This window comes from Microtus pennsylvanicus, chromosome 1 (genome assembly GCF_037038515.1).
Source record: "Microtus pennsylvanicus isolate mMicPen1 chromosome 1, mMicPen1.hap1, whole genome shotgun sequence".
In the NCBI taxonomy this organism is placed as follows: Eukaryota; Metazoa; Chordata; class Mammalia; order Rodentia; family Cricetidae; genus Microtus; species Microtus pennsylvanicus.
The window spans coordinates 62479891-62601786 of NC_134579.1; the positions used below are offsets into that span (position 1 = coordinate 62479891).

The 121896-nt window shown below is 46.7% G+C and overlaps 4 protein-coding genes and 1 pseudogene across 8 annotated transcripts; 1 reads left to right on the top strand and 4 right to left on the bottom strand.

Moving 5' to 3' along the window:
* Window positions 1-26047: 26047 nt before the first annotated feature.
* On the bottom strand, window positions 26048-33465 carry Zdhhc19 (zDHHC palmitoyltransferase 19). Its single transcript, XM_075955515.1, has 8 exons — window positions 33323-33465; window positions 32865-32986; window positions 32146-32285; window positions 31060-31232; window positions 30626-30731; window positions 27174-27259; window positions 26756-26963; window positions 26048-26233 (listed from the first exon to the last, which is right to left on the bottom strand). The coding sequence occupies exons 1-8, from the start codon at window positions 33463-33465 to the stop codon at window positions 26129-26131; spliced, it is 1083 nt and encodes a 360-aa protein (XP_075811630.1). The 3' UTR covers window positions 26048-26128.
* Window positions 33466-50322: 16857 nt separating this feature from the next.
* Window positions 50323-61437, top strand: Slc51a (solute carrier family 51 member A). Its single transcript, XM_075966380.1, has 9 exons — window positions 50323-50550; window positions 51317-51411; window positions 56640-56794; window positions 57757-57830; window positions 58364-58522; window positions 59343-59454; window positions 59689-59835; window positions 60478-60583; window positions 61005-61437. The coding sequence occupies exons 1-9, from the start codon at window positions 50513-50515 to the stop codon at window positions 61139-61141; spliced, it is 1023 nt and encodes a 340-aa protein (XP_075822495.1). The 5' UTR covers window positions 50323-50512; the 3' UTR covers window positions 61142-61437.
* A 447-nt stretch (window positions 61438-61884) lies between these two features.
* Window positions 61885-110137, bottom strand: Pcyt1a (phosphate cytidylyltransferase 1A, choline). 3 transcript variants are annotated; one of them, XM_075966348.1, is made up of 9 exons: window positions 110013-110137; window positions 88680-88806; window positions 85679-85778; window positions 78179-78295; window positions 77099-77250; window positions 74033-74111; window positions 73378-73520; window positions 66544-66732; window positions 61885-65554 (listed from the first exon to the last, which is right to left on the bottom strand). In XM_075966348.1, the coding sequence occupies exons 2-9, from the start codon at window positions 88794-88796 to the stop codon at window positions 65348-65350; spliced, it is 1104 nt and encodes a 367-aa protein (XP_075822463.1). In that variant the 5' UTR covers window positions 88797-88806; window positions 110013-110137; the 3' UTR covers window positions 61885-65347. The 3 variants fall into 3 exon arrangements, with proteins under 3 accessions (XP_075822463.1, XP_075822473.1, XP_075822481.1); XM_075966358.1 differs by having other exon boundaries at window positions 109746-110052; XM_075966366.1 differs by lacking the exon at window positions 110013-110137 and adding an exon at window positions 97925-98196.
* Window positions 96243-96923, bottom strand: LOC142846208 (large ribosomal subunit protein uL13 pseudogene; annotated as a pseudogene).
* A 1275-nt stretch (window positions 110138-111412) lies between the features above and the next one.
* Dynlt2b (dynein light chain Tctex-type 2B) lies at window positions 111413-120801 on the bottom strand. 3 transcript variants are annotated; one of them, XM_075966393.1, is made up of 5 exons: window positions 120576-120798; window positions 118188-118321; window positions 115934-116003; window positions 114297-114360; window positions 111413-111545 (listed from the first exon to the last, which is right to left on the bottom strand). In XM_075966393.1, the coding sequence occupies exons 1-5, from the start codon at window positions 120695-120697 to the stop codon at window positions 111498-111500; spliced, it is 438 nt and encodes a 145-aa protein (XP_075822508.1). In that variant the 5' UTR covers window positions 120698-120798; the 3' UTR covers window positions 111413-111497. The 3 variants fall into 3 exon arrangements, with proteins under 3 accessions (XP_075822508.1, XP_075822517.1, XP_075822527.1); XM_075966402.1 differs by lacking the exon at window positions 111413-111545 and adding an exon at window positions 113993-114131 and having other exon boundaries at window positions 120576-120800; XM_075966412.1 differs by lacking the exons at window positions 111413-111545; window positions 115934-116003 and having other exon boundaries at window positions 114299-114360; window positions 120576-120801.
* Window positions 120802-121896: the final 1095 nt, after the last annotated feature.

Here is a 121896-nt window from a genome sequence, read left to right on the forward strand (position 1 = left end):
ATTAAGGAGATAATAATTCCTCCCATCTTGACTTGGTTTCTGTGAACTGGCTTTCCTGAGTCTTTTAGCTAAGTGATTGACAGGCCCAACTAGATTAACTATTAAGGAAAGAAACGGTTGTGTGGAATGTATTAATCTTCCAAACCGAGCAGATCAGAATGTCACGTCTGCACCCAATGCCAGAGGCGTTTTTATTTTTTTAAGTGTGTGATGAGTGCTTGGTGGGGGGTTCTCTGTGTGTGTCGGGGTGTGCTGTTTGTTGATTGGGGGATAGTCACCGGGTTAGTGTGCATGAATAGAAGGTGGTTTTTCTTGGAGAGAATTGAGAAAGAAAATGGGAAGTTGAGGTCAGAATGGAGGAGGAAGCTGAAAATAAGGCACCTTGTGGGTGGAGTGGAACCCAGAGAAATAAAAGGCCTGAGTGGAGGCAGGAGAGAAGGTAAGCCTCCTCAGGACCTAAGGACACCCCACCCCTCCTGTGGCGTGGAAGCAGAAGGAAGTGCTTGTCCCTGGTAATGAGGAAGGTTGTGAGGAACAGAAAACCTGACAAGGATGCTAAAGCCCACAGTGGTTCCTCCTCCCACTCAGTAAGGCTGGTGGAGTGCGGGGCCGAGGGCCGGGGCCAAGGAGAGCGGGCTGGACAGCCTGGTGTCCTGCGTTCCTAAATTCTTCAGATTTTCCAGTAGGACTATGGATGTTGCCATGACGGAGAGCAGAAACCTTTCAAAAATTCTAGGAGAAGGCAGTCGGTCCCACAAGGGCTTCATATCAGTCCGGCGGCTAGGACGGTCACATGGCACCTTCAACAGCAAGATGGCTGGTGACATAGGGTTGCCATAATTCCTGGCGTGGCCTGGGTGACCCACTCTGTCATCACCAACAAAACTAGAGTTATGCTTTTATTATTTTTTGAGTTTTTTGGTTTTTTTTAAAAAAAAACAGACCTTTACATTAAAAATAATATTTATTATGTATACAGTGTCTTGTCTGCATGCATCCCTGCAAGCCAGAAGAGTGTGCTGGATCTCATTACAGATGGTTGTGAGCCACCTTGTGGTTGCTGGGAACTGAATTCAGGACCTCTGGAAGAGCAACAGTGCTCTTAAACACTGAGCCATCTCTCCAGTCCTGGCTTTTGTTTTAATATTAAAAAAATAATAACCATGTGGTGGTGTACGCCTTTAATCCAAGCACTTCAGAGGCAGAGGCTGGCAGATCTCTGTGAGTTCGAGACCAGTCTGGTCTACAGAGAAAGTTTCAGGGCAACCAGAGCTATACAGAGAACCCCCCACCCTCTGTGTGTGTGTGTGTGTGTGTGTGTGTGTGTGTGTGTGTGTGTGTATTTATTTTGCCAGTGTGCAGTGTCCAAGGAAGTCAGAAGAGGGTGTTGAATCCCCTGGAACTGGAGTTACAGATCTTGTGAACAACCAACATGTAAGTACTTGGAACCAAATCCAGGTCCCCTGCAAGAGCTCCAAGTGCCATCTCTCTGGCTCCAGCGTTCTGTTCTTGAGGCTTTCAGGGAAGCAAGCACTGAGAAGGTCATGGAGCCCTGAAGTGAGCTCCTGGGCTCATTGCTGGCGATGGCTCAGTTTAAAGATGAAGACAGCATCCTGAAGTTAAGCTGAAGGAGCCTTAGAAATCTAGGACACCTCACTTGGATGGTGGCTGTGCAGGACCTCAAAGTGATGGTCCTGACCATTGTTAGACTTACTGCCATCCTTTGGCCATTGTTAGACAACAAGCAAGGCAGGCCTCTTTGGGGATAAAGTGTATATCAATGCATTATCAAAATCCTTTCTGTTATTTCAGTTTCCTGAGGTTTCCCCAGGCTTCATTACCTGTCACAGTAACCTTTTAGCCTCATTCCTTTAACTTCTCGCCGGGCATGCCCCTGTAGTGTCCCTAGTCTGTCTTCCTTCTTAATTTAATTTTATGTGCATTGGTACAAAGGTGTCAGATTTCCTGGAACTGGAGTTACAGACAGTTGTGAACTGCCACGTGGATGCTGCTCTTCCAGAGGACCCAGGTTCAGTTTCCAGCACCCACAGGACAGCTCACAACTGTCTGTAACTCCAGTTCCAGGGGATTTGGTACCCTCATATTGATATACATACAGGCAAAACACCAATGCACATAAAATAAAAATAAATGCAATCTTAAAAAAAATTAGTTAAGAATCCAGCATGGTGGCACACTCCTATAGCACTCAGGGGGCTGAAGCAGGAGGATTGCCTGGGTTACAGAGAGTTCAGCTTGCCTTCCCCCCAAATTATCGAGGATTTTAGTGACTCAGTTCTAAGCATGGGGTCATACGCTGGGCCCCAGGTCCTGGGAAGAACCGGGGCACATCCCTCTGAGAGATGGGAACACAGAAGACCTCTCAGAAGATGGTCCACCATCTTCTCCAGGCTGTTGATTGGGTGTTACCGATAGGTTTCCGTACCCCGATATTAGGTTTCTCTGCCAACGCAGTAAGTCAGTTCAAGCCTAATTTTAAAAACCAGGTTTATTGGGCCAAGAACCCCAGGGTGACTTTCCAGCCCCCAGAGGTGAGGTGATGGAAGGGAGCAGGAGAAATCCCCACCCTGTAGGCGTGGTCTTGAGCTACTGTTTGGAATAGGGTGAGGGGGAGACTCTAGCCAAACATTCGCATATTCTTTTCCTCCGCCCTAGAAGACAAGGGGAGTCAGGACAGGATGACTTTAAGTTTCCAGACAGAGTGAACAATTTTCCGCATGACAAAGAGCTCCAAAGAGCGGGGCTGCTGACAAGGGACTGTCCTTCACTGCGTCTTCTCTCACTGGTGGGCGGTTCAGAGGTCAGAGAAAGGAACAGGAGCCAGTACTTACCAACAATCCCAAATAAAAGGAGCTTCAGGTTGACCTGAACCCTATTCTGTATATTGACTTTAAGAGCCATGCCTACAGGGCCTTCAGTGTGACCTGGCTACCCTGTAGGTGTGGTCTTGAGCAGGTAGCAGTTTGGGGGAGGAGCCTGGACTTAGTGGCAGACTTTAGAAGCAGCTTTGCCTTGGGGAAACCTAGCCTTGACCTCGTTTTATCCGTAGAGGCCAGACCAGAAAGACAGTCAGACAGAATTCTCCTGGCGGTGATGTGAAAAGACGGGAATAACTAAACCTGGGTGACCACTACACTCACTAGGCAGGCCAGTAGGCCTTTCATGGCCACGGTTGCGATGAAGGCCCTTTATGGTCACGGTCACACTGAAGGCCATTCATGACCACGGTCACTCTGCATGGTAGCTGATCATATGAACTCAATAGCAAGCCAGCCTTCAGTTTCTGAACATTTAGGTTGATTAAAATGTCTTGATTTTTTTTTTTAAACAACACACTCATTCTTATGTCACGGCATTATCGGAGTCCTGTCCTCATGCTTAGACTCCCTGGAGTGCTACCTCTGCATGCCACCCCAATGGCCCAGTGCTTTCTTCAGAGCCACATGTCACCCAGCTCTCTGTTCCTTCCAGGATCTTCTTTTTCTTGACTCGATCTATTGATTCCTGCAGGTGCTGAAAACTAACTCCAGTTTAAAGGAAGTAAAACAGGAACTTGTGTCTTCACTGGTTAGTTTTGTACGCTCAGAGGAAACCTTGCTAAATCATTGAGAATATCTATTACATGAAGAGACTTACAGGCTCTCCCCTGCAACCCTTGAACTTCATGAAACCAGAAAATGAAGTCTCAGAGCACAGAACGGGGCGGTATTTCTTTATCTTGACGGACAGGTGATGCAGAAATTGAACTCTGTCCATGCCCCCTGGGACTGAAAAGCTGAGGTCACAAGTTCTCCAGTTCACTGTACCAAACTCCAGGTCCCAGAACAGTTGTGGGGTCAGGTGGGGACGTGTCTGGACACGGACTCAGTGACAACGGACATGCCCCACTGCTCCTCACACTCAGAGGAGCCGTAACATTCTCTCTAGGGCAGTGACTCTGGCTGCTCTCCCAGGGTCAACTCGGAATCAGGACTCGGCCTGGCAGCTTGTGAGTACTCAGGAGGCCTGTGCTTGGCCAGAGGGCCAGGTGAGACTCAGCCTTGCTGTGTGAAAGAAACCGAAGTGGGAAGGGGGACAGAGAAGACAGCCGGCCTTCACTACCATGTGTAACCTGATGGTCAGCGCCCAAGGACCCAGATAACAACTTCAAGACAGAGGCAGCAGTCATGGGGGGGAGGGAACACTGTGATTGGCTGGGGACACAAGTGCCACTCCAAAATGATCCACACCAGCTGTATGAACCTGCGTGAGCCATTGATGATATCTCAGAAGTCAAAAGTCTTCACCAGAAGACGGCCCTTGTCTCCCCCCAGCTTCTTTCCTTTGCCCCGCCCCTGAAAGCAGACTCTAACACGCTGTCCACACTCACCGCGATCTTTTTAGGTTTCTGTTTTTGAAAGTTCGCACTTATAAATTGCCTCTTAAATAAGGATAACAGCAGCAGCAGGTTGGTGGTGGCAGCCCACGCCTTTAATCCCAGCCCTCAACAGGAGGAGGCAGGCTGTTCTCTGGGAGTTCTAGGACAGCCAGGGCTATTACACAGAGAAACCCTGTTTCGAAAAACAAACAAAACCAAAAACAACAGCTGAGAAGAGAGAGGCCTGTGCCTGTGGTACCAGCACTCAGTGGGAGGTCATTTGGTTCTATAGAGAGTTGGAGGCCAGTCTGTGGTATGTGAGACCCCCATCTCAAAAGAAAATAAATAGTCAGGTGGTGATGTCACACACCTTTAATCCCAGCATTTGAGAGGCAGAGACAAAGTGAGTTCCAGGACAGCAAGGGCTGCACAGAGAAACCTTTTCTCAAAAAAAAAAAAAAGTCAAAAACAAACAAACAAATACATAAATAAAATATACACAGGACTGGAAAGGTGGCTCAGTTGGTACCTCCCCTGCAGTGCAAGCAAGAGGACCAGAATTCCAATCCCCAGCACCCACATAAAAACTAAGGCCAGTGGAACTCTAACCCGAATGCTTGGTGGGGGAGGGAGACATGGGTTCCTCGGGTTCACTGACTAGACTAGCGAGTGGGAGAGTTCCAGGTTTAGAGGTTCTGTTTTAAAAAAAGAAAGGAAGGAAGGAAGGAAGGAAGGAAGGAAGGAAGGAAAGAAGGAAGGAAGGAAGGAAGAGGGCTGGAAAGATGGCTCAGAGGTTAAGAGCATTGCCTGTTCTTCCAAAGGTCCTGAGTTCAATTCCCAGCAACCACATGGTGGCTCACAACCATCTGTAATGGGGTCTGGTGCCCTCTTCTGGCCTGCAGGCATACACACAGACAGAATAGTGTATACATAATAAATAAATAAATATTTAAAAAAAAAAGAAAGAATAAGGTGGAGAACCGCCAGGGTCGATGAACACCTGACAGAGACCTCTGCACACATGCACACACGTGCACAGGCATCTACATGCATAGCTGTGTACCTCTACATGAACACACAACACATACACCCCCACACACAACCAACACACATGTCATAAAGACTATTAAATAAACCCATTGACTGCCCAAAACACCCCAGAAGATTAGGGCTGGAGTGTAGCGCAGTGATAGAGTATGTGCTTAGCCCTGAGATTGGATCACAAACTAAAAACAAGAAAAAAAGCGAGAAAGTCTCTCAAGGTGTGTGAAGCCCCAGTCACATCCCCCACCTCAGCTCAACTTAGTCTTTGTCATTCCTCACGCTTCATGGGACTCACATCTACGGATCTCTGAACATTTTGCTCATGGATGCTATTTTGTTGTTATTGTTATGGACGGAACTGTGTCCCTCTAAACAGGTGTATTAAGAGTCCCAACCCGAGTACTTTAGAAGGCGACCCTATTTGGAGAAAGAGTCTTTGCAGAGGTCCACAGTTGAAACCGGGTCATTAGGTTGGGCTCTAATCCAATATGGCTGAAGTCCTTACCAAAGTGGGGAGTGAGGTCAGGGAGAAGCCCGTGAAGCCTAGAGTGAGGCTGCCAGAAGTCATGCCCTCCCCAGGGACCTTCAGGGTGGCTCAGCTGGCCCTGTGAACCCAGGTCCTGGCTCTCAGCCTCCCGAACTGTTGGGTGAGGGTCAACAGGTAACGCGCTGTTACAATACATTAACCTCATCCAATACGGCTCTGCCCTTGAAACCGGCTTGTAAGTGGAGCTGAGGTGGCTCGTTCACTGCGCCAGATCTCAGTGTGATAGGCCACAACTTAGTCATTTGACCTTGAAAAGTTACATGGCTTGATTACAGGCTTTATAAATTATTCCTATCTGTGTACTCCAGGCAGGCTGGCTGCCTCTGCCAGACTTGCTTATAGCTCTTTGTTTTCATGCCCTGCCCCAGTACATTGCAGGAGCCCAAGAGCCCCTGGCGTGAAGCGGACAAACACAAGTCGTAAGTGGTGAGGAGCAGCCAGGGCAGTACCAACCTGGCAGGAGGACCTGATGACTCTCCCAAGGGAGGGGAGCCGACAGCTGCAGCAGGCGGCAAGTGTCCTCTCTGCCCGCATTCTTCTGAACACTGGATTACACTTTCCTTTCCTTTTTGCCAGTCTGAGGAGTGGCATCCATGTGTACTTTCTTTTGTTGTTGTTGTTTTTGTATTTTGTTTTGTTTTGTTTTTTTTTTGAGACAGGGTTTCTCTGTAGCTTTGGATCCTGACCTGGAGCTCACTCTGTAGACCAGGCTGACCTCGAACTCACAGAGACTCACCTGCCTCCCAGGTGAGTGCTGGGATTCTGAACTGTACTTCCTACACTGGTCTTAGGTTTTGTCTGTGTATCACAATTGTCCTTATACATGTCTTTTTGTTATATTTATGGTGTTCTTTTCTGAACACAGGCTTCTCTTTCCTCTTAAACAGGCTTTCATCTTCTTCTTCTTCCTCCTCCCCTTCTTTAGTTAAAGGTTCATAGCAAAATTGAGCAGAAGGTTCAGGGGGCCTGAGATTCCTTCTGGAGAAATCTTTCACACTCCCTGAAGCACTCTCTGGCCAGGGGACAGCGCTTAGGCAAGCCTTGGCTGCATGCCTGCTCTCCTGACCTGGAATGCTGGCCATAAGTCACTGGGAGAGGCTCAGGGGAGGCCAAGCAGGCCAAGGGTCTTGAAGAAAGAAATGCTTGGCCGTGTCCGACCTGCTCAGGATCTTCACTGTAGAGGTGGTTTCACAGGTATATGCATGGAATGCCAAAATTCATTTTAAGACTCAAATTGGACAATCTTTCTTAAATGCATTTTTTCATTATTGTATGTGCAAATGCACACATGTGCAGGGTGTATGCATGTGTGCACACATGTATGGTGGATGAAGTTGGGGTGTCTTCTTCAACCTCTTCTCCATCTTATTTGTTTTTCTTTAAAAAAAAAGTACTGTGCACGTGTTCATGATATGTACCATGGAGGATAGCATACAGAGGTCAGAGTGCTAAACCTGAGAATCATGAGGAGGAAAGATCAAATCCACAACTGTTCGATTAAGTCAAGCTCTGTTTTGCAGTACACCCAGGACTAGCCAACTGGGGTCTCACCCTAAGTCAGGATTTGAGAAGGCAGTCCCTGCCAGCCTCTTAAGGTCCCGTTTTTGTTTTGTTTTAGTTTTTTTTATTTTGTTTTGTTTGTTTTTGTTTTTCAAGACAGGGTTTCTCCTAGCTTTGGTACCTGTCCTGGAACTCGCTCTATAGACCAGCCTAGTCTCAAACTCACAGAGTTCTGCCTGCCTCTGCCTTCCAAGTGCTGTGATTAAAGGCAGCTTTAAAGATCAGAGCCCAGCTCTGGGGTCCCTTTTATGAGAGAGATAGGTGTTCATGGGGCGAAAGAGTCGGCAAGTATGCATTTTTAGAAAAATGCAATGAACAGGAAGAAAAACAAGGGTAAGGGTATACATCATGGAAATGGGGTTGCGAGTTTAGTGTAAGTTGAAAAACATGTTTTATGCTTTACATCAGATCTAAGAAACAGGAATGCCGGGCGGTGGTGGCTCACACCTTTAATCCCAGCACTCAGGAGACTGAGGTAGGCAGATTCCCGTGAGTTCCAGGCTGGCCTGATCTATAGAGCTATTTCCAGGAGAGTTAGGGTGGTTGCACAGAGAAGCCTGTGTCAACAACAACAACACAAATAAAACAAACAAAAAACCCAATAAATAGTTACAAATAAAAGACTTAACTTGCAAGGATTTAATACAAGACAAACAAGAACTTATTATTTTATTACAAACAGAAACCTTAACCTGCAGGGTAAGGCAGTGGTGGCGCATACCTTTAATCCCAGCACTCGGGAGGCAGAGGCAGGCGGATCTCTGGGAGTTCGAGACCAGCCTGGTCTACAAGAGCTAGTTCCAGGACAGGCTCCAAAGCTACAGAGAAACCCTGTCTCAAAAAGCAAAACAAAGGAAAACAAACAAAAAAAACAAAATGAATAAAGAAACCTTAACCTGCAATATTGTTCCTGTTTTGCTGTACCGTTAACTTGTAAGGTATATTGCTCCCAAATCAAATTGGACAACCCCTTTTTAAGTGTGTGGGCACACATGTGTATGGTGGGTGTTTAGAGATATCAGATGTCAGGTCTGTTCTTCAACCTCTTCTCCATCTTCTTTTTAAAAAACATTGTGCGTGTGTGCATGACATATAAGATGGGGGGTGGCACCCCATGGTCATGTATGGAGGTCAGAGGACAATTTCTTTTTTTAAATAGATTTATTTATTTATTATATATACAATATTCTACCTACATGTATACCTGCACGCCATAGAGGGCACCAGATCTCATTATAGATGGTTCTGAGCTACCATGTGGTTGTCAGGAATTGAACTCAAGACCTCAGGAAGAGCAGCCAATGCTCTTAACCTCTGAGCCATCTCTCCAGCCCCCCAGAGGATAATTTCTGTGGCGTTACTTCTCTCATTCCACCTTAATGGGGTTCTGAGAATTGAGCTCAAGCTGTGTTTTCTTTTTCCTTTTTTCTCATTTTTCTTTCTTTCCTTTCCTTTTTTTTTTTTTTGTTTTGTTTTGTTTTGTTTTGTTTTTCAAGACAGGTTTTCTCTGTGTAGCCCTGGTTGTCCTGGGACTCCCTCTGTAGACCACACACCCCTCAAACTCAAAGATCCATCCGCCTCTATCTCCCGAGTGCTGGGATTAAAGGCGTGTGCCACTATGACCCACTAAGTTGCCAGGTTTTCGAGGCAAATACCTTTATCTTTGAGTAAAGTTATTTCACTTGGCCCTCCTGCTTACTATTTAAAGTAGTGTCTCACCCTGAACCTAAGCTCCCATGTTTACTTGAACAGGCTAGGGAGACCCATATCCACTTGTCTGCGTCCTCCAGCCCTGGGGTCACAGGTACATGCCACCACGCCCTCATGCTTACTCAGAAGGGACTTTGCCTACTGAGCCCAGCCCCATGCATACTTCCAATGTGTGTAGTTTAGACACATAGAAAGCACAGTAGAGCGGCTAAAACACTGCGAAAGTGGGGGCTGGAGAGATGGCTCAGTGGTTAAGAGCATTGCCTGCTCTTCCAAAGGTCCTGAGTTCAATTCCCAGCAACCACATGGTGGCTCACAACCATCTGTAAAGAGGTCTGGCGCCCTCTTCTGGCCTTCAGGCATACAGACAGAATATTGTATACATAATAAATAAATAAATATAAAAAAAAAAAAACACTGCGAAAGTGGATGAGAATTTTCAGGAATTGTGCGTGTTTGCGGGAAGAAAAGGCAGCCTAGCATAGTGGCACATGCTTGCAGTCCCAGAACTTGACACCCACCAAGGCAGGAGGATCGTGACCTTGAGACCAGCCTAGGCCACGTGGAGAGATCCTGTCTCCATAAAGCTAAACAGAGGGAGAAGGACAAAAGGAGTGTGCGTGTGTGTACGTGTGTGCGTGTGTGCGTGTGTGTGTGTGGGGGGGCTTCTTCTAAAATACTAACAGGGCCCAATTCTGATTGCAAGGTTATGAAGTATTTTAATCTTTCTCTTTGTGTTTTTGACACTTTAAAGTTTTTCCAAAGCATAGCTAGGCAATGCAGTATATGTCTGTAGTCCCAGGTACTCAGGGAAGCTGAGGCAGGAGGATCACTTGAACCCAGGAGTTTGAGACTAGCCAGTCTGGGTAATACCATAAGACCTTAGCTTAAAAAACAATAATTCTGAAACATGTTCAACTTTGTGCTAAGAAATATAAAAGCAGGCCTGGGGGTGGTGGCGCATGCCTTTGATCCCAGCACTCAGGAGGCAGAGAAAGGAGGATCTCTATGAGTTCAATGCCATTCTGGTCTACAGAGCAAGTTCCAGGATAGACAAGGCTACAGAGAGAAATCCTGTCTAAAAAAAGAAAAACAAGAAAAAAGAAAAAAAGAAAGAAAAGGAAGAGAATATAAAGTATTAATTTCAAAACAAAAGCAATTTTGTAAGTTCAGAGATTTTTGTGATCAGCAACAGCAGCCATTAAGGCTGTTCCACAGGCAGAGTTACAGTAATCAAAAGCAGTTTGGGGCTTTCTAGGTCCTAGAGCAACCAGGCCCACCTTAAGTCTGTCACTAGCTTGCTACTTGGCCTTGAGCTAGTCAAACAACTACTTGGGGCCTGAGTTTTCACAATTATAATTCAGAGATAAGGTGTGTACGTGATCATGAGAGGCCCAGGAGCATCTTAGTGGGCCCCACAGCACAGCAAAGGCCCGGGGAATTACACACAGCTGCACACACAGCTGCACCACAGGGCCTAGCCTCAAGGCATTAAAGAATACAGGGGTCAGGTGTGCTGGTGAGGCCTTTAATCGCAGCACTTGGGAGGATCTCAAGTGAGTTCCAGGACAGCCAGAGCAACACAGAGGAACCCTGTCTCAGAAAAAGGGTGTGTGTGTGTGGCGGGGGGACGGGACTTAAGAAAAGCATTGCTTAGTTTTGTTTTTAAGGTAATAAAAAAAGAGAGTGGGCTAATCTCTGAAATACAGTTCCTGGAACTGGTCGTTTTCTGGGCCTTTCATAATAGGTATCAGAAATCATCTCTCACCCCCAACTTCCCGCAAGCAGCCTCCTGTGCTCAACCACACCCCCAGCCTGCAACACCCCTAACCTCCATGGTCACCTCTCCTGTGGCTGCTCAGCTGGGCCAGAGAGCAGGCCTTACTCTTCTTCACACTCTGCCAGCCTTGCTCTTGTCCCCCACAGCCAAGCTGTCTTCAGCTTGGCTTCATCTTGGCAGGATGTTCCTGTGAGCCTTCCTCTGGATCTCCCCCCCCCCTGCTGTCCACCCTTGCTTCCCTGAGCCCCTCTCCCATCTGCCCAGCGGGGCTGTTTTCTCTGCCCTACCTGGCTCAATGAGACTGTTGGGGTTCGCTGAGGCATCTGTGCTTTTCTTTCACCCCTGTGTGTGTTTGCCTACGTAATCCACACTGAACACGGAGCTTGTTCACTCCCTGTGTGTTTTGGGGGGAGGGTAAGGCAGGGTCTCACGCAGCTTAGGCTGGCCTCCAACTTCCTGTGTGGCAGAGTCTGGTCTCCAAATCCTGATCCCCCACTTCCACCCATTCTAAGCACTGGAATTACAGGCCCTTGTAGCTGCCTTGTTGGTTGGTTCTCTTTGAATCAGTGATTACCCCCTAAGTCCAGCCTGGAAGCCGCTGTTAACTTTATGGGTGACATTAGAGCAAAGGCAGAGGAATGGCCCATGGCAAGCACTCCAAAGGTGAGAAAGACACCCCACCACCACCACACCCCCTCCTCGAGGGATCTAGGAGGCGGGCGGCTCCAGCAGGAAAGGCGCTAAGCTCCCACCATTCCTTACTGGACTTTGTGTGATGCTCACGTTCATGGCTCTCCCTTGACTTACATTCTTACCTGTCTGCAGAATGGGTGTCAGCGTCGCCTCAGAGACCCGTACTGGTAGGTGGGAGTGGTGGATTTAGCTTTGATATGTTCTAGAGCTGGCATGGCCTGCAGGCCATTGCCTGTCTTTCCACTTCTTTCTGATTCTCCTTTTTTGCCATGTCCCTGCCCCATTCCCAGGTTGCTGTGTGCCCTACCTTAGACTCGGGTCAGCCAGTCAGGCGCCAGCTAGCAAGTTGAAGGACATCCTTAGTGTCCATACAGCTCACTTCAGAGGGCAGGGCTGAACTGCTGGGCCAGGGTCTGGCGGCTGGGTGGCTGACATTTTTCTCCAGATCCATCACCTGTCGTAAGCCACCTTTTTGGGGGTGATGTCTGCCGTGGTCCTAGCCGTGGCGGGTTTGTACATTCCAGGGTAGGAGCGTGAGGATTAGAATTGTTAGGCAAAAGGAACACATAGATATAGGAGAAATAAGAGACAGAAACATAGGCTATCGGGAGGGAGTTCCAGTGAATGCCCAGGTTTAATTCCATTTGCTTAAATACCTTAAATAAAGGTCGGAGTAAGATAAAACAAAACTGCATTTGCATGGTACAAGGAATGAACAGACCAGTTGAAGCATTGCTGGCTACGTTCTTAGTTAAACATTCTGTTGCCAGAACAAGACAAGTAACGCTCACACCCTAGACCAAAACTGTAGGCAAATTACTCCCTGAGTAGAATCCATAGTTATCTCTCTAAGGGAGTGGGAACCTAGTTAGATCCTTTTGTCTGAGAAGCAGATGTACTTCTCTTAACACTTGAAATACCAGGTCTGGATGTTAGCCACACCTGCTGGCAATAACCTTGAGCAAGCAGAACTCTCTGATCTGTTATTTGAACTATTGACAATAACCAGGAAGGAACAGAAATAAGTTCCAACTCACTGACCTTTAGTCAAGATAGAATGGACCCATACCTATGGGCCCTGTCAATCACCCCAACCAGGTCACTGCCAGCAGTGAAGACTGTGACTCTTGATAACTCATCTCACCTCTCTGGGTCTCTTTCCTGTCCTGCACCTGCCCTAGGGGCTGTTGTGAGCAGTGGGAGGGGACAGTCTCCTGAACATGGCCACTCCAGTTTCTGTTGCAGTTCTTACGTCAGGGCAACCCTGCGACACCATCACCCACCTTTAGTGCTTGGTGACAAGACAACTTTAACTCATCTCACTTTACAGAAAAAATACTTTGTTGAAGAACATAGTCCAAGGCGGGGGTGGGAGATGGTGGCACACACCTTTAATTCCAGTACTTAGGAGGCAGAGGCAGGTGGATCTCTGGATTTGAGGCCAGCCTGATCTACAGAGTGAGTTCTAAGACAGCCAGGGCTACACAGAGAAACCCTATCTTGTGTGTCTTGTGTGTTTGGGGGTGGGGGATAGTCCATATGCAGTCTGATGAACGTAGGCAGCCTCTCTCGCCACTTTAAAACAATTTATCAAAAACAGGCTTGTGTCCTGGGCTGGGGAGATGGCTCAGTGGGTAAAGTGCTTGCTCCATGGGCATGAGGACCTAAGTCTGGATCCCTAGAACTCACGTAAAAGCTGGGCACAGTGGCGTGTGTCTACAACCGTAGCACGGGGGAGAGCGGAGACAGGATCCAGGTGGCCTGCTGGCTGCTCAGTCAGTGAGAGGCTGTCTCTAAAAGAAGCGAATTTTGGAGAGCAGTAGAAACACATCACCACCTCTGGCCTTTATATGCACTGTCCACACACACGCGTGAGCACATATACACACACACAAAATCTAAAAAAAATAAAGTCTCCAAATGCTTCACCTCAGAGTCAGGTCAAGCTTCTTTTGAACTGTCAACATCCACTCAAATAAACACTCAACAGTGAAAAGCTGAGGTCCCGGGGGAAGGACCTGCCAGGTTGTCACAGTGTGCTTTGACAGGCCCTCTGGGAACAGAGGGGACACTGACTTCCTGCCTGTAGGTCTTGGAGACACCTCTGTCCTGGGAGTGTTACAAGCTACCCTGAAGATCCAGGATCAGGACAACCCATGCTTGAGAGCCAGACAGACAGAAGGACAAGGGTCTAATGTGAAGTGAGACTTTAACTCATCCTGGAGGGTTAGTCTGTCACTTCTTGGTGCCACTTCTTGGTGGTACATGTCTCCTGTCAGTCTATACCTGAGACCTAAGTGAAGAGAACGCTAAATTGAGGTGAGAAAGTGAGAGTAGATTTGCTTTCCTTCTCAGGCATCTAGTGTGCAGAGGCAGCAGTGTGCACAGGCGGCAGTGTGAACTGGTGGCAGTGTGCACAGGAGGCAGTGTGCACAGGAGGCAGTGTGCACAGGAGGCAGTGTGCACAGGAGGCAGTGTGCAGAGGCAGCAGTGTGCACAGGAGGCAGTGTGCACAGGAGGCAGTGTGCACAGGAGGCAGTGTGCACAGGAGGCAGTGTGCACAGGAGGCAGTGTGCACAGGAGGCAGTGTGCACAGGAGGCAGTGTGCACAGGAGGCAGTGTGCACAGGAGGCAGTGTGCACAGGAGGCAGTGTGCACAGGAGGCAGTGTGCACAGGAGGCAGTGTGCAGAGGCAGCAGTGTGCACAGGAGGCAGTGTGCACAGGAGGCAGTGTGCACAGGAGGCAGTGTGCACAGGAGGCAGTGTGCAGAGGCAGCAGTGTGCACAGGAGGCAGTGTGCACAGGAGGCAGTGTGCAGAGGCAGCAGTGTGCACAGGAGGCAGTGTGCAGAGGCGGCAGTGTGCACAGGAGGCAGTGTGCACAGGAGGCAGTGTGCACAGGAGGCAGTGTGCACAGGAGGCAGTGTGCACAGGAGGCAGTGTGCAGAGGCGGCAGTGTGTACAGGAGGCAGTGTGCACAGGAGGCAGTGTGCAGAGGCAGCAGTGTGCACAGGCGGCAGTGTGCACAGGAGGCAGTGTGCACAGGAGGCAGTGTGAACTGGTGGCAGTGTGTACAGGCAGCACTGTGCACAGGAGGTTGTGTGCACAGGTGGCAGTATGAACTGGTAGCAGTGTGAACTGGTAGCAGTGTGCACAGGCGGCAGTGTGAACTGGTGGCAGGGTGCACAGGTGGCAGTGTGCACAGTCAGGCCTGGATTTGCCAGACAGTCCTCTGTTCTGCCAGAGAGACTCGGGACTGGAGTTTGATCTCTATAGAACCAGACTAATTAAGAGATGCAGAGAGGCCCACGTACCAGTCCCCTCTTGTGCTCCTTCACTAGAACGAGCACAGGGCACACTTGATTCCCCACAGCTGCCTAGGACGAAGGCAGGCTGGGATGTAACTGTGGGATGCTTACTGGTTTCTATTACACAACAGCACATCCTCCACAGCAGGTAAGAAAGTTAAGAGAGCCAGGTATAGGGGCTCGCGTTTGTCATGCCAAGTCTTGTGGCGGCTGAGACAGGAGGATTTCTGCGAGTTCAGGCCATCTAGACCAGTGGTTCTCAACCTTCCTAATGCTGCGACCTTTAATGTTGTGGTGACCCCCAAGCATAGAATTATCTCGTTGCTACTTCAGAACTGTAATCTTGCTACTGTTATGGATCATAATGTAAACATCTGATGTGCGGGATATCTGATATGCAATCCCCGTGAAAGGATTTAGGTGCTTGAGTGACCATATGACCACATAAACAACTCCAGGATTCTCACATTGGTTGTCCTTGTTTTTCTCTCCCGCTTTCATTCTTTCTCATTTCCCTTCCTTCTTCTTCTTTCTTTCCATGCTGGGGACTCCATCTGAGCCAGATAAGCCCTCTACAAGTAAGCTTTAGTCCCAGCCAAAGGATCCTTTAATATTGGAACATAAGACCGCAACACTGCTAACGAGAAAAGTAAGGCAACACCATTGATAAGAGATTTCTTTACGGGGCCCGCCGGTGGTGGTACAGGCTTTTAATCCCAGCACTCAGAGCAGAGGTAGGCAAATCTCTGAGTTTGAGACCATCCTGGACTACAGAGTGAGTTCCAGACCAGCCAGAGCTATACAGAGAAACCCTGTCTTGAAAAACCAACAATTATTTGTTTATCTTGGCTGTGTGCCTGACAAGCTAAAGTCAGATAGAAGAATGGGGATAATTTATTCTACATTAGGATTTAAGAAAAAGTAAATAAAGGGGGCAGAAGTGAGGCACAGGCTGAGGGAAAGGGGTGAAGCTGGTTGGCCAAGTTAGGAACATCATGAAAAGAAACAGTAGCAGGTGACAAAGGGAACAGGGGACACCAGTGTGGTTTATGTCCCACCCTGTTGAAGAGGCTACTTCACCTAAGAACTGGAGTTTCAGCCCCTGTTGAAAGACCAGGGAAGGTTCTGGATCTGCAGACTTCTGAGGAGGAGGGTGTGGGGGCCAGCTAGGACTGAGGCCTGAGAACAAGAGGGAAAATTAGCTCTGCTACTGAACTCTGCTACTGTTCCTCCAGGGAGGAACAGGTTTCCCATGGACTCAATCAGAGATGGGTTTAAACTCCTGCTACCACAAGCTACGCTAAGGTGCTAAGGGCAGGGATGGGATGGGGCTGAGACCCAGCTGTGATTGGTTGGCAGCTGGTGATCAATCATCTTCAGCCTTAGGGAGAACCTATCCTACCCTGAACTAGTATCCCAGTGAGGACTGAGCCTCCCTTGCCACCTCCTCCCTGTGACGCAGGCGACATTGTCACCCACCCAGGGATCTGCGGAGACCTGTATAAGAAGGGACGCGTGACACGCATGCTCTTCTGTCCTGCCAGCATGCGTTACTGTTTGGTCCCCTCCTTTCCCTCGGAAGCCTCGGGGCTAGGGTGGCTGTCAGGCAACCACTCTGCTGAAGCCTTTGTTTCTGAGGCAGCAACTGATGGTGTAGGTGGCTTTTCATGATTCATAGCCAGGCAGAGGAAAGAGGTGGGATTCTAATTTTAGATCAGAGCCCACAGCTGGGGGGAGGGGATGGTGGGGGCTGCTTCCTCCCAGGTTAGGAGAGAGGCTCCAGCTGGGCTGAGGGCTTGGCTGGCTGGGCCTGCATGGGGGAGGGGGTAGGTGGCACCAGCTGTGCCGATAAAACTGCCCACAAGTGTCTGGTCCTGATCATGCTCAAGTAACGTCTGAGTTGGAGGGAAAGATTTTCACAGTTACCCAGCAAGGCAGAGGGAGAGCTGGCCTGGAAATCAAGCATCCCGACACCTCACCCGTGGCTAGAATACCCCTACTTAGGGCACTCCCACGCATTTGCCATATTTGATTAATTTGCCTCCGGTCTTTTAAAAATAACACCCATGAGATTATTTTTACTTAGGTTTGTTTTTTGTTTTTTTTGTTTTGTTTTGTTTTTTTTTATGTGTATGAGCGTCCGTGTGTATGTTTGTGCACCAGGGCTGTGCCTGGTGCCTGCAGAGGTCAGAATTGGGCATCTGATCTCTTGGAACTGGAGTGACAGATGGAGGTGAGCCACCATGTGGGTTCTGGGAACCAAACCCAGGTCCTCTGCAAGAGCAGCCAGTGTTCTCAGCCAATGAGCCCTCACTGTGGTCTCTACACATGTAATTTCAAAATGGCTTTTAATTACACTATGAATAGGTGCCTTCTTTAAAAATTCGTGCTGCATTGCTGTTGGCCCTGGACACAATGTGGTTACTTGATGTTTGATGAATGAGTGAGTGACCCCTCTTCCCACCCCCAGTTCAGACTCCAGGCTTTTTTTTTTTTTTAACAGCTTTTCTTGAGCCAAACAACACGCTTATGTTATTACTGTTTAACATGCATGGGATAGGTGTGTGGTGTGTGCATGTGTGTTAATGGGTGTGTGGTGTGTGCATGTGTGTTAATGGGTGTGTGGTGTGTGCATGTGTGTTAATGGGTGTGTGGTGTGTGCATGTGTGTTAATGGGTGTGTGGTATGTGCATGTGTGTTAATGGGTGTGTGGTGTGTGCATGTGTGTTAATGGGTGTGTGGTATGTGCATGTGTGTTAATGGGTGTGTGGTGTGTGCATGTGTGTTAATGGGTGTGTGCATGTGTGTTAATGGGTGTGTGGTATGTGTATGTGTGTTAATTGGTGTGTGGTGTGTGCATGTGTGTTAATGGGTGTGTGGCGTGTGCATGTGTGTTAATGGGTGTGTGGTGTGTGCATGTGTGTTAATGGGTGTGTGGTATGTGCATGTGTGTTAATGGGTGTGTGGCGTGTGCATGTGTGTTAATGGGTGTGTGGTGTGTGCATGTGTGTTAATGGGTGTGTGGTATGTGCATGTGTGTTAATGGGTGTGTGGTGTGTGCATGTGTGTTAATGGGTGTGTGGTATGTGCATGTGTGTTAATGGGTGTGTGGTATGTGCATGTGTGTTAATGGGTGTGTGGCGTGTGCATGTGTGTTAATGGGTGTGTGGTATGTGTATGTGTGTTAACGGGTGTGTGGCATGTGCATGTGTGTTAATGGGTGTGTGGTATGTGCATGTGTGTTAATGGGTGTGTGGTATGTGCATGTGTGTTAATGGGTGTGTGGTATGTGCATGTGTGTTAATGGGTGTGTGGCGTGTGCATGTGTGTTAATGGGTGTGTGGCATGTGTGTTAATGGGTGTGTGGCATGTGTGTTAATGGGTGTGTGGTGTGTGCATGTGTGTTAATGGGTGTGTGGTGTGTGCATGTGTGTTAATGGGTGTGTGGTGTGTGCATGTGTGTTAATGGGTGTGTGGTGTGTGCATGTGTGTTAATGGGTGTGTGGTGTGTGTATGTGTGTTAACGGGTGTGTGGCGTGTGCATGTGTGTTAATGGGTGTGTGGTGTGTGCATGTGTGTTAACGGGTGTGTGGTGTATGCATGTGTGTTAATGGGTGTGTGGTGTGTGCATGTGTGTTAATGGGTGTGTGGTGTGTGCATGTGTGTTAATGGGTGTGTGGTGTATGCATGTGTGTTAATGGGTGTGTGGTGTGTGCATGTGTGTTAATGGGTGTGTGGCGTGTGCATGTGTGTTAATGGGTGTGTGGCGTGTGCATGTGTGTTAATGGGTGTGTGGTGTGTGCATGTGTGTTAATGGGTGTGTGGCGTGTGCATGTGTGTTAATGGGTGTGTGGCGTGTGCATGTGTGTTAATGGGTGTGTGGTGTGTGCATGTGTGTTAATGGGTGTGTGGTGTGTGCATGTGTGTTAACGGGTGTGTGGTGTGTGTATGTGTGTTAACGGGTGTGTGGTATGTGCATGTGTGTTAACGGGTGTGTGGTGTGTGCATGTGTGTTAATGGGTGTGTGGTATGTGTATGTGTGTTAACGGGTGTGTGGTATATGCATGTGTGTTAACGGGTGTGTGGTGTGTGCTGGTGTATACGTGACAGAGCAGATGAGGAAGTCACAGGACAACTTTGAGGAATTGGTTCTCTCTTTTCGCCTTGTTTTGCTGCCTGTTCCCTGTAGCTGGCCTGGCAGCTTCTGGCAGCAGGAGTGCTGGAATTACAGCCAGAACTGTTTTTTTTCCAGGTTCATTCCAACGTGGAAAAGGAAGATGTAGAGTCCTGTGCACTGGAGAGGCCTCCAGGCTGAAGGCAAGGGAACCAGTGGGGACTCTGGGAGCCAAGTATGGCCCTTGATGGGACCTTGGGATTAAAGGTGGATGCTGAGAAAAGCGGCCAGGCAGAGCAACGAGTCAGAAGTCACTGTGTGCCTGACCCCAGAGGTCAAGAAAAAGACTTTTCAGGAAAAGGGTGTGGTCAATGGTGCCATTACAGCTGGGGATGAAAGAAAACTGACCTCGGCCAAAACAACAAACCCCGGCCTGGGACGCAGCTCAGCTGCAGAGCGTGCTTCGGATGCTCAGGGCCAAGAGTTTGATCTCCAGCACAGCGAAAGAAAACAAAAACAGACCAAAGTAGAAAAAGCAAGCTCCATTAAGGTCTCAGGCCTCATCTGTTCAGGGGCTGTGTGGGTGGAGCTGGAAGGGTGTGGGCCTTCTAATCAAACTCCAGGGGGAGACCCCACTGAGCAGAAGCAGGGTGGGATGAAAATCAAACAAACTGCTCCTTTAAAGCCACCTGAATGTTTTAGGAACGTCTGGACTGGGGCTTCTCTTTCCTGCAGCAGGATATTTAAAGAAAACAGACCTGAAAGGCTTCAGGTCCACAGCAAAGAGCCCCTGTGTGCCTCCTTCTGGCCTCGGCTTTGGAAAAGGCTGCTTTCCTCTTTGCTCTGGATGGTGCCCAAGGCAGCCAGAACCTTGTGTCTGAGCTATGCCAACAGCCCAAGTCCCAGCGGATAGTCAGAGCGGACTGGGCACAGACAGATCTCAGCCTTACAAAGGCTTTCACCCCAGGGCCTCACAGCAGAGACTTGGGGGCTTCAGACTGTGCTGCCAGCTGGCAGCCAAGTCCCCCCATTCCCCAAGACCCAGCCTAGCTCCTTCCCTTAGAAACAGATAACTTGGCTAAAGGAGGGGGAGTCGAAGGTCACCACGGAAAGGTGATTCAGGCTCAATGCCCAGGAGTTAATGCCTTCCCTCAGCCCTGGCTATTTCCGGATCATCTCAATCCAGAGTGTGTGAAAAGGCGGAGGGCCAAAGAGGGCCGACAGAAACACAAGAGGATGAGCCCCTAGGCTGGTGGCCCAGATCTATAATCCCAGCTATTTGAAAGGCTGAGACAGGAGGATTGCAAATTCAGGCTCAGTCTGCACTAGAGTGCAAATTCAAGGATAGTACCTGTCTATGACATCAGAAACGTGATAGTACCTGTCTATGACGTCAGAAACATGATAGTACCTGTCTATGATGTCAGAAACGTGATAGTACCTGTCTATGATGTCAGAAACGTGATAGTACCTGTCTATGACGTCAGAAACGGGGAAAGGACAGTACTTTAGTGTGCGTGATAGTACCTGTCTATGACGTCAGAAAAGGGAAAAGAACAGTTCTTTAGTCTAGTGTGCGTGATAGTACCTGTCTATGATGTCAGAAAAGGGAAAAGGACAGTTCTTTAGTGTGCGTGATAGTACCTGTCTATGACGTCAGAAACAGGAAAAGGACAGTACTTTAGTCTAGTGTGCCTTAAGCTATGGACTCAGTCTCAGGATGGGGTGGGTTGGGGTGGGGGAATCCTTTGCGGAGTCCCTAGAATAAGTAGACTGAGGTGGTCCTCACCCTGAGCCCTGGGCAAGTATCCCACCTTAGCTCTTGTCCCAGACAGGGACAGTGCACACCGTGAAGAGACATCCCATAGTGCATTCAGTATCAGACATGGGCTCTACTCTCTTGTTGGCAATGTAGGGTGACTTTGAGAAGCCGGGAGTTATCTGGGACACACTCCAGGAAGCAGCAGAGCTGGGTCCCACCCTACATCTCCAGAGACCCACTTTGCTGTCTCCACATTACCTTAGCATCCTGACCAGGATGGGGCCAGCTGGAGGGCATCCGTCTGTTTCTGCTATGGCTCTCGAAGAGAGATCTAGAAACAAGTGGGCTGGGGAAATTCCCAGCCCGGTTCTCTGCGCGGTACCCTTCCTGGCTGACTTCTTGTTCTCCTTTGCTGCTAGGGGACGGAGGAGGGTTCAGCATGACTCAGGCTCTACCAAGGTTCCCAATGGGCCAGAGCCGTGTTGACCTCAGGTCAGAGCCCCCGTTCATGGAGCCAAAATCGTAGATATGAGGAGCATGGTGGCACAGGCCTGTGATCCCATTGCTTGAAAGGCTGTGGCAGGAGGATCACAGGTTCAGACCAAGTTCAAGACCAGCCTGAGTAATTCGACGAGACCTCGTCTCAGAATTTAGGATTGTACCCCATTGATGGGGTACTTGCCTCCCTTACGTGAAAATCTACATTTGAGCTCCAGGGCTTAAAAACTTTTCAAAGGAATGCCAGGTCAGAGCAGAAGGAGTCTGGAGACTGTCCAGGGTCATGCCCACAAAGGTATAGCAGTGCCTACTATTAAATGAGCCAGTGCAAGCAGAGCATTTAACCCTGGCACACAGAAACGCATTCAGTGTCTGTAGCTACTGTCGTCATCCTAATGGCCCAGCTCTCTGATGCCAAGCTGCGAGGTCTCCAGGCCCTTCCTGTTTACAAGGCAGGACGACCTGGCCCAGCTTTCTTACCACAGGGTGTGGAAAGGACACAAAGCAGACACCTGGAGACAGCTGAGGTGACTCCGGGGGACACCTTCCCTGATGCTCACATCCGTAGTTTCCATCTCCCTGAGAAATGAGGGGGGCAGATAACCCATAGGGTCCTCCCAGTTTGGAACCTCTGATTTCCATAGCAAAACAAAACTGTTCCAGTCAGAAGGCAGTTCCGAGTGAGTGCCTGGCTGGACTGCAGAACCCCGGGGCGGCAGCAGACAAAGGCGCCCTGTGCAAAGGCCGCCTCCAGCCCTCATGCCCTGTACCCAGATCCCACAGCTTCCAAGAATCACCATTAGACGTCCTTACTTGAAAGTCCTCCACTGACTTTGTGTTCCTGGAAATCATCATCCAAGAAAAGTCGGGGTGGGAGGTGCGGAGGGGGAGCAGGAGGGCAGCCCCAGAGTGTGTGGTAGGGAAGAGGACAGAAGGGAGAGAGGAGGGACAAGGGACTGGAGAGGAGAGTGGAGATGTGACCGGAGGGGAAGCTGGAGATGGAGCCCCACCCCCACCCCGACACTGAGAAACAGATACCCAGAACAACTGTGGCTTTGGACTCCCTTCAGCCTGGAGTGCCATGAACACAAGCACCTAAACACAGGCCACCGGCTGTTTGCTTAAACCAGTGCGCAGCCATGGCCCATGCTCTGCAGGGGAGTCCTGGCTCTTACCCCACCCCTCCACTCCCCAGCCACCACTCCAGTTCCTTTGGCCTGGAGATCCCCCAGGGGTTGGCTTTCTGTAAAACAAACTTCCCCAGGAAGCAGTACACTCTTCCCCAAGGGGTTGCCACCCAGCCCCAAGGGATCCCACTCTAAACTGGGTAGCACTGGACTTGGTTGTCATGGTAACTGGCATTTTTGAAGTCCTAAGCGGGTCATGCAAAAGCTCCACCTCTTGCAGCCCTTGGGTCCCACTCTGATAGTGAGGACCACCATGGATGAAGCCGCCCTGGGGGCGCTGGAGTATGGCTCTGCCTGGGCTATGCCTGTGATGGTGCTGACAGTTAGGACCCCTCGTCTCCTGTCACAGAGAAGACCCCCCGCCCCCGTCTGTCCTCACAGTGAAGAACATGTCGTGGGAAAGGTCATAGAGGGTTTTGGTTCTCCCACTTAGCATGACCAGGGGAGGTTAATGGTTTGTTGAGAGTGTCTCATCTCTAAAACAAAAATAGCAACATTGTAGCCTTGGTGAGAAGATCAAAGGACTTATTAGGAATAACGTAGCCCAGGCCTGACAGGACAGTAATAGCAGAGTCACCTGGAACCAGGGTTTCTTCCCTGGGCTGCATCTCCCTGCTTAAGAACTAAAGAGACACAAGCCCGGATGGAGGTCCCTTAAAGGCCTGACACCTGACCCAGGAGCCCATGAGGGTGACCAGCAAGGTGCCCGTGCCCTGTGAGGTGTGAGGAGTCTGGTCCCAACTCTCCTTCTGCATTGTCCCTCGGCCCAGTCATCCTGCCTGGCCCCACCGTCAGGGCCCCCTTGGGTGGGGTGGTTAGGGCAGAGCAGGGTGGGGTGAACCAGAGGCAGCAGGAGCCATTATCAGGAGGCCCAGGATGGAGAGGCCTTCGGCAGCCTCCTTATCGGCTCCCCAGCGACCCAGACCTGGGATGCACCCACTTATCAGTGGAGCTGCGGGAGGTCCAGGTCCCCTGCAGCTCCTGCTCAGGCTCCCCTGCTGGAGTAGCTGGGAGTAGGAATGTTTGTGGCCTTCTGGGAATGAGAGAGGCACCAGGCTTGCTAAGTCTCTGCCATCAGGTTTTCTTAGCTAACACTTCCCTCTCTAGCCCCCAAACCATGGTGGCGGTGGGCTGTGGGATGAAGAGTCTCTGATCCCTGCCCTCCTCTAAGAGGTCTTCATATGGTAAATGGCGCTTGTGGGGGCTCCTGGGCCCAGCAAAGGAAGTGCCATCGGCCGTGGCACGCAGAGCTGAGTAGTCAGTCGCTCAGCTTTGTTATGTCTTAAAAGCCTCAACATCCAAAAAGGCCATGAGGACCACTTTGGAGATGTTTTTGGATACCTCCTGTGGGGTCTAGGAATTGGCTAGGCTCCTGCAGAGGGCTCTCCAGCTACAACCTGGCACAAGGTCATTCTTGGCTCCGTCCCTCACTCTGAGGGTGGCAAGGTTTTCCAGGCATGCGGAGAGCGGGCCCCACAACAGGGCCCTGAGAAGAGCTCGTACCTTATCTGTGGACCAAAGACGGGGTGGGGTACATCTGAGAACCAAAGGCAAGTTCTGCAGAAAGGTGGGGGAGGCACAACCGGAGCCTTCCAGCCTGGTAGGGAAGGACACGGGGGTAGCCTGATGTTTAGGGCAGGGGTGGGCTAGATCCCTCTCAGAGCTGTAGAAAGGACAGAGATCCAGGAAGAAGTAGAGGTGTCAGGGCCTCTGGAGAATCTGAAGAAAACGGCATCCTTGCCTAGTGGGGTAACTGAGGCCTTCTAAATCAGGGAGCATAGCATGGAGTTAGCCTCCGCCGGCCAGTTGCCTGAGGCGGGTGAGTCTCCAGCATCCTTGAGACTAGGAACCAATAAATGCAGTCTCAAGCCAGAAAGGGCTGAAGGGACATAGCATCCCCAAAGCCCCTAGTGGAGCTGCGACTTCAGCAGGTACCTCTCTCGGCCTTGGGTCAGGTTTCTGGACCCCTCTGTCCCTCTGACCCAGACCCAGGCCCAGGCTACCTGGAGAGCTCCTCTTTGGAGGAAGCAAGCAGGAACCCCGTGACTGTTGCGTTCTTGCCATTTTCTTGAAGTTGGGCATTCCCCTCTGCACACCCGGGTGCAGACATACATGTGGCTCAGTGACTCAGAAGGACTGTGTCTGTCCTTGGCTGCCACGTAACTGCGGAGCTGTGTTAGCTCTACATTACATGTGCCTTGTAGCCCGGCCTGGTGGCTTTAATTCCAGCACTCGGGAGGCAGAGGCAGGCGGATCTCTGGGAGTTCGAGGCCAGCCTGGTCTACAAAAGCTAGTTCCAGGACAGGCTCCAAAGCTACAGAGAAGCCCTGTCACGAAAATAACAAAAAAACAAAAACAAAAAAAGAGCACCTAAAATAGCCCTAATGTAGTCCCTGGCACACCCAGAAGGGCCAAGCTGGACTGACTTCTTTTTTATTTTTATTTTATTTACTTATTTACTTCTTTATACACAAGGTCTATGTAGCCTTGGCTGTCCTGGAACTTTCTATGTATTCCAGGCTGGCCTCAAACTCACAGATGTCCTCCTGCCTCTGCCTTCCAAGTGCTGGGATTAAAAGCATGAGATACTGTGCCTGGCCTGAATTTTGATATGCCAATGACATATATCCAAGATTCCACCTAGAACCCAAAGGCTTGTAAGCTGAGCAAGGGTAAAACTAGAGAAAGGCCCCCACGTCCCATAGAAGCTCCTGAAAAACTGGGCTAGCCAACAGCAGGGAGGGGGGGTGGGGGGGTGGTGTCAGAAGCAGGGTGGGTAGAGTTGACAGACATGGCAAGGAGGGGCCTGGGGCCTCCAGGGACAGGTGAGGAGGGATGGGGGAGTTGGATGGGGGATGGGTGTGTGTCACTGGGTGATAAGGGAGTGAAGCTGTACTTTACTGTCTAAAGAGCTGGAGAGATGGCCTGTAGTACACAAGGCCACACCGTGGACCTCCAGGGACCTGAAGACCCAAGGGATTACACCAAGGACAGGTGGACTATAGGAGCACAGTAAAAATGAGACACGGTTGCAGGAAGATGCAGGCCTAGCATCTTAGTTCCTCCGTGTAGCTTAGAGTGGCCGCCGGAAGGGTACCCACATCTAGTTTAATAGCCTTCCAAATTACAAGGTCCAGTGCCGCAGTAAGGAGCCTGAGTGAGATTCGCGCGTTCCTGGGCAGTGAGCGCCCTCTGCAGCCAGATGACGGTACTGCAGGGCGGAGGCCGCGTCCTTCCTCAGTACAGACATGAGTTGGTGTTTTTTTCTCTCACGTGGGCTCTCATCAGGAAGACTGCACCCGTCCATTGTAAGGATGAGACACTCTTCAGTGTCTTGCCCAGGGTCACGGAGCCAGACAGTGATAAACCCTGTGCTTGGGTCTCCAGGGATCCTGGCTCACCCATCCCTGGAGGTCTTTGTCCCCAAGCCCCTTGAAGAGGTCTGACACCCTTATTAGAAACCAACAATCAATTTAATGAGGATCAGTGGGTGCCAATGCTCTCATCAATGAAGCTACATGATCTGGGCCCAAGTGGACCACGGGGATTCAGACCGGGAGGCGTAGGTTCAGGGGGTCCAGGCTCTGTGAGCGCCGGGACGAGCCTCGTCTAGGGGCCTCGGACAGCAAAGACAGCCGTGGGCTGGCATCGATCTAAACACAGAGTGGACACATACAGGCTCCCTCCAGCCTCCCCAACTCCAGATCCCAGCCAACCCCGGTGCTTCATCCCTTCTCAACTCCCCATTGACTGAGCCAAGGGGAGACTAGCATCTCAGATGTCTTACAGGTTGAGAGGAAGCTGCGGTTATTTGGTTCCTGTCATATTCCTTACGTTCTGCTTCCATATATTTCAATGGAATTGAACCGTATGGAAAAATTTTGTCTAAATAAAAGAATATTCTTCAAAAATGGTATTAACTGTAGGCTAATCTCTGTCCTCAATCACCAGTTGAGGAAACTGGTCCAGACCTAGTGACTGGCCCAGGTCCAAAGTAAATTGGGGATGCGTTCTTTTCTCTTTTTTTGGGGGGGGGGGGGCATCTGAGTGTTCTAGAGGTCTGTAACCACCCTCATCCAAGGTCCCTCCAGGTTTAACAGTCTGCACCAAGCTCTGCGTGCTCCTGCTTCAGGGCCAGTCCCACCTCCTGGGGACATTCCCACCTGATTTCTCACCTTCTGGAGAACAATGGCCGCCTCACCACTTCCTGAAGTCCGTTTCTGTGCCGTGAGTGGAGGCTGGAGCTGGGCCTGGGGCTGGAGCTGCAGCACAGGAGGACCTGGGGAACAGTGTTTAGGAGGACATGGTGGCGAAGGCTGTATCTTCTCATAAATCCATTCTGTCCCCACCGGTCTTTGCAGACAGACAACTTCGGACATGTACCTAAAGAAAAACAAAGCCGTTGTAAGGAGACAGGTCTCCATCCTCTCCATCCTCCCTCTCAGTTGAGGGGGGGGCATGTTCCCAGGGTGATATCAGCCCTGCTCAGAGCTGGGCTAACCCCTCTGGCTGCAGTTTCCCTATCCCCTCTAGGAGGCCACTTCACCCTCAGCCCTGGGGTCCACCACTCAGACGTCTCGGTTCCCAACTCACTTGGGACCCAGTGGTGCGCACATCGTCAGATACCAGTTCCTGGCAAAGCCCTGGTCAAAGGGGTTGTGTTCTTGATGGAACCTGCACTGGAAGGGGATGAGAATGAGCCGGTGTCAAAACTGGCCTGTCCCTCGTGGCAGCAACCTGCCCCTCAGACAACCTGTTCAGTACCAGCTGCCACCAGACTGCAAAGGAGGGCAGGGAGCACCCCAGTTCTGAGCACTCTGTACCCACGGAGGCTCTCTTGCCTTCTCAGGGCTCCCCATCGCCTGTATGCCTCTTTGTAGCAACCTTACTCTCTGTGACCACACATGCCCTCCTCTGCCCGTCTTCCAGACAATATCCCGATCCTCCCTTAACCACTCAGCCCCTCCACAGACAGCCCCGCCATCCAACCATCTGAAACAGGATGTCATGAAATGACTGAGGGGTGAGTAGGATGGGAGGCAGAGGCAGGGGGATGCTCTGTCTGTATTTCAGCTGTTTGTCTGTAGTTCCCAATAACCCAACAATACTGCCCACCTGCCTTCCTAAAACATATGTCAAATTATCATCTAATGAAACAGGTTCGGAATACACATGCTACAACGTAATGATGAAAGATAGTAAAAATAATAAATAAATAAATCAATGTTGGGCGAATCCCCAAATGCAGACTCCTGTAAGGGACAGCTAGTCTCAGTCTGCCCTATAGGTCGACAGAATTCTGATGAGAACCGCAAAATGTTTGTAAGAAAGTGACAATCTGATTTCTTAAATTTCTCTCCAAGAAATAAACAGCCAAGAAGCTCAGAAAAAGAGCAGTTGAAGAACTCATTTCGTGCTATTTCCAAACTATAAAGCAACACTGACCAAGACAGAACAGGACAGGCCGAAACGTGGAATCCAGACCTAAACTGTGTCTATCCAGCCAGTTTGGGGTTTTGTTTTGTTTTTGTTTTTTTTGCTGTTGTTTGTTTGTTTTCGAGACAGGGTTTCTCTGTGCAGCTTTGGAGCCTGTCCTGGAACTAGCCCTTGTAGACCAGGCTGGCCTCGAACTCAGAAATCCACCTGCCTCTGCCTCCCAAGTGCTGGGATTAAAGGTGTGCACCATCACTGCCTGGTTCTGTTTTTTTTTTTAAATAAATATGCAAATCCACATAGTGGAGGAAAGAAATCTTTCCAGCAAATGGTGCAGATATGTAAGCAGCAAATCTTGGGGCCTGGAGACACAGCTCAACAGTTAAGAGCATTCATGGTTTCTTCTGGCAGAGGACTCAGGGTCAGATCCTGGCGCCCACATGGAGGCTCATAACTAACTCCAGCTTCAGAGGATCTGACATCCTCTTCTGAACTCCACATTCACCAGGCATGGTCATGGTACAGAGATATGCATTCAGGCAAATACTCATACACATGAAGAAAAAACTTGGAAAACAAAAGCAAGCCTTAACCACATATAGAATTTATCCCCAAAGGAATCCTAGATCTAAACATAGAATCTAAGCCTGCAAACCTTCCATAGAAAAATATGTGAGTGAGATTATGTGACCTTGGATTAGGCAGAGATTTCTTAATGTCCACATCGAATGCACGTGATCCATTTTGGGATGCACACACACGCACAAGCACACATTCACACACACACACGCACAAGCACACATTCACACACACACACAAGCACACACACACGCACACACACACATACACACGCACAAGCACACACACACACGCACAAGCACACATTCACACACACACACACATACACACGCACAAGCACACACACAAGCACACACACACACAAGCACACACACACACAAGCACACACACACACAAGCACACACACACACACACAAGCACACACACACACACGCACAAGCACACACACACACACACACACACCGTGCACATGTGCACCTTCACACAAGTACTTCACAGTGAAAAACTTCTGCTATTTGGAACCTGAAAAGAAAATGAAATCATGAACTATAGATTACAATAAAATATTTTTAAACCATATACCTGAACCCAGAATACATAAAGAACTCAAAAGGCACAAAGCGAAAATATTCCTTTTGTTGTTGTTGTTTTTCTCTGTAGCTTTTTACAGCCTGTCCCGGGACTTGCTCTGTAGGCTGGCCTCGAACTCACAGAGATCCACCTGCCTCTTTCCACTGAGTGCTGGGATTAAAGGCATGCACCAACATCGCCCGGCCAAATAATCCAATTTTTACATGTTCAAAATATTGGAGCACACATTACATCAAAGATAGACAGCTCGGCATCACTCAGCATCATTTCATGAGGAAAATGCAAATCAAAGCTATAAGATACCATCACACATTTACTAGATGGGTTAAAGCAAAAAGCTAAACAAACCTCCGACAGTATCAAGTGTTGACAAGGAGGTAGAGCAACTAGAATTCTCATATGTCATTGTATGAATGCAAAATGGCGTTTTGGAAGACAATCTGGTAGTTTGTTATAAAACTAAACACACAGCTGCCTCAGGACCCAGCAGTGCCACCTCTAAGAGTTTAGGAACAAACGGAGAACAACGTGGGGGAATCTCAATCGTATTGTGCTAAGCCAGCCAAGGCAGTCTCCAAAGAAAATGATTCATTTATGTGGGACTCTGAAAGATAAAACAACAACAACAACCCCGAGGGGTGGAAAACAAGGACTGAAAGTGGACCATCAATCACCTTGAGAGACTCTTCTGGAGTAAGGAGGTACTATTTTCGGATGCCCCTACGTGACTCCCGGTTTCCACTGCATCAAGATCAACTCCCACACCCGATTTTACTGGATGTTTTGCTGTGACCGGCTCTGAGGGTCTGCTCAATCGCCCTTGCCACGCCCCTCTGCTCTAACCAGAGCTGTTTCCTAACTGTCTCAGCAGCATCCTGTTTTCAGTCAGACTTGATGTCCTTAACTCCAGCTGCCAACCAGGTGGAGCCACAGGGTGCGAAAATTCAAGGCCTGCCTGAGACTATCTCAAAAAAGGGGGAGGGGGGGGGACTTGGGCTACAGCTAAGTGGAAGAGCATTTGCCCAGCATTTTCCAGGCCCTAGGTTCAATTCCCAGTGCTGGAGGGAAAAAAATTCTATTTGCTGGCTCCCTAGTTTTTGCAAAGCTGGCAACGACCAATCCTTCGGGATCACACTCGGAAATCCAGAGTGGCGTTTCGGTCCTGCTAACCCTTAACTCCTTCTCTCGGTCCAAACTACACAGGCCAGGACTAGCCTCCCTTGGTGTGGTCCAAAGGGGAGATGCTCAGTCCTCAGATGCTGGCACACTGCGGCGCACGGGGCAGGGAGAGGCCACCGGGCTCCAGCAGGTGGCACTGTGGTCTGACTGCTGCTCTGGACCTGCGTCCCAAAGGCCTTACTCTCAGGGCCAAAGGCAGTGGAGGCTCAGATCCAGAGGACCCGAGATACCTCCCACAACCATACAATCCGGCTCCCACATACCTTGTTCTCGCAGGAGCGCTCCGCCGCGCTCACAGATACAGCATGGATCAGCAGCAGCAGGACGAGCGGGATCAGGAAGCCCGCAGCGGGCAGAGCCACCAGGATACTGACCAGCTAAGGAACCACGCCCGATCCAGCTCATCTTCCCCTCTCCATCTTTACTCCCGCCACCCTATCCCACCACACTGTGGCCCTGCTGGTCCCTTTTAAGCCTTATTATGTAGCCCCACTAGGTTCTTAATGTTACTTCGTTTTTGCTTTTGTTTTACTCCGTCCATTTTCCTACACTCATCCGCCCACACTGAGCCTCTTCCAATGGCTTCGCCGGCTAGCGTCATTCGTCACGGACTCAATCCTTTGAGAAAGCTCATCTCTCCCTTGCCTCAGCCCCTCCCCACTGCTCCTCACATGGCTCCTCGGACCTGTGTAGATACGCCATAACCTTGTCCACGGAGAAGGGCAGATGTCTTGTGTGAATTAGGAACGTCAGGCAGGAGACCAGCAGGGCGCCGGAGTAGAGGCAGAGGGACAGGATCAGCAGCATGAAGAGACGGAAATTCCGGTGACCGACGCAGTTATTGACCCACTTGCAATGGTGATCGAAGTCCTGGGACAGGAAGAGGAGCAGCCCTCCAGAATCCATCCTTTGGCCCAGCTTCCGTCATCCCAAACAACTCAGCCCTCCAGGTGGCTTACTCTTGGCCCCCTGTGTCCCCTGTGCCCTCTGTCCCCCCTGTGCTGGCTTACACCCCAGGAAGAATCCCGGTGAATGTCGGCCTTAAAACTGACATTTCCAGTTAGAACCCAATTAAGGCTCTTCTTTTCTTGTTGTTGTTTTGTTTTTGTTTTTTGTTTTTTCGAGACAGGGTTTCTCTGTAGCTTTAGAGTTGTCCTGGAACTAGCTCTTGTAGACCAGGCTGGCCTCGAACTCACAGAGATCTGCCTGCCTCTGCCTCCTGAGTGCTGGGATTAAAGGCGTGTGCCACCGGCCCCCGGCTAAGGCTCTGTGTCTTGGGGCTTGTCCTGATAGAGCTTTCAGTCAGACATAGGCTATCCCTGGGCCTTTACTTTCTCATCTATTAGGTGAAGAGAAAAAACACCTTGCCCAGGCGGCGTCCTCTGCACATTTGTAAGCTGGTGTGCCGTTGCACATGAGACAAGCTTGCCCAAACCAGGAACTCCAACTCAAAACAGAGGAGGACAGGGGAAGTCTCCAGACCAGGCCTGTGACCAACTGAAGGGCTCAGATACCCAGTGACAGCGAACCACCGTCCCCTTCCCCAGGGCCGGAACAAATGAATGTGCCCGTGCTGACATGCCAGCCTCTCTGGATACATACGGGCGCAGAGGCAGTGCCCCGTGTGAGGGACAAAGAACAGGTGGACATCCAGCCATCCTTGGGCTCACCAGTCACGGAGAACTCTCATGCCCACCCCCGGGCAACATAGGATGAGGCTTTAGGTTCTGGTCAGGTCTAGGGGACGGGTTAGCAAATAGGTAGGGAGCGGGGGGGGGCTCACCTCCACACAAATGTTGCACCAGGGGCAGTGGCAGGTCCGGGGAGGGCGATGAAAGCAGCATTTTGGGCACCACTGCAGGCGGAAGGCCCTTTGGTTCACACTCACCACGTGTACCGTCATGGGGTCCTCGGTGGTGGAGCCTGGCACAGAAGAGGGGTAGGAGGTAGTAGCCGTCACACTGCTGCTGTGGGCAGCCCTGTAGCAGCCCTGGGCACGGGGAATGTGGGAAGAGGTGGACAAGGGAATCGCTGACCTAACGGAGCAAGCTGACCATCAGAGAGAGAGAGAGAGAGAGAGAGAGAGAGAGAGAGAGAGAGAGAGAGAGAGAGAGAGAGAGAGATGTTGGGCGCATGCTCCAACTAGCCTTGTGTATAGAACTCTGTCTTTGAAACAACGGGAGCACTTGAGGCTTTTGTGTGTAGTGGGCAGATGGAATAGAAACTGCAGGGTTTGGACAATCGTCCTGGCTTTTCTCCAGCCTGTACAGCCACCCCTCTGAAGCAATTGAAAAACATCCAACATCCAGGATCCATGTTTTTTTTGCTTGTTTGTTTTGTTTTGTTTGTTGCCCCCTTCCCGTACACACACACCTTGGTGGTTCAGGAAATGAAATGCTAGAGCCACAACAGTACTGCATGGGGCACAGAGGTCCCGAGACTGGAGGTGGGGTGCCAGCCTTTGGGGCACCACCTCCTCCTTCCAGGGGGCTGAGCCCTCACCTCGATGTAAGATACCAGGATCTGAGAAGTTGAGTGAGATGAGACTGTAGAAGGTGAGGACGAAGAGCGGGCCTGTGACCGCTGGGAAGACCCACTCCCCGTTCTGAGCCAGCCACCTGCAACTGAGACCAGAGCCGCTTTCAGTCCCGAGCTGAGCAGCCTGGAGTTCCTCCCCAGGCCCTGTCCAGCTGGGTCAGGATTCCCAGAACTAAGTATCCAGGTGGGCGACCCACTCACAGCGGCCCCACCAAATGTCACCACCATCACCAGTTATGTCTATTCCCTACCCCACCCCATGCGCCGATACTCCAAAACTCTGCTGGCAGGTTTTCCTCTATCCAGACAGCTGTTCCCCGGGCCTCCCGTTACTCCTTCCTGCATCCCCCTGCCTCTGTACTATCTTTAGTTTCCATCCTGTCTCCGTGTCAGAAACCTAACAGATGATGTGAGACACTCACGGGAACCCGAAGAAGAGGCCGCTCACAAAGACCAGCATCATCACATTGAAGGCAGCAAACAGGCTCGGGAAGAACCATGGCAAAGGGACCACAGGTAGCGGCTGCGGTTCCTTCACACGTGCCATGGTGTCTTTCAAAGGCATGGCTAGGGCAGAGGAGATAATTGACCAAGCGCTTGCTTTGCAAGAACGGGGCCTGAGTTCAGTCCTCGGGTCCCGTGTAAAAACAGGATGGATCAGAGCTTACCCTTAGCAGCCACAAGGGGATCTGGGGCTTGTTGGCCAGGCAGTCCAGCCAAACGGCAAGCTCCGGGGTTCAGTGAGAGACCTTGTCTCAGAAAGGAAGGTGAGATTAATTAAGGAAGACAGCAGTCTTTGGAACCTACACACACACAAACACCACGAAGGCGGTGGAGAGTATGGTTCTCATACTCACAGGGTGAGTATAAGCCACTAGCTACTCACTCACAGGGTGAGTATAAGCCACTAGCTACTCACTCACAGGGTGAGTATAAGCCACTAGCTACTCACTCACAGGGTGAGTATAAGCCACTAGCTACTCACTCACAGGGTGAGTATAAGCCACTAGCTACTCACTCACAGGGTGAGTATAAGCCACTAGCTACTCTTTCCCCTAGTGACTCCCAGAATTTCATTGCCATAGCAACGGAAGCCTCAGTCCAGGAGAACAGAAAAAGTGTCAGTGTGATGTCACAGACACAGAGGGACAGAATCTCTGGCTGCTTCTGGTCACTTGCAGTACAAGTCATCTTCCCATCATTCATGCTGGGGACTAAGGTGCCCCGACCCGGCCTCGGAAGCTGCTGGGGTTTGCCCCCCAAAGGTTCACAGGCTGAGGCCCTGTTGATGTGCTGGAGGTTTTAAGAGAGCAAGAGAGGGCTTACTAGGGCCACTGACTGACTTGCTTTTTCTCTTTTTAATGAGACTTGTTTATTTATTGTGCATACTGTGTTCTGTCGGCATGTCTGCCTGCAGGCCAGAAGAGGGCGCCAGATCTCACTAGAGATGGTTATGAGTCACCATGTGGTTGCTGGGAAAGGAACTCAGGACCTCTGGAAGAGCAGCCAGTGCTCTTAATCTTTGAGTTTACCTTCAGCCCCCTGACTGACTTTCGAAGGGATTGATGTAGTCGTCACGGGACCCCTATTTAGCAGGTCATTATAAAAAGCATAGGCCTGACCCCCTCCCCAGTCACAGAACCTGTCAGTCATGTGACTTCCTGGAGTGACGAGGACCCACACTGCTTCACCCCAGACAGAACTGATGACGGACCAAAGGACTGAGCCCTCCCAAATCTAGCTTGGTGAACCAATAATTACTGAGATTACTTACAGAGGTATGGTTGATGTAAAAAGACAGCTTCATCATGGAAAAGCTCACAAGGGTCCCACGCCTGGAGCTCCCTGCACAGCTGCAGACAGGCCTTGTGGCTACTGTACATTTCTGAGTGGTCTGGTCAGTTTCACTACTTCCCCATCCTCCCTCCATGGAGAGTGTTTCAAGATGGAGCTTACAGACCCCACCCGCATAGTTGTCCTGGCCATGATGTCCTTTGCCACGTACTGCGGTCAAGGGGACCTTCACCAAAGGCCAGTGGGTGTGGCTGGTAGTCTTTAAGCTTCCAAAAGAATGAACTAAATAAACTTCTTTAAAGTACCAATCCTGGAGTATTTTGTTGTAGCAACAGAACGCAGGTTATTGCAAAGGTCTCACGGCATTCAAGAGCACATAAGATGGCTACTGTTTGCATTATCTTTTCGGGTCCAATGCTAACTTGTAGCACAACGCTTGGTCTACGTGCCATGTGCTACGGTACGGTTCACGAGTCTGACAAGGGGCTGGAGATTGAAACACACACAGACACAGACACACACACACACACACACACAGAGAGAGAGAGAGAGAGAGAGAAGAGAGAGAGAGAGAGAGAGAGAGAGACAACTGAGAATTCTCTATTATGTTCCAGGGCAGCCTATACAGCGTCTTCTTGACTAATGGTCACATCCTAACTCTCAGCTGTAAGCCCACCAGAAACCACTCCTCAGGAACTCATGAGGGTCTCGTGCCCAGAGCAGCTGCAAGCACAGGAAAACAAGTTTTTTACTCCAGCAGCCAGGCGGGTCACAGGAAATTCAGGGGGGGGGGTGGGTTCCACAGTCCCCAACATTTCCCTTTTTTCTATATAATTAGACCAAGGTTCTGGTCTGGTGTGGGCATAGCACAAATATGGACGGGAGAGCAACCAACCACGTGCAAATCCCACAAGAAATCCAGCTGCTCTTCTTCCACATGAATGATACTAAATGCTGAATCCAGCTACAAGATAGTCACAGCAGCCGTCTGGCTGATGGCAATTCTGGCTGTCACAGAGGAGACCCAGCGGTGACAATAGCAGCCACTATAGCCGTGGTGATCCCTGAAGTCTCGGCCTGCATGGCTCGGCAGTCATCCTTGAACTCCAGATCCTCCTGCCTCTTCCTCCTTAAGCAAATTCTACCGGCGTGTGTCACCACCAGGCCGGGCATCAACTGGCCCCGGGGCGATGCACCGCCACCACTGGGACCCAGGGCGGCAGGCAGACTTTGGGACCTTCCGTGGATACTGCGCGGATCCCTTGGGTCCTGCAGGAAAGCCCGCCGCCTGCTGTAAACTCTTGTGTAGTGCTCGCACAGAGTCAGGGACCGCAGCCACCTCCCTGCCCTGCCACGCCTTCCATATGCTGGGCACGGATGGGCTGCCCGTCCGGGTCTAAGTGGCTCCTCCTGCTCCAGCACTTGTTACTGCAGTTGCCGATGCGCCTCACTCCCTGATGTGCTGCCTACAGCGTCTCTCTCGGCCCCACAACCTCCAGTAAACAATCATTTAGGGAATTTGGGAGTCATTCTCTCCAAACTACTTCCTGCTGTGTATTGGACAAAGTAATTTTTGGGGGTGTTCACGGAGACCTTTCAGGGAGTCTTGGTCTATCAAACCACATTAATCTAGAAGGATTCCACAGGTCCACATCTCCTGTGGAAACAAAAGCAGAACCTCTTTCCAAAGCAATAAATCCTTAGACCCAAATTTTAAAGTCAAGATACCTTTCTTAGCAGTCCCCAGAAGCAAATGTCTCTCTCCAGTCAAAAAAATTAAAAGAAAACACAATAATATACATAATCCAGATTCTCTGTGCACATTCCATCTTTTTGAGGCCTTCTCTTTATTACTTTCCTGCTGGCCAGTCTTCCAGAGGGTGTCCTTCATAGCGTCTTTAGTTCCCAGTCTCAGCAGTGCCTCCTTTGACGCCTGCACCACCTGGAACCACTATCAGGCAAGAGTCTGGGGATGAAAAAACACATAGACACATACCCATCTTCAGTGCACCCTCACCATTCCCGGGGGCGATCTCTCAAGGATCCCTAGTTCCCGGTCTCCCTGGGGGCCTCCACATTGCATTCATCTCAGCTGAATGCTTTTCCAGAGTTACCTTCATAACACAATTTTGCTCAAAGACACAGGCTTGGTGTTGAATGGGTATGGCAAACTTCACCCCAGTTAAAGAAAGGAAGGTTCAGGTGACAGAACTCTCTCTGTCCCCTTCTGTCTGTCTTGAACAAGATGTTTGTGCAACAAGTCAGTTTGCTACCAACATCCACCTGTGTTGTTGAGTGGTTGTCCCAGCCCTGAACTGCCTCGCTGAGCTTTGTGTTAAATGAGAAAGTCCCTGGGCTTTCTGCTGTATGGGGCCATGTTTATCTGGTGACAGAACACCCAGACCTCATGTGTTTTTATTTTATTCTCTCTCTCTCTCTCTCTCTCTCTCTCTCTCTCTCTCTCTCTCTCTCTCTCTGTGTGTCTGTCTCTCTCTGTCTCTCTGTCTCTCTGTCTCTCTGTCTCTCTGTCTCTCTCTCTCTCTCATGTGTATGCGTGTGTGTGTGTTCAGGGGGTGTGCCCGCAAGTGTGGGCACATATGTTTGTCTGTGTAGAGGTCAGAGGACCAATATCAGGTATCTTTCTCAATTGCCCTTTATCTTTTCAAAAACAAGTGTTTAAAATTTTTGTTTTTTAGGCTTATTTGTTTCATTTTATATGTGTGTTTTACCGGAATATATGTACATGTACCATATACACGCCTGGTGCCCACAAAGATCAGAAGACAGCATCAGATCCCCTGGAACTGAAATAAAGGATGGTTGTGAACCATCATGTGGGTGCTGGGAATCAAACCTTGGTCCTTTGCAAGAACAAGTGCTCTTAACCCTTGAGCCATCTCTCCAGGCCCAATAAGATTTATTTTAGTTATATTTACATATATTTATGTATAAGTCATGCATACTTCTGAGGAGAAACTGAAAATAAGCATCAGAGCCCCTGGCACTGGCACCACAGGAGGCTCTGAGCTGCTCAGCTTGGGTGCTAGGACATATGAACTTGAGTCCTCTGGAACAGCAGAGAGTGCTCCTAAGCATGAAGCCATCTCTCCTTCCCTCTTTTCTTCCTTCCTTTCTTCCTTCCTTCCTTCCTTCCTTCTTTTAAAGACAAAGTCTCACTGTGTAGCCTTGACAAGCCTGGACTCACTTTGCAAACCAAGCTGGCTTCAAACTCATAGAAATCCACCTGCCTCTGCCTTCCAAGTGCTGGGATTAAAGACATGCTGTCTTCAGTGTTAAAATGTGACCTTTAAAAATTAATTTCCTCTGGATCTGGGAGATAAATCTATTCAGTAAGTAACTACTTGCTGCACAAACATGAGGACCTGAGTTTGCAGCCCAGCATCCAGGTAAAAACCAGGCATGCAGGCATGCAACTCTGTAACCCAAGAACTGGGAGTGCAGAGTAAGGTAGCTCCCTGGAGCTCATTGGTCAGTCAGCCTCGATGAACTGGTGACCTCAAGGTTCAGTGAGAGACCCTGTCTCAAAAAAATAAGATGGAGGGCAATTTTAGGAGACATGTGGTGTTAATGTCTGGCATCCACATGCACAAGCAAGCGTGTGTGCACCCTAGCCTGCCGCGCCAGCACGGCAACTGTCGTTCTTCTGAGCGAGGGATGTCGGGATTAACATGCAACACAACTTCAGGTTCTGCAGACAAGCCTTTATTCCACTTTCTCACAAGTATATATAGCCCTCAGCAGGGGAGGCCAAACCAGCAATAGCAGGAAGCTCATCACCTTAACTCAATGGCTTAGGGGTAAACATCCTTAGAAACATTGCTGAAAACAACAGATTGTTCCTGTTTTTGTTCCTGTTTTCAACCAACCTCAAGAGTGCAAAACAGATTAAGTGGGGGTGTGAAGGCCTGTCCTCTAGGGACCCAACACTTGCCTATAGATGTATGTGCACACATCTTTCTTTTCTTTCTTTCTTCCTTGTTTCCTTCCTTCCTTCCTTTCTTCCTTTCTTTCTTTCTTTCTTTCTTTCTTTCTTTCTTTCTTTCTTTCTTTCTTTCTTTCTTTCTTTCTTTGTTTTCTATTTTAAAGACAAAGTCTCACTATGCAGCATTGACTGGCCTGGACTCACTATGTAAACCAAGCTGGCCTCAAACTCATAGGAATCCACCTGCCTCTGCCTCCTGAGTGCTGGGATTAAACAACACACACACACACACACACACACACACACACACACACACATATAATTAAACAATCAACTTTCATCGAATTAGATATGACAAGCCCATAATTATGGGACTCAACTGAACTTTACATGTAGAACATGAAAACAAAACCCCTACAGAAAACTGGCACCTGCTCTGTGGTCTTACAAAATTCTGCATTGCTGATTGCCTGATTCTAGAAGGTTAGGAGCGCTGGACAGCTGGGGCTGTGAAGGAAAGGGCTGTGCCTGCATACATAGTATAAGCAAAACTGGCCTCGGAATGGCCAAGGAGATGGGTTCAGAAAAAAAAATCTAGAGTTTTGGAATCACCTAAATAACTTTTAAATTATGTATACATATTTGGTTTTTCAAGACAGGGTCTCTATGTAGCTTTGGAGATTGTCATGGAATTCACTCTATAGACCAGCCTGGCCTCGAACTCACAAAGATCTGCCTGTCTCTGCCTTCTGAGTGCTGAGATTAAAGGCGTGCACCACCACTGCCTGGCTTAACTAATATATTTTAAAAGAGTCAGATGTAGTGGCACACACCTTTAAACCCAGGAGGCTGAGGCAGGTGGATCTCTGAGTTCAAGGCCAGTCTAGTCTACATAACAAGTTCCAAGACAGCCAGGGCTACAAAAAGAGAATATGTCTCAAAAAGTAAAAAGAAAAACAAACAAAAAAGATTTCTTTTTATTTTTTATGTATATGTGTATGTGTGAGAGCCTGCACGTTTTTCTACCTGTGGAAGGCAGAAAAGAGCTTAGGATTCCCTAGAACTGGAGTTACATGTAGTCATAAGCAGCCATGTGGAACCGAACTCAGATACTCTGCAACAGTAGTACAGACTCTTGATCCCTGAGCCTTCTCTCCAGCCTCTAGTTATTTATATTCAGTGTGTAAGAGCAGTTTTTGCCTGCATGTATGTAAGAGCATCATGTACATGTGGTACCTGAGGAGACCAGAAGAGGGCGACAGATCCCTGGAACTGGAGTTACAGACAGCTGTGACCTGCCACATGGGTGCTGGGACCCAAACTCAGGTCTTCTTCAAGAACAGTCAGTAATTTTAACCACTGGGTCATCTCTCCAGTCTCACCTGAATAACTCTTCAGACAGAATTTATGTCTTTAATTGTAATATGATACAGTTCCAGATCTACTGACCATAAAATAAGGGGGTCTTCAGGCACCTAATATAAGTCCCTCGGGCCACATGAGTGGTCAGGCCCCTCCTTTGAGGACCTCCAACTGCCAGGTTTCACCCGCAGAACACCCTAACTGCCTTGTGGCCAGACCCTGCCTCCCGCTACAGAGTGAAAAGTCCAAGCTCTGAACTTGAAATCTCACCAATTCCCACCCTGAAAAGTACCACCCTCACCCCCAGGAAACTCTATATAAACCCTCCCTTATGTTCAGTTCCCTGCTGTTTCTCGCCCGAGCAAAGGCAGCCACCATCTTGGTTTTTCCCATCCCAGTAAATCTCTTGTGTGAGGTTTGCTGTGTGGTGTGACTTTGTGGTTTTCCTTGACTCCCTATCGCCAGGATTCCTTTCCATCCGAGCTGCAACGCTTACGCCTACATATGTAAAATAAACCCAGACATGGGGCAGAGCACACACATTCTGAAGCCCCTTCCTCAAGCTCACAGTTACTGTCACCCAACAGATCACTGTGAAAGGCTACATGGAAGGCTTTGATTAATGGAGAAGATAGGTTTAAGACAACAGTAATGGTGTGTGTACAAGGATAGTTGGCCATGGGGACTATAAATTTTGTGAAAAGAGCATTTGTGGCTAACTTTCAGCACCTACCAGAAACATGAAAAGTAGTCACGGGGCCTGAGAGGCACACGGCCACTACATGCAGGCTGCTCTTCCAGAGGACTCAACACCCACGCCACGGCTCACAATCACCACCTGCAAGTCCACTTCAGAGGACCCAGTGTCCCCCATCTGCCCTCTGTGTGCACCGCACACATGCGGCGTAGGCACACGCCGACACATTCACAAAAATAAAAGTAAGTCTTAACAAAAAGTAATCAACCAGGCAACACAGCCACTTGATATCAGCAAACTGCAGAAACTGAGACCGAACTTTAAAGATTGGCTCAGCTGGAAACAAGGGTTCAAAAAGCCTGGGACTTTCTGTGTATGATGATTAACTAGCTGCCTCTGGGTAGTTATTAGAGCCCTTGATAAAATCTCATCGATTTTAGCCAGAATGTTATTTCTTCTAGATAGTTACCAAGCTAACCCAGACAACTGTCAAGCAGAGTGTTCCCCTTCCCACACACTTTTTGCTTTATTTTGTTTTTTTGTTTTTCAAGACAGGGTTTGGGAACAGCCTAAGCATCCACTGGCAGATGAATGTATAAAGAAAATATGGCATAAACATAGCATGACTTGTGTATGGCTTTTAAAATAAATGAAACTCAAGCCAGCCACGGCGGTAGGAGGCTGAGACAGGAAGATAGGTATGAGTTTGAGACCAGCCTGGGATGCATTGTAAGAGCCTGTCTCATAAAGAAACAAAAAGAAAGAAAGAAAAAAGAAAGAAAAAATACAAAAAAAAATCAACCAAACAAAAAGAAATGGGAACAAGCCTTTGGTGCTACCTAGCTGGCAATAGGCATTGTTCTCAATGTAGCTGGAAGACACATCGTTCTTGGTAAAAGATTGATAGGGAAGAAGTGAGGAGGAAAAATAAAGAAGTAAAAGAAAAACTATCTTATTTAAGAGGTGCTTCTGAGCAGGGTGTGGTAGCATATGCCTTTAATCCCAGCACTTGTGTTGTGCAGTTCATTTGGAAATGTAATGTATAATTGGGAAATATAGGTTAATAGATAGTCATCTATAATGGTCAAGCCTGTAGTCATGTTAGTTGGGATATATATATATATATATATATATATATGTGTGTGTGTGTGTGTGTGTGTGTCTGTTAGATAGGTAATCTTCAAGCCTTTCAGAGACCTATGAAATATGGCACTTAAAATGTTTTAAGAACTTAGGACTTTTCATGACAATGAGAGTCATCTGCTCCTGGCAGCACCAATCTACTTCAAGAGGATGATGGGCACCAAAGAGGCTCCTTATGGTGTTGGTTAGCTGTTTGGGCAAGAAACTGTTCTTGCCTGGACTGCTTGATGATATGCTGTATAAACTGGACACGCAGGACCCACAGAGAACTGACTGCTGAACTTGCCTAAAGGTGAGACAATCCTTTGGGGTTCCCACTTCATGAAAGAATCTGCCAGACATTCTGCAGGACACAGAAGAAAGTGACTGACAAACTGCCAAGATAGGTGAAATGGTCTTTGAAATTTCCTGCTTCATGGAAAAGTCTGCCGGATACTATGGGCCTGTAGGCTGAAGATTGGGTGCCTGCAATGTTACCGAAGAACTTTGGGTGACTGTCCAGGCAGCGAGATGTCTCTGTCAATTCTAGTGTTTTGGAAGTTGCTTACAATGCACTTTCTGTTAACTTACATAATATTATATCCTTCTGGAGTCTTTGATGGAGTTGGAGAATAGATAGTTATAGTTTTCCTTAATTATGATAAAAGATAAAGTAGATACAAATATTGTAACTATAATTCTTGCTTGATACCTCTCTTATTATATGTAATTTTACTATGTTAAAGTTAAAAACCTTCCTTTTTATTTAAACAGAAAAGGGGAAATGAGTGGGAAGTTTTCTGTATATGGGCTGCTTGTATTGGTTAATGAATAAAGAAGCTGTCTTGGCCTGTGATAGGGTAGGGCAGAGCTAGGCAGGGAAAACTGAATGCTGGGAGAAAGAAGGTGAAGTCAAGGAGATGCCATGGAGCCACCAGAGGAGAAAGAAGAAAGCTCCCAGTGGAACCTTGCTGGTAGGCCACAAGCCTCATGGTAAAATATAAACTAGTAGAAATGGGTTAATTTAAGGTATAAGAGTAAGCCTGGCGGAGATGCACACCTTTAATTCCAGCACTCAGGAGGCAGAGGCAGGCGGATCTCTGTGAGTTCGAGACCAGCCTGATCTACAAGAGCTAGTTCCAGGACAGGCTCCAAAGCTACACAGAGAAACCCTGTCTCAAAACACAAAAAACAAACAAACAAACAAAAAGTAAGACAGAGCAGTGATTTAAATAATATAGTCTCTGTGTGGTTATTTCCGTTCTGGGCAGCCAGGAACGAATGAATGGCCTCCAAAACAGGAACTAGCTCTTGTAGACCAGGCTGGCCTCGAACTCACAGAGATCTGCCTGCCTCTGCCTCCTGAGTGCTGGGATTAAAGGTGTGCGCCACCACTGCCCGGCCCCATGACCTTTTCTCAGGTCGTGTGTGAGGAAGCAGCAAGCTGGGACCTGTGGGAGTCGTGTGTAAGTGAGGAATGCCTTTGTGCTCTCCACAGCAGCTGGGTCATTTTAAATTCCCACCACCGTGGAAGTGTTCCCAACCCCACATCTTACCTAATACCATTTGTCTGCTTTTTAAAAAATTATGTGCATGGATGTTTTGCTTGCATATGTGTGTCATGGGCATGCTTGGGACATGTGAGGCCAGAAGAGAGAACCTGAGTGACAGATGGTTGTGAGCCGCCCTGTGGGTGCTGAGAAGAGAACCCAGGCCCTCTGGAAGAGCAGCCAGTGCTCTCAAGTCCTGAGCCACCTCTCCAGCGCCGTAATAACCATCTCCAACGGTCGGCCACAGGCAGCTCATTGTACTTTTTTCAGTCTTAATAACAATTCAACAGGAAGTGTGATCCTTATGTGCAGAAAAGTACAAAGTACAGCAGGGAAAGACAAAGGACCCTAAATTATTAACAGCCCTGAGTTGATGATTGAAAGGCTTGACACTGTCAGGACGGCATTAGTCTCCAGCGAGTTTACACCAATCCCCTCTTTCTTTCGTCCTTTCTTCCTCTCTCTTTCTTTCTCTCTTTCTCTCTTTCTCTCTTTCTCTCTTTCTCTCTTTCTCTCTTTCTTTCTTTCTTTCTTTCTTTCTTTCTTTCTTTCTTTCTTTCTTTCTTTCTTTCTTTCTTTCGAAACAGGGTTTATCTGTAGCTTTGGAGCCAATCCTGTAACTAGCTCTTGTAGACCAGGCTGGCCATGAACTCACAGAGATCCATCTGCTTCTGCCTCCTGAGTGCTGGGATTAAAGGGGTGCACCACCACTGCCTGGCTGGTCTTTTCTTTCAAGACAAGATCTCATGTACCCCAAGCTGGCATCCAAGTCACTCTAGACCCAAGGATGACTTTGAACTTCTGACCCTCCCACTTAGACCTGGAGAATGCTGGGATTACAGTTACACAGCACCACACCTGGTGTATGTGATGGAAATCCAGAGCTTCATGAGTACCAGGCACGTGCTCTACCGATTGAACTACATCCCTGATGTGGGTAGTCACCAGAGAGGGTGATGTCCGGATATTCGTTTAAGTCAATAGAAAGTCTTTATTAGTCAGCTGGCCACTACACTGGGTGTTCAGGATTCCAGTACATCCCTGAGCCTTTCTCAGGGTGAGCTTTTAAGCACAAAAACCATGTTCTGGGTTAACATACTTCAGTTAACAAGAACAGAGAACTATAGAAGCTAAAAGCAAGGTTTTGACAGGTGGTGCTGTCTACATGCTGAGTGTTACAGCCTGGATGGCATTTCCAATATGGAGTCAGTTGTGCTAAGGTCTGGGACCCTGTTATAATCCCTAGCCCCAATCCATGCAGCATCTGTCAAAAGACCATTTGACAGGCTGGGGAGATGGTGCAGGGGTTAAAGCAGTTGCTGAGCAAATGTGAGGACCAGAGTTTAAATACCCAGAAATCCACTTGTGATTCCAGCCTCAGAAGCAAGCTGGCTAGCAAGACCAGCCATACTGACAAGTTTTGGGTTTTGTTGAGGAATTCTGTTCTCAAAGAACAGATGGAAGAGAGGATGATTTCCGAATTAATATCAAGCTTCCAAATACACATGCATCCATATACATGAAAGAATACACACACACATAGGCACACACACTTGAAAAAAAATGGAAAAGGAAGAATTTCAACTGAGAGTTTTTCCCCAGAAAGGGAGAAATGGTCCTAAAAATCATATGGAAATGAGAATGATCCCAATAGCCAATCGTGAAAAAGAACGAAATCAGAAAACTCCCTCCCTCTTTCCAGCCACAAAGCCACAGTAATCAAATTGATGACACTGGCATGGATAGACATTTAAGCTAGAACTTGTGCCCTCCCCCAGCCTGCCTTAAGTGACCCCTCACAAGCAACTACATCATCCCAAATCCCCAACCCTTTTAGAGGTACTGGCCCGAGAGATGGCTCAGAGGTTAAGAGCACTGGCTGCTCTTCCAAAGGTCCTGAGTTCAATTTCCGGCAACCACATGGTGGCTCACAACCATCTGTAATGATGTCTGGTGCACTCTTCTGGCCTGCAGGCATACACACAGACAGAATATTGTATACATAATAAATAAATAAATAAATAAATAAATAAATAAATAAAAAGAGGTCCTGGCCATCACAGATCGCTCTCTTGTTTTCTTGATCTTGCTCTGTCTTTCTCTGTCTCGCTGTCCTGTTTCTCTCGCATGTCCCTGCTCTGAGATGGTCTTTCACTCATTCCCACTAAATCTCTTGGTGAGATCTGTTGCATGGTGTGATCTCTGAGGTATACCTTGGCTCCACCCACCAAGGAACTCCTGTCAGTTAATCCTAACAATACAGGTCAGGGGAATCAAGTTTGGAGTACAGGGAGCCTGGTAGTTCACACTTGGAATCCTAGCCCTCCAGGGCCTGAAGCAGGAGGGTCAAGGGTTCAAAATTAATGTTGGCTACATGGTAAATTCAAGGCCAATCTTGGCTGTATGAGATCCTGTCTCAAAACAAAACAGAAATATGGAGGGAAATAGTAAATCCATATATCCCTGGTCGATTTGTTTTCAAGAAGACTGCCAGTTATTCCATGGGAAGAGTAATTTTCTTTTTCTTTTTAAACTTTCACTGATTCTTTGTGAATGTCACATCACATATCCCAATCCCATTCATCTTCCCATCGCTCCACATCCAAACCCTGCCCTTGCAACCTCCACCCCAAAGAAACCAAACAAATAAAAATCTCACCATGAACTTTTTAAAAAGATTTATATGTATGAGCATTTTGCTTTGCATGTATGTCTGTATCATATTTATCCTGGAACTAAAGTTGTAGATGATTTTGACCTGCCATTGGGAGGCTAGGAATTGAACTCAGGTCCTTTGTAAGAACAAGTGCTCCTAACCACCGAGTCATGTCTCTAGCCCAAGAGTAGTCTTTTCAATAAACAGGACTAGAACAACTGAACATTCATGTGTAAAAGAAGTAATCACAGCTGGACATGGTGGCCGCCACACAGGAGGCGGAGGCAGGCAGTGGATCTCTGAGTTTGAGGCCAGCCTTGTCTGCAGAGTGAGTTCCAGGAGAGCCAGGGCTACGCAGTGAAACCCTGTCTCAACTCAAACAAAACAAAACAAAACAAAGTATGGGTTCTATTGACCGACAATGCTCAGGACAAAGGTCTATGTTGTTTTTAACGAATTTTCAGTCATTTAATTTCACCAATAAAGACTCGGGAGCCAAGTGCTGGGGTGAAAGCCTGCTAGCTCAGGGAGGCCGAGAAAGCACCCAGCTGATCTTCCTCCTCAGCCAATGACCCAGTAACCTCTCCTTTCTCCTCAGTCATCTTAGAAACTCTCCTCAAACTGAATGTCCCTCCCTTCTACTTCCTGTGCATCTCTATCCATCCTCCTCACTCCCTCTTACTTCTATGTTTCTTTTTCTTAAGAATCCTATGTTCACTTCCTGTCAACTGGTTCTTGCTGTGCCTCTTGACCTATGGTTGACTTTATTTAATCATCTTTACAGTACTGAAGCAGAAAGCTCTTGGATTAAGGGGTTCGGGGTTCAAGATGTGATCAAATATCCTGCAACAGGTCTAGGGAGGAGGGGTCTAGAATAAGAATAATAACAGGCTCCTTTGTAAAGTACAAGGTGAGATCTTCCATAAGAATGGGTTCTAGTGTCGGCCATGGAATCTGGGGGTTCCGGTGAGGTCTGGCTCTATATACAACAAAAGATCACAGGTTATTAACAACATCCTTTCCCAGCCTTCTGGGTGAAAAACAGGTACACACGTCCCTTTCATCAAAGAGGCAAGACTGCATGCTTCACGTTCCCGCCTTCTCTAGTGCTCATCTGTGTGAGCGTGAGGACCTCGCGCCCTCTCCAGAGATCCTAGACACAACAGTACATTATGATCCGGCTGCAGCAGGAAAGTGTATGGGGGTCCAAAAAAAGCCTAAGAAATAGAACCACCGCTTGCAAGCTGCAGAGTATGTAGCTAAGCAACTCTCAGCAGAGTCTCGGAGATGTTTGTGTGACTGTTCTCGGAACAATATTGCTCACAGCAATGAGAAATCAGTATCCATCAATGGACAAGTGGGCAAGCAACAGACAAGGAGACCTCCTTCAGCCTTGCCGGGGAAGAAAGCTCTGCACGCCAGAGGTCTCATAGACCTTGACCAATTTGATAGCACCCTGCCAGGTAAGTGCTAAAAAGACCACCGCGGGAGAGGAAGTACCACGTGACACGGTTCTACATGCAAGTTTTCTTTGTTAACATTTTGTTTATTTATTAATACAGAGATAGAATTTTATTCTGTAGCCTCGACTGGCCTCCAAGCTAAAAATAAAATAACACATCGAAGTCATTATTTCCTGCAATTAACATATTCTAATTTAAACTATGAGGGGGGGCACGAAGGCTGGCTGGTTCTTATTAGTTCTGAAAGTGTGACTGACAGCTAGCTCGCTGTCAGTCCGGGCCCCCAGGAGAAGAATTTGACTGGCCCAGATCTAACTGAGGGGACTAGCCTTAAAGAGCAGAGCTGACGTGCTGGTCTGATCTCATGGGCACATGTACAGAAACAGCCACTTAGAGACTTTGGCTAGGACAGGAACACCCATTGGGCTGCCTCCCTCCACCTGTGCCCTGTGAGAAATGGCCATCTCCCCTGGGGCCTATTGGTCTCTAATCCAGCCTCAGGTCCCTCCACCTCCTTCCTACACCCCAACCCCAGTCTTGAGGACATCGACTCCAGGGAAGTCTAAAGTTCAGAGCGGGTGCAGTTTAAGTTCAAAGCTTCCTTGCGGTCACAGACGAATGGCCTGAGGCGTGTTCTAGTGGAAGCTGCTTGAGTCAGCTCGTGCCTGCTAGGTGTGGCCGGGGCCGTTGACTTCCAGGATGGGCACCCTTACCCCCTTTTTCTGCCCTTCCCTCCACCTCAGGAGGTAACTGGCCCGTGTCACGCCTACTCCTGGAGGTCTATTGCCCTTTCCTGAGAACTATGCTTTCTGTGGAGGGTACGGCAGGACTCAAGAGACATGGTGAAGTATGTGGGGGGGGGGGGGGGAAGGCTCCTGCCACACCTCCTAAGGACCCCACTTCCTGGTCACACTACGGAAAATCTCGCTCTGAGCCTCCACGGTGAGGCCTCCTCTATCCCAGGTGCCTCTGTTCATGCCGTGACATTCTAACCTAGTTTCTTAACCTCCCTTGCCTTGCGCTTTGATACCTGTGAACTGGGAATAGAGACTGCCCTTACTTTGTAAGAGGGTGATAAGGTTTTAGATGAGGAACGTTCTCCATTTCCCATAGCGCCTGGCATCCGTGAAGCACCTGCTGCCGTTACCATGGTTTCCTTATTCTGTCAATGGTACCAGCCAGTTCCAAGGAGCACACAGTGTATGCCAGGCTTCATGCCGGGGATCTCGGTTCACGGCACCCCGTGCTCAGCCTCAAAGGAGTTTAAGTCTATTTGGAAGGAGAAACCAATAAAACTGTTCTTTTGAAAAGAAAATTGTTTACTTATGTATTTTTTTTAGTGTATGAGTGCTCTATCTGCATGTAGTTCCTTCCACATGACGGAAGAGGGCATCAGATCCCATTACAGATGGTCGTGAGCCGCCATGCGGTTGCTGGGAATTAAACTCAGGACCTCTGGAGGAGCAGCCCATCTCTTCATTGCTGTACTGTCTCTTCAGCCCAATAAAGAAGTTCTTAAGCACGTAACTTAGAGGAAGGGTGTGTGGGTGCGTTCGTGAGTGTGGGTGTGCAAGCCTCTAGAGGCAAGGTCAGCGTGGAGCATCTTCCTCAATCACGCTCCATCTTTTTGGTTTGTTTGTTTGTTTTCGAGACAGGGTTTTCCTGTCACAGTTCTGGCTGTCCTGGAACTCGAGCTGTAGACCAGGATGGTCTCGAACTCAGAGATTCACCTGCCTCTTCCTCTCAAACGCTGGGATTCCAGGTGTGTACCACCGTGGCCTAGCCCCACCTTATTTTTTAAAATGAGGTAGCTCACTGAACCTGGAGCTTACCAGTTCAGCTAGACTGGCTGGCCAGCAAGCCCCAGGAGTCCTCCCATCACCCCCTCCCCAGATGCAGGACTACAAGCGTATGCTAATACGTCCATTATTTTACCTGGGTGCTGGGATCAAATCTGGATCCTTTCTTCGGAGGGTAAGTGCTTACAGACCAAGCCATCTCCTCAAACTTAATTTGGCATTTTAAAAGAAGCCCTGTCAATGTGCTCGGCTCTGACTGTGCGCTCTGACACTCAGATGCGGTGCAGTCTCAGCTTGTCCTGTCCTTCAGGTGTGGCCAAGATGTCCTCACCCCAACCAGGACTGACCTTTAAGAAGCAAACACTGAGCCTGGTGGTGGTGGTACATGCCTTTAATCACGGTCTACCAGGTCGGACAGCTCTGTATAACAAAACCCCGTGTAAGATGCAGCAGCAGCAGCTCGCAGGCCTTTTCTCTCTTTTTTTTAATATTTATTTATTTATTATGTACACAATATTCTGTCTGTGTATGTCTGCAGGCCAGAAGAGAGCACCAGACCTCATTACAGGTGGTTGTGAACAACCATGTGGTTGCCAGGAATTGAACTCAGGACCTTTGGAAGAGCAGGCAATGCTCTTAACCGCTGAGCCATCTCTCCAGCCCTCCTCTGGCCTTTTCAAGCAGCCATCACCACCCACATGCCAAACCACAAACTCAGACACAGCGAGACCTCAGTCCTGAGTCTGACATCTCCAAGGAGCCAGAGCCTATGCTTCCGCCTTGTTCACCTGGAGTTACTGACCAAGTGAGAGCTTTGTCCCCCTCTTCTGGGGGGTGGGGGAGCATTGTCTTGGATCCAGCGAGCCTTAGAAGACTCCTTAAGGAGTATGAAGTGAGTTGGGTACAAGGAGTGGGCAGATCTGAGAGAAGTGGGAGGGGCCAAGTCTAACCTACAGGGAGGAGTAAGGAGTCGGGGGAACTTGGTCAGCACAGAGGATCAAATTCCTCTGGGGTGAACTCAAGATAAAAGGCTGACACACTGGAAGCTTGCTGAGGACACCGCAAGGCAGACTTCCACTTTCTCCTTTGCACTCATCCAGCAGAACAAGGCTGTAAGCGCCACAGTGCCGGACAGAAACCTCCGGGCTCTTCGGTGGGTGTCCCAGTCTGTGGCCCTTCCCACCCCTCCTCACCTGCTTGTGGTGTCTGCCTGAGAGAACAGGAGAATGGAGCTGGGCAGGACTCAGATAAGACTTGACCCCAGGTAAGTGAGGGCCGCAGGTCTTGGGCTGGGAGCCAGTTGCTAAGGAACAGTGGCAGCCCCTATCACTCTGGCCTATCCCTCCCTGGCTCCCTCGCAGGGCCCTTTGGCTTCCAGCACTGAGAACAAGATAAGATTGAAAACTGGGAATCCCCTCAGGCCTTGGGAAAACTAGGATTGGATCAGCGTGTGGCCACTTCAGGGCTGTGAATTGCCTCCCTATAGGAGCAGAGAAAGATTACAGAGGAGGAGGCTGCAGAAGGCACCCCCAGACACACATACACAGAACCTCTGACCAAAAAGCAAGCCGGCCCACCCCTGATGCTATGGGATCACTCCCTTTCTTTTCTTCCTTCCTTCCATCCTTCCTTCCTTCCTCCCTCCCTCTTTCTTTCTTTCTTTCTTTCTTTCTTTCTTTCTTTCTTTCTTTCTTTCTTCTTTCTGATAGAGTCCTATCATGTAATGGAAGTTGGACTTAAACTAAGATTCCCCCTGCCTCAGCTTCCCTCCCCAGTGCTGGGATTACAAACCTGCATTGCCATGTCTGTCTTTCTCTTGGACCCAGCTGATCCTCCCTGGCCAGCTGAACTACCGTCCCGATGAAGCTGCCCATGGCTTGTTTTATACTCTGACCTAAGCCAGTTCTCCAGGGCCTCGAGGAAAAATGGACTAGCTCCTAGCACTCAGGAGTGTTTGAGGGGTATCAAACTGTGTAGTCTGCCACACACCTTCCCCAGATGCCTGGTTCTGAGAACTGGTGTCTCTCCAGGTACACAGTAGATCTTCTGGAGCTGCTGAAAACCAACTACAGCATCTCCTCTGCCTGCTTCTCCTACCCTCCCACTGCAGCTCAGCTCCTGAGAGGTGAGTCGGGGTGCCCCCTGGAGGAGTTGAAAGTCAGGACAACTGGGGGAGCTGAGGGGAGCTGGTTCACATCTGGCCAGTGTGAGAGGGTGGCTGGCCCGATGTTCATAATGGCAAGGGCCTTGGAGAAGGTCAGTTCTCCCAAGGACCCAGAGGACCACAATGAGACATGAAAATCTAGTTCAGGAGACCAATCTGAGGATGGGCCTCCACCTCAGATGCGTTCAAACCAGGGACACTAGGATCTGGGACATTTATTTGTGTTTCTGGCTTTCAAGATGGCACCTATATAACCCAAGCCCCACATCTCCCCCAAAAGTGTGCGCATACTCCCTGAGAGCTCACAGCTCTGCAGAGGGGTGGGCTCGGCTAGCATGAGCCTGCAAACTTGTCCTCCTGGTGTCCAGCTGCTTTTGAAAGTGGAAGACACCGGAGGCAGCTGAGATCACGCTTTCTACCTCCAAACCACCAAGAACAAAGTGGCGTGTGTGCTTCTAGGAGGGAAATGGCCAGGCTAGTTTTATCTCGTCGCTTAGTCCATGAGAATCCATTTCTGAAATGTGGGGCTCTTGGTGGTTCCTTCCGACATAGACGCCTCCAAAGCAAGGGGACACTGCCAGGTGCAGAGGGAAGCTGATGTGGCCAGGTCCTTGGGCTAAGGATAACTCTGTTTCAGATGCTCTGGGCCAGGGTGTTATCAGCTGCAGGGGTCCAGAGACGCCTGGTGGCACTCTGTGGTTAGCGCCAGCAGGTGGCTGGCTGCACCCAGCTCTAACCGCCTCATAATCAGGGAGTGGAGCTGGAGGGACAAACATCATCTTACACCCGAAGGTAATATCCAGAAAGGTATTTGGCGTGTCTGCAGACGGTTTGCGTGACCACACTGGAGGTTGCCTGCCCTCAGCAGCTAACGGGTAGATATTAAGGAGGCCACTAGACCACCTGCAGGGTACAGTACAGTCCTCCACGGCAGGCTCCCTGTGGTATGACCCCCCCAACAGTATAGCCCTCCACAGCACAGCCCTCCACAGCACAGCCCTCCATAGGAAAGCTCCCCACAGAGTCGAAGTGTCAGCAGTACCGGCCTCTGGAACCTTGCCTCACACGACACACTAATTTTCGTACCTCCTTGCTACCAGAGCGCATGCACAGGTAGAACCCCAAGGATTTGGAAACAGGTTGATTCTCTGGGTCTCATAGTCAAGTACGCTGCCTGGTGAGGCCGAGGCAGGAGGGATTTGGGGAGTGCAGAGCGGTACAGTTACAAAGGGAGCGGTGGGTTCCCCACACCGGGAAGGTTCCTCTGGCAAGGTTGGCGGGTAATCCTGGAGGAGCTTGGGGCAAGTGAAAGGGCTGGGCAGGTGAAGTGGGGCTGGAATAAGGTCAAGCCTGAGTTTGTACTTTATCCTCAAGATGGAGCCACCACTGAGGGCTGTAAGATTGGGAGGGGCTCGAAGGAGAGTGTCAGGACCTTTAATCAGTAGTCAGAATGACGCAGGGGAAAGAGCCTTGAGCAGGGTGAAAATCTAGAGGTTGTTGACCCCATCAAGCTGGCCACAGAGGTTGAACTGGGGCAGCAGGAAGGAAAGAAACAGAACATGCAGCTGATACAAAGCAGAAGCCCTGGTAAATATTTAGACAGGAGAGTGATTCTGAGTGTGGCAATGACCCACAGGAGACTCAAATGACCCACAGGAGACTCAAATGACCCAAAGGAAAGGAGGATGCGGTGAAACTGCTTCCAGCTCCTTGGCTTCTTATGTGATTAGAAAGGGCTATTCTGGAACTACTCAAGCTTTTCATGACCAGGGTAGTTTTTAGTTTGTGATGATTCCAGTTAAAATCTTTAACTTTGTTTTAAATTAAACTGACCTAACGTTTATCTAGAGAGTCAGGATGGTTTGGGAAAAGTGTAAAAAGAGGGGCTTCCCTGCCAGCGATGAAGGCTTGTGTTAAGCTTGTGGCAGCTGAAGCAATGAGGTCGCAATGGCAAAGGGCCTGGAGGAGAAAAACAACAAAGTGTCGTGTCCAGAGGAAGTGCCAGGCCACCATGGGGGTGCACACAAAAGGATGCGGTGGGACATAGGGGTGCACACAAAAGGATGCGGTGGGACACAGGGTGCACACAAAAGGATGCGGTGGGACACGGGGTGCACACAAAAGGACGCTGTGGGACACAGGGTGCACACAAAAGGATGCGGTGGGATATAGGGTGCACACAAAAGGATGCGGTGGGATATAGGGTGCACACAAAAGGATGCGGTGGGACACAGGGTGCACACAAAAGGATGCTGTGGGACACGGGGTGCACACAAAAGGATGCTGTGGGACATAGGGTGCACACAAAAGGATGCGGTGGGATATAGGGTGCACACAAAAGGATGCGGTGGGACACGGGGTGCACACAAAAGGATGCGGTGGGACACAGGGTGCACACAAAAGGATGCGGTGGGACACGGGGTGCACACAAAAGGATGCGGTGGGATATAGGGGTGCACACAAAAGGATGCTGTGGGATATAGGGGTGCACACAAAAGGATGCTGTGGGATATAGGGGTGCACACAAAAGGATGCTGTGGGATATAGGGGTGCACACAAAAGGATGCTGTGGGATATAGGGGTGCACACAAAAGGATGCGGTGGGATATAGGGTGCACACAAAAGGACGCTGTGGGACACAGGGTGCACACAAAAGGATGCGGTGGGACATAGGGGTGCATACAAAAGGATGCGGTGGGATATAGGGGTGCACACAAAAGGATGCGGTGGGATATAGGGTGCACACAAAAGGATGCGGTGGGACATGGGGTACACACAAAAGGACGCTGTGGGATAGGCTCCTAGGTAGATGTGCAGAACAGCTGTCTATTCCCAAGGAAATAAATGCACAGGAAATTTAATTCAGGAAGATTAAGGACATAAGTGTAAAATTAAAACTTTTTAATTAAAAAAGTAGAAATTGTCTTTATGGTTAGAAACAGCAAATAATTTCTTAAAATTCAAGAAAGGGTCAGTGATATGGCTCAGGGGGTAAAAATGCTTGTGTGGAAGTCTGCAGACCTGAGTCTGATACCCAGGACCATGTTAACAAAAACAAACAAACAGACAAACAAACAAACAGCTGGTGTGCAGCAGTCATACCCGACATAATATATCATACCTACAAATAACATATAGTACCACGAAGTCCGAGCTCCCCTCTCTTCCAGACCAGCAGTTCTAATTCCAGACGTATGCTAGAGAAACTCGCTTCTCTGCACCGAGGAGACTCACCCAAGGGTGCTAATTGCAACATCAGCTTCTCATGATGAAAGCAGTAAAAGTTACAGAAATAAGGTTGGGCAAAAAAAACCATTTAGAGTTTGTAAGATTCCATTTGCATAACCTATTTATTGTATGCATTCGTTTATTGTAATTATTTATTATTAGTTTCTTGAGACAGGGTCTTGTTGTGTAGTTCTGGCTGTTCTAGAACTCTCTATGTAGACTAGGCTGGTCTCAAACTCACAGATATCCCCCCTGCCTCTGCCTCTTGAGTACTGGATTTAAAGGCGTGTGCCACCACTGCCCTGCTCACCCCCAGTCTAGGGGCGGCACTACTACAGTGGGCTGGGTCCTCCTCCCATCAATCACTCATTAAGAAAACACCCTAAAGCCGGGCGGTGGTGACGCACGCCTTTAATTCCAGCACTTGGGAGGCAGAAGCAGGCAGATCTCTGTGAGTTCGAGGCCAGCCTGGTCTAGAAGAGCTAGTTCCAGGACAGGAACCAAAAAAGCTATGGAGAAACCCTGTCTCGAAAAATCCAAAAAAAAGAAAAGAAAACGCCCTAAAAGGTTGACCACCATCTTATGGAGGCTTTTTCTCAACTGAGGTTCCCTCCTCTCTGATGACTCTAGCTTGTGTCAAATTGAATAGCGAGCATACTTAAAGAACAGTTACCGTTACTTGGCAACAGAACAGAGAACAGCCTGACAAGGTCCCTGCCTCAGCGGTGGAGGTAATATGAAAGTATGGAAAGACATAAAGAATCTCACTCAACTGGGCAGGCCACATCACACAGGCCGCCGGGATACGTGGCTAAAGTCTAGCACAGGCCCAGGAGCCAGACACGCAGAGGTCAGGGAGAAAAGCAGAGGCCAAAGAGAAAGCCCTGGGGGCGGGGGTAGAAACAGCTCATCCTGAGGGCTGGAAGAATGAACTCTCCAGTCTGGAACACAGAGGAGAGCTGGGATGAAAGCGTTTTTAATTAGTGTGGCATAACTGTGCACATTGATGGGGTACAGGCCAGTATTTCAATACGAGCATGCAAAGAACTCTGATCAAACCAGGGTGGCTAACTTCCCCAGCCCCTTGTCTTTCTATTTGGAACCTTCAAGCTCCTGTTTCTAGTCTTTGATAAAATGGGAACTAGTTTTTGTGAATTATCGTTACCCTAGAAACGATAGGCTGTGGAGCCCTAGCTGTCTCTCCTGCCACCCAGTCTTCCTCTCGCCTTTCTGCTGTGAAATATGTATTGTCCCACCTCATTTAAAAAAACTCCCTTGAGTCTGGAGAATACAGGGTATGAAGATCCCAGTTCAGAGGCCAGGGGGAGCCAAGAATGGGCTCCTGGGAGATTTCCAAGAAGAAACGAGACAGGGTTTGAGCTTTGGTGTGCTTGTGTGAGCACATCACCATTGCACACTGATTGCTAGTGTTAGACTATGCGCGACATCTCACCTTTGAAATGGAAAATTTAAAAATGTTGGGGGTTAAGGGGGATAGCTCAATGGGGATAGCTCAATGCCACACAAGCATTAAGGACCTCAGTTCAGACCCCCCAGTGCCCACATAAAAAGCATGGGGAGGTACATATGCACACCCAGTACTAGGGAGGCAGAGATGGATGGATCCCTAGAGTTCGTTGCCTAGCAAGTCCAGTCAGATTGGTGTGCTCCAGGTTCAGTGAGAGAGGTCGGATGAGATGGCTTGGGAAGATGTTTCTAATTGTGAGGAAAAGTTAAAGACCCTTTGTAGGGTCAGACATGATGGACACACCTTTAATCCCAAGCACTTGAGAGTCAAGGGCGGGAGAATTTCTGTGAGCTCAAGTCTAGACCCTGTCTTAAAACACACACACACACACACACACACACAAACACACACACGCTTGGGCTCTATTCAGCAGGCATTACTGGAGCAGCATCTGACCTTCAATTCATTGGCATCTACTCCCCTTCTCCTCTAGAATTGGGCCCACTGGAAATTGCCCTCACCATCATCTTGACCTTTCTTACCCTGGGCTCAATTGCCATCTTCCTGGAGGATGCTCTTTATCTGTACAAGAACACCCTTTGCCCCATCAAGAGGAGGACTCTGATCTGGAGTAGTTCTGCGCCAACGGTGAGGATGCTGGCGCTGGCCCTTCAGATGCTGGCACTGGCCCTTCAGATGCTGGTGTTGGTCCTTCAGATGCTGGCGGCGGTACTTCAGATGCTGGCGCCGGCCCTTAAGATGCTGGCGCTGGCCCCGGGAGATGGGGCAGGCTGGCCTGAGAGTTCTCCTAAACTCATTTGCTCCAGAACCGAGCTGCCTGCTAGCGCCATGTCGCACTGGGGATGTGAACTGATTTCCACCTGTTTGCCGGTGGGATGACGTCTTCTATTGCAGAGGGCTGCAGAGACAGCAACCTACTTGGCACCAGCTGTGCCACTCTTTTTCCCCTCACTATGGCACCGCTGTTAAGAGCAAGCCACCTTCCAAGGCTCAGGCATTTGTTTCCAGAGGGTCAGACTAAGTGTTGCCCTGCTGCCGTGGGCTTGTTTTTTCCCCTCGTGTGTACTGAACATACTACCACTGAGCCACAGCTCCAGCAACTCTAAGTCTTTTTTAAACTTACCTATGCAGCCATTGCATAGGACCTGGATTTAATTTATTCAGTTATTTTCCAGCTGCAATTCTGCTTATTTTAAAAATGGAATTATTATTATTATTATCGTGTGTGTGTGTGTGCAATGAGGGGGGAGCATGCATGCCACAGCTCATGTGTGGAGGTCAGAAGACAAATTTGTGCAGTCAGGTCTCCTGTTCCGCGGGTTCTGGCGATTGACTTCAAGTTGCCAGGTTTTCATAGGAAACAAACACCTTTACACGCTGAGCTTTCTTGCCAGTCCTTGTTTCTATTTATCTGGGTAGAGAGCCCAGGGTCCGATGCAGGCTCTTCCCTGACCCAGTCACAGCAGCCAGCAAGTGGAAGGACTAGCACCCCAGAGGCACAGATCTGGCGTTTTTGAACCCTAGCTACAAAAAGTTGGGATGGTCTGGCTCGTCCCGCCCTAACCTGCATCATGTTCTCCTGTAAGCAGGTGGTGTCTGTGCTCTGCTGCTTTGGTCTCTGGATTCCTCGCGCCCTCACACTCGTGGAAATGGTCATAACCTCGTGAGTGTCTGCCCCCCGCACCCATCACTGGGGATGAGCTCCCCTCTACGGTCCCTTCCTGACCCCCAAGCCTCCAGAGTCCTCTAAGCCCCATTGATATTAATCTAGCTCTTGCTGATGAAAGGCTCTTGAACTTTCACTTGTGCTCAGGGAATGCCTTTTTGGGGCACACTCCTGGGACACCTGTTTGTTCCCAGTCCCCTTCCCAGTCCTCTGGACTCAGTCACCTCTCTTGTTCCTCATGTCATGCCTCTAAAATGCCAGCCCCAGCTGGGCAGTGGTGGCACACACCATTAATCCCAACATGTGGGAGCAGAGGCAGGTGAATCTCTGAGTTCGAGGCCAGCCGGGTCTACAGATGGAGTTCTAGGACAGCCTGAGCTACACAGAGAAACCCTGTCTTGAAAAGCCAACTAAAATGCCCGACCCTTTGCCTTCTCCCTCAGCGAGCCCCATCTATCTCTCTTTAGCGGCAAAGGGGCACACTGTGGCGCTCCCAACCGCATACTTGCGATCCTGCTTCTCTCGATCAGGTTCTATGCCATCGTCTTTTACCTGCTGATGCTGGTCATGGTGGAAGGCTTCGGTGGGAAGGAAGCAGTTCTGAGGACACTGAAGGACATTCCGATGAGGGTGCACACGGGTCCCTGCTGCTGCTGCTGCCCCTGCTGCCCGCCCCTCATACTTACCAGGTGAGGCAGGGGGACAAGTGAACACGGGACTCTGTAATCCTAGTCCAAGGCTCTTGAAGTTAGGGGCTGTGGCTGTATGGGACAAAGCCAATGATAAAAGCAGGCATCCCACAGCCAGGAACCCCACATGGGCTCCCAGCACCCCAGAGAGAGAGAAACAGGAATAATTCATATTTTAACAGAGGACTAATTTGTATTTTAAAAATGTGCATTAGTGTTTTGTCTTGGGTTTCGGGTCCCCTGGAACTGGATGGCAGTTGTGAGCTGCCATGTGGGTGTTGGTAGTTGAACCTGGGTCCTCTACAAGAGCAGTCAGTGCCTTTAACCCCTGAGCCGTCTCTCCAGCCCCAGAGGAAGAATTCGTATGCTTCAGCTCACTGCCTTCCTCACTCACTTACTTTTTTTTGAGACATGGTTTCTCTGTGTAGCCCCGGCTGTCCTGGACCTCTGTAGACCAGGCTGGCCTTGAACTCACAGAGATCCACCGGCTTCTGCCTCCCGAGTGCTGGGGTTCAAGTTGTTTTCTATCATGTCTAGCTTACACTGCATACTTTAGTGGCCAAAGGAAAACTGTAGGTTGAATGCTAGCTTGTCCCTCTGCCTGCTCTGAGTAATGAACCTGACGTCAATACTTGGAGCTCCTGCTCAAAAGGCTTCATCAGAGGCTCAGACTACCCCCCCCCCCAACTGTGCCGTCACCCATGGGACATTTTTGTGTCTTGATGGCAGCAGCCTTAGTCCAGGAGCTCAGTGGAGGAGGTAGGCTTCCTCAGGGTGGGTGGTGTATGGGTCCTTGTTCTTAACTCCCTTCCTCCTTCAGGAAGAAGCTTCAGCTGCTGATGTTGGGCCCTTTCCAGTATGCCTTCTTCAAGATACTGCTGAACATAGTGGGCCTGTTTCTCATCCCTGATGGCATCTTTGATCCGTCAGATGTAAGCCAAGAGACAGCAGAAGAGTCTTAAGACTCATTATCTTTGGGTTCTAGAACTAATACCTGAGCACCAGCAACACACAGGGCAGGGCAGCCCACAGGAAGAGTAGCAGCCCAGAGAATCCAATGGGGAGATGGTCCAGGCTCTGGGGCTTTTGTATCACCTTTCTCCACATGGAAGAGGAGAAACAAAAAGAGGGTTTGTCTTCCTGACTGCCTTCTGATCTGCCACCAGATCTCGGAGAAAAGCACGGCTCTGTGGATCAACACTTTCCTCGGCGCGTCCACGCTGTTCGCTCTCTGGTCGCTGGCCATCATTTTCCGGCAAGCCAAGTTGCACCTGAGTGAACAGAATATGGGATCCAAGTTTGCTGTCTTCCAGGTAACTAAACCTCAGAAACGGTGTTTGACAAAACGTGACAAGTTAGGATAACAGAGGCAGAAGTGGACCCACTAGTCGTAACCTCTGGGTCTCCTGGGAGACCTGGAACATCATCTTCTTCTTCCATTGCATCTTTTATTTTATTTGCCTTGCTGTACCATAGAATACCACCAACCAAGATTAAAACAACAGAAACGGGTTGTAGCACAGATCTAGAGCCTGGAAACCCCAAATCAAAATGTAGGCAGGGCCGTGATCTCTCTGGAAGGTCCCGGCTTGCCACTTCCTCTCTGGAATTGGCCAGCAATCCATGGTGGTCCTTGCCTGGCCTTCTGCTGTCTCACTCCAACCTCTGCCTCCATCATCACATGACCTTGTCCACCTGTCTGTCTGCATTTTATGTGCTGGATGCCACTGGGTGGCACGGGAGAGAGAGGCTGAATTTGTTTATGAGCGACCCTACTGAATGAGGTGGAAGCAGGATTGTGATTGGCCCGAAGGTGAAATCTGCATCAATTTTTAATAGTTCTAAACTTAAGCCTCCATAACTGCAGAGGCTAGGGTATGCCTAAGCTGCACTGGCCTCAGGACCAGGGCTGGCAAGTGCCACCACTCCCCACACCTGCCTCTCCTCTCCCACAGGTTCTTGTCATCCTGACGGCCCTGCAGCCCTCCATTTTCTCCGTCTTAGCTAGCACCGGGCAGATTGCTTGTTCACCTCCCTTTCCTTCTAAAACCAGGTCTCAAGGTAAGTGTGTGGGACTCCTTCCTGTGTTGCAGGTGAGCCTGGGGACAGAGGAAGAGAGAGAGGCCCTTGGGACAGAAATTGTGCAAGCCTGGTGTCTGCTCAGAATGTACAGGAAGAATCCAAGAAATCAGGCAGAGAACTCTGAGGCCCCTTCCCTCTCTCATCAGAGAACTGCAATGTCGCCAGCTTGTGGCCAGTCCTAATGGCCAAACCAGGAGGTGTGGGGTTCAGCCCTCACCTTGGGACAGGAATGGGTACAGTTAGGAAGCAGACTCAGATCACAGATTTCAAAGCTGAGTTCTGGATGCTCTGCACAGCAGTTTGGTATCCCTAGGTCCTGGTTCAGAGGTAAGCTGAAGCCTCTCAGCTTGCTCGCCAGGACCGCAGTGTAACCTCTGTCACGTTCTGCTCCACACTGCAGTGATGAACTGCCACATGCTCGTCGTGGAGACCTTCCTGATGACGGTGCTGGCACGGATGTACTACCGAAGGAAAGATGGCAAGGTTGGGTATGAGACTTCTTCGGCACCAGACCCAGACTTGAAACTCAAAGCCTGAGGCAAGTGGCTGGGACTATGGAAAAGATACTGTCCTTCTCAGGAGTGCATGAGAGTCCTTCTGTCCCTCAACCTGAACCAGCGGTTCAGGCTCCCGCTGGCGGCGCAGGCTGGCAGATTCCATGTGACTATAGGGATGAGGGGAAGGTGCTGAACTGGAGCTTTGCTCAGGGAAGACATTTAAAGTTTTGAAACAAACAGGGTGTGGCTGAGACTCTGCAGAGGGCACACTGCTTCTGTGGCTGCCACGATTGGTCGCCCTGAGCGTTTGCACAGCAGAATAAAGGGGAGAAGAGTACGCGGTCTATGTATGATTTATCAGTGGGAGTATACCTTAGCTGGGCAGAGCAGCACCAGGCCAGCCTCCCGAAGAAGCCGTGCTTTCCTTGGGGGCATCAGCTGGACATGGGAGGGCCGAGGCCCCATGGCGCCAGCTTTTGAAGTTTTCTGTAAGTAATGTCATTCATATCGCCATGATGCTTGAACTTGAGGGCGGAGATCGGGACACAAACTCAAAGAAACTGAGAATGCACGTAAAAGATTCCTCCCAAAGTCGGGAGGTGGTGGCATCCACCTTTAATCCCAGCATTAGGGAGGCTCTCTGAGTTCGAGGCCAGCCTGGTCTATAAGAGCTAGTTCCAGGGCAGGCACCAAAGCTACAGAAGTCCTGTTTCGAAAAACCAAAAAGAAAAAAGAAAATAAAAAGATATCAACACACATATGCCTGGCCAAAACTACAGGAAATAGAAACACCAGGCAAAACCACATGGCCTTTATTTGGCTAAATGACAAAAGCCAAAATAACTCTGAACAAATTAGACAGGAAAGCGATACATTGAACTGAGGCAAACTCCCCTTGACTCCCACAGTGATGGGCGGGTGTTCATGGCATGGGTGAGTCTTTCCAACAGTGTTTCCTGCTCAGGAGTCTAGATGCAAACCACCTAAGCAGTCAGTTCTCACTGTTTAAAACAGTTCCCTCAAGACGGTGGGAGGTGCCCACTTCAAACCTAGCAGAACCCGACCTGGGCCACCCGAATGTTAATCCTGCCATTCCCGTTCTCTACCCCAATCTTGGACCAACCAAACATTCTGGCAGACAGACTATTTTTCTTTTTCTCTCAGGAGAATTAACCTTTAATAAGATTAGAGTCCAAGAACACGTTGTACTTATTTATTCTGAAAATAGAAGCTAGGGACCATTCTTTATCCCATGATAATCTATTTTGTGAGATAAAACAATCATTGTTATGACTTTGAAAAATACAACCTTTAAAAATACTTATATTGATAAGCTTAAAAAAAATACCATTAGTTTTTAAAACATCGCTAGGGAAGCTTCTTTTGAACCCTGTGTGGGTTCAATTTCGGCACATGTATGCTGACAGAAATCTAGAAGCTAAGGCTTTAGGGGATCAAACCAAGCAGGGAAACAGAACTGATCCGAGAAAGGACTGAAAGTTGATAAGGAACAGATCTCAAAGATGACAGGCTCCAGGATGTGAACTGCATGAGTGACAAAGCACTGGAACGAGCCACCGTGGAGGATTTTCCCAGATGACTGGCCAGATGTGCGGACCACAAGTGAGAACAACTGTGGTACTGTTGAGAGGGGGACCTGAAAAGGGCTCTCCGTCTCTCTGCTCAGGATTTTCAGTCCCCTCAGGTCTACAGAGGGTCTTTGGCTTAGCTCTCAGGAGCAGCTGCTATGGGCACTAGCAATCTATTTCTGCTTTCTCTCTGTGGCATCCTCTATTCTCCAGTCTCCAGCCTGGTATATGAAAAGAGCAACGCTCCTGCCCAGCTCACGTCCAGGCTAACTGCTATACTTCCCAGCACCGATAGACTCCGGTCTGCAGCCACTCCCTATGGCATAGAGGCTGCGAGGCCCAACAACTTACGGCTCTCCCACCCTTCCAAGCTGCCTGCTTTCGTATGTGGCCTCAGGGAAAGGCTCCTCAGCTGAGGCTGCACAGGAAGAGGTACGGATTGGCCAGACACCACATCCAAACGCTTGGCCACATTTAACTGGGTACAGGTGGCCGGCAGCTCAGCATCCCAACAGCACCTTTTTCTAGCACCTAGGAGGACACCGACCCTCAGGTACCTAGCATGCTGCCATACCTCAGCGTCTCTGCTTCATGTCTAAGTTATCTGAGGATATGAGTGTTAGAAGACAGGAAAGGGTGAGGGACACTCCGAGGACACGAGTGTAGGCTAGTCCTAGCTATGGTACACATCTTCTCAGCCCAGAGGCTCTGAGGTTTGAGACCCTCTCCGTTTCCACAGCGCTAGATTGGGGATATGCACTGAGAGAACAAGCAGGCGAGTAGGTACTGACGTCACCGCCTGTGTGTACCTGGGAGAATAAGGCAGAGAGAAACACGGATCACCCAAGAGAAGACCAGAGTAGGAAGGGTAAAGGGAGCTGTGCAGCGCTACATGACATGGAAAACACTAATTTCAACAGGTTCGAGAAAGGGTTCCAGGCCAAGGCCATAGGAATCAGATCTGAGTGGAAACAGCACTTCACGAGGAGTTAGGAATGGCGTTCCCACAGGCCACTGAGACACCAAGATGTGGCTCTACAGCCCTCTCCTCTGCTCGGCCTGCCTGGAAGACAGTTTAGGAGCCTAGGGAGTCCTGTCAAGTAGGCATCGTGTGGTGCTAGCCTCAGACCCTGAGGCTTAGCACAGCTTCCACCGGAGAGTATCTAGGGAGGACTGTGAAGTGCTCACAGTCCCAGCAGAGGTACAAGGAAAAAGAAAATGTGGTTTTCTTTGCTGAAAACACTAAAGTTCCACCCCTACAAGAGGTATTTATGAGTAACGACAAGCAGGTCTTAGAATACACAATTCGCCCTAAATCCAGCTACGGGATGACTGACAGTGATGAACTTGCCGGCCATGTAGTGCCGACTGAAAACATCAGCTCACACTCCATAGCAAGTGCTGAGAATCCTGTTTCCCCTGGAAACCAATGGGTGCAGTGGAGGCATAAGCACCACACGGGTGGGCTAGGGGCACGGACCTCTGTGTACTAGTAGTTAAGAGGGGGCAGTGGAGGAAGTCCCTGCCAAGTGTGGCTCTTAGGAGGCAGAGTCTCCATGGGACACTGATTCAACCCAAGAACATTCTTAGGAGGAACAGAGCCTGACAAGTGTTTTAGAGAACAAAGTGCTTTTGCTGTACGACCTGTGAAAACTCAGTGTTAAATATGGCATAAGTAACAGGGATCAACGGGCCAAGTTCAAGCTGAAACATTTACAAAGCATCCTTTGTATAAAGCCAGGCATGGTGCTAAACTGGCAGCTGCAGGGCGAGGGATGCATTCCCAGCAGAAACTCAACCACAACTGCCCTTCACTAGACTGCGGTCATCCCTCTCTCCTCTGCAGTCCCAGCATCCCTCAGGGCTCCTTCCTTTACATGTAGGTTGCAGGAAAGAGATTGACAAGAGCTCCCAAATAGTTGGGTAACAGAATTTTCTGAGATGAACGCAGCAGAAAAACTGCAACTGATGCTCTCTGGTTTGATTGCATCCCCATCAGTGTCTGCATGGACCCCATGGGGTCCAACAAGAAACTCCTCAGGGAGCGAGAGAAGAGGCTCAGATCTCTTCCTTCTCACAGCCATGCTGACACATGGGCCGGCAGGACAAGCGGGGGTTGGGAGCTAATTCAGGTTTTAGATATATAAGGGAAGTGGACATTGCAATAGTATCGCCAAATGACCCATCAGCATGGCTCTCTGTTGGAAGGACCTGGCAAGTCACTTTGCTCCAGAACGGAAGGCAAGCGCTAGTGTATCAGGAAGAAAGGCCTCTAGGTATTACACACTTCCTTCTTCTGCCCACTCCTCAGGGGCAAAAAATTAGCTCTACTTACTATATTTGAAAGACTAATTTTTAAAAAATTAATAAAAATGTCAATTTCCCTGTCAAGATTACATGAGCATGAACAGCAAAGCGAAGTTCTGGGGAGGGAGGAAGGATGCATGGCAGGCTTCTACGGTGTGCTCAGCCTTCTCGGTGTGGCTGACGAGGGCTGGGGCACAGGCTGTTTTGTCCCCCATTCCCAGGTCCTCTTGCCCATTTGTCTTTTCTATGTAGATGTCCTTAGGTTTAGTGTTGGGATCACAAAATGGAATTCGACAGAGAGCTTCTGGAGGTGATGGGCAGGGGAAGGGAGAGGGCACAGGGATGAAAAGTTAGTCCTCTTCATCCTCGCTGATGTCACATGTCACAGCCTTGCGCCTAGAGAGACTTGCTGGGGAGGAAGATGGGGAGGTCTTGCCAGAGAAGGGCCATCGGAAGGAGGGGGAGGGGGAGCGTTCGTGAGTAGGGCTGCTGCTGGGACTCTGCCTGGGACTGATGGCCTGCAGCATCCGACCTTTTCCCTCTTTCAGCATGTGTTTCTGGGGAGGGAGACCAAAGGCAGAGTTAGCAGACACCTATGGACCCCACGAGTCACCACCAGAGCCTCAGAAACCGCAAATGATTGTGAATCTCCCCTGTAATTATGTTTCGTTTTTATTGCTGAGGGTCAAAGCTATGGTCTCAAGCACATGAGAGAAACACCCTGCCCCTGCTAAAGTCAAGCACGACTGAAGGAGACAGGAGGGCACAACTGTGTCTGTCTTAGGCTCCCTCTCCACACTGGACCACTTTTCTGTGTCTTCACCTGCTTGCCTCTTAGCCTTTCTTGACCTCCACCAGAGACACTCTTCAGAGGCTAGACTGCAGTCCACATGCCGGGCCAACACAAAGGCTCACTAATGGAGCTCTCTGTTTGGTTTGAGGGCACTGCTAGTCTCACTGGGGACCCACAGCAGCTCCTCACAGAAAGGAGGCTCCTTATCTGTGCTTTCTCCTTTCTCTTCCATGTTAGTGCAAAACACAGCAGGAACAGCTGAGGCTACCTAGTTATCTTGACTCCAGATGTCAAGGCTGACAGAGAGCTGACAAAATTAGTAGGAAAACGTAAGACTGGATACGATAACGTCTTAATTTGACGTTCCTTTCTACTCAAAGAGTCTATTCCTTTCCTCAGCAGTGCAATTCCTGAATCCACTGAACATTGACTGGTGGTTGAAGTATTCGTATCACAAGTTCATGACCTGCCTTGGACCACAAACAGCGTTCAAGGCCAGTCTGGGTACCTTAGGGAGATACTGCCTCAGAATAATAAGTAAATAAGCCTGGTGTGGTGGCACACAACTTTAATCCTAGCAGCTGGGAGACAGAGACAGGCAGATCACTCTGCGTCCTCGGCCAGCCTTGTCTACACTGCCAGTTTCAAGCCAACCAAGGCGACATAGTGAGCTCTTGTCTCAAAACTAAAGATTACATAAATGAAAAGCCCCCACCCCATATTCCCTCAAGTGTAGGGAAGGAGGGCTCTCACCAGTGCTCCTTCTGGACCAAACATTTCCAGGAAACTTCCAATGAATTCTCGGGACTTCTCTTCCCACTTCTGGATGAGGTCAATGCTCTTTTCTTCCACCTTCTGCACAAATTCTTTTGATTTTTCTTCCACATCTTTTACTTTCTTTTTTACTTTATCAACCCGTTCTTGCAAGTGGTATTTCTTCTCCTAGGACAAAATAAATGCTTTTTAAGACATAGTGCCCAGGCTGGAAGAGATGGTTCAGGTCCTGTTCTTCCAGAGGACCAAGGTTTAATTCCCAGCGCACACTTAAGACAGCTTACACCTCCCTCTGTGTCCAGCGCCCAAGAGCTCTGACACCTCTAGCCCCACCAGCATCTGCATTCACATGCACCTACCCATAGACATATACTAATAATAAAAATCATACATTAAACTTTCAATTTTTAAAATTCTGCTTTGCTTAATCTGTCCTGTATTTATTTAGGATAATAATAGGAAAGATAATCTATGAACAGTCATCTTATATGAAAGCATGATAATTTTTTTTTCTTTTTTTGGTTTTTTGAGATAGAGTTTCCTCTGTGTAACCCTGGCTGTCCTGAAACTTGCTCTGTAGACCAGGCTGGCCTCGAACTCAGAGATCCATCTGCCTCTGCCTCCCAACTGCTGGGATTAAAGGTGCACACCTTCACACCTGGCTGAAAGTGTGATAATTTCAACACTGTAAAAGCTCTGGACTAAACTAACTACAACAGTGAGGGCCGGAACAGATCAGCATGCAGCCAAACAAAGTCAAGGTTTTTAAGATAAATCTAATATAATGAAATATAAATAAATATACCCAACATGACTCTTTCAGATGGGAATGTATAGATACAAGATCACTACACACTACCAAAAAACAAGCCAATTATTCCAGAGTCAACATGGAAACATTAGATCCTTAATTAGTTCATTATTCTAGATGCCCCATCTCTAGCTCCTTTCATGATGTCTCTCTGCGTGTGTGTACATGTCTATGCATGTGTGTGTAGGTCAGAGGTCACCATCATGACCCACTCTCCACTATTTCCCTGAGACAGGCTCTCTCGCTGATCCTGGAGCACACTGATTCTATTAGGCTGTCGGCTGCTGACTTTCAGTGCCCCTGCCATCTGAGAGGATGCGCTGCCATCCCTAGCTCCGTACATGGGTGCTGGGGTCGCACTTAGGTCATAGTGCTTGCATACCAGGCACTCTACCAACCGAGACATCTTCTTAGCTCATGGTTTATTTCTTAGAAGTTGGAGATCTGTGCCCGGAGGTGGTGGTGCACACCTTTAATCCCAGAAGGCAGAGATAGGAGGATCTCTGTGAGTTTGAGGCTAGCCTGGTCTACCAAGTGTGTTCCAGGACAGGCTCCAAAGCAACAGAGAAACCCTGTCCTGAAAAAACCTAAATAAATAAATAAATAGAAGTTGGAGATATGCTTGCTCATCTGGAAAATGATAAAAAGTTGGTTCCACCAACGTTTCTAAATATCTGTGTAAAATGGTATCAATGCTCCATGGAGGAGGAGTGGTATTTAGTCAAATGTAAAGTGCTGTATCATCTAAGCAGGGCGGCACTTGCCAGTAACCCCATACTCAGAAGGCCAAGGCAGGAGGATCACAAGTTCCAGGTCAGTCTGGGCTATGACTTTAGACCTTTTGTTAAAAACAAAACCATGTGGGGTGGGGGAGGGGATAAGGTAGTCTCCTAATTTCTGTGTCATAAGGAAGGAAGTACCGCTTAGTAACCCAGCTTGCGCTAGGCTGCACAGGTGAAGGAGGAAAAGGAAGAGGAGTCATTTGTGTTTTACTTTTTGTTTTATGTATATAGGTGGTTTTGTTGTTGTGTTGTCTGCATGTTGCTGGTGCACTACATATATGGAGTGCCCTAGGCATCCACACGTCATTGGATGCCTTGGGACCTGAGTTACTACAGATGGTTGTGAGCTGAAGGGTGCTGGGAAAAGAACCGGGCCTCCCAAGGAGCAGCCAGTGTGCTACCCACTGAGCCGCCTCTCCAGCTCCTGCTTTTGGTTGATGAGACAGTCTTGCTATGTATCTTAGATGAGCCTCATATTTGCAATCCCCCAGTCTCAGCCTCCTAAGTGCTGGGGATTATAGGTATGCACCACCACACTTGGCTCACCTACTTTTTGTTTGTTTGTTTTTTCGTGATGGGATCTCCTACTAGCCCTGGCCGCCCTGAAACACACAATATAGCAAGCTGACCTTGAACCTGAAGTGACCTTCCTGCCTTTGTCTCTCAAATCCTGGGATGAGGGGATGTTCCATTAAGGCTTATTCTGATTTACCTTACTCTTTCACAGAGCTGGAAACAAATAAAGGATTTTGGCTAATTGATTGTTGATTGTTGCTAATTGATTTCCTTTTTTTATTGATATAAATTTTTCTCTGCTCCCTTCCCTGCCTCACCCCCCCCACCCCGCCCCACTTCAGTCCTCCTCCAAGGTCCCCATGCTCCCAAGTTACTCAGGAGATCTTGTCTTTTTATATTTTCTACTTCCCATGTAGATTAGATCTATGTAAGTCTCTCTTAGTGTCCGCACTGTTGTCTAAGTTCTCTGGGATTGTGTTTTGTAGGCTGGCTTTCTTTGCTTTATGTTTAAAAACCACCTATGAGTGAGTACATGTGATAATTGTCTTTTTGTGTCTGGGTTACCTCACTCAAAATAATGTTTTCTAGCTCCATCCATTTTCCTGCAAAATTCAAGCTGTCGTTATTTTTTTCTGCTGTGTAGTAATCCATTGTGTAAATGTACCACATTTTTCTTATTCATTTTTTGATCAAGGGGCATTTAGGTTGTTTCCAGGTTCTGGCTATGACAAACAAAGCTGCTATGAACATAGTTAAGCATATGTCCTTGTGACACGATTGAGCATCCTTTGGATATATACTCCAAAGTGGTATTACTGGGTCTTGAGAAAGGTTGTTTGCTAATTTTCTGAGAAATAGCCACACTGACATCCAAAGGGGTTGTACCAGCTTGCATTCCCACCAGCAACGCAGAAGTGTTCCCTTTTCCCCACAGCCTCTCCAGCATAAGTTGTCATCATCAGTGTTTTTGATCTTGGCCATTCTTACAGGGGTAAGATGGAATCTCAGAGTTGTTTTGATTTGCATTTCTCTGATGACTAAGGATGCTGAACATTTCCTTAAGTGGTTTTCAGCCATTTTAGATTCCTCTGTTGAGAGTTCTCTGTTTAGGTCTGTATTCCATTTTTTTATTGGATTATGTGATCTTTTGGTGTCCAATTTCTTGAGTTCTTTGTATATTTTGGAGATCAGATTAATATTACATATTAATGTAGATCTTTTCCCATTCTGTAGGCTGTCATTTTGTCTTTCCTTTGCTTTCCAGAAGCTTTTCAGTTTCAGGAGGTCCCATTTACTAATTGTTTCTCTTAGCATTTGTGCTGCTGGGGTCATATTTAGGAAGTGGTTCCCTGTGCCGATGTGTTCAAGTGTACTTGCCACTTTATCTTCTATAAGGTTCAGTGTGGCTGGCTTTATGTTGAGGACTTTGATCCATTTGGACCTGAGTTTTGTGCATGGTGATAGATATGGGTCTATTTTCATTCTTCTATATGTTGATATTCAGTTATGCCAACACCATTTGTTAAATATGCTTCCTTTTTTCCATTTGTATTTTTTGCTTCTTTGTCAAAGATCAGGGGTTCAAAGATGTGTGGATTGATATCCAGATCTTCTATTCGGTTCCATTGGTCCTCCTGTCTGTTCTTATGCCAATACCAGGCTGTTTTCAGTACTGTAGCTTTGTAGTAGAGTTTGAAGTCAGGGATTGTGATGCCTCCAGAAGTTCTTTTATTGTACAGGATTGTTTTGGCTATCCTGGGTTTTTTGCTTTTCCATATGAACTTGCCTCTTAACACTGCTTTCATTGTGTCCCATAAATTTGAGTGTTTTGTGTGGTCATTTTCATTGAATTTTAGGAAGGCTTTAATTTCTCCCTTCATTTCTTCCTTGACTCATTGATGATTCAGGTGAGCATTGATTAATTTCCATGTGTTTGTGGGTTTTCTGGAATTAGTATTGCTGTTGACTTCTAGTTTTATACCATGGCGATCTGATAAGGTACATTGGGTTATTCCAATTTTTTTGTATTTGTTGAGGTTTGTTTTGTTACCAAGTATGTGGTCAGTTTTTGAGAAGGTTCCATGAGGTGCTGAGAAGAAGGTATATTCTTTTCTGTTTGGATGGAATAGTCTATAGATGACTGTTAAGTCCATCTGAGTCATAACATGTTAGTTCTCTTATTTCTCTGTTCATTTTTTGTCTGACTGACCTGTCCAGTGGTGTCAGGGGAGTGTTGAAGTCTCCCACTATTAGTGTGTGGGGTTTAATATATGATTTAAGCTTTAGAAGTGTTTCTTTGACATATGAGGGTGCCCTTGTATTTGGGGCATAGATGTTCAGTATTGAAATTTCTTCTTGATAGATTTTTCCTGACTAATATGAAATGATCTTCTTTGTCTCTTTTGACTGATTTTAGCTTGACGTCTATTTTGTTAGATATTAGGATAGCTACACCAGCATATTTCTTAGGTCAATTTGATTGGTATATTTTTCCCCAACCTTTTACTCTGAGATGATGTGTCTTTGAAGTTGAGATGCATTTCTTGTATGCAGAAGAGGGATGGATTCCGTTTTCGTATCCAATCTGCTAGCCTGTGCCTTTTTATTAGTGAGTTGAGTCCATTTACATTAAGGGATATTAATGACCAGTGGTTGCTATCTCCTGTTAATATAATTTTCATCATTGGTGATTAATTTGTGAATTTTTTTTCTTCTTTGGAAACTGCTGTAATGAGATCATCAATTGTATGAGTTTTTGTTGTAGCCATCTTCCTTGTGTTAGAGTTTTCCTTCTAGTATTTTGTGTAGGGCTGGGTTTGTGGTTAGGTATTGGTGAAATCTAGATTTGTTATGGAATATCTTGTTTTGTCCTTCTATGGTGATCGACAGTTTTGCTGGGTATAGTAGTCTGGGCTGGCATCCGTGGTCTCTTAATGTCTCCATAATGCTTGACCATGACCTTCTGGCTTTCATTGTCTCCACTGAGAAGTCAGGTGTAATTCTGATAGGTCTACCTTTATATGTTACTTGGCCTTTTTTTTTTTTGCAGCTCTTAATATTCTTTCTTTACTCTGTATGTTTAGTGTTTTGATTATTATGTGGCAAGAGGATTTTTTTTGATCCAGTCTATTTGGTGTTCTGTAAGCTTCTTGTATCTTCATAGGCATATCTTTCTTTAGGTAGGGAAAGTTTACTTCTATGATTTTGTTAAATTTTCTGTGCCTTTGAGTTGAACTTCTCCTTCTTCTATACCTATTATTCTAAGATTTGGCCTTTTTATGGTGTCCCATATTTCATGGATATTTTGGGTTAAGCTTTTGTTAAATTTAATGTTTTCTTTAACTGATGAGTCTATTTCCTTTATTGTATCTTCCTGCTTGAGATTCTCTCTTTCATTTCTTGTATTCTGTTGTTCATGCTTGCATTTGTGGTTCCTGATTTTTTTTCTCATAATTTGTGTTTCTATCATTCCTTTGACTTGTGTTTTCTTCATTTTTTCTATCTCAGTTTTTCAAGTCCTGAATAGCTTCTTTTATATGTTTGAGTTCTTTTTCTTGGTTTTCTTTAAGTGATTTGCTGATATCTTCTAATTTTTGTTTGTTTTTTCCTTCATTTATTTAAGGTAATTTCTCATTTCATCTTTAAGAATTTCAAACATTCTCTTGAGGTTATTTTTTAGATCATTTTCTTCTGGTTCATCCGTATTTGGTTGCTCAGGTCTTTCTTTTGTAGGGTCTTTAGGTTTTGCTGGTATTGTGTTGCTCTTTGTGGTATGGCATGTGATCTTACCTTTTCTACTCATCTTTTCGTCTAATAGGTGTGGTTGGGGATTCTGAGATTCTGTTGAATAATCTTCTAGGTGCCAGTGAATCCAAAGCTCAGATGGTTGTTCCTCGTGGTACAGTCGGTGTCACAATTCTAGTTACCCCATTGGTTACTCCTGTTCCTAGAAGTAGCTCAGTACCTGATTTCTTCTTTTTAAATCAACTTTACTGAAGTATTATGTATATATAAAATTTATAGCATCTCTAAAAGCCAATATTAGGCAAAAGTATTTGCATGGTTTTTGTTTGTTTTTGAAACAGGACTTTCCCATGTGGGGAAACTGTATATAAAATGCTCTGTGTCATTAGCCACATGGGAAAGATCCATAGTTTTCAACACATTCTCAAGAGAACACCCAATTTAAAAAAAAAAAAGCAACCAAACAGTGAAGAGCCTCTCTAAATATACTGATGCACTGATATTTGTTATTTTTTGAGGCAGAGTGTCATGTTACTAATCCTAGCCTCAGAATTCTACCCCTAGTGCTTTCACTACAACAGATATATCTGTGTTGTAACCATAGGCTCATATTTTTGCTGAATTGTTTATTTTATTTTTTTAAAGATAAGATCTCACTGTGCAGCCCTAGCTGGCCTGGAGCACACAGAGCTCTCCTTCCTCTGCCTCCTGATGCTGGAACTAAAGGCATGCGCCACCATGTCCGGCTTTGTTTGCCTGTCCTTCTATCAGTACACCGATCTTTTAGACCATGAGGGCAGAACCTGGGTGAAGTGATTAGTGTGGTCTTTCCTGAAAAGTAGCGTGCATTACCTCTGGGGAATGATAATCACAGCAGACTGAAAAGCGTGCACAGCCCAGACAGCAAAACAATGTGTGCCCTACAGAAGCAGGGAACTGCAAGATGAGGTTGCAACTCACGTTGATAAAGCTGACATTGAGCTCCTTGGCAGTGTAGCCCCTCTGGAGGTTCCGTCTCGCATACACATCATAGTCACGGACAATGCGGGTGATGATGTCTGATGTAGAGATACCTTCTGTCCTCTGTGTTGGAGCAAACATGCCTGAGTTGAAACAAACAGACAAACACTGTCATGTTCTAGACAGAACCTGGGACTAATACACTTCTTTTTCTCAAAAAATAGATTCCCCTTTAAACCCAGCACTTGAGAGGTAGAGGCAGGTGGATCTCTGTAAGCTCAAGGCCTGCCTGGTCTACACTGTCATTTCCAGATCACGAAAAAGGAAGGAAGGAAGGGAGGGAGGGAGGGAGGGAGGGAGAGAGGGAGGAAGGAAGAGCAAACTCTAGAGATCTGGCACACAGGAATCAAGGCCTAGGAGAAAGGAAGCAAGCACTGTCCCAATAGTAAGAAAAATATGGGACTTGTCCTAAATTTAAGAGATGAAAAGGAGCTGTTTGGACCAAGAATTGACAGGTGTTGGTGGTGCTCACTTAGGCCGTTGTCCACAATATGGATTTCTGAGTTCCCACTTCCTACTGTAAAGCAGTGCCGTAGCTGGATCTCTCGAGTTGCCCAAGGCCCCATAAAGTGAAGCTGGACCTTGGCTCACTCACCTGCTTCCTTGATGTGCTTATACACGTCATCACTCCCCGCAGAAGAATAGGGGATATCGTCATGGGCTACGAAATCAATCTGAAAATAAGAAAACGTCAGCTCATCTCCAGGCTAACGGCCACTGGAAAGACCCTGCACATATTCGTGGGCTCAGGAAAAGGGAAACTGGCAAGGGTCACACCTCAAAACCACCTTTTCTCTGTACCCTTTTGCCTGCTTCATACATTCCACAATCTGTCTGGAAAGCAACCTCATTATCTATGGCTTCTACATAGGAAGCTTGCCAGTTTCTTCTCCTGGTCTAAGAGAGAGGTGCTGCCTCCCTCCGTACGCCACCAGCACGCTATGGTCAGTGGAGCAGGACAGGCTTCTGGTAAGCCAGTTAGTAGACAGAGCCTAGAAAGAAGGGAATTTCCCTGTCTTTCTGGATCTGTAGAAATGGGCCACAAAAAGGCTTCTAAAAGGGTGAAAGATTTCGTTATTGCTTAGCTAACTGCTTCTTCTCTTACTTCCCAAGAAAAGGAGTATTTATAAATAGCAACTAATGTCTTTTTCCAGAACGGTATTTGTTCTACCGAGAAATGGAAAACCCAAAGCGACAAGTGTTTATCACCGCGTTGCTGTAAATAGATGTCTTTTAGGAAGATTGCAAACCCTCATCTAGTGACTCTCTCTGGACAGCCCGTAAACCTTTGTTAATGCAATACTAACTCAAGCAAACCCAACCCCCACATGCTGCACAAGTGTGAAGCAAGCTCCTCAGGACCTAAGCTAACCTCTCCATCACCCATGAACAAGCTGACAGGATAGCAAAGTAAAGGCTCGGCAGCAAGCGAGCCACGTGGTGGAGATTTACTGCTCACAAGGAGGAAGGGGGCATAGCAAGTTCTCCTCTGCACCTCTGTCTGGGGCCAGCTGTGCTGCAGAGAATGCCTTGCTCATCACCCTGGGTTCCACTGTTAAGAGCTGGTGGAGGAAACCTGGAGAACCACAAAGGTCTGTCCTGGGCTGGTGAGTTGGCGAGCAGGTAAAGGCACCTGCTGCCAAGCCTCGTTATCCCATTTCATCCCTGAGAAAACTGGCGCCCCCACGCTGTTCTTCCATCTTTATGTGTGTGCTGTGGCCCAATACATACACACAATAAAGTAAATAAAATGTAGTAAATGGTCTGTCCTAATCCTAAACAGTTACAGTAAATCTCCACTGGCTTCCGGCCTACTCAAGTACTGCTTCAGAAGCATGGCGGCTTTGTTCCTTCCTGCCTCCTGCAATGATCCACACACCATGCAGAGAAGTAACAATATGTACACTGTTTCTCAAACTTGAGGGTCTCTAACCACTGTAACAAATTCATCCCTTTTATGGCCACCTTTGGTTTTCTGTGTATTATTATTATTATTATTTTGGTTTTTCAAGACAGGGTTTCTCTGTAGCTTTGGAACCTGTCCTAGGACCAAATCTTGTAAACAAGGCTGGTCTCGAACTCATAGAGATCCACCTCCCTCTGCCTCTTGAGTGCTGGGATTAAAGGTGTGAGCCACCACCACCCGGCTCATGCCCACCTTTGTAGGAAGCATGCTTCAATACAGGAGAATTCAAAGGCAGGCTTGTTTTTTTTTTTTAAGATTTATTTATTTATTATGTATACAACATTCTGTCTCCATGTATGCCCGCATTCCAGAAGAGAGCACCAGAGCTCATGGTTGTGAGCCACCATGTGGGTGCTGGGAATTGAACTCAGTACCTCTAGAAGAGCAGCCACTGCTCTTAACCACCAAGCCATCTCTCCAGCCCAGCAGGGGGTTTTTAATAATAATTACTTCTTAAACAAGGGTGAAAAACACCCCTGGTTATTGTTCCCAAACAATTTCTAGCCCCAAACCAAAGCTGAAAGTAAACTTAAATCAACAGGAGAGGAGAGGAAGGGAGGGGAGCAGAGAAGAATGTATAGCTCAATAAAATCAATAAGATAAATAAAAAATAAACAGAAGAGAACATGTGCTATTTCCTAAATGCAAAGACTTCTTCTTGAATTCAGTTTTTGTTTGTCTTTTTGAAAGGTATTATTTTTATATTTTGTGTGTGCCTGGTGTCCATGGAGGCCATAAGGTGTTGGATCCTTCGGAACTGGAGTTATAGACAGTTGTGAGCTACCATGTGGGGCTGGGATCTAGACTCAGATCCTGTACAAAACAAGAGCAAGTGCTCTTGCCCACACAGTCATCTCTCCGGCCCCTTTGAAAAAGATTTTATCAGTAGTGTGCGTGCGTGCGTGCGTGTGTATACAGTTGTCTATGGAGCTCTATGGAGCCCAGAAGAGGACACTGGATCCTCTGCAGCTGGAATTACAAGCCACCCCACGTGGGTGCTGGGAATAAACTCTGGTCTTTTGAAAGAACACAAACACTTTTTTAAAATTGAGTCATCTCTCCAGCATATGTTTGCTTGTTTTTGAGACAAAGTCTTTATTAAGTAGCCCAAGCTGGCCTCAAACCTGTGGTCCTCCCGCTTCAGTCTCTTGGCTTTGCAATATAAACATCTTTTTTTACACTAAAAAATTAAATATATTTATTTTGTATGTGTACAACTTGTTCATGAATGTGTACATGTAGGCCAGAGGGTAACTTGCAGGAGTCAGTTCTCCCTTCTAGCATGTGGGTCCAGGGTTCAAATTCATGTCATCAGACTGGGCAGCAAGTGTCTCTACCTGCTGAACTGTCTTCTAGCCCAGATAGATAAACTCCGTCAATATATGGCTAGAACTATGGCTATTCTAAAGAGATGAACACACAATAAGGGTAGGTCACACCTATTGTGCAGGGGAAAACGCCAGGTATCCAGACAGTTAATTGACGTTCTGCTAACAGTGTACCTGGAGCACTGCATCAGTTTCTCTGGGCCTCGTTCTCTATATGTAAAGCAAAGAATAGCTATCCCCACAAGATGGCTGTGGGGAGCAACTAGAACACAGCGGCCATAAAGATACATGATGGATAGACTAGCCTTTTGTCTCAGGCACCGAGGGGACACTGGAACTAGGAATGAGTACATGGCCAGTTTCTTACCCGGTGCTCGGCCAGGAACTCAGGCGTCAGTGTCCAGGGGGCGTTCCTCACCACCTCGTCCACATAGCGGCAGTGCTGCACGGCGTCGTAACGCTCGTTTTCGTTCATCACAGTGAAGCCCTTGAAGTTGTGCGTTAGCTCGTCACTGCAGACTGGGTTCACAGGACCAAAGTCGTAAGTCAAGACCCCTCTGTCTACCCTTCCCCAGTCACCAACCTTCCCCGTCTTCTACTTTCTAGGCCATCCCCATCCAGTCAGGAGAAGAACCTTTTGGATGTAGTTCAGCCTGGGTACCAATGTTTTTCATAACTAACTACACTAAGGCTCACACTTTTGAAAAGAAGGTAAAACGGAACTCAGATTTTGACTTTGAAATGAACACCAGTAGAGTTTTTTGAGCTGGAGAGATGGCTCAGCAGCTAAGAACACTGGCTGCTCTTATAAAATACTCAAGTTTGATTCCCAGCACTCAATGGTGGCTCACACCTGTCTTTTAGTCCCATGGATCTAATGTCCTCCTCTGAATTTCTCAGGCACCAGGCACACATGTGGTACAGAAACACACATAAAGACCAACCAACTAACCAAACAAAGCAAAACAAAAAACTAACAAGCCTACTCCTACACATAAATTTTAAAAACGCTTTCTTATTTTTCTAAAACTGGACTTGACCATAACGTTTGCTTGGCAGACTTTTCTAGCTCTGTGAAGTCAAAGCTGATGAGGTGTTTTTAAGTAGAGATCAGAGCCCCTCTGTTACCGTGGAACCTCAGCTATGAACTGCGAGATAATCCAGGCCCTCTCAGTGCGCCTGCTGCTGCCCTCCCCAGGCTGAGCTACGCTATAGATCCTATCTGGGGCAGCTTGTGCCACACCCTTCCTTTCATAAATGAAATCGGGCCGATGACTGCACTCAAGTCACACAAGCAGGAGGGAGACTGCTCTTTCTGAGCAACACCCAGAACCATCTGATGTTTTCTTATCTCCCACAAAGAGAGAACAACACCGAGAACCATCCCATGCCCTCTTACCTCCCACAAAGAGAGAATGCCACCCAGAACCATCCGATGCCCTCTTACCTCCCACAATGAGGTAGGTATTAGGGAAAAGGTTCTTCGCTTGCATCAGAGCCCGGGCATGACCGGAGTGAAATAAGTCAAATATTCCATCCGCATAAACTCTCACAGGCCGCTCACCTGAATCCAAATAAAAGAACTCATCACAAAAATACATTTACTTAACCCCCTCACACCTGGACGCTGTGACCGCAGCACTGTGGGACTCTCATTCATTTCATTCTCGTCCGTTCTCTGGGGCCAGGCCTGGTGACACTGTAATCCTGGCCACGCTGACAGCTGAGGCAGCTTGGACTACATAGTGACATCAAGGCCAGTCTGAACAATGCAGGGAGACCCTGTCTCACAATAAAAAATAACCCAATAGTAGAGATCTTGCATAAGGCCCTAAGGCCAGCCCCCACTACCATAAAATAAAATAAATGCAAACATAAGTGATTTTACTATCACACAATCTCAGTAAATGAGTACAGAAGATTTCCCGAACAACACAGGATTTCCCTTAGTGAGAGCAGCAATTTCTCTCTCCATGTTTTTATAAGGATTGAGTACTTTTCCCTTAATACTACCTTAGAAGTAATGCTAAACATATAGTCAATGAACACATTTTTTTGTTTGTTTTTCGAGACAGGGTTTCTCGGTGTAGATTTGGAGCCTTTCCTGGAATTTGCTCTGTAGATCAGTCTGACCATAAACTCACAGAGGTCCATTGACCTCTGCCTCCTGAGTGCTGGGATTAAAGGCATGTGGCCACCACTGCCTGGCAATACATATACATATTCTGAACTTCAAAATCCTCACCTTAAAGAAAAGATTAACTTTGAATTATGTGTATGAGGGAGTATGTGCATGTAAGTACACGTACCTGTCCCAGAGACATATAATAAGCGGCTGTGAACTGTCCAATATGGGGGCTGGGAGCTGAACTCTGGTGTTCTGCAGGAGCAGCACATACTCTTAACCACTAAGCTCTAAGCTCTCACCTGAAATTTATGACATTTCAAGTCAGAAATAAAAATGTATTTCCTGTACTGTAAAATGAACACGTCTGGATGGTGTGACATCCACAGAGTACTGAAAGAACGTAATGGGAGCCATCTTCCTGTGTTTATTATGCTCTGTGTTTAAATGGAACATAACGAAACTGTTCTGACTCTCGTTTTCAGTTTGCTGTGCTTGTTAATAATTAACACTTTGCTTTGAAAATTAATCCTAGTAGGCACAGGTATATATTTTTTTTATGTATACAGTGTTCTGCCTGCATGGGTGCCTACACGCCAGCAGAGGGCACCAGATCTCAGTACAGATGGCTGTGAGCCACCATGTGGTTGCTGGGAATTGAACTCAGGACCTCTGGAAGGAAAAGTCAGTGCTCTTAACCTCTGAGCCATCTCTCCAGTCCCCGTGGTGCATGTATTTAATCCCAGCACCTGGAAGGCACAGCCTAGTGGATCTGAGTTCAAGGTTAGCCTGGTCTACATAGCAAGTTCTAGGCCAGCCAGGGCTATGTAGTGAGACCCTGTCTCAAAAAACCAACCAAACAAAGCCCACTGCTGCCTGAAAGTAATAATGATCTGGAGGTTTGGCTGAAGTAGAGGGAGGACAGATATATAATCAGAGCAGAACAGCCTGGAAGCATTTCTCCCTCCTAGTAAGCACGACGGGACACTTCTCAGATAAATGAAGTGCTTGAAAATATAAATATTTTAGGACTTTTCATTATGGCTTTTCATTTTTCCATTAATTTGAATAAAAAAAGAACTGTCTGTTGAGTTATTTTTAGTGGTAGTGGTCTATGTAAAGTCAGAAAATTATCTCCCAGTGTATGAAACCAATTCCAAGGCTAAATAAATAAATAAAACAAACACTGGCATAACGCTTGCTGTGCTCCAAATGAGAAATCCCAGCAATCTAAGGAACTCGGTCACTTTGACACTGAAGACGAGCTGTTTCACTGCAGGCGTAGAGGCCAGCAGTAGGAACACTGGCCCCTCTTTAGGAAGAAGGGCCAGAGCCCCATCTGATGGACAGATCAGAAGGGCACAACTTCTCCCTCCTGTCCCAAGGGCTGTAAGCTTTGCACAGTTGTATCCCAGCCAATGAGGCTTATTCGGGGCATGATTATTGCTAATTAAAAACTCTTAAGGGCTGTGGATCAGGGAAGAGGAAATGGTTATCAAGAGGTTTGGGTTTTTAAAATAGTTTTTTTTTTTCACAAGCATATAATTTTTTTTTTCAAGACAGGGTTTCTCTGTAGCTTTGGAGCCTGGCCTGGGACTCCTTTTGTAAATCAGGCTGGCCTCAAACTCACAGAGATCCATCTGTCTCAGCCTCTCAAGTGCTGGGATTAAAGGCGTGTGCCACCACCGCCTAGCTCATAATTTCTTAGAAAGGAAATTTAGCAATATTTACCAAAGACAAATGAGAAATGCCTGGCTCCTTTGACCTGGCCATCTCATTCTGGGAAACTCTCTTTCAGATATACTTCCACTGTGGTATTATTTGCAATAGCAAAGGCGTGAAGACATTTCATTGGAAACTGAATCATGACAAGGTGGGAGGGGATGTAAGCTAAGGGCCACACTGGCTGCTGTAGGAGGGACACATGCGGCTGGGAGACACGAGCAGGAAGAGGAAGATGGCTCCCATTACATTCTTTCAGTACTCTGTGGATGTCATATCATCAAGACGTATTCATTTTACAATACAGGGAACACATTTTTGTTTGTATTGTTTAAGCTTTTGTCTAGTATGTATGTGTGTGTATGACACAGAAACAGAGACTGCGCACATACAAGAACGCCATGTGACATGTAGACAACAGCAGAAAGGCTCTGGACGTGAACTCAGGCTGTCAGTCTGGGAAGCAGGTTCCTTTACCACTGAGTCATTTGATAGCCCAAACTTTTGGAATAAAGTAAACCATTAATACTGTTCTATAATATAAGGGTCAGCTCAAAGTGTCAACCAGTTACCTTCCTCTTTAAGCTTATTCATCTATAGGACAAAGTAAAATAAAACATGAGTCGTACAATCAGCTGGGCAGTGGTGGCACTCACCTTTAATCCCAGCACTTGGGAGGCAGAGGTAGGAGGATATGAGTTCAAGGCCAGCCTGGTCTACAGAGTGAGTTCCAGTTTGTGATAGAGAAACCCTGTTACAAAACCAAACAAGCAAAAATAAATAAAAAAAAATCAAACATATACAATCTTAATCCTTGAACTAATGAAGAAACTAACATTGGATTTTCCCAAGCAAGGCTAAAGGGGCTATTATATGACACTTGATCCCAAAAGGTAAAGGCTAGAAGACGGTAAAAGCTATGAACATATTACAGTATAGCCAGGGCAAAACAAGGGCAGCCTGGCCGAGGAATTACACTGTCCAGAGAGTGGAAAAGCTAACGTTACTGAGGGAAGTTGCTTGCCAGCACAGTAAACCATCACGGAACCTTTCTCCAGCCAACCTACACCTCCATGTGTCCTGTTACCTCTACAGCGTCCTTCCCGGCCATTGACAGCTCAGTGTGCTGAGACCTCACCTCCAGTGTTCAGTAACACAGGCTGCTATATTAACCAAGTGGTCAGCAGGAGCCACTGTTGCACAGGTCTTGAGAAAAGCAAGCACCAGAAATTCTTTAACCAAATAAAGCACACCCCGATTGGCAACCGTCTCAGCTTACTAAGAGCAATCTCCTGTTGCCCTTGCCCTCTAGGTTATAAAAAAGGTGGCTGCATTACTCTGGCTAAGTAAACTGAGCCAGGCTCAATTCCCTGTCTGCTGAGACACCCTCTCAAGCCAGGCTCAGTTCCCTGTCTGCTGAGACACCCTCTCAAGCCAGGCTCAATTCCCTGTCTGCTGAGACACCGTCTCAGACACAGTCCTGGAAGCCCCGCCTTTGATCCCTGTTAAACCCACTGCTGCTTCACCATCTTCCAATAGATGCCTGAAGGTGAGCTCACCTGCTCTATCACAGCTCTACCTCTGACTAAAGACTTCTACAGTGCACACCCTCCCTCTTAGGCTCCCTTAAGTTTCACAGTTATTAGAATTCCCTGACTGGCACAAGGGCCTTTTGTGTTTTATTCCTTGTCCTACATTGACACAAATATATTCTTATCTAACATAAGAAAAGATAGAGCAAGAGGAAGATGCGAGAAAAAAACAAGAGGTCAAACCAGTTGGCCAACTTTACAGAAGAGCTCGCTAAACCCCCAAACTTGTGGCTCTCTCTCTGACGACTGAAGTTCGGTTCCTAGCATCTATGCGGCAGCTTGCTACCACCTGTCACTCCAGGTCTCAGGGATCCGATGCCCTCTTCTGGCCTTCTCTGACACCAGGCATATACATGGTGGGCATACACACATGCAGGCAAAACACTCACACATAAAAAGACTAATAAAAAAATAAGATACAGTAATGTCATCAAAAGCCCCCTCTCATGGCTTAGCATAATCCCACAAAGAGCAACGCCTCTCAGCTGCGGAGAAGACCAAGACAAAGAGTCTAGGCTTTAGCCTCCACTGTGGCACTTGCTATCTCCCACTGGAGAGCTGGCTTACTTCTTAATTTCTGTTGACTTTAGCTGCTTTCTTAATTTTTTCATATACATAATGAAGATAATCTCAGCATTATTTAGAAATTACATTCTACACTGGGTGGTGCTGACTCACTCTTTAATCCCAGCACTCAGGAGATGGAGACAGGAAGATTTCTATTAGTTCGAGGCTAGCCTCATCTGCAGAATGAGTTCCAGGACAGTCAGAGCTATGCAGAGAAACCCTGTCTCAAAAAAAAAAAGTATTTTTTCTAAAACTTTTAAATAATTAAAATCAGTGTTTATCTATTAAAAGATTCAAAACCTGGAAATACTGTAGCACATTTTCTTTTCTTTTCTTCCTAAACACAGTCTTCAGGTCTCAGGCATGCTAAGCCCACGCTCTCCCTGAGCTCTCCCTCAGCACACCACTACTTTTCTTGTCGGTTTTTGATGCACCACGGTGATGCGCGGATGCTAACAACAAACCGCAGAACTGTGAACAGACCTGAGCAAAGTGTAAATTCTGAATGTGTCAGTACGCAACGCATAAAGCTGTGGACTACAAGTTCTACTACGACGGCTGACTGTGAAATGTGAACTGTCCGTCAGTATTTTGAATCTGACCTCCAGGCCTGCCTATCTGAGTTCAATTCCCAAGACTTATGGTAGAAGAAAACCAACTACTGAAAGTTGTCCCCGACCTCAACATGTATACTGTGTCACACAACCATACACACACACACACACACAGAGACACACACACACAGACACACACACACAAAGTAAGTACATAAATGTAATTTTAAAAATCTAAGAGGCTACAATAGTGAAAATCTGTCCCGATAACTAAATAAATTAAATTTACTTCATGAATAGAAAGGCTATGATCAACGTGAGCCATATCTAAATATTTTGCAGGAAACAAGTTCTCAGGAACTAGATTTTTGTTGTCTTAGGAATCTAGGGATCATAATAATTTACACAGCCAAACATGGTCAAAGGGTCTTGGGATTCCTAGTCATCGACATTGCCCAGCAGCCGGTATAGCTGTATTTTACTACTCTTCACTTAGAAGGAAACAAACAAGCACAATTAAGAAGTAATCACAGTGCACACCTTTAATCTCAGCACTTGGGAGGCAGAAGCAGGTGGATTTCTGTGAGTTTGAGTCCAGTCTGATCCAGAGAGAGTTCCAGGACAGCCAGAGCTACAGAAGAGACCCTGCCCAAAACAAACAAACAAACAAAAAACAAACAGAAGCAGTCACATCCAGGAGAGGTGGAGCCTTTATCCCAGTGCTGGGATAGAGGTGGAGGGGCTGAGGTAGAAGGTCTTTGTGAGTTCCAGGACAACGGGGGTGGGGGTGGGGGATGAGGAGCTAAGATTCATAAACACATTACGTCTGCTTGAGAATGTGCTGTGGTTGTAATGGCCTCTTACTCTGTGTTTGCCTAGAGCTAAGTCCAGCCCTATATTTGTAGAGTAAACAGAATACTTATCAGAACTGATAAAGAAGTAGAAAAAAGGAAAAGAGAATGGAGGATTTATAGACGAGAAGGAAAGAATATCTGCCTTCGACAGTATTTACAGTAAATGCTTATGAGGGGTTTCATTTGTTGGTGAGGGTAGGTAGTTTGGTTTAGGGTTGTTGTATTGGGTTTGTTTTTTGGTGTGTGTGGGGGAGTGTATTTTGCCTGCATATATGTCTGTGTATCATGCAATACCCACAGAGGCCAGAAAGGGTGTCAAGCCCTTGATGCTGGAGTTAATGGGTGAGTCATCCAAGCCCAAGGTGGGTGGATTTTGAGACAGGGTCCCAACTTCAAGGTGGGTGGATTTTGAGACAGGGTCCCAACTTCAAGCTGGCCTCAAATTCTCTAGTGGTAGCCAAAGACGAGCTGAAATGATCTTCCGGCCTCCACCCCCAGCTGAGGTTACAGGTGTGCCACCACACACCTGGGTGCTTCTATTTATGGTAATCCCCAAAACCAACTGTCCAAAGCAGAAGAGTCCCCAGAACATATGTTTATAATTATCAGGGGCCAATGACACAGTTCAACAAGTAAAAGCACTTGTCACACAAGTCTGGGTTGATCTCCAGAACCCATGAGGAGACAGTAGGAAAGAACTCACCGTTTCCTGACTTCCACACGTGCTGTGGCACACACACCCACATATACACAGAATGCACACACACACAATCAGTATGCACACGCACACACGTGTACACACATGCACGCACATGAGTGTTCACTAAAAAACTACTTGGCCAAAATTGTTAACTAATGATATATATTAAACCTATAAATAAAGAAAATGGGCACTCAAAATAATAAAGCAAGCATTTTAAAAAGCATACAATTATATCATTAAAGATAAAATTAAGTGATGAATCTTTCCCAATGAGATGTTTTTGTCTTCAAATCAGGAACATCATAGTTGACTAACACTATGAGAAAGAATTACGGAGAAAATTCTGAGGCTAGGAAAGATATATGACAGTTTGATATATTAAATATTTCAGTATTTATATAAATAGACAACATCATAGGGCAAGAAGTACAGCTGAGTAGATAGAATACTTGCCAATCATGAGCAAGGCTCTAGGTTTGACTTCCCTGTACCACAAAACAAACAAGATCACAATCCAGCTAGAGCTAACATCTATCTTTTCTTTCCTGCCACAATGAGGACCAAACCCTTTGTGCTAAGCGGCACCCGACCAATGGGTGACATTCTTAGACATCAGGCTAAATAGTTGTGAGGGTTTTGTTGTGGTTTGGTTTTTTATTTTGTTATGTCTTCTGTTTCATGATAGCAATGCCAACAATCCAGGGAATAAATGTGTAACAAGGAAAAACGTTTACAATTTTATAGAACGAGGCTATCCTCTGCAACAGAACACTGTGGCAGACTAGCACGCTAAAGACTGTAGCAAACAAAACAGTTAAGCGGTTACTTACAAGGAGTTCCTCTGCAGGCTTCTTCCATCGTTACCCTGACATAGGGCTTACTAAAGTCAACTTCAATTTCATCAGAAAAAGGAGCTGGCTGCCGTAAGCCCTGAACAAGAACATGACAGAAAATTAAGTCAGATGCAATGGTGTACACTGAAGTGCTCAAAATAGCACAGCTCTAAAGAACAGACAGTTATTCCACGATGTGACGGAAACTCTATAACACCAAGAAGGGAGAAAGTGCTCCAAAGTGAAAACCTTCTTCAGACTGAATAAACCACAGCATGGAAAGCAAATGTCTTTCTGGTGGTTTCAGGAAAAAACCGAGCAATCTGACTGAGAACCTAAGCTCAGTTCCAAGAAACTGGGACTACTGAAATAATCATGTTTATTCTTTCCTTCATCGATTAATTATAGTGTGTTCCATTAAATCCATCTTGCAGCCCCGTGAAGACAGCATAGTGCTTGCCTAGGCTTTGTTCGTGGATTCAATCTGCTAATATACTGTTAAGGGTTTTTTGCATCTCAGTTTGTGAGAGACTTTAAGTTGCAGTTTCCTTGTGGTGTTTTGTCTGGCTTTGACATGTAGTGTTCCAAGCAATCAATGGTTTAATCAACTAATGAATTTTCTGACTATTTAGTAACTGTCTCCAGCACACCACTGATACAGCCTTTCGGTGTTCACAAGATCTGGTCTTTTAGCTGAGTGCACTATGTTTTAATAAACGCAAGCTTTCTACTTGTTTCATGAATGCTCTATTAAAATTTGGCTGAGGAGACTGAACGGCAGGGAGCATGAAGGAACACTTCAAACGGGATAGACACACACACACATGTTGAACTGTGCCCTGGGTTTGACCTGTGGCAACATCAACATGAACCTAAACTTCAGCAGCTTCCTACTGCTGCTCTTCCTTGTCCTATCTATCTCTGAGTATTCATTAGCACAGGTTTCTGATGGCCACAGAGCAATTCTCTTTTGCCCAAACAGTCTACATAAAAAAACCAGGTCCTTGCAGAATAATCATTATTTTCATAATGCCAGGGGAAAGGCTCTAGAGAAAGAGATGAGAACAATGGAGCGGGGAGTTTCTATCCCCTAGCAGGGATGTTCAATCTTTTGACATTATGAAATGACGAGTTACCATTTACAAAGTTCGTGCTCAAGGGCTGTGCAATGACAAGAAAGCAAGGGAGGGAGGGAGGGAGGGAGGGGGAAAATGTCCCAAATTAAAAAAAAAAATTCACTATTTTGACGAGGCATATATATATATATATAAATTTTGTATTCATTGGCATATCTGCATGAGGGTGTCAGAAGCCCTGGAGTTACAGACAGGTGTGAGCTGCCATGTGGGTGCTGGAAATTGAACCTTGGTCCTCTGGAAGAGCAGTCAATGCTCTCAACCACTGAGCCATGTCTCCAGCCCCTCAAGGCTTTTTATTTATTTATTTTTAAATATTTATATATTTATTTATTACGTATACAATATTCTGTCTGTGTGTACGCCTACAGGCCAGAAGAGGGCACCAGACCCCATTACAGATGGTTGTGAGCCACCATGTGGTTGCCGGGAATTGAACTCAGGACCTTTGGAAGAGCAGGCAATGCTCTTAACCTCTGAGCCATCTCTCCAGCCCCAAGGCTTTTTATTTTTTATTTCGCTTGTGGGCGTTTTGCTTGCACATATGTTTGTGTGCAGCTTATATGCCTGGTGTTGGCAGAGGTCAAAGGAAGGCATCAGATGCCCTGGAACTGGAGTTACAGTTGGTTGTGAGTCACCACATGGATGCTGGGAGTTAAGCCAGTGCCGGTAACCACTGACCATCTTTCAAGCCCCAGGTTAAGTGTGCTGGGCTGCCCCATAGCTCTCCTTGGCCACACATGGTCTGTGGGCCATGGGTCAGAACAAATTACTTCCCCCATCCCTCAGTTAATGTCAACTTCTTGGTACCTTCAGTTTCCTCCTAGCTGGTACTTTTCACCTATATATGACTTGTGACTGTCTCCTTTTCTTGCCTTTGTTGTTGTTATTGTTACTGGTTTTGTTTTTGAAACAAAGGCTGGCCATGAACTATATAGCCCAGTTTCTTAAATCCTCCTGGCTCAGCCTCAACTGTTCAGATTATAAGTATTTACCACAACTGGGTCATAGCCTCATCTTTGCAATCTCAGTAGCAGCAACTGGTACCCAGAGGTTCTCAATACGTGTTGGCTGAAAAGGGACTGTGGAACCATAGTCACAAGCAGAACCCTGGCTTTTCCTCAGTTTAGGTGCTTTACTTATACATATATACATACCACATATATTTATGAGTGAAATATACTTAGATAGGATAAATTTTAATTTTTATAAATAATTTTGTGATTGATTGATTGATTTACTTATTTTTGGTTATAAGAGATAGGGCTTCTCTGTGTAGCTCTGGCTGTCCTGGAACTTGCTCTGTAGACTAGGCTGGCCTCAAACTCAGAGATCTGCCTGCCTCTGCCTCCAGTGTGCAACCACCATGCCCAGTGAATCATTTGTTTTTTGAGAGAGAGAAAGAGAGAGAGAGAGAGAGAGAGAGAGAGAGAGAGAGAGAGAGAGAGTTTGAAATGGGGTCTAAGGCTTGGCTACAGATAGTCTCGGAAGAACAGAGATGGAGGTGTACAAAGGAGCCAGTGAAGTGCAGAAATGACACAGAGAGGACAGGAGGACACGGGACACTGACATCATGAGATGATACCCACACCCAATTACTAGCAGAAACTGAAATGTCCCTATTTTGTTACTACAAATTTGATTTTTGGTTTGATACTTGTATATCTTCCAAATTATCCTAGTCATTTTTTTTCAATGTCCATGTAAAGCTTCTACGACTGAGCTCATTCATAAGATGGCAAGAAAGCACACCATCCTTCACCATCCTTCACCATTCACGCTACCTAGAGCACTAACACCAGTGTCCGTGCTCCACCGCTGTCTACCTCCGTCCCCAGGTGCTCCCGGCCAACTTCACTTACGACTGAGCAGTGCTGCACTTTTGAAGGAATGCCATCTTCCTCTGTTGCTCCATTAGGGCCAGGTGCCTCTTTTCTCCTTTTCCTCGAATTGACTTTAGCTGAACTCTGTGCCTCCATTTTCTTTTAACTGCTCAAAAAAAAAAATGTAGAAAATGTCTGAACCAGTATTTGAGAGACACAAATGCACTCAGCAAACCAGTAATTACAGAGCATACCTTTCACCAAGATGAGCCAATGGCAATAAAGAAATGCAGAAAACACCACTGTGAACAATGGCCACAGTTCATCTCCTGCCCCGAAACTTACTCGCCAGCACTGCAGCCCACACACTGCCCTTTCCCTGTCTTGACTGTGTGCAGAGGGCTTGAGAGACTTGGCTGAGGAAGACTCCTATCCAAATCGAGTTAGCTGAAGTGCCTGTGGCCAGGGCTGTCAGATTCCCGTCTTTTGGGATTTGGGAATACACACTTAGACTTTACTGATTACAAATTCCTAACCTGAAATACAAATGCCGTGAAATCTAAAGTATTTTAGCAGACTGGGAATGGGTAACCTATACAGACTTTTTGTTTGGTTTGATTCTGAAGTATATGAGGGTATTGGGAAGTTAAGACAGGGTCTCATGTAGCACTGGCTGGCCTAGAACATAGGGTGGCCTCCTACTTGTGAGGCACCTGCTGCCTCTAACTTCCAAATGCTGGAATTACAGGCAGGCGTCACCACCGCCAGCTTATCGAACCCTGCATCTATCACAGAAACATAGCAGGTGCAATGGGAAAAGCGGTCTTTGGTAAAGTGCGCTTGCCTCAGCCTTCTGGCACTGGATTACAGTTGTGAGTCACCATGCCACTTCTTCTTTCAGGGTCACCACCTAAAGCTGGCTCAGAATTCTCAACTGATAAACACACAGAATCTCTCTCTCTAAAAGAAAACCCACTTTTCTGTCTAGTTAAGCAGGAAGTATCTAACACCTCCCTATCCTGAGAGTCAGAACAACTGATGTCCTGTTTAGATGTGGGCTTGTCTACCTCTCCAGTCCCAGTAGGAACAGCTGCATTACAAAATTTTACTACAGTTATTTGTGTGTGTGTGTGTGTGTGTGTGTGTGTGTGTGTGTGTGTGCACGTGTACATATATGTGGAGGAGGGGGAAGTCAAAGGACAACTTGTGGGCGCTAGCTCCCTCTTTCTACCACACAAGCCCTGGGGATTGGACTCAAGTTGTCAAGTCTGGTGACAAGTGCCTTTATCTGAAGAACCACCTGTTAGCCCCAAATTTGCATTTTCTTGGGTAATACAGTCTGCATGAAACAACAAATTTCTTTTGAATGATGAATTATTAGGCACCATCCAGAAACTGGGGATAGAAGAAGCTCTATGATCAAATGTCACTTCTGCCTACGATAAAGAATGGCACAGTGGAAAATCGCTGAATAGAAGAAGACAGGGAACGAGGCATCCCTGTTTGCCTGGACGCCTCCTGTAAGCCTCTTGAGAGCTGTCCTGACCAGATGTCCTGCAGCTGTGCTTCCCTTTCCTCCCTCCAGCTCAGGCCCATGTGGAAATGTGTCAAGATCTACAAGAAACCTGGCCTGGTTCTTAAGAGGCTGAAGTGACAACACCCTGTGAGTCATGGCTAAGCTGAGCCTGACACAGAGCGATAGCAGTGTAGACTGACAGGAGCACCGCCCAGAAACTGCCTTTCATCACAACAAACTGGCCTGGAAGAAGGTGAAGTGCCAGCAACACTGAGTACTTCCAGTTAACAATGAACCTCTGACTATGCACTCATCTGACAGGCTTGCTAAGACCTTCCCATCACAGGGCTCTTTTAGAAGCTGCTCTCTCAATACTTGGGTAGCAACGGCTGGCGAATGATGAGTTCAAGGCCGGCCTCCTAGCCTATACGGCAAGTTCCGTGTTGGCCTGAGTTATATAGCAAGATCTTGTCTCACAAAAGCAAAGGCTGGAAATGTAGCCCAGTGGTAGACTTGTCTACCATGCAAAAGCACTCGGTTCAATTTCCAGCACCACAAACACACAATTACAGTGTATCCATATCTATACATAATTATTTGCCAATTAAAATATAATACAGGCTGGTGAGGTGGCTTAGTGAGAAAAAGCTCCCAAGTCTGATGACCTAAGTTCCATATCAAGGATCTAAACCATGGAAGGAGACAACTGATTACTGTAAGCTGTCCTTTGACCGCCACATATGCACATGCCTCCCATAAAAAAATGAGGAAGCAAAGAAAAGTAAATGTAGCAAAATTAAATGCAAGTAGCCACTATTTTATCAATTGATACATGGAAGCTACATGCAGGGTTCCTGGAGGCAGTTTTTCTGTCTTGGCAGACATTCCCAAATAACCACTCAGGGACTTATTAGTTATAAATGCTAGGCCAGTAGCTCAGGCTGGTTACTAGCTAAGTTGCACAACTTAAATTATCCCATTTATATTAATCTATATTCTGCCACATGACATTACCTCTTTTTTATCTTGCACTTCCTGCTTCTTCTCCATGTCTGGCTTGCAACTCCTCTATCTCTGCCCTTCTTCCCAGTGTCCTTAGTCTGGTTCTCCCCTTAACCTTATCCTGTCCAGCTATTGGCCAGTCAGCTTTATTAAATCAATCAGAACAACATATATTCACACAGTGTAAAGAAGAATACTCCATATTTCCCCCTTTTGTCTAATTAAATAGTAAAATTATATACAACAAAACAGTTCTTAAGTAAGAATTAAAGTTAACAATACCCAATCCATTTGTATTTGGCAAATTTTAAAAAAATACTCTATTATTTATCCCCATAAGTCTAAAGTTTTATACCTAATTTACCTTTTATTATAACTAGGGAAAACTTTATGACTATCTAGTCTTCAACTTCTTTAAGGACTCCAAAAGGGTGAAATGTTACCAACAACATAGATATCTGGCTGCCTTGACAGTCACCCAAAGTACTTATATAACAATGGGGCATCCATCTTTGGTCTACAGGCTTAATATATCTGACAGACTTTTCTGAGAAGCAGGGATTTTGAAGGACTGTTCTACCTTGTCTTGGCAAAGTTCAGCAGTCACTATCTTTTGTGTCCTACTTGTCCAGTATGGACAGCATACTGTCAGCAGTCCAGGCAAGGGCAGTTTCTTGCCCAGTGGCTAACTTTTGCCATGAAGAAAGCAAACTCCATATGGAGAGTCTTTGATGCCCATTATCTTCTCTGAAGTAGATTGGGGCTACTAGGAGCAGACATGTCTCATTGTCATAAAAAAAATCTATGATATCAAAACATCTTAAATGCCATATTCTGTAGATCTCTGAAGTGTTTGAAGAAGAACTGCTTATTTAAATATCTCTGTATGGCCTTGAAAACATACTTAACATGACTATAGGTTTAACTGTAATAGGTGATTACCAACCTATCTTTTTTTATTATCTAAATAGTTTGCAATAATAACTTTCAAGGACTAGAAATTTACATTACATTGTTAGATGAACTGCATAAGTATAATACTTTTAAAAAGAGTAGAAATATATATACAATATGTTCTAACAAAAATAACTTCAGATTTGTATCAATATTCAAAAATACATACCAATGTAAAATATTTAAGACTAGTAGTTGCTTTTTTGGCTTAAAAGTAGAGTCAATAATCTACCCTTTAATCCTATCATTTCTAGGTTCCACCTTCAGAATGTTTGATAAAGAATTCCAAACCTATCATGTGACAGTTTGCTGAGGAACAAGATATTTACACAATGTCAAAACATCTCTCCATTGATTAATTATTAATTACAAAGGGAAAAGGGTTACCTTGATAGCAGGGGGGGTCATGCCATGAAACCACCCATAATCACTTGTCTACTATGAGGTGCTAAGGACACACCAGCCACACAGCGTGTCAGGAGGAAACAAGCTCCCAAGCTCCCACTGAAGGACGTCCCACAAGGAGCCTAATCTTCAAAAACTGTTGGTCATGAGAAACAATGAAAAGCTGAGAACTAATTTTCCAAAACTGGTGATTGTGCTATCATGAGTATTTGTTTTTAGGAGCCATACATTGAAGCTTCCTGAAACAAAGTCATATCTACAACTTACTCTAGGTACGAGGAGAAAGAGGAAGGGGAAAAAAAGAAAATATTATTTTTTGACAATGCAAAATATTTGCAACACATGAATCTAGGTGAGGAATATGAGATTTTATCTTAAAATTCAGGAACTTTGTGATTGGCTTTCCTTTTTATGATTTTTCCCCAACACAAATAGAGGAAGGGAAATCGAGGAAAATGTCATAATATATATTTAAAAAGTGGAGCTTAACTATAACTCAGTAGAACACTTGCCCACCAGTCACAAGGCCCTGTGTTGGATCCCACACTGAGGAAAACAGTAAAGTATGGCCCTAGATTTAGCACGAGGAAATTCATCTTAGTGTTCCTGCAACTTTTCCATAAGCTTTCCTTTTCAAAATAAAATGTTTTGTCTAAAAAACAAATATCTCTACAGTTTCCTGAACAGATCAGCCCTCAAATGAGATCATCTCTGGAGTTCCTTCTTAATCCCAATTTGTTGACTCCTAACATGAGCTGCATAAGGCATGCTCATGTGCTATATGATGAATGCACATAGCATTGCTACATAATGCATGCCATATTTTATACTCTTGAGGTATAATTGACATACATTGGACTGCACAAGGGGATGGAGGATGGTTCAGTAATTGAGAAGGTAGACTGCTCTTCAGAGGACCCCAGTTCAGTGCCCAGGACCCACACAGGCAGCTAATAACTGTTGGGAACTCCAGCTCCACAGGAATCTTGTGCTTCTGGTCTCTTTCACACTACACTCACATGAACACACCCACCACATACACACATATATACATAATTAAAATAATAAAAATAAATTTAAAAATTAAAATGCAACTTTAAAAAATATAACTGAGGCACTGAGACTTGTCTCTACTGCATAGTACTGGCTTTTTGAGATCCTAGTCTGTTTGGATGCACACCTTCCTAGGCCTGGATGGAGGGGGGAGGGCCTTGGACTTCCCACAGGGCAGGGTACCCTGCCCTCTCTTAGGACTGGAGGGGGAGGGGAGGAGGGTAAGTGGGGGAGCCGGAGGGGAGTGGAAATTTTGATTCCTAGTATTAATAAAGTAATAAAAAAAGAAGTGTAATTAGTCAGTAGTATTGAAGGCCTGCATATTAGAAATTGGTTGTTGCTGCTGCTGCTGCTGTTTTTTCTGCAAGGCTTATCTTCTTCAATATTAAAGAAAAGTAGAATAAAAAATAAATGGAATGAATGGTTCTACAGTTTGTAATAAAATAGTGTTAACATACTAACTTCCCATACATTTTATGACACAGTTGATATTTTAATTATTGCATAGTGCCAACATATAAGCAAGCCGAGAACATGATTTCTGAATAATTTCATATCTTCAAGGATAACTTTTGATAATGCCAATAAAATATATCAAAAATTATATATATAAAACTGTAAGGCTGGGTGTGGTGGAGTATGCCTTTAATCCCAGTGATAGGCAATTTCAAGTTTGAGTTCCAGGACAGCCAGGACTACACAGAGAGACTTTGTCTCAAATAACTAACGTGATAGACAGACAAACAGACAGACTGACTCTGGGTCCCATAAACCTACCTTAACACCTACTGAAGGGTGGAGCCCCAGAAACCTCCTATTAAGCTCCATCTCTTAGAAGTCCCACTACACTCATACAATAAGGGCAGAACAGACCTCAGCTATACAGAACACAACTTACTGGAGGACTTACTGACAGAAGTTTGGTCATAAACAGTATCAAGTCCAGTTAGAGCCTGCAATTTGGGTCAAAGGGATGTGTTTATTTATGGGTCAGGACAAAAATGACTATCATGGCTGGAATGTACCTGCTTTATCTTAAGATAATACTAAGGAGTCAAGAGCAATCCTGATCAGGAGTCCTATCGCTACATGTAGTGATTTTATCCATTTATGGTTTGCTGGGGAAATACGCCAAAAAATTAGCTATGATTACTTAGTAACAATCATGGTGGCTACAATTCAAGACTGTAGTCACGTCAGTCCATAGCCCTATCATCTCACAGTACGAAAATGCTTTTAGTCCATCCCACAGCCAAGGGCATAACAGGTTCCAGTGCCACTCAAAAGGCCAAAGTCTCATCTGACACTCAAGGCAACCACCTCTATTTCTGATTCCTTGTAAAACAATAAGTGAATTACATACCTCCAAGATAAAATGGTGGGTCAGGACTAGAATAGATATTCCTTATCCAATATAAGGCTAGAGACAACCAGAAAGGATCACCCAGTCCAAAGCAAAGTCTGAAACCCAGCAAAGACTCTAACTGAAGAAATGCAAGCCTAGCATCTTTTATACATTTGCTGAGAAGTGAGTCCCCAAGACCTCTGCTTATCACCTGGGGCTGCTTTTCCACACTGCCCAAAGCTCTGCCTGGCACACACTTCACACTGCTGATAGCTGTACCTTTCTGGGGTCTCAACATGCTTGACAACACAGAAACATTCTATCTGGGCTCTCTGAAGAAGTTTCTACCCTGTGAGAAACTCTGCCTTGCTTCAGAGGTTTTCCTTTGAAAGCTGGGTAGAAGCCACCATGACCCCTTAACTCTTGCATTCTGCAAGTCTGCATTCTCGGTACACAGACACCCAAGTACAAGCTGTACCTAGACCCATGTGACTCACGTGCAGCCACAAAGTGCTTGGTCAGTCTGAAACGGGAATGAACCTAAGGTACCTCCTCCCTACGGCACGTGCTGAAATAATTCTGTTCTGCAAGTTCTCTGTGCCTGTGATGGGAGAATAAGCTGATTTCTGAGCTACACTACACACCTTTTCCAACCATCCCAGTGCTAAGCCAATACCACTCTCTGGCACACAGCTTCCTGGATGCATCCTTCCAAAAAGTTTCTGCACCCCAATAAGCCTCTCTGCCGACACAATAATCCAAATCAGACCAAATCAAACTGAATAAGAAAAGCCCCAGGTTTAGTGGATACCAATGCTCCCAGATGGCTTTCCAGCCCCCCAGAGAGGAGAAGGGAAAGGAAGACTGGAAAATCAAGAGTTTGTTCTCTGGGAGAACAGTTTAAATACCCTTTGGGATTGGTCTTGACTATCTCTGGGGAGGGGGTCATCGTTTGGTGGGCTTTCTGGGGGTGGAGTCTGGATTGAGGCAACTCCTATGGGAGGAGGCTTGGGGTGGAACTTCCACCCAAACATTCCAAACTCTTTGGATATATGAATGCCAGGGGAACTCTTTGGATATATGAATGCCAGGGGCATATATCCCTTCTGCCAGGAGACGGCTCAGTGGTTGTCTTAGTTACTACTTTCTTCTTCTTTTCTTTTCTTCTTCTTCTTCTTCTTCTTCTTCTTCTTCTTCTTCTTCTTCTTCTTCTTCTTCTTCTTCTTCTTCCTCCTCCTCCTCCTCTTCTTCCTCCTCCTCTTCTTCTCTCTTCTTCTCTCTCCTTCCTTTCTCTTTCTTTCTTTTTGATTTTCTTTTTTTTCTTTTTTTTTTTTTTGAGGCACAAAGAGTCTTTATTGGGCTCACACAAGGAGTCCATTGGTCTTGAGGACGTCTGTGAACTTGCAGATTTTCTTCTCCACGTTCTTTTCCGCCTGTTTCCGTAGCCTCAAGAGCTGCTTCTTCTTCCGGTAGTGCATCTTGGCCTTCTCCTTCCGCTTCTCCTCCAGAGTGGCTGTCACAGCCTGGTACTTCCACCCGACCTCATGAGCCAGACGCCCCAGGTAAGCAAACTTCCTGGTAGGCTTCAGCCTCACAACCTTGAGGGCGGCAGGGACCACCATCCGCTTTTTCTTGTCATAGGGTGGAGGGATCCCATCCAACACCTTGAGGTGTTCCAGGGCAGCCTGGCCTAGCTTGGTCTTGTGGGGCAGCATGCCTCGCACAGTGCGCCAAAAAATGCGGCTCGGGGCTCGGAAATGGTAGGGGCCTCGGGAGGGGTTGGTGTTCATCCGCTTTCGGAGAAAGGCCAGATACTTCAACTTGTTTCTGTAGAAGTTTCCGGAAATGTTGATGCCCTCACAGCGAACAATGACCACCTTTCGGCCCAGCAGTACCTGCTTGGCCACAATGGCCGCCAGGCGACCCAGAAGATGGCCTCGGCCGTCCAACACCAGAACCTGCCCCTCCGCCATCTTCGGCAGCCGCCTGGGACTCTTTTTGATTTTTCGAGACAGGGTTTCTCTGTGTAGCCCTGGTTGTCCTGAAACTAGCTCTGTAGACCAGACTGGCCTTGAACTCAGAGATCCACCTGCCTCTGTCTCCCAAGTGCTAGGATTAAAGGCGTGCGCCACCACTACCCAGTTGAGAATAATAAACTTTAAAAAAAATACATTTCTTTTTAGATGTTGTAGGGATTCATTGAGAAGAATTCTGGGAGAAATATCCTATAGTAGCAATGCCCAAATGCAAGGGGGATACTGAGGAGGTAGAGACCCAAACAACCCACCCAGAACAAAGGAAATGTCTTACTTTCCTACACTTTAAAGCAAAGATCTCTCTGCGTTCAGATTTGTGAGGGTACTAGATAGGATACAAGGCAGTAGTTTAGGAAGCGAGTCCATTTGTTCCTTTGAAGTGGCTCCTACCTACTAACCAGCTCGGGGACAGTACTTGGCAGTATATAAAACATGGATTCCCTCTACAGGGCACTGTCCACAATCGAACATCAGCAAGCTCACGCTTCCGTATCAGTTTTCTGTATTTTAGCCCATTTTGTATTACTATAATGAAATCGACTAATTTAGAAAGAAGCTTTTTAGTTCACAGTTTGAGTTTGCAGGTTTAAAGGCCTCCATCTAGTAATGGCCTATCTTCTTGTTAATATTTACGTGTGTTATGTGTGTGCATTTGTGTGTGTGTAAGAGGGGGGGCACTCATATAGAAGCTAGCAGGGGTTGCTGAAACCCTCAGAGCAGCAGTTACAGATTGCACAGCAAGTGTTTCAGTCACCGAGCCCTTTCTCCAGGACCTGATGATGGCTGTCTTACTGAGGTATCGAGGGGTAGGGTATATCCCATTTCAAAATCACTGCTCTGGCAAGAACTCTTGAGGTTGGTGCTGTTATGAAAAAAAAAATCTATAGTAAGCATTCATATAGCACCTGCACACCAAGAGCACTTTAAAATTATTAATACTCTTAGTATTCACAACCCTTTGACCTATGCACACCTTTAATCCTAGCTTGGGAGGCAGAGGCAGCTGGATCTCTGAGTTCAAGCCGAGCTTGGTGTACACAGTGAGTTCCAGGATAGCCAGAGATCTTGTCTCATGAACAAAAAAATATTTTTTAAAAAAGAGGGAAAAAAATCAAATACAGGGCTGGAGAGATGGCTCAGTGGTTAAGAGCATTGCCTGTTCTTCCAAAGGTCCTGAGTTCAATTCCCGGCAACCACATGGTGGCTCACAACCATCTGTAATGAGGTCTGATGCTCTCTTCTGGCCTGCAGACATACACACAGAAATACATAATAAATAAATATAAAAAATCAAATATAACCAGACAGCACCAGAAAACACTAGTAGTAGGCAAATACCATACACATAAGAATAAAATCAGCAAATCTGAAAATAATTTAAAAAAAAAGAAATGATGAATTCTTTTTGGAGAGGCGGTAGTGGTTCACACCTTTAACCCCATCTCTCAGGAGGCAGTGGCAGGGTAAACTTTGTAAGTTTGAGGCTACCCTGGGCTACAGAGTAAGTTCCAGGACAGCCAGGGCTACACAGAGAAACCATACCTTAAAAGAAACACACACCAAAAAAGGTACCTAGTAATTATTTTTAAATACATGAATATGTCACAGTGGATAGGGCAGAGACTTATTTTGTGAAAGTCCAGGCATCAAAAATGATTACTTACTGGAAGATGTAGAGACACAGGTTCTAGCTGAATATAATAAACTCTTTTTAGGAATTCTCTGCAAAGGGACTGGGCACCTCAGGAACCACTGTATCTTGGTAATAAAAGGCATCCCAGAGTAGAGTCTCAATAGAGATAGTACTGTAGTACAAACGAAGATCTATGTGCATGGAGAAACACCTTCTGCCTAGTTCAGAGACTCACAAGCCAACATTTGTGGTGATACAGAGATGCCAACTGACCTTTCTACCAAAAGATTATAAAATACTTAGTCCTTTTTTGTTTGTTTGTTTTGTTGTTGTTGTTGTTGTTTTACTTTTTTCTTTTTTTTTAATTTTCGAGACAGGGTTTCTCCGTAGCTTTTATGGTTCCTGTCCCGGAACTAGCTCTTGTAGACCAGGCTGGCCTCGAACTCCCAGAGATGCCTCCCCAGTGCTGGCATTAAAGGCGTGCACCACCACTGCCCGGCGGTAAAATACTTAATCCTTTTATTTTTTTTTTAATTTTTTTTTTTCCGAGACAGGGTTTCTCTGTGGTTTTGGAGCCTGTCCTGGAACTAGCTCTTGTAGACCAGGCTGGTCTGGAACTCACAGAGATCCACCTGCCTCTGCCTCCCAAGTGCTGGGATTAAAGGCGTGCGCCACCACCGCCCGGCTACTTAATCCTTTTTTTTTTTTTTTTGGTTTTTCGAGACAGGGTTTCTCTGTGGTTTTGGAGCCTGTCCTGGAACTAGCTCTGCAGACCAGGCTGGTCTCGAACTCACATACTTAATCCTTTTAAAACTCATTTTTTTTATCAAAATTCTGAAAAGGTTCCTGCTGCTCCTTGTTCTATTCTATTCAGATAACTTGAGTGTTATTTACCGCGCTAGCTCCTCACCACAATTTTATATAATTTATAAATCTGAAAAGCAAAGCAACTTTCACTTCTTTTTTGAGACAAAGTCTCATATTGGCCTGGAACTCACTATGTTGCCCAGGGTAGCCTTAAACCCATAGCAATCCTTCTGCCTCAGCGTTTTAGGTGCAGAGATTATAGGAGCAAGCTATCATGTCTGTCAAAAACCTTTGTTTTGCCAGGTAGTGGCTCAGACCTTTAATCCCAGAATTTGGGAGGCAGAGGCAAGAGAATCTCTGAGTTTGAGGAAAATCTGGTTTACAGAATGAGTTCCAAGACAGCCAAGGCTACACAGAGAAACCATGTCTTGAAAAACCAAAAATAAATAAATATATGTAACATATTACCAGACCCCCTCCTTTCCAATAAGTACCGTAATATTTCTTAGGTAAAATACAATAAAATAATTTTATCTTTATAAACAAAATATAGAATATATTAGAATTCCTATAAGTATATTCAAACAGATATAAGTCTAATTCATTGTGCTAACAATCCTCATTCCTATATGGCAGTCCTAAATATTATGATGCTAAAACAGTGATTACAACAATCATACTTGGAGCACTTCCTATGTGTCAGGAAGTTACACAGCTCCTGTGCATATTAACTAATGTAACCCTCACTGCAATCCTACAAAGTTGCTCATTCATGCCCTCATTTCATACATGAGAAAACTGAAGCACAAGGTTAAACAATTCCACTGAGCTCACCCACCTAACACAGGAAAGAAGCAGCATTTTCTTTTCTTTTTTAAAAGATTTATTCATTCATGTATTTTATGTATGAGTGCTCTGTCTTCATGCCCACCAGGAGAAGGAATCTGATCCCTCTACAGATGGATGGGTGCTGGAAACTGAACTCAGGACCTCTGGAAGAGCCATCAAGTGCTCTTAACCGCTGAGCCATCTCTCCAGCCCCCGCCCCCGCATTTTCATCTGTGTTCCAAAATAACTTCTTATATTTAAAGGCACAGGTGGACAGTACGTAGGATATAGCTTGCTGGATCCCCAAAATGATCTGAACTCAGGAATTCTCTCTCTACAGTCTGTGTTCTCTCTCACAAAAACAGACCACGTTGCAGACTACAGTGCCAGGCAGGATTTAACTGCACTTTTCATAAGCACTGGGCTCCCTTCCCACTAAGCAGATCATTGGCAGAGTACTCAGGATCCCAATTAAATTGAGATTTAATTCTAGGTCTTCCCAGCTTCTTAACTCCAGGAGGCTGGGAGTTTCTTCTGTGATGAAGAAAGGCTGCAATAAAATGCAGAAATTCCAGAGTCATGGTAAAGATCAAGTAAGAAATCAGACTATAAATCCTGATTATCCTGGGTATTTGTTGTTTGCCTTTCCAAACGCTCGTGCTCCTTGACCTAATTAAGGACCTCCTTTACATTCGGAGGTTCATTTGCTCAGTGTGCCTTCTCCCTCGCCCTAGGATCAATCCCGCTCAGCTACAACTTGTTGGAGGGGGACAGTGGTACACGACTTAAACCAGTCCACACAGAAGAAATCTTGGGGCTGTACAGATGAAAACACTTGGTTATCTTCTGTATTTGGACCTGGGGGGTGACTTTAGGACCAGCTCAGTGCCCGTCTTGTCACTAGGAGGAAAGACTGGTGAGTCAGCATAGGTAGGTAGATCTGATGGTGAGAAGCCAGACCCAAACTATTTAGTCACACCAACCAGTACATTATCCGTTTGCCCAAGTAAGCTAAGAACAATTGTTCTTTTGTTTACCACTTGGGATAAAAAAAATCATACTAAGAATAAAAACCTGAATCATAACTCATAATGCAATGCTAGTAATGGCCTCTAGTCCCCAAGAGGCAGTCAATACTTAGATACTTCAACTTGGAAGAGCCAGGAAGGAAAGACACTGCAGATAGAACATAAAACATTTCCTCTTTCCCTCTTAACACCTTATCCTTCAGTAAAGTTCTTCTGAACAGCTGTAACAAACGAGGCAAAGGGACCGACAGTGGAATGGAGCGTGCGTAAGGCCCCACTTTTAACACCTCTGCCACCGTAAATTAAAAGAATAAATAAATAAATAAACACCTCTGCTTGCTCGGCCTGTCACCGCCTTAATCACAAACTCTCCTTCCCAGCACCGCCCAGCCTGCTGGCACATCAGCGGCTCCCAAGAGCTCTCAGGACACACAGTGCCATCTCTGCTATCTCGACTGCTCACAGGCCCCCAGTGCTTCTGCTGACTCACCTCCCAGCACACACTGACCGCCTTGTTCTTCAGTGTTCCAATACACGCCTGCTTGGACACACCGACTCAGCTGGAGACGTGTACGTGGGGGTGGGGCAGCAGGGAGGAGATAAGGATGGAACCAGCCAAGCGTTTTTTCTTTGATTAAAAAAATCGTATTTGTAGAAGGTTTTTTTTTTTTTTTCGAGACAGGGTTTCTCCGACACTTTTTGGTTCCTGTCCTGGAACTAGCTCTTCTAGACCAGGCTGGCCTCAAACTCACAAAGATCCACCTGCCTCTGCCTCCCGAGTGCTGGGATTAAAGGCGTGCGCCACCACTGCCCGGCGAAGTTTTTTTTTTTTTTTAACATTGTGTGTATACATGAATGTGTGCAAGCGCCACAGGATATGTGTGGAGGTCAAAGGACAATTTGCAGGAGTTGGATCTCTCCTTCCACCTGTGGGTTCCACAGAGAGAAATCAGGTCGTCAGGCTTGGGGACAATGTCTTTCTCCACTGAACTTACCCTATCCAGTACTTTTTCAATATGAATGACCTGAAGGAAAGAAAACTTTAGTTCAGGCATGCACATGCCTGTGTCTTAAAGACGACAGGACCCTGGGAGCAGTTTCAGGGACTCTCACCCAAACCTCTCTATTACACGTACTGCTATTACATCTAGCAAGCACCTCAGGGCAAAAAAGGAAGTGGTTCCAAAAGCATGACAACCTAAATGGTACCATATTCACTATTTCCAAATTTCAACAAATTCAAGCTTAAATGACTACCATATAGGGAGCTAAATCTGCCAAAAAAAAAAAAAAAGGAGAGGTAAACTTTCCTTTGCAGTGTTCAGACTTCTGCTTCTGAGGGCACAAACTTACTCTGTGTCTAACCTGCCGGACCGTAAGAGAGCTCTGTAAATCCCCAGGAGTGAATCCAACCCTCTGGGCATCCCTTAACAGGGTCATCTTCCCTGCACTGGGGTCTTTCAGCAGTGGCATTGCTTCCGCAAAGTCTCTTGAAGTTCAAAAGATAGAGCTAACTTAAATGAGGAAGAAGGGCTGTATGCAAGAAACAAATCTCCCAGACTGGGAAGAAACACACTTCTTAGCAGGCACAAGATGTCCCACTGCCTGCTTTGGTAAGGTTTAACGCAGCACAGCCAGGCTTATCTACTGATTATTGCTCATGGTTGCTCTGTGCTACAACAGCAGAGGAGAATATTGCAAAAGAGACCGCGTGACCTGCAAATCCAAAACGTTTACTGGCACATTATACAAGCCTGACAGCTCAGGTTTACAGATAAAGACAGAACTGGTGTTTGTTTTGTTTTATCTCTTTTGAGACAGGGTCTATCCTTGTAGCCTGGCTATCCTGGAACTTGATATAAAAGCAGGCTGGACTGGAACTCACAGTGATCCTCCTGCCTCAGCCTCCGAGTGTGAGGATTAAAGGTATGCACCATGATGCCCATCTTCAGACTCAGTTTTAACAAATCTTCTGTTGACAAACTTTGCCTAGAACTATACAATCTAAGGTAGAGGACAGTACTAGGAATAGGATTATTTCAATAAATTGTACTGTAGGCCTAGTAAGATGGCTAAGTGCACAGACACTGATATGCAAATGTGACAATCTGAGTTTATCCTGGAATCCACACAAAGGTGGATTGCCTTCATCCTCTGACACAGAGCACAAAGTTGTCCTCTGACCCCCACATCTTTACTGTGACACAGGTATACGCTCACACACTAATAAATGTAACTTTGAAAGAAGAAGAAGAAGAACAACAACAACAACAACAATAACAACAACAACAACAACAACAACTGGTGGTGGTGAAACACCTTTAATCCCAGCACCTGGGAGGCATAGGTAGGCGGATCTCTGTAAATTCAAGGCCAGGCTGGTCTACAAAGTGGGTTCCAGGACAGCTAGGGCTACACAGAAAAACTCTGTCTCAAAAAGCTAAACAAACAAACAAACAAAGAGAACATCTGATCTGGAACTTCTAAATGTAAAGGCAAGTTTTATAACATAATTTACAAACCCACATTGGTTTCAAGCTGGAGTTCAATACTCCACACTCCAATATTTGAGGTCTGAAAGTTGCCCTGTCTACGATACTGACTTTGAATTTGCTCCCCTCCTTCTAATTTATTCAAAGGCACCCATGCTCAACACTGAGTGGGTACGGGGCTGTGGAAAGCCTGAGTTAGCCCCGCTAGAGGAAAACAGAGTGTCTGCTTGGGCCTAGAAACAGAGTAAGGTATTACAAAAAAGGACTCCCCTGAAACTCCCAACGGACTCTAACATCAGTTCTTTCCTCTTTCTTTCTGTTCTTTTGCCTGTGTTATATGTCTGTGTACCGTGTGTGTCCGGTGCCTGAAGACATGAGGACTCGTGATAGCCCCTGGAGCTGGACGGTTGTAAGCCGCCGTGGAACCTAGGTCTGCTGAAGGAGCAGCCAGCACTCTTGACCACTAAGATAGCTCTCTAGCCCCACTAGTACTAAGCCTTACATCTGAACGTTTTGGGAGGTGACAGTGTGAGACAAAGTTGAGACTTAAAGCACACTAGGCAGGCACATGAATACTGCATAACCCAGGTCCAGATAATTTTATTTTGTACTATTCTTCAAGAGTTAAGCCATGTATGGTGGGCGGCTCATATTTGTAACTTCAATGTTTGGGAGGCTGAGACAGGATAATTTCCATGAGTTCCAGACCAATCTGGGCTGCCAAGTGAAGCACTGTCTCCCCAACCTCCCCACAAAACAGCCAAACAAACAAAAAGAGCCCATGAAGATTCAACAAGTAGCCACTGTTGAACTTACGCTCTTCCTAAAGTGAGATGTAAGACCCCTCTAAGGCAGCTGTATGAGAGAATTCTGAATCTGGATACAACACTGGACACATGAGGTTCTCACTAACTTCCAACAGTCACCATTCCCTTGAGTGTTAGGAACAGGAGCCACAACAGTAATGGCACAAAGAGCAGGAAAATAGACTTTGCCACCAGCAGACATTATGGGCACTGCACTCACATACACTCATGTGCACATACCTCCCCCCACACACACAGAGACACATAGAAACATAGTTTTGTTTTCTTTTTCGAGGCAGGGTTTCTCTGTGCAACACCCCTGGCTGTCCTGGGACTCACTTTGTAGACCAGGCTGGCCTTGAACACACAGAGATCCTCCTGCCTTTGTCTCCCAAGTACTGGGATTAAAGGCATACACCACCACTGCCTGGCTAATTTTTAAAAATAAAAATAGCAGTTTGAGAGATGGCTCAGCAGTTAAGAGCACTGGCTTCTCTTTCAGAGGGCTTGGGTTCAATTCTAGTGCCCACATGGCAGCTCAGAACTGTCTGCAATTCTCATTCCAGGAGATCCACTGCTCTTTTCTGGCCTTCTAGGACATTAGACACATATCTGGTACCCAAACACATATGCAGGAAAAGTACCCATACACATAACAGTAAAATTAAAAAAAATAAATATAAATAAATCCTTTTAAAAATAAAAACTGCTGCCGGGCGGTGGTGGCGCACGCCTTTAATCCCAGCACTTGGGGGGGGGGGCAGAGGCAGGCGGATCTCTGTGAGTTCGAGGCCAGCCTGGTCTACAAAGGGAGTTCCAGGACAGGCTCCAAAGCTACAGAGAAACCCTGTTTCGAAAAACCAAAATAAATAAATAAATAAATAAAAACTGCTGTAGTAATACTTTAAAATATTTTGTTAAATGTATTGCAATATAACAATTCTTTTCTAATTCTATGTATTTTAATTCTGCATAAGAAAATTATTCTGGGGACTGGAGATGTGGCTCAGCAGTTAAGAGCACTGACTGCTCTACTGCTCTTCCAGAAGACCTAGGTTCAATTCCCAGCACCCACATGGCAGCTTATAAGTGTCTGTAAATCCAGTTCCTGGTGATCTGATACCATCACACCATTGCACATAAAATAAAGTTAAATAAATCATTAAAAATTCTTTTAAAATGTTTAAAAAGGAAAATTATTCTGCTGGTGTGGTACAGGCTTTTATTGCCAGCATTTAGGAGGAAGGGACAGGTGGATCTCCATGAGTTCGAGGTCAGCCTGGTCTACATAGTGAGTTCCAGGACAGCCAAGGCTACATGCTGAGACTCAGTTTCAAAAAAACAAAAAGAAAAATTACTCTACACTTGGTGTTGTGATTTACATTTGTGGTATCAGCATTTGGGAGGTAGAGATGGGAGGATCCGGAGTCCAAGGTCATCCTCAGTCACAAAGACTGAAGATCTGCCTAGGCTATAGGAAACCCTCCCTCAAAAAAGGAAAAATTACTGCAAAAATGGACTTCGTAAAGTTTCATCATACCATGAAAAGATCCCTGTTCTGAGACCAAAAGGGAAGTAAACACACTCACAAGTAGATCTCAAAACCAAACCAAACTCACCCTTCTTAAAAGTCATACATTCATGTTCTCAAGTACAGAGCAAAACCCATGTTGCTATTTTTAGCGGCCCTATTTGTAAACAGCTGAGAGTGTGATGTAACAGTCCTGTAGACCTAAGGGCTCCCTTAGTTCACTGGCACTCATCCTACTTCAACAGAAAGTCCCAACTAACGTGACTTCCAACTGTGGCTACGACAGAGTTAACCAGAGAGAGAGAGAGAGAGAGAGAGAGAGAGAGAGAGAGAGAGAGATGCCCTGCTATATACCTACCTATAAACTGCTTTCCAAAACATACTATACAGATAATATTCAATTATTTAGGAAATCTGAATCTAAAATATGTGTAATCTTCCCATAATTAGAGTGAGCCAGTATTAACATCAGGTAAAGTAACCTGGGACTTCAGAATCCAAGACACCACCTAATGACACCATCTCCTTAAGAGGAGGTCCCCACGTCAAACAGCAGTGGTGGTGCATGCCTTTAATCCCAGCACTTGGAGGAGGCAGGAGAACTGCTATACATATTATCTGTTTGTTTGTTAGGGTCTCACTTTGTAGCCACCCTGACCTGAAACTTGATAATGTAGACCAGGCTGGTCTTGAACTCACGGAGGCCCAGCTGCCTCTGCCTACCAAGTGTTGCGATTAAAGACATGGGCCACAACACCTCTGACTGCCAAAAGTTTAATGCCTGTCAGTGCTACAATGAGATCCTACCTCAAAATAGACTAGGGGAGACCATACTCATTTTAATCAATTTAAACTGCATTACTAATGGCCCTCATGAAGAAGAATGAGTGAGAAATAAAACCAGAAGCTAAAGCTTTAATTGAATGAGCCAGAATGTAGCATCATTCCCAAGTGTCAGGCTTAGCCTAACAGTGTAAAAACCATCAAGTTAGGGAGATGAATACACCAAGGCCTTTCCATGCCAGATTATCATGACTGTTGCCACTCCCAGGATTGTTCTGTCCTCCTTTTCTCCCCATGATGGTTGCCATTTATTATTATCTTATTATTTACCATTGTACAGGACAATGGTATGGTAGAGCATGAGACTTGTAATCTCAGAGTCGTGGGATTGAGCCCCACATTGGGCACCAATTTGTTGGGCACTAATTTGTTGCAACAGGAAGAGGCCACTTGTTCATCCTGGCCACCCAGAACCAAAATAACCACACAGAAACTATATTAATTAAAACACTGCTTGGCCCATTAGCCCTAGCTTCTTACTGGCTAACTCCTACATCTTAATTTAATCCATTTATATTAATCTGTATACCACTACAAGGTTGTGGCCTACCAGCAAAGTTTCAACATGTCTACCTCCGGCCGCGGATCCATGGTGTCTCCCTGACTCTGTCTTCTTCTTCCCCAGCATTCAGTTCTGTCTTCCCCGCCTACCTAAGTTCTGCCCTATCAACAGGCCAAAGCAGAAAAGCCAAGAAAAGCAACACATAGACAGACCTCCCATACCAGGACAAAATATTATTCTTTTTATTTTTCATTAGTATGATTCCCTATGTGTGTGCTTGCTCATGCATGCATTTTATAGTTTAGACATGGAGGTGCATGCATGTCATGGTGCATGTTCAGAGGTACAGCTGGTTCTCTGCTTTCATCTTTTTTTTTTGAGACAGGGTTTCTCTGGATCTTTGGAACCTATCCTGGAACTAACACTTGCAGACCAGGTTGGCACTGAACTCACAGAGATCTGCCTGCCTCTGCCTCCCAAATGCTGGGATTAAAGGCATGCGCCACCACTGCCTGGCCTCTGCTTCCATCTTTATGTGGGTTCCAGAGGTTAAATTCAGAAAGGCAGGCCTGCATCAGGTAAACACATTTAATGGCTAAATAATCTCCCTAGCTCCCAGTTCAGATCCCTACTGCTTTGTAGCCCACAGGTGCTGGAATTACAGGTGTGCCAACATGCCCAGTCCCAATAGTTTTGATTGTTTGTTTTTGGTTTTGTTTTTTTTGAGACAAAGTCTTTCTGTGTAATTCTAGTCCTTGATATATAGAGTTCAGGCTGACTCGGAAGTCACAGAGGTCTCCCTGCCTGTACCCCTCAAGCACTGGAATTAAGGTCATTTGAGATCATATCTAGCCCAGTAATATTTTTATTAGCAATTCTATTAATTGCAGATTCTCTAAACTGAATAGACTGTAAAAATCATATATCTCCCCACCTCTACTTAATTTGTCATAGACTGTTTTCTGTGTTCAGTTCCCTTCTCGAGCTCTGTTCCTTTCCTATCCTCAGTTTCTCCTTCCTCAATATCTATTCCTAGCAGTTTCTCCTACCACAAACTCCTATTTCCTCATGGCCTCTGTCTCTAATTTTTTTTTTTTTGGTTTTTTTAAAACAGGATTTCTCTATGTAACTGTCCTAGCTGTCCTGGAACTAGCTCTGTAGACCAAGTTGGCATCGAATTCACAGAGATCCACTTGCCTTCACCTCCCAAGTGCTGGTATTAAAGAGACTCAGTATCCCTATTTCAATACAGCTTTAGGCTCTCCCCAAAAAGGCCCTGAGTTTTATTCCTCAATCATAACTAGTCACCTCAATTATGTCCAAAAAGGTTCCTTAATCACAGAATCATTACAAAAAGAGAAGCTCAGAAATAATCCAATCCACTGCTTCTCAAACTAAACCAACAGCAAAAGCTGGACACGGTGCATTTAACCACAGCACTAGGGAGGCAGAAACCAGATAGATCTGTGCGCGCTCAAGGCCACCTTGGTCTAGCTAGTGACTTCCAGGACAGCCCAAGCAACATAGTCTCCAAAAAAAAAAAAAAAAACCAAAGCTGGTGGTAGTGACCCACACAGCACTTGGGAAGCAGAGGCAGAAGTAACGCTGTGAGTTCAAGGCCAGCCTGGTCTAGAGTTCCAGGACAACCAAGGCTACACAAAGAAACACTGTCTAAAAAAAAAAAAAAAAAGGCAGGTATCCCAGGCTCACCTTGAACCCACCAGGCTGTAGGACAACTCAATATACTCCTGCCTCAGCCTTCTGGGTGTCAGGATTTTAGCTGTGTATCACCGCATCCAGTTTCCAAATTTAGCTGTACTTTACTGTATACATCGTAAAGATGTATGTAACTAACTTTAAAGATGTACGTAATTTCTACTCTAGTCCAGTTTTCCGTTTTTATTTCGTTGTCATCCACTATCTTCACAACCCAACAGTACATACATACACTGGAACTCATAGTTGGGAGACATTAATCTGAACCCGAACTTCCCATTCACAAGTGAAGAAACTGCATTTCAGCGATGAAATGTGTTTCTCACCCACAGAACTTTGCCCCTAAAATTCAAAATCTTGTCTGATGAGTGTCACGCTCGTGTGGTTTCTACTTAAAGACCTCTCCCCGGTCACTCACTCACTCGCACTCCGTACACAAACACAACTTCAGAGCACCAACCCCAACTCCTGATCTTACGTTCTCCTCCAAGTCACCGCTTGCTGATGAGCGAGCCCTCGCCGCCGAGCTTCATGTTCCCACGGATCAGTCCCCTCAGCCACCATCCATCGACCACTCAGTCCCCCGGGAGTCACTGCGGCATACTTACTCGGTCATGGTCCCGTCGCAGCCTCTGCCTCGCGCTCTCCGAGGTCAGAGTCCCTCGCGTTTACGGCTCCGGGGTCGCAAACCCCTCACAAGCAGTCACCGCCCGGTCACAGTCCCCCTGGCTGTCATTGTACCTCGGTCACAGTAGCCCCGCAGTCACTGCTCCGCATTTCCCTGGCTGTCACTGACCTGCTCTCCAGTCACAGCCCCCTCACGGGCCCAGCCGGCATTTGTCCACGCAAGCAAACACTACCCCGGGGTTCCTTACCGCAGCTCTCCCGGGCTCGGGTCCCGTCCGAGTCCTTCCTGGCGCCGCGTCACCGACTAGCGAAGTCAAATAGGTTGCGGGGAGACGCCCGGGAAACATCTGACCGGACAGCGGGCCGGAAGTCCCGCCTACCGCCCGCCCTCTTGTCAATCCCACCACCACGTCTCTGAAAACCACTACCTGACAGAGTAGTTCCGCTTCCAGCCGGGCCTGGCGGGTGGAGGGACAGCGCAGAAGCACCGGACACGGGCGCGGGGTTAGCAGCCCCGGAGTACCGGATGTGTGGCGCCTCCTGTAGGCGGGGGCTCCCTCTGCTGTGGTCTCCCGGCGCCTCTTGCACCCGCCGACCCCCGCACTTGTTCAGGCGTGCGGCCCCGACACCCAGCCTCAGCAAAGAATTCAAGCCACGTCCGGCGAACGCTTGGGTCTGAGCTCACCGCCCCCGGTTATTCTGATCTAGGGTGACCCACAGAAAATGATTCCTACGAATGGACTGAGAAAGTAGTTGAGCAGGAGTAGAGGCAAAGGCACTGGTAGGAAAATGCACGGATCGGGGTGAACTTTTGGGGGATTTTGTTTTGTAGAGGTTTCTTTTTCTCTTTTAAGATTTGTGCAGGTCCATAGAGGCCATAAACGGGACAACAGATATCTTGGAGTTACAGGTCTTTCTGAGCACTTTCTGGGTGCTGGGATCTGAACGCTAGTCCTCTGCTAGAACAGTAACTGCTCTTCCCTCTTAACCGCGGAGCCATCGCTCCATCCCCTTTATGGGGCAGGATGGTGGTGGTGGGCTTTTGCTTGGGAATTAAAAATAACTTTATCAGACAGGGACTTACACTATTTCCCAGACTGGATTGGAACTTAACTACGTGTCCCATGCTGGCCTTGAACTTGCAGTGGGCCTCTGGCCTCAGCCTCAAGAATGAAGACGTTAGCCATCACACCCAGTGCGATTTTGTAGGTATAATACAAGTGCGTACAGACAAGAGATGGGAGGAACCCGCAAACTTTAAAACATTTGTTTGCACTTTTTCCTTGAAGATAACCAAGAAGGAAGAAAGATAAGTAAACTGCACCTGCTGAGGTGCTTCCAAGAAAGAAATGATTAAAGTCTGACTCACAAACACCCCTTGAAGTTCAAGTAGTATTTAGACATGGCAGATAAAATGGCCCAAATAAGGACAGCTAGCTGGAGGAGACACCAAGGGCCTCTCTGGGGAAGATGGCCATCACAAAAACAGGATAGATTGTGGCCAACACGGAAGTCTCCAAATTTGAAGGGGTTCTACTTTATATACAACTTGGAAACTTCTCAGACCCTGACACTAAACAGATGTAGTGAGAGCTCAGATAGCATGATGAAGTCAAACCATTAGATATATAAAACCTAAAACAACGGATTTTAGGTGCCAAGGTCCAACTTATTTTTATTTGGTCAGGACATTATACAAAAGTCTTCGTGCCACGGTCACCCTTCCCAAAGATTCAATAGTAGAAACAACCAAACGCTGCTACAACACAGAATAAGCTGTCCTAAAAAATAAATACAGAAAACAGAAATCCAGGGTGTTAGTGCGAATGAGACCATAGGTCACACAGGCTATGACATCAGTGCTAACCAGTGTTATATTCTAGTATGGATACACTAGACCACTGTTAACGTTGTCTTCTGTTTTCAGAGACTTCCATAGACAATCAAACTGGAACTGATCTTTCTGCATCAGCCTCCCTAGTGTAGGGTTACAGGTGTGACCCTCCATACTCTCCTTTTCGTCAATTTCCAATTATGGCGCTTTCTTCCTTCAAGAAACACAAGGTTTCCAAGGAGCCGCTATAAAGTCGTTTTCCTGAGGACATCTACAAGACTGCTCGCTAAAAGGTGCCGAGTAGGGTAGGAGGGGAGGTGGGGGAGGGGATAATCGAAGCAGTCTATTTGCGCGTGGGGAAATGCAGTGAAGCCCATTATGTGTAATTAACACGCATTAATCTGAGGGTGCAGGAGGAGGATAGAGTGGGAGGCCAGCCTCTTAATTACATATATAATTAATTACATAATTAATTATATGGTGTGGCGGTGCATGCCTGTAATGCCAGCTCTCAGTATACAGAGGCAGGATTGGTCTGCATAGAAAGTTCCAGGCCAGCCAGGGTTACTGTGGTGGGTATTCACTCTGCCAATAACCTTGGGCTATTTGGCCCTTTAAGAGGCAGTGTTTCTTATCTGCCAATGAGACTTCTTACAAGGAAGGAGGGAGGGTGGTCGCTTTCTCTTAGGTGGTGAAGGCCAGGTCAGGTGGCATGAAGCAGTGTGTGATTGGTCCCCAGCTTTTCAAGAACTCTGCAACTGGATTTACCGTGTCCTGTATTCGTGCGTGTATTTCCCTCCCCCTTTCATATCTTAATAAATCCTTGATACCACTTAAACAGACACACGTGGATTTCTCTTAACGGGTTCTATAGTGAGACTCTTGTCTTTTTTTTTTTTTTTTTTTTTTTTTTTTGGTTTTTCGAGATAGGGTTTCTCTGTAGCTTTCGAGCCTGTTCTGGAACTCACTCTGTAGACCAGGCTGGCCTTGAACTCACAGAGATCCACCTGCCTCTGCCTCCCTAGTTCTGGGATTAAAGGTGTGCACTACCACTGCCCTGCGCTGAGACTCTTGTCTTAAGAAAACAAAAACCGGGGCTGGAGAGAGGGATCAGTGGTGAAGAACACACTGCTCTTGCAGGGGACCCGCATGGTCCCTGCACCCACATGGGGTGACTCATAAGGTATCATTCTGATACTCTCTCTGACCTCTGGGGCACCTGCACTCACATCAACACACACACACATATTATATAATATATATATTAAAAAATTTTAACAACAATGAGGTAAAATAATCAGATTTTTAAATTAAATATGTGAATGAAATTTTATGTAATGCATACTCACAAAATAATTATTCTATATTGCCTTACTTAAGACAGAAATAGTTATCAAATGCTTTGAATGTCTTGGAGTAAGTGTATTACCCAGAGCAAGGAATATAGGATATTATCATTGTAACTAAGATAGGAGCATATGATGGTTAATATCCATTGTAAACCTGACTAGGTGTAGAGTCACCTCAGAGACACTGGGGGAAGTCTGTGGGAGCATCCTAGACAGGTTTACCTGAGAAGGAAAGACCTGCCCTCAACATGGGCAAGTTCCTTCTGCCACAGCTACCAACTGCTCCTGATGCCAGGCCTTCCTCACAAAAATGGGCTCTACTGCCTGAACTAGAAGTCACATGTTGCTTCCTGACAGTATTTGATCTCAGCAATAAATAAAACAAGTAGCCAATATGGTGGATAAAGGGTTTTGTTTTGTTTGTTTTTTGAGACAAGGTTTCTCTGTGTAGTCCTGGCTGTCCTGGAACTTTCTCTGTAGAGCTGGTTGGCCTCAAACTCAGAGATCCAACTGTCTCTGCCTCCAGACTAGGACTAAAGTGCTAGGACTAAAGGTGTGTGCCACCACCATGTGGGCATGTGCAATTACGTTATTAGAAGCCACTTTATCTGGTGTGCGCGTCTTTGATCCCAGCACTCAGGAGGGAGAGGCAGGCAGATCTCCACGAGTTCAAGGCCAACTTGGTCCACAGAGCTAGTGCCAGGACAGGCTCCAAAGCTACAGAGAAACCCTGTCTCAAAAAAACAAAAATCAAAACAAAACAAACAACAACAAAAGAAGCCACTTTATTGTTTTCCTGCTTTAAGTAGAACTGTCAAGGGGGCTGGAGAGATGGCTCAGAGCTTAAGAGCATTGCCTGCTCTTCCAAAGGTCCTGAGTTCAGTTCCCAGCAACCACCTGGTGGCTCACAACCATCTGTAATGGGGTCTGGTGCCCTCTTCTGGCCTGCAGGCATATGCACAGACAGAATGTTGTATACATAATAAAATAAATAAATATTTAAAAAAAAGAAATGTCTATAAATTAATTTTTTCACAAATAAAACAGTAAAATTTAAAATAAAACCACCGATGCTAGGCATTGATGGCACACACTGTTGATCCCAGCACTAGGGAGGCAGAGACAGGTGGATCCCTAAGTTCAAGGCCAGCTTGGTTCCAGGACGCCAGCTACACAGAGAATCCCTGTCTCAAAATAAAAAAAGTTTCAGTAAAAATTCCTTATCCAGAAATCTAAGCGATCTAAGAGATGTCTCAAAAATATTATCGTGTCTTCCCATGTTAGCAGTAATCTGCTACACAATGGCCATGTGTCCCCAGACAGGAGAAAGGAGTTTCCCAAAGACTTACGTTCATGAAGACATCATGAGTGTAGTTGTCAGTGTCTGCATCCCAGAAACATCGAGCAGCCATGCTGGAATGCCAATGAAGACTGGTCAGCAGTGGACACTGTACATCTGACCTATGATCTGCCACGAGCAAGTTCATTCCCTAAAATCTCACAGGTCCATGCTTCAACCTTTCCATGGCACATGGAGGCAAAATACGCTGGACCACCAGGAAGGACAGGAATCACAGGCGAGGCTGCTTACAGCTAGAGGTGAGGGCCAGGGTCTCTAGCCACCTAGCACCCCAACTGGCTTCCTGACAATTACACGGATCAAATTAATTTGGCTACGACACTTGTGGGTGACTTTCAGTGGGCTCAATTCCTGCAGAATAATAGGAAAAGAGGTCTTGGAAAAGACCCAATATAATACTTCATCCAACCTGGTCATTTGTAGAGACCTATCCAAGAAAGGGGCAACTCTGAGCTATAATTCAATCTTCTAACTAGACCAGCATTAGGAGGCCCAAACCTGTAAAACCAACATTTGGGAAGCTGTGGAAGGTTGCTGCTAAAAAGACCAGGGCAGCAGAGAGACACCCTGTTTCAAAAACAAACAAAAACCAAGTACAGTCCTGCAAGCCTGTAATTTCAACACCGGCAATTGAAGGCAGAAGATCTAGAGTTCAAGGTTATTCTCAGCCACAAATAAACTTGAGGTCAGCCTGGGCTACAGTGAGACCCTGTCTCAGAAAACAAAACTAGAATTTGAAAATACCTTTAGCTTTAGAGGCAGTAGGAATATAAATATAGCATCAGACTATTTATAACCATAAAGTTAAATCATAGAGTAGTTCTTTAGTCCCTGAACTCTGCATATACTGAAATTTTAGATAATGGCTTCTTTCCTTTTTTAAAGACAGAGTCTCTCTATGGTTCTGGCTATCCTAAAGCTCACTATGTAGACCAGGCAGACCTCAAATGGAAAGGATGGAGAAAGAATTTGTGCACCATGACATAAAATAGAGGTCAAAGGGCAACTATTGAGAGTTGGTTCTCTCCTTTCACTAAGTTGAGTCCAGAGATCAAACTTGGGTTGTCAGACCTGATGGCAGGTGCCGTTAGCTGATGAGCCATCTCTTCAGCCTCCCAGTTCTCCTTGGAGCTTGGCCTGACTACATCTCACAGTGTCAACCCAAACCAGGAGAAGTTTCGAATACAAGACACTGTACTGAAGACAGCTCTAGATTTGTGGGAGCCAAGACTATACTGAGATGGAGATCATTTCCTATGTGTAAAGCCCTAAGTCCAACATGTCCACCCCACGGACACAAACTAAATAATGTGGATGGTCAGGTCGTCAGAGTTAGGCCTGGTGACAGGGACCGCTAAATAATGCTGGCATGCAGGCACATCCAGGGCAGAGCATACAACAAGACTCGTGACCAGAGGTGACTCTAGGGACGTCCACCTGGGAACCACCCAGACATTAGCCTTACTAGTTCATGGCTGCATCTGTTAAACCATCCTCCTGACTCTTTCAGAGACAAAGGCTTACTGAGTGAGTTATCTCTGCACACAATGGACAGCTCCCAAGGAGCACAGATGGGACAGGAACACACACACACCCCACCCCACCCCACCCCACCCCGCTACTCACAAGACGCCTTCGCCCCTCTGCTCGCCAATCACCACTTGTACCACCATTTTATACCGGTCATATCCCAATTCTAGGAAGGAGAAGAGCAGAAAGTTAGCTCTATCCAAGTCCGCAGTAACATGACCTGCTAATCAGATTCTTCCAGAATAAAGAAGCATACAGCCCATGGGTACTTAAGGAGTAGATAGTAAGATTACAGGTCTGAGGACTGGAGATGAGCCCTGACTACAAAGTTGCCCTGAGGTAAAGCCTTAGAACCTAACTTTCCCTTTAATTTCGCTAGTCTGTTAAAAGGGAATGTTCTCGCCTGTTAGACTGTTGTAAGGAGAGCAAAGGTATGAAGACACACACGGCTCTCAGCCCAGTGCTGGCATACAGAGTGAACCTGGACCCTTCCTGAGACTGCCCCTCAATTTACAGAAATAAGAAAACATTCTTCTTGCCTTGGGACCAGAGAGCTCATAACAGAACTCAAAAGTAGACAAAAACATTTCTTTTAGAAGTGGCATGTACAAGGTGTATCCGAGCTGGGAGTTCGTCACTGTGTTGGGGGTGGGGCACAGGATCAGCAAGACTGCACACAGAATGTGCTGGAGAGTGAGAGTTTACCAGGAAGAGAGCTCTTCAGTGTTAGTCCCTTCATGGAGCGGGAATAACAAAGGTATGAGAAAGGGACTGGAGAGGTGGCTCGAGGAACAGAGTGCTTGCTGCTCGCACAGAGGACCAGAGTTCAGTCCGCAGTGCCCACATCAGCAGCTCACAACCACCTCTATCTCCAACCCCAGAGAACCCCTAGCCCCGCTCCATGGGCACCCACACAGCACATCACATTAATTAAAGAATAAAACTAGGTAGATGGTGAGAACATGGGATCTTCAGGAAACTGTAAGCTATTCATTAAGGTGGACAGGAAGAAAAGAAACATAACCTGGCATGGTTGCAAGGGAAACTCATCACTCTGGAGGCTGCAGGAGGAGTTCAAGGTCAGGACCCAGGACAGCACAGTAAACTGCACAATGAACCTGAGGACTACAGACACTGTCCAGAGGCAGCCTGAACAAAATTCATGGGAAAGAGCCCAGTTTGTTGGTGTGCTTTTGTTGTTAGTCATTTGTTTTGTTAGAGCCATGATCTCACACTCATTAGTCTTCCTGCTTCTGCCTCCCGAGTACTGTGACTACGTGTGAGCACCACCCTGCCCTCCAAATCACTATTTTAAGAACACTCCCCCCTCACCTGAGATGTCCCCCTTCTCCCTGAACCCCTAATGGCACAGAAATGTATGTGGAACACTCAACATCTAGCCGTGACATCATCATTCTGAAGGAGAAATGAAAGGCTTTTTAAAGATTTGTTTTTATGTAGATTGTCTTGCCTGCAATTATATATATGCACCATGTGCATGCCCGGTACCCATGAAGGCCAGAAGAGAGTACTTGGATCCATTGAAACTGGAGTCTTACAGAGTGGCCTCAATGGCACAAAAATTGTGACATCCATGTGACCACGACTTTGTGGCAGAACATTTGCCTGGCATGCAGGAGGCCTTGAGCTCCATCCCCAACACTACAAAAGCAGGATGGCACAAAAGTAAATAACTTCTCTGATGGTATAACACTAAAAATAGGGCATGGTGCCGGGCGGTGGTGGTGCACGCCTTTAATCCGAGCACTCGAGAAGCAGAGGCAGGCGGATCTCTATGAGTTCTAGGCCAGTCTGGTCTACCTAGCAAGTTCCAGACCAGCAGAGCTACATAGTGAGACCCTGTCTCAAAATACAAAAGTTTCTGTTAGCAAGAGACAAAAGCACAAAATGTATTATGCATATGTTGAATTTGGCAAGAGTGGAGGGCTGAATAAGAAAAGCAGTTAAGAATTCAGTAAGAAGTGGGCCCACTTCTTTCGCGCAAATCTGTACTCTTTCCTCCAGTCTGTGAGATTCTACCTGAGAAAAAGTTACCAAAGAATCACAGAATTCTAGACACTGAAGAAAATTTGTCTTCAATAGAAAGCATAGATCACGTCCTGGGATCAAAGATGGGGCAGCGTGCAGGTGGGCAGTGATGACCATGCCTTTATCCTGCCACTCAGGAGGCAGATCTCTGTGAGGTTAAGGCCAGCCTGCTCTATAGAGTGACTTCAAGGACAGCCACAGCCACGCAGAGAAACTGTCTGGGGGAGGGGGAGTGGCAGGAACAAATGGTCAGAACTGGGTGTTTGAAGGGAACTTCATTTCCAGCCACAGCCCAGGTTACCTTTCAGTTTATCTTTAATGGTTTCTGATAGATGTTTTGTGAGATGAGGCATTTCATCTGGAGAATATTCAGCGCTTGCCAGTTCCTCTTTGAGCACGGCATGGATGCAGTCTTTAACCACAGAGGGTCTAAACCTAAATCAAACAATTTGAGAACATCTAAATGTCAGCTCAGCATCCCAACATCCTTCTCACTTCAGCCTTTTTGTCAGCAGCAGCCTTAAAAACTGTATCTAGTTGTGAAGTCACTGGGAGGTGGTGGTGCACACCTTTAGGTCCCAGCACTCAAGAGGCTGAAGCAGGAGGATCTCTGTGAGTTGGAGGCCAGCCTGGTCTACAGAGTGAGTTCCGGGACAGCCAGGGCTAGGAAAGCCCTGACTGAAGACAAAAAAATACATGAAATACTGTATCTAGGGCCTGAGAATGTAGCTCAGTGTAAAGAACTTGCCTTGCATGAATGAGGCTCTGTTTTCCATCTCTAGCACTGGCCCCACCTGATACTGTTATTTACTTCTTACGTCCTTTCTTCTTACATTTACTTTGAGTCAGGATGTCTGTGTGGGAGTCGGCTCCTTCCTTTCACTACCAAGGTCTCCAGGACTGAGCTCAGGTCATCGGGTCTCAAGTCAAGCACCTTCACCAGCTGGGTCATCTCACTGGTCTCTTTCTATTTATTTATGTGCACATTTGCCTATGTGTATGTATGTGCACCACGTATAACGCCTGATGCCCCTGGAGTTACAAACAACAGTGAGCTGCCCATGTGGGTGCTGGGAACCAAACCTGGGTACTCTGCAGGGCAGCAGATGCTCTTAATTGTTCTCCAGCCCCTGCTTATTTCACAGAATGCTAAGCTTCTCTTCAAACAAGTCTCATAGGAACATACCTGTTAATAACCCCGTTCTGTACCATTTCCAAAGGAAACACAGCTCAGGACATTCCATACATTAGAACATTTGCTGCGGTAACTGCACACACCTTTTTCAATATCCATGGGGAAACTGCTGCATGAAGTTGCTATCACATATAGGACTACTCTACATTTTAAAGACGTACTTATATTTTATATTTTTGGTGTTTTGCTTGCATGTATGTCTGTAGAGGCCAGAAGATAGCATCTGATCCTATGGAACTACAGTTACGGATGGTTGAAAGCCGCCATGTGGGTGCTGTACTCCACTCCTCTGGAGGAGGAGCTGTAGGACCCTCACCCCTTATTCTCAAAGGGGCGAGAAGAAATTTCCTAGCAGAATGTTTTCCCAGGAAGATAGTAGCCTTCCCCTCTCCCACCCGGAAGATTCCGAGCACAATGTCACTTAGCCCAGCCCAGCCAGCCACCTGGTACAGGCTGATAAAGATGGCCTAACTCAGGAACAGTGGCCTTGCTCTAAGAACAAGGAAAAAGCTGACTTAGCAGAATGGGAGGGAGCAAAACTCCTTGCATCCGTGCCAAAGCAGCTTCAAAAAGCCTCTTTGTAGTTATGCCTTTAAAAGCTTACCCCACAGAGGAGATACAACTCCTCTCTCTACCTCACTATAACGGGATTAGTAAATAGGGGTTCCAAATATGTTTGTAGTATGCTGATTAAACCTTGCTTATTACAGTCTGGGCCTCTCTGGTGGTCGTATCTGGGCACAAGAGAGCCAATGCTCTAAACCACTGAGGCGTATCTTCAGGCCTTCACCTTGGATTTTGAGGCAGGGTCTCTCACGAGGTCTTGCACATGAGGCTATCCTGGCCAGAGAGTTTCAGATCCTGTTTCTCCAATACCAAGACCAAATCTCCATCACTAGGATCACAATATGCAACGACTTTAGTGGGTGCAGGAATTGAACTCAGGACTTGATGCTTTCAGAGCAAGCACATTGACAGACAGAACTCTCTACAGCCCCCCCCCCAATCTACACCCCCTTACCCCTCGAATTAAAAATAAAAATATATCCTCTCTCGGTTCCAGTGAGATGGCTTAGCTGGTATTGCAGTCAAGCCTGATGACCTAAATTCAATCTCAGGAACCACATAATGGAAGAACTGAACAGAACCAATTTCAACAAGTTGTCCTCTGACCACAAGTGCATAGCACAGGTGAGCACGCGGTAACTCTCAGAGTACTGCCAGCAAATTGCTTGTTTCCAGCCTCTGTTTTTTCTGTCCCTGGTATGCACCCCCTAAAGCCTCCGAGAGGTCAACCACTCCCATGAGCCAGTCTAGGGGTCCCGGGAAGACCGGCCAATCCCGTGGCAGAGCTCTGCTTTGGAAAAGTCGCCACGTCGGAACGCCAAAGCCCGCCCAGCTCCGCCCCTCTCCGCGTCTCCTTGGCGACACTGAAGCGCCCGGGCCCCACTCCCGACCGACTTCGCCCGCCGCCGTGCCCAGACCGCTACGCGCCTTTGCTGGAAAATGGGCCTCAGAATATAGGTGTTCTCCGGCTCCCCTGAATTCTTGTCGGCCTCGAACAAGCCCTCGGAGGCGCCGACTGATATGGACCGGCTTTTGGTGGACGCGGCCATGGTCCCGCGTCTGGACCAGCGGATCTCTAGAGAGAGGCCCGGCCGGTTGCTGCGGCCCAGAGGTCCCAGAGCGCGTCCCCAGGGCAACGGGTCGCTCACGTGACATCCATAGCCATGCCCCCTTTTGGCGCCTGCGCACTGGCTGCTGCTAATGGTGCCTTGGAGTCTGGGGTTAGGGAACCTTACCGCTTGCTGGCACCCAGCAAGCAGCGGGACCACCCCAGACTAACTTCCTTCTGTTTCTTCTCTTCCTGTTTTTGAGACAGGTGGCCTCGAATTCGCTAGGTAGCCGAAGGTACCGCTGAACTCCGGCCTCGACCTTCCCAGGTTTGGGATAACGGGCATGCACCACCGTGCTAAATTTTATGAGTGCCAGAGCTAGAACTCTACTGAGTCATATCTATGCACACTGTTCCTCCTGGTTTTGGACAACTTGTGAATTAAAAGAAAGAGTCAACAGTAGAATTTATGTATAATTTTTTGTTTTAATTTTTGAGGCAAGATTTTTTTAATTTTAGTTGAAATTTATTTTATACACTATATTCTTATCATGCTTTCTCCTTATGCCAGTTCCACCAGATCCCCCTCACCTCCCTGTCAGATCCAAAGGAAACTCTAATTCGCTCAACTCCAAAGGGCAGCCCAAATATCCAGAAATTAACTCCTGCTGGACTGTAGGAATTCTGGCTGTGAGATAAAAGCCAGCATTGCTCAAGAACCTGTGGAACTGGTTATGCCTTCCCTCCTGCAGAAAGAACATTGGTCTACTCTTACAGCATATCAAAGTGTGTACTGGCCTCCAGGCTCCCTCACAGATAACTCTGGCCACGTCCAGTCTCCTGGCCACGTTCAGTCAACTTTATTCTCTGCTCTGGACTTTTTCAAATGACTCTGGCTATTCTCTCATATCTATAATAAAAACCTTAGTCATGTCATGCTGGCAATTTCTTTACTATGTCCTCTTGAATACACTTCCTACCCCAACCCCAGCTCAAGACTCTGCTCTCTCTCTCTCTCTCTCTCTCTCTCTCTCTCTCTCTCTCTCTCTCTCTCTCTCTCTTGAAAAAAAAAAAAACGAAAAAGCCAGGTCTGATGGCTTTAATTTCAGCAGTTTGGAGGCATTGGCAACAGATTTTGGAGTTTGTGGCCAGCCTGTTTTACAGAGGGAGTGTAGGGTGAAAGGGTCAGTGAAAACAACC

Coding starts and splice junctions, on each gene's coding strand:
- Zdhhc19 (XM_075955515.1), bottom strand. CDS start 33,465: ATGCCTTTGAAAGACACCATGGCACGTGTGAAGGAACCGCAGCCGCTA. Junction 26,964..27,173: donor TGCGCACCACTGGGTCCCAA/GTGAGTTGGGAA, acceptor GTTTTTCTTTAG/GTACATGTCCGAAGTTGTCT. Junction 26,234..26,755: donor CGGCCATTGTTCTCCAGAAG/GTGAGAAATCAG, acceptor CTCTGTGTTTAG/ATCGATGCCAGCCCACGGCT.
- Slc51a (XM_075966380.1), top strand. CDS start 50,513: ATGGAGCTGGGCAGGACTCAGATAAGACTTGACCCCAG. Junction 59,455..59,688: donor GCATCTTTGATCCGTCAGAT/GTAAGCCAAGAG, acceptor ATCTGCCACCAG/ATCTCGGAGAAAAGCACGGC. Junction 60,584..61,004: donor TTCTAAAACCAGGTCTCAAG/GTAAGTGTGTGG, acceptor TCCACACTGCAG/TGATGAACTGCCACATGCTC.
- Pcyt1a (XM_075966348.1), bottom strand. CDS start 88,796: ATGGAGGCACAGAGTTCAGCTAAAGTCAATTCGAGGAAAAGGAGAAAA. Junction 85,779..88,679: donor AAGTGCAGCACTGCTCAGTC/GTAAGTGAAGTT, acceptor GTTCTTGTTCAG/GGCTTACGGCAGCCAGCTCC. Junction 73,521..74,032: donor TAAGCACATCAAGGAAGCAG/GTGAGTGAGCCA, acceptor GTTTCAACTCAG/GCATGTTTGCTCCAACACAG.
- Dynlt2b (XM_075966393.1), bottom strand. CDS start 120,697: ATGGCCGCGTCCACCAAAAGCCGGTCCATATCAGTCGGCGCCTCCGAG. Junction 114,361..115,933: donor CAGAGGGGCGAAGGCGTCTT/GTGAGTAGCGGG, acceptor TTGGCATTCCAG/CATGGCTGCTCGATGTTTCT. Junction 111,546..114,296: donor CTCATGATGTCTTCATGAAC/GTAAGTCTTTGG, acceptor TTTATTTTTTAG/GACAGCTTATTCTGTGTTGT.